The sequence below is a fragment of the Balaenoptera borealis genome (genome assembly GCF_965194805.1).
Source record: "Balaenoptera borealis genome assembly, chromosome: 10".
NCBI lineage: Eukaryota > Metazoa > Chordata > Mammalia > Artiodactyla > Balaenopteridae > Balaenoptera > Balaenoptera borealis.
Window position 1 is genome coordinate 73,519,952 of NC_138874.1, and position 121,896 is coordinate 73,641,847.

General features: G+C 41.2%; 1 protein-coding gene and 1 pseudogene across 2 annotated transcripts; both read right to left on the reverse strand.

Moving 5' to 3' along the window:
- Nucleotides 1–6,726: 6,726 nt before the first annotated feature.
- LOC309604699 (uncharacterized protein) lies at nucleotides 6,727–121,621 on the reverse strand. Its single transcript, XM_082339674.1, has 3 exons — nucleotides 115,842–121,621; nucleotides 22,614–22,714; nucleotides 6,727–9,460 (listed from the first exon to the last, which is right to left on the reverse strand). Exons 1-3 carry the CDS (start codon nucleotides 116,007–116,009, stop codon nucleotides 9,382–9,384), a joined length of 348 nt encoding a protein of 115 aa, XP_082195800.1. The 5' UTR covers nucleotides 116,010–121,621; the 3' UTR covers nucleotides 6,727–9,381.
- LOC309604681 (S-adenosylmethionine decarboxylase proenzyme 2 pseudogene) lies at nucleotides 9,446–22,458 on the reverse strand (annotated as a pseudogene). Its single transcript has one exon. The product of its transcript is annotated as an S-adenosylmethionine decarboxylase proenzyme 2 pseudogene (transcript).
- Nucleotides 121,622–121,896: the final 275 nt, after the last annotated feature.

Consider the following 121,896-nt stretch of genomic DNA (forward strand, 5'->3'; position numbering starts at 1 on the left):
GACTTTCAAATGATTTCTCCCTTTTTTTGGAGCCAGTCTGTTCCTCTGATTCCAAATGAAACCAGGTTTGTGGTGTCTTTTTTCTGCTTGCTCATCTCTACAAAGGGAAGTCCACACAGCATTGGGAGGGGTCTGTCAGAGACCGCTGGCTTGCAGTTAGAATCTCTCAGGCTACGATCAAAAAATGGAAGAGTTGAGATTTCTAGGCATTCCCTTTTTCTAGGTAAGTTTCCAATAGGGTGTAGGAGATAGGCATGGATTAAGAATTGGAGATGGCGGTAACAGGAGATTTAAGCAGAGTGCTAAATGGTTTATATTTGGTATTCTTGGGGCACTGTCAAGGCTGCCCTTGATAGAAGCAGGACCACCCTTGCCGCTGCATTTGATTTCACATGGACTTCTCTCTCCACCAAGGCAAATACAAGTAGGTGGACAAAACTCTGAGGCATCTCATTAGGGGCCCCTGAAGTTTGGTTCTACCCTCCCCATGACCCATATGTTCTCCCTGTGGCTTTCCGCTCTCATTCCATAGTCTTCAAGTCTTCTTTTCTCCTTTTTGAGGATACCAAACAGATATTTTCTAAAACATTTTTCTCTTTCCTGTAAATGATTTTAGAGATCTGCTCTTTCTCTAAGTCCTCTAGATAACATGTTATTTTCCTTGGGTTGCAGGATTATTCCACAGAAACTTCTTTTTAATGTTTGCTCATACAAGGAAAAACTGTATCCAGGCTTGGCATCCACTGACAGACACAGGATGTGAATTGCCCTGGGTCACTGCCCCATCCTTCCTCTTGAGGAGTTCAATGACCCTCCCTCCGAGTACTGTCTGGAGAGCTGATAAATAGAGCCCGTAGCCCAATTTTCACTTCAGCGCAGTCATTCAGGTGGAACTGGATCACAGATCTTAGTGAGGCAAAGACATCCCCCCAGCATGGACTGCCAGGGTCTATGGTTAGAGAGTCAGATGTAGTCTATGGACCCTTTTAGGGTTCACCGTTTCTTGAACATACTATGTGCCTTTGTGAAAGCTGTCACCTCACTCATAAATGTTCTTCCCCAAACTGTATCTACTAATCAACATTTGGAGCCCAGATAGATGTAATGCCACCTCCTCAGTGGAACTCCTGGAGATCCCTTTCCTCCTTATCATCTGTGACCTATTACCTGTAAATTGTGACTTCAGTGACTCATGTTTGAAATACAGAGCTTCACTTAGCTGTCTACTTGTTCTGCTTTGCAGGCTAGTCTGTAATTAATTTTTGTCTTCCAGAGCTAGGACAGGCCACAAAACACGATGGACTTGCAACACTTGTAGTAGACATGTTCACAAGGACACTGTAGCCACTTCCAGGGGTGTCTTTGCCCTGCTGATTCTTTCAGGAACGGTTTTAATAGTAAGAGCCACATATTAAACTGACTGGCCATGAAAAGGATAACAGATCCTGCACAGCATGATGACATAATTATAATATATAAATAACAATCACACATAACAACCAGTAACAATAATGGTAACTAACTGTAACAGGAAAAATTGACTTATGATTATTAATAACATTAATATTAATAACTATCATCATGAGAAACGTCACTTTGGAAGAGGTTGGGTTATCTCCAGAACTGAGTGCCCCAGAATGGAGACAGAGGAGAGAACAAAGAAAATGAGCAGTAGAGAGACATGATTCTCTGTGGGAAAAGGCAAAAGAGGAAGCCCGTAAAAGATCAGCAGGGTACAATCTGCCACCTTTCCACTCTCTTAGCTATTCTCTACCTGTCTCCTATCTACACCACAACCAGCAGTAGCAATGGTGATAACTAACATGCGACACAAATGAACCAGGAATATAGAGAGTTTCCTCGCATCCAGTGTCTCTCTCCATCTCACAATAACTCAGTGGGGTCCACAGAAGAGGAAAACTGAATCTCAGAGATCTAGAGCCGAGACCTGAGACCCATTCCTAGCTGACCCAAAATGCTGTACTCATTTTCTGTTATTCGCCACTTAAAAGGGAAGCTCCACTGGTACGTAATGGGAACAAGGCAGAAAGTGTGCCCTGGAAACCACAAGAGTAGGTAGAATGATGACAGTGCAACTCTGTCCATCTGCTGTGATGCCTCTAGCAGAGCAGCAAATGCATCTGGGGAGTCCTGGACCAGCTCTGTTTTCCTGGGGTCTAGTTGTTGGCACGAAGAGGATTCGGCCATAATGGTGGGAAAGATGGATGATATCTCAACATTTAAAACAGACTCCAACAGCTCCTGTGGAAAAGGTAAGCTGACTCCCAGAGTCAAAACAGTCAAGAATTACGTTCCTTAGGAACTTCCTTCTCATACACCCATATATATCAAAGAGAGAACATCTGCCGCTCTCTTGAGAGACACTGATAGATATCTGATCACACACAACAAAGTCCTGGCCATTCCAAAACTGAATCCATACGTGTGCTTAGCTGCTGAGTTCCCTGTAAGAACACCCAGGGATTTGTGTGTGGGAAATTAAGTAGTCGTTGAAAATACTGGAAGCACCTGATGTGGCTTAGAGGGAGGTCAGGGAGGCTGTAGGAGAATGTGGGAGAAGCCTGTTCAAAAAACCTCAGGTCCTCCGGTTCAGGCTTTGAGCGTGAGTGTTCCTGTTCAACATCAGAACGTAATCTGGCAAATTATGCACCTGACCTCTGGGCTTTCTCTCAGAAACTAGAGGCCCAGAGATGGACGGGCTGTGGTGACTGTGAACTCCTACTTCTTCACCCTCTGGGTAGTTAGGTTCCAGGCATCCCTCTGTATGAGAAAGCCCCACTCATCTCAAATCCCAGGAATTTATGTTGCTGCCTTTTACTTTTGCTAGATCTGTTCTTTCTCTTACCAAATATGGAGTGGGTTACTGTTTTTCCAGCTCCTTTTGGGAAAAGAGACAAGAAGTAACAAGAAACAGTTATGTGGACTCCATGAAAATTTTACAATCATTTTGGGGGTTGGTCCCTACTGTGTGGTTCCCATAAGACCTGATCATCTCCCCTCTCCTCTTCCATTCCTGATGGCAAAGATTTCTGTTGTTTGTTTGCTTTTTTCACTCCTTGAGCCTTCTTCCTTCCTTAGACCACTTCTTTCAGGAAGGCCTATATATCTAGTCTACTTATTACTGGCAGAAAAGATCACCATGGTGTATCCCAACCCTCCCTCCTCCTTGGTGTGTGAAGTGCATCTGAGGAATCAGGGAAAATGGAAGTATCTGTGTCTCCTTGAAGAACTAAATATACAGGCTACCCATTAAGCCCCTGAAAAGCAGACAACAGAATAACCAGGTATCAGTCAGCGTAAGACTAAGTTATGTTGCAGTAACATACAACCTCCAAATCTCAGTAGCTTAACATAACAAACACCCATGTCTTCTCATGCCATGTGCCCATTTTGGGTTAGCAAGGAGCCTCTGCTCCTCAGAGTCACTCAGCAACCCAGCCTGATGGAGTGGCCACTATTTCCAAGATTCCAGTCATTGTCGCAGAGGGCAAGAGCACTACGGAGATCTCACATCAGCAATTAAAAGCTCTGGTCTGGAGGTGAAGCATTCTTTCCACTCATAACTCATTCTCCAGAAGGAATCACATGGCCTCACCCAACCACAAGGCAACCAAGAAGTGCAATCCTACCACATGCGTAGAGGGAGGGAAAAGAAGAAAATGAAGCAAACAGCATTAACGATGGTCATGTATAGCTGCATCTGCCTCCTATAATCAGTAGTATCAATTCTCAGACCAGTAAGACCTGCAAGTAGCTCCAAAGAAACTGCTCCAAAGATGACTGTGGTGATGTTCAAGGACAGCCATAGTGCTTCTAGCAGAACAGGGAGGAGATAACCATCTTTCACCTTAGAGAAGGGCTTCTAAGAGCCACTTTATAGTTTTAACTTTTCGTTTCATTTTTTTTCTGCATTTGCAAGCTAATTTTTCTACCTTGCGTTAGAATCACCGTAGAAAAGTAGCTATTAGTAAGGACCGGCACCAATTTTGGAGATGGAAAAAAATTAAGTGTGAATTATATCTTGATGAAATCACTGACAAATCATGGACAGAACTAAACTGATTACTTCCTCCTTCGGTGTGGAGGTCAGTGTTATTCCAGGAGTCAGGCTACCTGTACAGGGCTGGAAGGCAGTAGACTTCTATAACTTCCAGAATTCTACAACTTCTTTTCTTTTCTACTAAATGGGAGAGGCAGACTACATATCTCTAGGATCTCTTTTGTTCTGAAATGTTGTGAATATAAATTAAGGAAAATTAATTTTTACTCCTGCAATTGCTAAAAAGAATCCCATCTTCTTGGCCAGCACCTTATTCTCCCAGAGCCCATGAGGTTGGAGTTCCTCAGATTAAGTCCTAGAGCCTCTTTACTCACTTGGTTCCCTTCCCCTGGGTAAGCTCCTCCTGTCCTGTTTGCGTCCACAACCTCTAGACTGATACATTCAGAGGTTCAAGTATACGCACTCAGACAAACTTCCCTGTATCTCCACTTCTCATAGTCATCTCAAAATGTTCCAGAGTGATGGTCTCTCCCACCCTCAACCTGATGCTCTTTCAATGTCACCATTAGTAAGCTAGTTTCTTGTGCTCAAGACCAAGGAGTTATTCTGGAGACCTCCTTCTTTGTTCTCATCCAGTCCAATCCTTCCATCCAATAATTCTGATCTATTCCACCTCTCAAAGGGCTCAACCCCTTTCTCTCTTCTCCATCTCCACCCCACCACCCCAGGTTGAGCCATTGTCATGAATTCCCTGGATGTACGCAATCAATCATCCCCACTGCTGGTCTTAGTGCTTCTGCTCTTATACTTCCCAAATCATACTGGACACAGAAGTTGGAATGATATATTAAAGAATAAATTAGATCACACCACTTGCTTAAACTCTTTAGTGGCATCCTCTTTAACTTACGATTGAGTCCCCAGTCCCACCAGATAGCTGACACCTGCCCCTCACACACACTTCCCATCACATCTCTCGTCACCCTCCTTTTTGCTCACAAGATCTAGCCTCACATTCCTTTTACTACTTGAAATGTTATCCCTTCTTCTGCCTCATCACTTTTTCCCATCAGGTTCACCCTGCCTGCCATGTTTTTCCTCCACATCTTTGCCTGGCCTATCCCCAACTCCTCCTTCAGTCACCCACTTAATGGTCATTTCCTCAGGAAGGCCTTCTCTGCCACTCATTCTACTCTAGATCCCCTTTAGATTGCTCCTTTTTTTCCTTACATTATTTATCACCCATTTTAATTATGTTTATTTCCACTTATTAGTTATTTGCTTTATGACAAACTGACATCTAACATAACACTCAATGATGAAAAGCTGAAAGCATTTCCTCTGAAATCAGGAACAAGACAAGTATGCCCACTCTCACCACTTCTATTTAACACAGTATTAGTCATCCTAGCCACAACAATCAGACAAGAAAAAGAAATAAAAGGCATCCAAATTGGAAGGGAAAAAGTAAACTGTCACTATTTGCAGATGACATGACAGTATATGTAGAAAACCCTAAAGTCTTCACCAAAAAACTATTAGAAATAATTAATGAATTCAGTAGAGTTGCAGGGTACAAGGTTAATATACAGGAATCTGTTGCTTTCCTATACATTAATAATGAACTATCAGAAAAAAGCGAGAAAACAATCTTGTTTAAAATAGTTTCAACGAGAATAAAATACCTAGGAAAAAACTAACCAGGTAGGTCAAAGACCTATACTCTGAAAACTATAAGATGCTGATGAGGGAAACTGAAGATGATACAAAGATATGGAAAAACATCACGTGCTCATTGATTGGAAGAATAAATATTGTTAAAATGTTCATACTACCCAAAGCAATCTACAGATTTAACTCAATCCTTATCAAAATGCCCATGACATTTTTCATAGAACTGGAACAAATATTCCTAAAATTTATATGGAACCACAAAAGAACTCGAATAATCAAGGTAATCTTGAGAAAAAAAGAACAAAGCTGTAGGTATCACACTCCCTGACTTCAGACTATACTACAAAGCTACAGTAACCAAACCAATATGGTATTGGCACAAAAATAGACACATAGAACAATGGAACAGAATAGAGAGCCCAGAAATAAACCCATGCACATATGGTCATTGTGTATTTTTCTTATTCAAGAAAAAAGAAATATGTATTTTTGAACTCAGTGAAAAAATATATTTCCACTGAAAAAATTTCACTAGAGGCAGTGAAAACCAAGTAGCAATAATAACCCCTAGCATGCAGACCTTAGTATTCAGGTCTCTGCAGAAAATGTTTGAGATGATTCTAGACTATCATATCATACAAGAAAGCAAGGAAGCTAACCAAGACTACAAAGGAAATGACAAAAGGACCAAGCAGCCAATTTGAAAGAATTCTCATTGGCCAAGGATGGGACAATTTAAGCATCAAAAAGAACAATGCCTACAATGAGGTGAACTATATCAAAGAAGCTAAAACCCGTGAATCAATCATGATTTTAAAAAAAAAGACTGCATTGGTCACATTGGAGATTGCTAGAACACCAAAGAATTTTCTGAAAACTGGTAAATAACCGGAAAGAATGTATCTGGACTTTCCTGTATAAACTATCTTTCAGGGAAACCAACCAATTGATGACCAAAAGTTCTTATTTATAGAATAATTACAGCTAATAAATGTAATAAATTACAGAGAGAAACTACTGTTGTAGAGTATCCCCATTTTGCAACCTTAATAAAATAATGAACCTGGCAATAGTCATCAATAGCTGCCAAATCCACTGGGTGCAAGGTTGATGAGAAACTTCTTATTGGATGGATCAGGATGATATCACCTGAGTCCACTGATGAATCTTCACATCCTGAAAGGGAAAAAAAAAAAGGCGCCAGCCTTCCAGTGCTCCTGATGAGATGCAATAGGAAAGACACGGCACCAACTGGGAAATAGTCTTACAAAAAATCCAAATCTAATCAAGCCTCTAGATCTAATTATTAATTTATACAAAACAAGGTAGAGGAAAAGCACAACAGAGTGAAGTCTGCAAATGCAGAATGTGGAAAATTCTACAGGACAAATGACCCAGTTTCTTCAACAAATAAATAACAAAGGGAAAAAAGAAGGAGGGGGAACTTTTTGTTGAGAGAGAGATATATATATTTAGTGCAGTGTTTTAGTTAGTGCGAGAAGAATCAGGGAAATTTTAGCAATGACTGGATATTAGATGATATTAAGGAATTATTTTTCATATTTCTAGTGTGATAATGGTAAAATTGTTATGTTTTTAAAAATAACCCATTTCTCTTAGAAATATATAGTTAAGCATTTATTAATGAAATGATATAATATCTGGGTTTTCTTTTAAATAATTCATTGGGAGGGGGCAGTTAAAGCAGGGATGGAAGGGATGAGGTACAAGTGAAACAAGAAAAAAATTGTAGCTTAGGGCTTAACCTCAGTTTCCCTAATCTGAATATCTACTCTCTAGATACAGATACCAATAAATGTGTTCTTAATTCTATCAGAGAATAAGAATCACATATGATTTTGTGACAATAATTTTAGTTTTTTGGTTTTTTTTTTTTTTTTTTTTTTTTTTATGGCTGTGTTGGGTCTTCGTTTCTGTGCGAGGGCTTTCTCCAGTTGCGGCAAGTGGGGGCCACTCTTCATCACGGTGCGCGGGCCTCTCACTATCGCGGCCTCTCTTGTTGCGGAGCACAGGCTCCAGACGCGCAGGTTCAGCAATTGTGGCTCACGGGCCTAGTCGCTCCGCAGCATGTGGGATCTTCCCAGACCAGGGCTCGAACCCGTGTGCCCTGCATTGGCAGGCAGATTCTCAACCACTGCGCCACCAGGGAAGCCCCATAATTTTAGTTTTAAATCTAAGGCTATTTAAGATATTTCCTAAATATTGTTCATGTGCCCCTCACCTTAAGCACAATGGACTGGCAAAACCAATAGTCACATCCAACCCTAGGTCTCTTGTTGGGGAAACAACTCAACTGTAGCCTCGGTCACCATGCTGCCTCCCCACAACTTGGGCCAGGCGCTGCAGTTTGCACAGGCTGCTCTTGGAAGTACAGAAACCCAATCACCTGACTACTCAGCTCCAGGTTGTGAAGTCTTCTCTTCTCCTGCCAAGACCTGAGGACTCAAAACAATGTTTTCTTTCTGCTCATTTCCTTGGTATCTCATGGCCTTTACCTATCAACTTAGATGGGAGATTCCACGTAGACACCTTCCCCTGCTTCTTTTTGCTAAGCCTCCTTCCTTCTGCTTTTAGAACTTTCAGCCATGTCCTTTTCCTGAAAGTCTCCTATCTTGATGAATTGGTTGAGACAGTCTCTCTGCCTTATCAGCACAGGGGAAAATGTGGACTTCCTTCTCACTTCTAACAATGAATGTGTCATTGCCTTTAAACCTTAGCCAATCTGAAATCATTTCAACAAGAGACAATGGGCCTCTAAGATTAGATACAGGCAAAAAGGCCAAAGATGTGTCATGCAACATCTATTCAGCACAAAGAACCTGTGGGTGTTTAAAGGCAGTAGGCAATCAGTGGTTAAGACACTACTGGCCAGAGGCTGTCCTGTTCATAACGACCTGTCACCCTGCTGAGGAACACAAGATGGTGTCATAGAGGAGGCCTGAGTTTTGGAATCAGTCAGATGTTGGTTTGAAATGCAAATCAGCCTCTTACTAAATATTTTCATTTGGACACTAACTATTGCCTTCTGGTCCTCTGGTTCCTCCTTTGTGCTAGGAGCTCAGTAACCTTGCACCACTCGATTACTGTGAAGCCTCATACGCCACCCCTGAGCATGAGCTCGCATGTGGGAGCCCTGATGAGGCTCTTTGTGAACTCTAAAAGGGTTACTTTGGCAGCTAAAGTTGATTTTTCTGGAACACTGTGTCCATTCTCAAAGCAAATAGTTTATTCATCTTCTCATCTTGTTCCAGAAGTCTTAATTTATCTTTTTGGGTTCCTGGCATGGCTCTCCAGCCCTGGAAGCCTTTGGCCCTGGACCTCTTCTGAGTTCAGGCTCTTGCATTCAGCAGATCACAAGGCAGCAGCATCCCGGTCACTTATCTCGATAAGGCACCATGGGAGGGAAAACTCTCGTGAGGACAATAGCAACTGTCACACTGGTTCAGAATGAGGGAGGACAGATAGAAGGTTCTGCAGTTCTCTACTCATCTGAAAATGATTAACGATTTCCTGTCAAAGCCAAGCAAGTTACTAACTAATGATCCGGTAATGGCACCCACTATCCACTGGCTGCCTCATTTGTCTTCCCTGTGTGGACAGATTAAGGACTGTAAATACAGCCTGGGGCCCTTGTTCATTCCACAGGTTTCTTGTTCTCTGTTGTTTCAAGGCTGGTATCTTGGAGTGGGTGCCAGTGGTGAAGGGTGAAGGGCTGAGTGTGCTTCACAGGAGTTCCCAGAGAGTCTGAGGCAGAAGGAGGAAGGAGGTAACATTTGTGAGGGTCAATCATGGACTAGGAATGTACATGGTCCTTAACATTTCTTATTCCATTAAATCATCAGGGCAACCTTAGGAGGGAGATGAGGTGGGAAGGATTACTGCCATTTGTAGATGTTCAGAGAGAGTAAATAATGCATTCAAGACCACATAGCTAGGAAATGGTTCATCTGAGATTTCAACACAATCAGTGTGATTCCAAAACCATTATTGGTAACCACTGTACCACTTTCTCCCAAACAAAGCCAGTATCTGCAGAATCCAAGCACTATACTGTTTGGAGATACAGACATATATGAGAAAATTATGGGTATATACTAAGCACAAAATTCAGGATTTCAAAGAAGGAAGGGATGAGACCTGGGAAGAACACAAAGACAGCCTCTCAAGTTATGTGGTAAGTTCACTGATGTTCATTTTTATGTTGGGCTTCATTACTGACATATGTTACATAAAATATATATCAAATAGTATACAAAATAAAAAAATCTAATGTCTTTTTCAAAACCTAAACAGATACTCTCATGGAGCAACAATTTTCACCAAAACTAAGGTAGATAAATCCATTAGTCAGAATTAATGTGCAGAATATTATAGTAGGTGCTATTAGGGATTAGAAATAAAAATCAATGCAGGGATACCTCAGAGATTTTGCGGGTTCCATTCCAGACTACATAACAAAGCAAATATCACAATTAAGTGAGTCACACAGACTTTTTGGTTTCTCAGTGCATATAAAAGTTATGTTTACCCTATACTGTAGGGTATGCTGACCATCTGAACCTTCAGCAACTTGCAATCTTTTTGCTGGTGGAGGGTCTTGCCTAGATGTTGATAGATGCTAACTGATCAGGGTGGTGGTTGCTGAAGGTTGGAGTGACCGTGGCAATTTATTAAAATTAGAGAAAAATGAAGTTTGCACATTAACTGACTCTTCCTTTCATGAACAATTTCTTTGTAACATGCAGTGCTGTTTGGTAGCATTTACCCACAGTAGAAATTCTTTCAAAACTGGAGTCAATCCTCTAAAACCCTGATACTACTTTACCAACTAAGTTTATGTACTATTCTAAATCCTTTATTGTCATTTCAACAATCTTCACAGCTTCTTCACCAGGAGGACATTCCATCTCAGGAAGCCACTTTCTTTGCCCATCCATAAGAAGCAACTCCTCAGCTGTCACAGTTATATCATGACATGGTACTATTTCAATCACATCTTCAGGTTCCATTTCTAATTCTAGTTCTCTTGCTGTTTCCACCACATCTGCAATTACTTCCTCTCCTGAAGTCTTGAACCCTTCAAAGTCATCCATGAGGGTTGGAATCAACTTCTTCCAAACTCCTGTTCATGTTGACATTTTGACCTCTTCATACAAATCACGAATGTTCTTAATGTAGAATGGTGAATATTTTCCAGAAGGTTTTCAACTGACTTTGCCCAGATCAATCAGAGGAATCACTATATATGGCAGATAGCTCTGTGAAATGTATTTCTTAAATAATAAGACTTGAAAGTTAAAATTACTCCTGGATCCATGCGCTTCAGAATGGATGTTGCAATAGCAGGCTTGAAAACAACATTAATCTTGTACATTGCCATCAGAGCTCTTGGGTGACCAGGTGCATTGTCAATAAGCGGTAATACTTTGAAAGAAATTTTTTAAGCCCACTGTTGAGACCAACAGTGGGCTTTAAAAATTTAGTAAACCATGTTATCAAAAGATGTGCTGTCACCAGAAGAATCCACCTGCCAATGCAAGGGACACGGGTTCGAGCCCTGGTCCGGGAAGATCCCACATGCCGCAGAAAAACTAAGCCCAAGCACCACAACTACTGAGCCTGCACTCTAGAGCCCATGAGCCACAACTACTGAAGCCCGCGCCTAGAGCCCATTCTCTGCAACAAGGGAAGCCACCGCAAGGAGAAGCCCGCACACCACAATGAAGAATAGCCCCGGCTCACCGCAACTAGAGAAAGCCTGCACGCAGCAATGAAGACCCAACGCAGCCAAAAATAAATAAATAAATTTATAAAAAAAAAAAAAGATGTGCTGTCATCCAGGTTTGTTGTCCCATTTATAGAGCACAGGCAGAGTAGATTGAGCATAATTCTTAAAGGCCCTAGGATTTTCAGATTGGTAAAGGAACACTGGCTTCAAATTAAAGTCTCCAGCTGCATTAGCCCCTAACAAGAGAGTCAGCCTGTCCTTTGAAGCTCTGAAACCAGGTATGGACTTCTCTCCAACTAAGAAACTCCTGGATGGCACCTTCTTCCAATAGAAGGCTATTCTGTCTACATTGAAAATCTGTTGTTTAGTGTAGCCACCTTCATTAATTATCTCAGCTAGATCTTCTGGATAACTTGCTGCAGCTTCTGCATCAGCACTTGCTCCTTCACCTTGCACTTTGATGTTATGGAGATGGCTTCCTTCTTTAAACCTCATGAACCAGCCTCTGCTAGCTTCAAACTTTTCTTCTGCAGCTTCCTCACCTCTCTAGGCCTTCATGGAATTAAAGACAATTAGGACCGAGGAAGATGAAAAAGAAAGTGATGAGAAAACCAAGGCAGCCCTCAATTACAGTGAAGCTCCCCTGTGAATGTGCGGGCAGTGGGCAAGTGGGTTATGCAGGAAAGGTAGGCAGGAGCCATGCCCTCCTCCTGGACCCTGGTGCTGTGGCCTCCCCGGGCTCCCTGAGGGGCGAGCCAGGGTGTTGTCAGCAAGGGTGGTGCTGCGGGCGCATAAGGCCAGCAGCAGGGGGTTGAGCAGGCTCTGTACGCACTCCCTCCCTCCCCCTGATTCCCCGGAAAGCCCGCACGTGCAGAAAAAAAGAGAGAGAGAGAGTCAGGGCCTTGCTCTGAATTAGGCTTTGGCTTAAGGGAATGTTGTGGCTGGTTTGATCTCCTACACAGAGCACTAAAACTTTCTCCATATCAGCAATAAGGCTGTTTCACTTTCTTATCATTCGTGTGTTCATTGGAGCACCACTTTTAATTTCCTTCAAGAACTTTTCCTTTGCATTCACAACTTGGCTGGCTGTTTGTCACAAGAGGCCTAGTTTTAGATCTATCTTGACTTTGGACACGCTTGCCTCACTAAACTTAATCAGTTCTAGCTTTTGATTTAAAGTGGGAGACGTGAGACTCTTCCTTTCACTCGAACACTTAGAGGACATTATGGGGTTGTTAACTGGCCTAATATCAAGATCGTTGTGTCTCAGGGAATAGGAAGGCCAGAGGAAAGGGAGAGGGGTGGGGGAACGACTGTCAGTAGAGCAGTCAGAACACACACAACATTTATTGATTAAGTTCACTGTCTTATATGAGTGCGGTTCGTGGGGTTCCAAAACAATTGCAATGGTAACAGTGGCATGGACATATATACACTACCAAACGTAAAATAGATAGCTAGTGGGAAGCAGCCACATAGCACAGGGAGATCAGCTCAGTGCTTTGTGACCACCTAGAGGGGTGGGATAGGGAGGGTGGGAGGGAGGGAGACTCAAGAGGGAAGAGATATGGGGGCATATGTATATGTATAACTGATTCACTTTGTTATAAAGCAGAAACTAACACACCACTGTAAAGCAATTATACTCCAATAAAGATGTAAAAAAAAAAAAAAAAAAGAATTACCATTAGTAAGTGCTACCTGAAACTACAATAACAATTTATAAAGAGTGATCCTCTACTTCAAATTACAATAATAAAATTCTTCCTGAAAAAAAAAAAAGATCACTGATCACTAAAACAAATATAATAATAATGAAAACATTTGAAATATTGCAAGAATTACCAAAATGTGACACAGAGACACGAAGTGAGAAAATGCTGTTGGAAAAAACAGCGCTGATAGGCCTGCTTAATGCAGGGTTGCTACAAAACTTCATTTGTTAAAAAAAAAAAATATCTGCAAAGCACAATAAAGTGAAGTGCAGTAAAAGAGGTATGCCTGTATACAATAAAGTTCCTGTTTGCATGATACAAAATGACAAGGAGGCCAGGCTAAAGCGTATAAAAAAAGACTCATCATTTTACAGACTTTATTGAGATCATCTGCCTATGGTCTATTTTACAAGGATTTTCTCTAGTCCAGGCAGAAGATGCTCAGAAGACTAGAATTTCAACCCCACTCCTGGGGCTGCACTTCGCAGGCCTGTGGCCCAGGGCCTGACTCCCACCAGCCCTGTCAGTGCAGCTGCCGGCCCACCTGGGAGCTCCAGAGGCAATCCAACCTTGTCGCCCAGGTGTCAGCAGCCACGGGGCTTGAGGAGACCACTGGGGGTGAGGAGAAGTCTTTGTCCCTCTGCTTCTGAATTCCTTTCACAAAGGAAAGGTAAGCCTCCTGGGGAAAGACCCTTTCCAAAGGTAACTGACAGCCAATGCTATTCCCAGGTACACGGGACATTTCTCTGTTGCAAATACAAATTTGGCATAAGTCCCACTTCAGCGGCCCTGCAGAAGAGGTGAGTCCTTGAAGGCAGGCACTTCTCACAATGCTCAGCCTGGGATCTTGCTCACAGGACAGGTACAAACATGAAATCAATGAAGTGAGGTTCGCTTTTAGCACCTCTGCATCCTATGTCTTGAGGATTCCACTGCCTACTCTCCAGGGCCTGGGTCCTAAAGACCATGCACACCTTCCGGATTTCTACCACGCCCTTCCCTAAGCTCTGCTACCACCAGTGTCTCTCACATCAGATGATTTCTTCCTCTAACAGAATAAGCGCTATCTCAGAAGCTAGGCGGGAAAGTGTTCACAGCTAATAAGTAACCGGTAGCAATGGATGTGCAGGACTCCACGAGCGTCCCACACTGGGCACAACTCAGAGATAAGATGCTCTGCCCACTGTAGAGAAAACAAGCTCGTGAGTATTTTTTTAATTGAGCAAACTTTAACTGACACTTAAATTGTGGTACAGAAATATATTTCAACTGATTTAAATCCAACACCGTGAAGGGAGAAATTATGGTACCAAAAATTCCCTCTTCAATAATACTAAGATTAATTTATATCGCTATTCAATCTACAGTTTTCACTTTTCTAGGCTTTGCTGCATACCAATGTGTGCAGTTTTTCAACATTAGATAGAATTCCTGAACCTGTTAGGAAAAAATCAGACTTTGAGCCAACAAATGTTATCATATCTACTAGGATATCTACTAGGATTTTGTTCAAGAACAAAATTCACTCTGAACATTGGTCCTCAAAATAGGACACTGAAACATTAGGTTAACTAACTACAGAAGTTAATTAGGTTAACTTCTGTGCTAACTACAGAATCAAGCTGATCACATCGATTGAAAGCTTCTTAAGTGAAACTTTCAGTCAACAACATGCTTAAGTCAAAACAGTATTCCAGCCACTTGATTTCAAGCAAAGTAGATATTTTGTTTAGAAACACTAAAGAAGTGTGGTTCATTTATAAATAGAGAAGGAACAAAACATCACTGCATCAACCCAAAAAGAATCAAAAAAACATTTTGAGGACAAGAAGAAATACAAAATTTAGTCAACTTTGCTGTTTTCTTGGCTGCTCAAATGCCACAGTATCTGCAAACATAGCTAAAAGATGCTAACTCTTGAAAGCCTATATTTCCAGGCATTTCTAATTGACTATTGGAATTCTGTATGTTATGTTTTATGAAGAGCATTCTGCTTCCCTGTGTATATATTTGAATAACCTGGACAGCTCTCATTCTAGCAGTCATATTCGCTTGATCCTATGAAGCCATGGTGAAGGGACCATCACATTGAGAGACACAGATGAAGTCAGAACACTATCACATGCATCACAAAATCACAGGATTTTAAGTCACAAGATGAAAAACACATTGATTCTGCTTTAAACCAAAGTTTACAAGAAATTGTCACTGGAAATTCATGGAAATGGCTGCTAATGTAAAACTTAAAGTGAATGATCCAAGCCGGCTTGACTTAACTGAATCCAGCACAACCTTTATGCTAAATCTCCCTGCTAATAAACTCGGTGATAAAAAAAAAAAAAAATCCTTGCATACCACTACTTCACACGTTAGTAAAGGCATAGGGCTCACGAGAAGCTAATCTCATTTACTGGGAAGCACAGGATGGCAAACAGTTTCTGTACAGTCATGTCAGTACATCTACATCACAATCTACAACACTCTATGGGTCATCCCTGATAATCAACGAACGAAGTTTATTTTGTCACTATCTTCCAAAAGAGCCCATGCCAATTACAAGGAAGCCAAATTCTCTTAACCTTAAATGAATATTAAGCCCAAGATCTACCCCAGCTTCCCCTATGGGCTATAAGATTAGTATAAATCCACAGTGTAACAGTGTATTGCTTTATTTGAGGGGTGCAGGGGAGACACCCAGGTAAGAAAAAAATCAATTAAAGGACTAGGAATGTAAGGAGCAATAATGTTAAAATAGTAAAACAAAAAATGAGTAACTGCAATCATTTTCTTAGGAGGACTTGATTCGTGGAAGAAAAACTAATTGGTATAGGAAAAACATCTGTATGAAGTAGAAATTGGTTTCAATAACATTAGTAGAGAATACATTCTAGAAAGGAACAGTAACTAGAATGTACAAATTCTGACAGCAATTTAATAGAACAATCCCAGATGGTTAGGCTGAGGCCAACACCTAATGAGGACAAAACCTTTGTCTATGGGAAATTTTGGTTGATACCTGGAGAAATATTACGCTGTGCATAAACCAAACTGAATTGTTTTCACAAGTGTTATAAAGTTTCATATAGTAAAGGGTTTTTCTATATGCACTTCGGTTTCACAGCAAGAGTGGTATAGAATACCTAAACACACAAGAGAGCATTCAGGAAAGATATCTAACTCCTTGGTATAATAATGCATACAATCTAAAATGATTACACTGTCATCACATCTAGGTCTTTCTGCAACTACAAGGTAGTGGTTGTAGAAAGCATGGACCTCAGTATCAGTATATAGAAAGCAGCCATCACCTTCTTCTATATGTTTTCTTTTTGTATTTTTACTTCATTTTTCTTAATTCTGCTGTTATTACCGTTTCTTAGCAAAACTGGTGAAAACAAAATTGTAATCACTGAACATAGCACTCCTCTGGTAATCAAGGCATTTACAACTTTCAATCTTGTGGGGCAAAGAAAGCACTGTTGACAAACAGGGTAATCAAAAATTTTCCTGGCATAAAAACCCACAAATTTCCTAATCAGGTCATTATAAGAGTTCATATGAAGTTTGTTTCAAAGCTACTGTGAGAAAATTCTGGTTCTGGAGTGGCATGAATAGCCCAGTAAGTTCCCTATGATTTCATTCCACTCACTGAATACCCACAAGGATCGAACTGTGTGACATCAATGACAGAACCTAGCACGAGTTCTATTCTCATTAATGACATCTTTGCAGTAACACCATCTTTCACGTAAAATTAGTCCATAACTTCTGGGTCAAGCTCACTCATCAGTGTTTCCTGGGTTTGATCTAACTGACTGATTACCCAGCTCTCTGGAAAATCCACAGTATACTACTATGAACAGTCAGAGTTCATCCGTCCTATACAATATTCTGTTCCATTGGGAAAAATTATATTAAGAAACTATTTCTTCCTGGAAATTCCAGTGTGGGTTCCCTTGGTGAGAAAGCTTCATGAAATTCTTAGGAGAATAAAAGAAGCTTTGAATTGAATCGAAACCGTTGTAATTCCTAGCAAGCTTCAACAGGGAAACCAATGCTTTCAGCAGAAGGTGGTACCACACATCTTCAAAATGAAACATCTCTTGGAGACAAAAATGTTATTCTCACTGAACACATCAGCTTCCTGCTTGTCAGTTTTTGCCACACTCATGACTGACCACTAAACATCCTTCAAAAGTATGTCCCACTGGGATCATGGGGTGGTTTGAAGATTCCCCAGATCCTTGGTTTGTGACAGGTTGCTACCAGGAGAACTAGAAGTCCAGCAATTTCTTGCTTCCTTCGAAAAAAAATGTGCAGCTTCCATCACTAGGAGATTAGCAAAAAATTAACAACCACAGAAAATCAACTAAATCTCTTCTCCCACTGCTGCCAGTGCCACCAATTACTCCAACTGTGTTACCAAAGTTCAGTCTCCTTTTCTGCTTTAATTTCATATTGACTCTTGTTTAGGAAAAGCATTAATAAAATTTACCTGGACTTTTTTTTTTTTGGAGTGCAGAGAGAGATGAAAGTTGATCACGAGTTTGCTGGAAACAGAGGCAGATACAATTCAGAGTCTCAGAGTCCCCTGTTTGCCATCAGAGGGAGTAGAGACAGCAGCTAGCTAAGTGAACAACCTGTAATAGGGGCGGAGCGGGTGCGCGGCCGTCAGTGCCACCGTTAGTGTGCCACCGTTAGCGCGAGACCCGTAGGGCAGTGGTTAGAGGTCCCGCTCTGCCAACAGTCAGCCTGGCAGTGGTCCTCGCGGCGGCAAGTGCAGTGACAAGCAGGTCGCAGCCTTCTCCCTGGGGTCCTCCAGGCCCTCTGGCCTCAGGCCAGCGGGTGAGCTGGGGGCCCAGGGACAGGCTGAGGGCTGTGTCCTGCAGAGCTCCAGAGCCCTCGCCAGGGCCGCCCACTGGCTGGGCCCAGGCCTTGAAGCAGCCCAGAACCTCTCCCCCATCCCCACCTCCAGGACCTAATGGCAGCAGCAGTCTCCATGGGTCACAGTCCGTGGAGGCCTCAGCAACTGGACACATGGACACTGCCATCAGGGTAATAGCTTCAACCAGCTTCAGTCTCTCCATTCAAGTTTCAAAAATTGGTCCAGCTTAGATCAGCTGTCTATCCCTAGGAGGTGGCCAGAGGTCAGGGTTAAGTTGCAAAGACATTGCACATCATTACTTCAGATCCACCTCTGTAGTTGGGCAATTGTTCTCAAAAAAGGGCAATTGTTGTGAGCTGGGAATCAACCCGATTGGTGTTTGCTACAATATGTATTTCTATTGCTCCTATACAAATGATTCTCTCCAGTTTAAATGAAAAGCCTGAGGGCTGGTCCTGGGGCCTGGCTCCCTCAGTGATGATAGCTGGGCAGGGTCTGGGGACCTGGCCCTGAGGGCTCCGCCTGCTGAGATCTGCCTCTTCAGCCGGACCTGGGTACTGGTGGGAGGACCCAGACTGGGTGCTGGACCAGTGCTCCCGGGCAGGGTGACCGGCCCGCACAGGGACCCCCTCCTCTTAGCCAGGGCCTGGACCTCAGAGGATGAAAGTTGAGCCTTGGGACCTTGCCCTTTCTTGTCAGAACAGAGAATAACATTTGTTTTGGTGGAGGTTTACAGGAACATCATGACCTGACCATGACCTGACCTCAAGAACAGAGGATCTGACACCAAGAAGTCTGCAACAATTGACCACGCCCCTCCTTCGCATTTCCTATAAAAGGGCTTTGATGAAAGCTTTCGAGGAGTTCAGGGTTTTTAAGGCATGAGCCACCCGTCTCCTTGCATGGCCCTGCAATAAACCTTTCTCTGCTCCAAACTCCGAAGTTTTGGTATTGTTTGGCCTCACCACGCGTTGGGCACACAGACTTGCGTTCAATAACACATCCAAGGTCACACAGAGATTTTGCACTGGGCCTAGAACAAGGGTCTTCTCATTCCCAGTTCAGCCTCCCTCACCACCAGAGCATAAAGCAGCCCTATTCCTAAAGGTAATACCCTTTCAAACACCAACAGTATACAACTGAACATGGCCTGGTGAAACCTTGTTATACCTTGTTCACACTCACCCATGCAGAGTGGATGGAAAACAACAGGATACCTGCTCCTGTCTGATTGTGATGTTGGACAATCAGACAATTGGAATCCTGACCTGTGAGGAGTAGACCTCCTTTCTGACCTCAAAGAGATCTTCATTTTCTGAGACTTTCTACCCCATGTCCCATCCATAGTCATTCCCTCTCCTTTTTATTCCCAAAATGAGCATCTCCAGAATAAAGGAAGGAGTCAGTGCACCGGGTTGTGTGTGTTGAAAGGGATGAGGGAATGGTGGAGAGTAAACGGTGTGAGGAAGGAAAATCAGGCAGACCTCAGAGGTTGCCCTCCTTCCCCTGGGCAGAGAGACTGGCCAGGATGGTAGCGCACTGGGGGTCCCAAGTGCGCCCTGGAGCAGAAGGGGAACGACGCGGGGACCTCCCAATGCCTTCCTTTTGCTCTTAAGTCTCCCCACCCTACATGTCCACATTCCAAAACTCAGCAGTCCCTAGCACAGCGTAGGCTCTTCACTACAGGTTGTGCTTGGCCTTTCCCCAGAGCTGTAGGATACAGACGCCCCAATGCCTCCCCGGGGTCAGAGTACCTACCAGGCCTGTCTCAGGAATACGAGGCACTGCTGTGAAACACACAGTCCTCTACAAATGCAAGGATGTTGTTACAGAAGGATACTGAGGGTTAAGCAATGAAAGGGTAGCCTGTTAGAATATTTTAAAGCGCGTACAAACATCCGTGAGGCTGCTGCTTGCAGGGAGGGAACTGCCAGGGCCATGCTTCTGAGGCCTTGACTTTGACCCTTTCTGGAGCCCGCTAGGCCTCGCAGACATCGGGGTACTCTCCTTCCTCCTTCCTTCCTCCCTGACCAGTCCAGTCATTCTTCGTCCCCTCCCTTCACCCAGGCCGTGCACGGCGCACAGGGCCTCTGCGGGTTGGAAGGGCCTGCTGGGCCTGAGACTTCCAGACTCTGTGGAACAACGCCTGTCCTCCGCAGACAGGCAGGATAGACCCCGACACCACAGGGAAACCAGTATGTGTGCCTCCCGGAAGTGAGGACTTGGTGCCCCCAAACAAGAAGAGTGAGTCAAGATGTCTTTCCTTGCCCAGGTTTTTATGGGCATCTCAGCGCAGAGAAGAGGGCTGGGGGTGTAACATATCTCTCTCTGTTTCTCTGATTAGCCTCCTACACTCCCTGATGAGGACTGGAGTGAGGGGAGGGGAGGAGTACAGGGTCGAAGAGGTGAGACAGTGCCTTTCAGGAATTTACTGCAGCCTCTTTTGTTTTGCCAGAAATAAGTTTAATCAATTTCACCCTTTTTTTTTTTTTAAGGTAAATCCTCCCATGAGAGATTTTACAAGACCTGGCATGTGAAGGTTTGCTCTTTGATTCCTTTACAAGGTCTTCACCCCAGTGCACAACTTCATTTTCTCTAATATTTCCATCAAGTAATTAACAAATGACAAACAAATCCAAAGAGATGGTGAATCATTACATCTACCAAATGCTGAGCTGTCTGGGACACCCGAGGCCCCCTTTGTACACTCTGGGTTTCAGTAGTGCCAGAAGTAGACCTTGATCTATTGTTTTTATTTTTATTTTTTTAAATTTATTTATTTTTGGCTGCATTGGGTCTTCGTTGCTGCGCGCGGGCTTTCTCTCTAGTTGCGGTGAATGGGGGTTACTCTTCGTTGTGGTGCGCGGGCTTCTCATTGCGGTGGCTTCTCTTGTTGCGGAGCACGGGCTCTAGGTGCCTGGGCTTCAGTAGTTGTGGCACGCAGGCTCAGTAGTTGTGGATCATGGGCTCTAGAGCGCAGGCTCAGTAGTTGTGGCACACAGGCTTAGTTGCTCTGCGGCATGTGGGGGATTCCCAGACCAGGGCTCGAACCCATGTCCCCGGCATTGGCAGGCAGATTCTTAACCACTGCGCCACCAGGGAAGTCCCAGATCTATTGTTTTTAAATCAAGTAATCTAGGTTTTTAAAAAATAATTCAAAGTAGACAGAAAAAAATCTTGCATAATCATTTTGTAGTAGTATCCCTGCCAAGCCAGTGGGCAATGACAGCTTCCCAGGGCTCTTATCTGCCCAAAATTACTCTTATCTAGCCCAAATTATAGGAAGTTTCCACTTCAGCAAGTTGGAGCAATTCAGAGAAGAAGTAATGACCTGAGCTTTGGCAAAGAAAATTAGAAGTTGGTCCTTCCTCATTTCTTCTTTTAACCAAGGTTCTCTCCCCCTTTGGATTTTATAAGGGCCACAGACCACTCCAGAGATCCCAAGCCAATCTCCACTTATTTATGGGAGAAACACAGAATCAATCACATGATGTAGAAAATCTCAAATGTCCCTTACTTCTGTTCAAGTACACATGAAGCTCCTTCAAGGTCCATACACTGTGCCAAACCCAGAGGTTGGGGATGGAGAGGAGGAAGTCAGAGATGGATAAGAACAATGTCTTCCTTCTAAGAGCTCAGCAGTCCAGTGAGAAAGCAAGCACAAGATACAAGGTCCAGGACTTCCCTGGTGGTGCAGTGGTTAAGAATCCGCCTGCCAATGCAGGGGACATGGGTTCGAGCCCTGGTCTGGGAAGATTCCGAATGCCGTGGAGCAACAAAGCCCATGCGCCACAACTACTGAGCCTGTGCTCTAGAGCCCATGAGCCACAACTACTGAGCCCATGTGCCACAACTACTGAAGCCCACGCACCTAGAGCCCGTGCTCCTTAACAAGAGAAGCCACCGCAATGAGAAGCCTGTGCACCACAATGAAGAGTAGCCCCCACTAGACGCAACTAGAGAAAGCCCATGTGCAGTAGCAAAGACCCAATGCAGCCAAAAATAAATAAATTAATTAATTAATTTAAAAAAAAAAAGATACAAGGTCCACTGGGATATGGACAAAAAATTATGGGCATCTACGGGGGCGGGTGCCTGATAAGATCTGGGAAAGCTGTTTGGGGAGGTGGGATTAGAGCTGAGTCACTCAGCAGTGAGATGGTAGGCTGGGGGAAAACATTTGCATGGAAGTAAAATAGGAGAATAAACCAATGTAGTAGAAATGTGGGGTGTAGAAATATTGAAATGTCCATAGCTCAGGAAGAAATGGTTTCCAACCAGCATCACTGACCGTCACCCCATCCTTAGGTCTGGGGCATCTAGAAAGAACACCAAATTTACCAGCAACTATGATCCTTCTAGGCTCTGCTTACTGCACTGCTGATCTGAAAGTACCTGCTACCCTCACCTGACCACTTAAAAAGCAATTTTCAGGCCCATGTCAGTGGCTCAATGGAGATATTGCAATATAGACTGCTTCTTCCTGAAGTCAGAGCAAGTTCGGTGCCGAGTAATGGGAAGCAAAGGGAAGGTGCACTGATGCAGACAGAGCTGCCAAAGCAAAGGTACCTGCTAGAGGCTCTCCAGGTCTTCCATAGGTGTTTCTGAAAGGCTGCAGGTTTGCTGTGGGGCTCCTGCATCCAGAACTGCTCTTGATAAGAGTTTTCCCCCTATGAGGCAAACATGATAAAAAGATTACTGTAATTCCTATTTTTAAGTAAAGCAAACATATTAAAATAAGTTCTCACATAACTTAAGATAAAGTAGAATTGGTGAAACAGAAATTCATGAGCTATTTGAGTAAGAAAGTTTACTGATTGTAATTTTGTCCCACCCAAAATTTTCTCTTATTTTCAAATAGTGGGCAATTTCTCTAGTGATTTCCAAAATGCTATCTCAGTTAGCTAAGTTTTGTTCAGTATAGCAACATTTTAATGTTGTATTCCTTATTTTTTTAATTTTTAATTTTTAAGGTGTATTTTTTAATTTTTACGTGTATTGCTAAATAAACTGTATATTTAAGAATAATTTATACTGGGGTTTCCCTGGTGGCTCAGTGCTTAAGAATCCGCCTGCCAATGCAAGGGACACGGGTTCGAGCCGTGCTCCAGGAAGATCCAACATGCTGCGGACCAACTAAGCCCATGTGCCACAACTACTGAGCCTGCGCCCTGAAGCCCGTGAGCCACAACTACTGAGCCCACATGCCACAACTACTGAAGCCCATGCGCCTAGAGCTCATGCTCCGCAAAGAGAAGCCACTGCAATGAGAAGCCCACACACCACAACGAAGAGTAGCCCCCACTCACTGCAACTAGAGAAAAAGGCCATGCGCAGCAATGAAGACCCAACGCAGCCAAAAATAATTTAATTAATTAATTTAAATAATAATAATTTATATCAGTAACTAGGGTGACGATTAGTTGGAGGAAGAACATTTACTAGTGCTGTATTCATGACTATCAGTGTTTGAACAACTAACATTAATGTCTTATGTTATTAGGTTAGATGGATTAATTTCACAAGAAACTCAATGTATAAAACACATCATTGCAGAAAAACAAAGGATCACAAGAGATTACTACAAGCAACTATATGCCAAAAAAATGGACAATCTGGAAGAAATGGACAAACTCTTAGAAATGCACAACCTTACGAGACTGAACCAGGAAGAAAGAGAAAATAAGAACAGACCAGTCACAAGCACTGAAATAGAAACTGTGATTAAAAATCTTCCAACAAACAAAAGCCCAGGACCAGATGGATTCACACATGAATTCTATCAAACATCTAGAGAAGAGCTAACACCTATCCTTCTCAAACTCTTCCAACACATAACAGAGGGAGGAACACTCCCAAACACATTCTACAAGGCCACCATCACCCTGATACCAAAACCAGACAAAGATGTCACAAAGAAAAAAAACTACAGACCAATATCACTGATGAACATAGATGCAAAAATCCTCAACAAAATACTAGCAAACAAAATCCAACAGCACATTAAAAGGATCATACACCATGATCAAGTGGGGTTTATCCCAGGAATGAAAGGATTCTTCAATATACGCAAATCAATCAATGTGATACACCATATTAACAAATTGAAGGAGAAAAAGCATATGATCATCTCAATAGATGCAGAGAAAGCTTTCAACAAAATTCAACACCCATTTATGATAAAAAAACCTCCAGAAAGTAGGCATAGAGGGAACTTACCTCAACATAATAAAGGCCATATATGACAAACCCACAGCCAACATCGACCTCAATGGTGAAATACTGAAACCATTTCCACTAAGATCAGGAACAAGACAAGGATGTCCACTCTCACCACTATTATTCAACATAGTTCTGGAAATTTTAGCCACAGCAATCAGAGAAGAAAAAGAAATAAAAGGAATCCAAATCGGAAAAGAAGAAGTAAAGCTGTCACTATTTGCAGATGACATGATACTATACATAGAGAATCCTAAAGATGCTACCAGAAAACTACTAGAGCTAATCAATGAATTTGGTAAAGTAGCAGGATACAAAATTAATGCACAGAAATCTCTTGCATTCCTATACACTAATGATGAAAAGTCTGAAAGTGAAATCAAGAAAACGCTCCCATTTACCACTGCAACAAAAAGAATAAAATACCTAGGAATAAACCTACCTAAGGAGACAAAAGACCCGTACGCAGAAAATTATAAGACACTGATGAAAGAAATTAAAGATGATACAAATAGATGGAGAGATATACCATGTTCTTGGATTGGAAGAATCAACATTGTGAAAATGACTCTACTACCCAAAGCAATCTACAGATTCAATGCAATCCCTATCAAACTACCACTGGCATTTTTCACAGAACTAGAACAAAAACTTTCACAATTTTTATGGAAACACAAAAGACCCCAAATAGCCAAAGCAATCTTGAAAAAGAAAAAAGGAGCTGGAGGAATCAGGCTTCCTGACTTCAGACTATACTACAAAGCTACAGTCATCAAGACAGTATGGTACTGGCAAAAAAACAGAAATATAGATCAATGGAACAGGATAGAAAGCCCAAAGATAAACCCACGCACATATGGTCACCTTATCTTTGATAAAGGAGGCAAGAATATACAATGGAGAAAAGACAGCCTCTTCAATAAGCGGTGCTGGGAAAACTGGACAGCTACATGTAAAAGGATGAAATTAGAACACTGCCTAAAACCATACACAAAAATAAACTCAAATTCGATTAAAGACCTAAATGTAAGGCCAGACACTATCAAACTCTCAGAGGAAAACATAGGCAGAACACTCTATGACATACATCATAGCAAGATCCTTTTTGACCCACCTCCTAGAGAAATGGAAATAAAAACAAAAATAAACAAATGGGACCTAATGAAACTTAAAAGCTTTTGCACAGCAAAGGAAACCATAAACAAGACCAAAAGACAACCCTCAGAATGGGAGAAAATATTGGCAAATGAAGCAACTAACAAAGGATTAATCTCCAAAATTTACAAGCAGCTCATGGAGCTCAATATCAAAAAAACAAAACAACCCAATCCAAGAAGACCTAAATAGACATTTCTCCAAAGAAGATATACAGATTGCCAACAAACACATGAAAGAATGCTCAACATCATTAATCATTAGAGAAATGCAAATCAAAACTACAATGAGATATCATCTCAGACTGGTCAGAATGGCCATCATCAAAAAATCTACAAACAATAAATGCTGGAGAGGGTGTGGAGAAAAGGGAACCCTCCTGCCCTGTTGGTGGGAATGTAAATTGATACAGCCACTATGGAGAGCAGTATGGAGGTTCCTTAAAAAACTAAAAATAGAACTACCATACGACCCAGCAATCCCACTACTGGGCATATACCCTGAGAAAACCATAATTCAAAAAGAGTCATGTACCAAAATGTTCATTGCAGCTCTATTTACAATAGCCAGGACATGGAAGCAACCTAAGTGTCCATAGACAGATGAATGGATAAAGAAGATGTGGCACATATATACAATGGAATATTACTCGGCCATAAAAAAAACAAAATTGAGTTATTTGTAGTGAGGTGGATGGACCTAGAGTCTGTCATACAGAGTGAAGTAAGTCAGAAAGAGAAAAACAAATACAGTATGTTAACACATATATATGGAATCTAAGGGAAAAAAAAAAAAGGTCATGAAGAACCTAGTGGCAAGACGGGAATAAAGACACAGACCTAGTAGAGAATGGACTTGAGGATATGGGGAGGGGGAAGGGTAAGATGTGACAAAGTGAGAGAGTGGCATGGACATATATACACTACCAAACGTAAAATAGATAGCTAGTGGAAAGCAACCACATAGCACAGGGAGATCAGCTCTGTGTTTTGTGACCACTTAGAGGGGTGGGATAGGGAGGGTGGGAGGGAGGGAGATGCAAGAGGGAAGAGATATGGGAACATATGTATATGTATAACTGATTCACTTTGTTATAAAGCAGAAACTAACACACCATTGTAAAGCAATTATACTCCAATAAAGATGTTAAAAAAAATTAAAAAATTAAAAAAAGAGAAAGAGAAAAACAAATACCGTATGCTAACACATATATATGGAATCTAAAAAAAAAAAATGGTCATGAAGAACCTAGGGGCAAGACGGGAATAAAGACGCAGACCTACTAGAGAATGGACTTGAGGACACGGGGAGGGGGAAGGGTAAGCTGGGACAAAGTGAGAGAGTGGTAGTGTATATATGGACATATATACACTACCAAATGTAAAATAGATAGCTAGTGGGAAACAGTCGCATAGCACAGGGAGATCAGCTCGGTGCTTTGTTACCAGCTAGAAGGGTGGGATAGGGAGGGTGGGAGGGAGGGAGACGCAATAGGGAAGAATATGGGGATATATGTATATGTATAACTGATTCACTTTGTTATAAAGCAGAAACTAACACACCATTGTAAAGCAATTATACTCCAATAAAAATGTTTAAAAAAAAAAAAAAAGAAGTTGGGGGACTTTCCTGGTGGCACAGTGGTTAAGAATCTGCCTGCCAATGCAGTGAACACAGGTTCAAGCCCTGGTCCGGGAAGATCCCACATGCCACGGAGCAACTAAGCCCATGCACCACAACTACTGAGCCTGTGCTCTAGAGACTGTGAGCCACAACTACTAAGCCCACGTGCCACAACTACTGAAGCCCACACGCCTAGAGCCCATGCTCCACAACAAGAGAAGCCACCGCAATGAGAAGCCCGCACACTGCAGCGAAGAGTAGCCCCTGCTCACTGCAACTAGAGAAAGCCCATGCGCAGCAATGAAGACCCAACACAGCCCAAAAATAAATAAATAAATAAATAAATAAATTTATAAAAAGAAAAAAACAACTCATCATTCTCCAAAGTGGATCTTTTTTATAACATTATTCTTTTATTTATTTATTCATTCATTCATTCATTCATTTTGGCTGCACCAGGTCTTAGTTGCAGTACACGGGATCTTCACTGCAGCACACGGACTCTTAGTTGCAGCATGCGGGATCTAGTTCCCTGACCAAGAATCGAACCTGGGTCCCTGAACTGGGAGCACGGATTCCACGGGATCACCAGGGAAGTTCCCAAAGTGGATCTTATATGTAGGCCTTTGATAATGTTTAATTTTCCCTCAGTGTTATAGTAGAAAAATTGTTCTAAATTAATTATAGAAAGTTACATACCATTTAGCTACCTGAAGGGAAATGAGGACATTTCAACAATTTTTGTAAATATTTTCCAAATGCTCAGAATCATGATACTATATAAATAAGTCATTTATGGTACATACTAATAAAAACAGCTTATTTGCATCACGTAGGATTGAGTTTGTCTGCAAATAACAGAAACCCAACAGTGCTGGCTTATTTGTCTGAAGTAACAAGTGATGTGGGGGAAGCAGCCCACAGCTGGTATGGAGGCTTACAGTGTTACAAGGATCCAGGCCCCATCAGTAGTCCTGACCCACTAACATCAGCATGAGGCTTCTGTACCAGCTACAGGGTGGCTACTGCACTCCTAGGCACTCTGGCCATATTCCAAGATGGAAGAAGGATGATGGATGATGGGTGGTGAAGGGCAGAGAGCCAAAGGCACAAGGCAGCCTTGTCTGATAATCAAAAAAATCTTTTCTTTTGCTTTAAGCTCCACTTGTTTCTATTTAAACAGCCAAAATTGGGTCATATGTCCACCCAGAGCTATCGGGGCATCTGTAGAGCTGAATACTTTTCAGTAAGAATTGACATACCAAGGTTCTACTAGTAAGGAAGCAGAGGAGAATAGAAATATTGGGTAAGCAATTGGCCGTTTCTGCCACAATGTCATGGTTTTTATCGTTTCTGTGGTAGAAACTGAAATTGCATGGTACAAGTTACTACCGCTTTCCTCCACTTTGGGTGCGCAGGAAGGATACGCCCACACGCCCTTGAAGCCAGGCACAGCCACATGCCTACTTGCAGCTCAGGAAGTCTGAGCAGAAGTGACATGTGTAGCACCCAGGCCAAAGCAGTGAGCTGCAGTACTTGACTCGAAGGCCTCTTTCCCTGCCGCAAGGACCTCGGAGGTAAGGGTCAAATCGAGAAGGAGTACAGTCAGAGTGGTCATTGTGAGCAGAGCTCTCTGACAACCTGCACTAGATGTGGTACTTGGGCAATAAGTAAAGCTTTGGTCTTTTAAGACACTAGGATTTGGGACTGGTTTGTACCATAAAACCTAGCCTATCCTGACTGGCACAAACTGATAGCTATTTGTCTTGTGCTCTCAATTAAACATGTTTTGTTTGTTTAATAAATAGGTGGGAGTACATTAAAATGTAGCGTATGTACATTTAACAAGCCAGTACCATTTCTTTAAAAATAAAGGGTTAAAAATTAGATGATCTACCTTTTTTGAACATGATCTACCTTTTTAGAATGATAGCGGTTTGGATGCGATGATAATCTATAGATACTTGAAGAGGAACACATAGGCTTCAAAGAGTTAAATTGGCTCATTGAAGAGCATGTGGAAAGATTTGACCCCCATTAAGGAAGGTCCTTATGGATGGGGGGCAGTTGTCCAAGATAGTGAGGTGGCCCCTTCTCCATCTTAATAAGCTCTAACAAAATGATTTTTCATTGTATATTTTGAAATAATTTCAGGCTTACAAAAGTATTGCAACAATAATACAGAGAATCCCCCCTCAGCTTCACTCATACCACACTCTTCTGCTTTTCTTCCTAAAGATCTGGAAACTTCTCTGCTTTCTTGGCACATTCATCCTCCTCTTCTTAAACTTGGAATCTTGGAGCTCCTCAAGGCTACCTGTAGGCCCCTCTTCTTCTCCATCTACACTCTTTCCTCAGATGAACTGTGTGCACCCAAGGCCTGTTACCACACGGCGTGCCAGGTGACCTGAGCCAGATTTCCACATTTTGTCTACATATTCTCTTTGACATATCTAGTAATATCCAATTGTCCACATGATATTGGCTCTTAAATATCTCAAATGTACCTCAAACTAAAGTCCCAAACAGAACTTATTATTTTCACACCCCACCCACACCTCATCTTCCCGTCTTCTGGTGTTTCACTGGATTTTACTACAATCCATCAAGCAATGCCAGCCAGAATTCTTATAGCCCTATTTGACAACTCTCAATTCATCTGTCATTTCCCACATCAAATATCCCTTTCCTTGGGAAGACTTCCCTGACCTCCCTAACGGAAAAATCTAGAACTGTCCATCTCACCTTCACTGCACTTATCACAGTTATGATTTTATAATTATTTGTATGATGACTTAACTAACACCTGTTTCCTCAACTAGACCATAAGCTTGTTGAGGGAAGGACTTTGGTTCTGTGTGATGTATCCCCACTTCCTAACCCACTGATTCAAACAGTCAGTGCTCAGTAGTGTTTATTGAATGAATATGTGAATGGGAACCTTTCCAACATGTGACTTTGTTCCTCAAAGTTCTGGCTTCCCTTCCTCTCTTTGGTGGATCACTTAAGGGAGCGAAGATCAGTTCACTTCCTCCTTGTTGAATCACCACTAAGTATTCTTGAGACTTCATAAGGGCAGACAGATGCAACTTCTCCAGTTTAAGCCAAAACTTTTTCTTGTGTTACCAGTATTCCAGAAATTAAGTTCCTCAGACTTGTAAATGACACACAGCACTCATCCTTGTTCAAGCTGACAGTGGGCACAGCAGAGCGTGCACACACTTGGAGGAAGAACATCCCAGAAGGAGGGCACAGTAAATGCAAAGGCCCTGAGGCAGCAGCTCACCTGACGTACTGAGAAAGATCAAGGCCATCAGTGTCAGAAGTGGAGTGAATTGGGAGGAAAGTGTTTTACCCTGAGATGAAAAACCCATGTAGGTGTTCAAACAGAGTAGCAGCATGATCCAACTTACACTTTAAAAGAATCTCTATAGTTACTACATGGAGACCAGACTGGTCACCCATGTAGGGGTGGAAGGCAAGGGAAGAATTAGGAAAGCCAAGTGCTACTACCTACTGTCCCCCACTTTCTGGTCTGCAGTTGGTGGAAGCTGTTCCCTTGAATGGATCTAGAAAGAGAAGGGTTATGAGAGAATGGGGTGGAAGAAAGGGGTCAGTAAATGATGAGGGGAGCAGTTCTCTGGTCAACACAGAGTGATTCCTATGCAGGACATGGCAGGGCTAATCATGGCCTGGGTTTCTGAGCCAGGGCCATTTCTAAAGAAAGGAAGGCAATGTCTTCCTTGAACTGGGCTACCAGAATTGCTCTGTCTCAGGCTGGAAATGAACAACATTCAGGTCACTTATGGATGGCCTCCTAGTAAGGCCTTAAGGACTAACTGCAGCTCAGACACATGACTGCTCCATGGCCTGTACAGCCGACCACACAGGGACCGTGAGAGGAGAGGTGATCTCAGGCCCTGCAGCACCAGGCTCCCAAGCTGCTGCCCCTCCCATCCAGTCCTGGGCTCAGACTCCTGCCCACCTCTGCCCGGGATTCTTAGATCAGCTCCTTAGGTCTTCACGTAAGGTCTTCTCCACCCCCACCTGGATCCCAGCATGGGAGGATTTGACTAATAAGCATCTAGCAGGTGTCTGGAAAGAACTGCAGGGCAGCAGTGAGGTTATGACTGGCACATGCCCCACCCCCACTCCACTGCTGAGAAATCCTCCACTTAATTAGGCTACCAGAAGCATTACTTTTTTATTTTTTTAATCCCCTTGTAGGTTCTGATGGCAGTCATGCTTGTGGAAAGTTCTACGCTCTCCTTCCCACTCCTGCCGCCTCAACAATGTTGCTTCAATTAAAGTTACCGCTGCCTGAAGAGGGAGTTCTGTCTCCTCCAGGCCCACAAGGGCCAGGGCAGGACACAGGCTCCTCCCCAGCCCACAGCCCCGCCCACACTATGGGCAAAGACGACTTGTACTACAGGTGCTTTTATGTACCAGGACTGGTGATTTTTAATATGGGCTGCTGTTTTCTCAACTTTACAATTTTCAGTTAGTTCCAAGGGCTTTTTTATCACTTCACTGGTTCCTGGACTAAAGATTTGGAAGGCACTTTAGATACTTCAAATGGTAGATTTGGTCCAGAGATTTACGGTCTTGGGGATAATCGACTCTATAAATTGTGGAATAAAAAGCTTATGCTGGGCTTCCCTGGTGGCGCAGTGGTTGAGAATCTGCCTGCCAATGCAGGGCACACGGGTTCGAGCCCTGGTCTGGGAAGATCCCACATGCCGCGGAGCAACTAGGCCCGTGAGCCACGATTACTGAGCCTGCGCCTCTGGAGCCTGTGCTCCGCAACAAGAGAGGCCGCGATAGTGAGAGGCCCGCGCACCGCGATGAAGAGTGGCCCCCACTTGCCGCAACTAGAGAAAGCCCTCACACAGAAACGAAGACCCAACACAGCCATAGATAAATAAATAAATAAATTAAAAAAAAAAAAAAAGCTTATGCTCATAGAACTGTACAACACAAAGAGTGAACCCTAATATAAGCTATAGACTTTAGTTAATAATAATGTCTCAGTATTGGTTCATCAGTTGTAACAAATGTACCACACTAACGCGAGATGTTAATAATGGGAGAAACTGGGTGAGGAGGGAGAGGTGGGAATGCTGTGTATCATCTGCTTAATTTTTTGTGAACCTTAAACTTCTCTAAAAAATAAAAAGTCTCTTAATAAAAAATAATAATGTGGGCAGAGTGAGTAGATGAGGGTATCGATGAAACAAAATTAGCCAATAGTTGGTAATTTTTGAAGCTGAATCATGGTCCACGGATGGGGATTCATTACATTATTATATGTCTACAATAAACGTTTTTAAAATCTTATGCTATTTTAATAGCATGTCTTTTTCATTATAAAAATCATTCACACACATTGTACACATTTGAAAAATAATTGGAAAGTACCTGTAATGGAGTCACTCAAAAATATCTACTATAACATTTTGGCGTGGACATATATACAAATAACAAAACTGAGATCATACTGAATAAGAAGTTTTAGATCTACCTTTTTTTTAAACTTAGTATTGCACCATAAACATCTTCCCATGTCTTAAAATATCTCCAAAAGCATGCTTTTAAATAGTTGCTGTAAGATTTCATAGTGTGGCTGTACTATATACAATCTAGAAATGAAAATATCCACCTGAATGTCCCTCATCCCGTATGGTTGGGATTGTCAGAGGTGTGAGATCTGCAATGCACACCTAGTCCTGCCACAGAGCAGCCTGAAAGCGAGAAAGCCATTTGGCCTTAGTCCCCAGCTGGTGGAGAATTTCTCACTCTTCAAGTTGTAAATGCACTTCAAGGCTATTTAACAGCATGGAAGAGGCACTTTTCTTCTTCATCACACAATCTCATGTGGATTTGCTATTTACAAAACAAAAGGCAGGTGGGATTTGAGTGTTCAGAGCCCTGGCATGTGTGCAACTGCTCTCTCTGGTCCAACAAGCCAGAACTCTTTGGGGGTGCCCAAGGATAAAGGCAGTTCCTGGCACATAATGAAACACTCTGACCCTTCCCTCCTGCTCAAGAAAGCACATCATCAGAGATCAAATGAATGAGAGTGGTGTTATGGCAATAAATTTCACTGAGAAACTGCAGCAAGTCCTTGAAATCAACCTCACCCCCAACTACGACTGTCCATCACCTAGAGGGGTGGCCCACAGGCTCCAGGCAGACCCTGCCAGCCCATGCTTGATAGGTCTTCTCAGATAACCACCCAGCTCATGGCATAAAGAATCACAATTAAAGTAGGATTGCAATGGGACCAAACAGCCAAGTAGATAGAATGCACACTGGCCAGAGGGAATTAGGTTTGACTGTAGACCATACAATCAATGAGACTTCAAAATCAGATCTGGAAGAAGCAGGTTCTTACTGCACGAGCCAGTTCTCCCTGAGGCTGAGCAGACACAGGTGCCAGCCCATCTGACCTTTGCCAAAGGTATTTTCTTCCACAAAGCTGGAGAGAAAAGAGAGTTTAAAACTTCAAATTTGAGGAAATGTGTTTTCCAAAATCCAAGTCTCTTGCCAATATATCAGGCCCTTTATCTTGGAGAGTTTATCTAATCAGACAACTGTAATATGCACTGTGATGTGAACAGTGAGAAGCAAAATTAGTCCTTGGGAGGGACTGGCTCTGTTCCCACTGGATCTGCAGGCCCTGGGAGGCCCCAGCCTTCACTCGCACTCTGTGTGTCCCTGTGACAGGAAGTCTTTCAGGTCAACTCATCTGGGAAAGAGTAACCAACCGACTGAATTTCTGAGCATCGTTGCATAACAGGGTTTCCAGTGCACCTATAGTGAGGTGCCTACCGTGTGAACTGGCCCCAAGTGAAGAGTCATGTGGACGGCCCTGAAGGCCATGAAGTTGAGCGGTGGGGGATTCAGCCAGAGATCCAAGCTGTTGGCTCAGAGAGACGACAAGAGAAAATGCTCACACAAGAGAAATCACTCCTCCTGACCCAGAGAGAGCAGACAAGAGAAGCCAATGGGAAGCGCACTCATGCAATACAGGGAGCTACAACTGTGGACACCCCTCAGGGGCCCTTGTCTCCTCAGGTAACCCTTGAGATGCAGAGAGAGAGCATCCCATCAACAGCCATCTCTCCACACTTTTAAGACACAGGCCTCTTCTTTCACACAGGTCTGTTTCATGCATGAAGATCTCAGATCTCTGGCTCCAGCTCCAGCCAGCTCTTCCTTGGACCTGATCAGGGGACAGAGGGGACTTAAAATTCTTACCCTGCCCCAAAAGGAAATCAGTAGAAAGCTAAAAGTAAGTGATAGAGACAGAGGTTGAGGAAGAAATGTTGCCAGCGTTCTGGCTACAAGTGCTCCACGGAGCAGCTTCCCAAGGACAGTCTGCCTTCATTCACTTGGCCCCTCACATCCAGCTGGGTAAGAGGGTGACATTCCCGCATCCCCCATGGCAGGGGCTGTGCATGTAAAAGACTCTAGAATCCAGGATGTGCTGCTCCTCAGGAAGAGGTGGCCAGAAGCTGATTCCAGGAGCCACTGTGACTCAGCCAGCCACAAGGGAAAGCCATCAAGTCCTGAGAACATTCTTTAAAGGAAGGGGTTCCTGAGAGAGCCAGGATGAGACTATGAGCCATGAGGGGAGGAAGTGGCCGCAGGCAATAATTTGTACTGCCATTGCCCAAATGACCACAGTAAAAACCCTATAAAATATATTGTGTAAAAAGGAAATAATTTAGAAAATACAAAGAAGGTTGAAGACATAGATAAAGCTAAGGGAGTTAAAGGCAAACAGGCCATGACACTAAACCACTGAGAGGAGAGAAAATGGCATTTAAAAAATCACTAGGACAAAAGGCTAAATGCTGGGGAATTCCCTGGCGGTCCAGTGGTTAGGATTCCATGCTTCCACTGCAGCGAGCACAGGTTTGATCCCTGGTTGGGGAACTAAGGTCCTGCATGCCGCATGGCTTGGCCAAAGAAAAAAAAAAGTCAACTTAAAAAAAGGCTTCAGAAAAAAAAAAAAAAAAGGCCTCAGTAAAAATAGGGAAATAAATTTTTTTTAAAAAAAAGACTAAATGCTGAAGAAGATTATAGGTAAACTATACGAGCAGAATAAACCAAGAGAATTAGAACAGAGAAAAGAGCTGTTAAAAACCAATAAACCAAAACAGATGAAAGGAATGAAATTTTCATTCAAATGAAAATGCAAAAATATTAATGTCCATAATAGCAGACTAATTAAACAAATTTATATGATAGCATATATGATACAATATTAAGCTACCTCTGAACATAAATGTTTCAGATAAACAATGATACATAGGATGCTCCTGGCACAGTACATGATAAAATTAAACATAGTATAATCGCAACTTAAATACATATATACAAATACATAAAATTATGTATTCATAAAAGAAGTGTGTGTGCACACGTACATGCTTATTTAAAAGTCTGGAAGGAAGTACATCAAAATGCTAACAGTGGTTAACTCTGTGGGATTATTAGTAATTTAAATTGGTCATACTTTTTTTAACTTCTCACAATATATTACTTTTATTGCCAGAAAAAAAAAAATGTTTTTCAAAATATAAAAGCAGAAATCAGTTTGAAAATACATCTGTAGAAAATGAAATGTTTGTGTTGTTTCCAAGTTATTCTGTTAGAGCCATTTAATTTTTACTTCAAGAGATGTTATGCAAGGAAGAATGCCTTCAAATGAAACTCTTAACTGAATAAGAGGATATAATGTCCATCCATTCACTAAAAGATAGTTCACACCACATTAGTTCACACCAAATACTCACTTAGGAACTGGAGATATAACAAACTAGATAAAAATCTTGTCCTCTCAAGGACATTCTGGTTGGGAAAAAATATACAATAAACAAAATAGAGAACATGTCCAATGGTGGTAAGGACAATAGAGAAAAATAGAGCAGCATAAGGGATACTTGGTTCTGGGAAGCTGTTGCATTTTTACATAGTGATGAAGGACAAAACCTTGAGAAGGTGACTTCTGGACAAAGACTCGAGGTGGTGAGGCCGCCACCCCGTGGACACCTGAGGGGAAGCATTCAGGCCAAAGGAACACTGGCGTGAAGGTGTGAGGCAGCAAGGGCCTGGAGTGAGGAACAGCAAGGAACAGGCTGTGTGCTGGACAGAGTAAGGGAGAGAGGAGTAGGAGATGAGGGCAAAGTGCAACGTTGGCTGTGACCACGAGTGGGGTCACCAGAGGACCATAACATGAGAAGAATATAAACAAAGGGTAACTGAGACTGTCCCAGTGTTGTGTGCTCTCAAATGCACGTGTGTCAATAACCGTTCTTCCTCTCAAGGCACCTTGTTATGTACTATTGAAATGTGTGGCTTTAGCCTTCAACTATGACTTTAGTTAAGGTGGACGTGAAGAATTGAGGGCTTATAATCATTGATTTCCATTAAATAAATTAGTCATTCAATGTAAAACCAATTTCAAAATATATAATTTGGAACAACAAAATATGCTAAAATAACTTGGACAAAGATATAGAAATTCTAAGTGGTAGCTTAAAGCAGCCATAGGGTCAATTAGGTGGAAATTGCCAGAAAGCAAATGGGGAGCTCAGACCACCAAAATCTGGGATGTCGTAAAGCTGTAAAAAGCTGTAAAGCTTTTGTCAGATGAAATCCAGGACTCCCTGAGTTAAAGGCAGTAGGTCTTCCAAGCTGGTCATCCCTGTGAAGCTTCCTGAAAGGGACTGTGTACATCTACAGCAGTTTCACAGCAGCCAGAACAAGGCAGACAAAAATGAGCTGTGGGAGCAATACTTTGACTAGAAGCTTCAGAAGGATACAGAGCTGTGTTATCTCCAAGCCTAGGTACACACTGTGTGGTCAGGTGGGAAGGACCAGGACAGTAGTGGCCTGCTAAGTTTGGGAATCACGCTGGGTCGCGAAGGTCACCATTACCTTGATGGAGCATCATTATTCAAAGAAGTGTCATTGCTTCTCCTCGGTGCATAACATTGCCACATCTTCCACTCAGCCCAGCATGAAAGAGAGCTCACCAACAAGCACAGGGACACACTGACCTCTAGACCTTCAGGCCTGGTAGCTTCCTCACTGTGGTCTCACCCAGAGATTGACTCCAAGGAGGAAAACCTCTCCTGCCCCAGGAGAACCCAGGGGCCAATGCTCATTCCGTAGAACGACACGGAGCTGGAGGGGAAGAGACCTTCCCCGCCAACAACATCATACGTCATCCAAGGGGGATTCCTCTGGCCAGCTCATTCAGCAAAGTAGAACTGGATGGACCCCTGAATGTCAATTCTCCATGATCTGAATGAATGGCTCTCTCAAGAGGGAGCTAGAGAAATTGGAGGGACTCAGGACCTAGAGAAATCTGTGTAATCATCTCAATTTTTGTCTCCTTCGTCATTGGTGGAAGAACTTGTCAGGTCTAAGAAACGAGAGTTCTTGGAATTACAGACTGAATCACAGATGAAACCCTTTATAACGAAAGAGCTAATCTTCCAAATCCTCCCAGAACAAACCCTCAGCTCACCTGTACTTTCCACAGTTTCTAACAACGATTTTAGGGGAAGTCCTTCTTTCCATTCAGAGTTAACCAGCAGTCATTCTGGTGGTTTGGACCATTATGGTGACTGTGTTATTAGTAGATCAATTCTAATTATAATACAGAAACGGTTGCTTCTGCCTGGGCAGAGAGAGAAGACATAACTGCAAACTGGCCTGGAGAAGCACATCCTCAGTCCACTGCCAGGTCTCCAGCCTACTGGGTCAACACCGAACAGCTCAGAATTCCTGGTGAAACATGGTACTTGACACTTTTCCTGAGGAGCTCAAGGCTGGATCTTAGAGATTAATCCAGTTTTATCCGGCAGTCAGTAGGACAATGAAATAGAATCACCATTCACATTTTCCCCATGAGACATGAGGGGCTTTATTTTCTCTTTTAAGGAATGCTGAAGCCCTTTACAGTCGCCTAGCACTTGGCCATTTACAAAGAACCTCTGGTTAATTATTCCCATTGAGACTAAGACCAACCATGTGAGGTTGTTCAGTGACAACCACGTCAGGAGAGTAAAGTGACTTGCCAAAGGCCACTAAGACTCAGAAGTGGAGCACCTGAACTTCTGACCCCCAGTGGACGCACTCCAGGGAGCAGCCCTGTCCACTGGACCACTCTGTCATTCAGGACCTCACGCTGTTTGTACCTGGATGTGTGCAAATGCCCTCCTCAAAGAATCTACACTGATTGGTCTCGGGCTATGTATCCTTCAAGACAGTAAATCTTCCCTGACAGACTTCCTCCTACCTCCCAAAGGCCAGCTGGTCCCCTTTCCTCTATGCCACATCTGTACTTTAAATGTTCCTTTATTGCTTCTTATTACTTTTTACTATAATTTATTTACATGACAAGCTATTAGCCTGTGAATCCTTAGGACAGTGAATACTTATGAGGCAGGTAGAAGGAGCAGAATTTTTGGTCTTTGGAACCAGGCTGCCTAGGATGGAATCCCAGGTTCACCATTTATTAGCCCTTAAAAGAAAATTACTTCAACTCTCTGTGTCTTCATTTCCTCATCCGTAAAATCTGGACAATAACAAAATTGCCAATCTCATAGGGTTATTGTGAGGATTAAAGCAGTTAATACATGAAAATCACTAGAATAATTAATACACATTATGAAACAATCTAAATGTGAATGAATAGGGAAATTGATAAATTAAATGCAGTGTTTTCATACAGTGGAAAAATACCCTCCAGCATTAAGGAAATACACCTATACACACCATCACTGTAATCAGTGTCATTGACACCATCACCATCATCATCATCATTATCATCTATGCATCCTTAGCTCCTATCAAGCCTGTCACACAGCAGGTGCTCCATAAAGTTCTGTCAAACAAATGAACAAATAAATGTACTTATTAAACAGTGACTTGGGTAAAAACAGAAATTTTACCTGCTCTGGTTTGGGGCAGTCACACTCCCTGGACTACATCTAAAAACACTAGGATCATTGCTTTCCTCCACAAAAGAATTCACAGGAAATTCAAGGACTTGAACTTAAGTTTCCTAAATTAATTGACCCAAATGAAAAGCACAGGCCTCCAGGCCAAAGAATCAGGCTCAGTTATTTGTTAATGAAATATTATGCAACTAAGAAACTCTGTTTCAATTCAGGTTAAGTCGCCTGGATGGAACTGCTTGGATCCTATCAGAAACCCCCAGGACATGGATAGAGAATGGAAACCCCTGTAAAGGAATCCAATATACTCCTCTTCTTTCTTTTTAGACTATTTGATTTAGAACAAACTACAAGGGTAACCACCACAGAAATCTACTAACACAGGGATTTTCACACAAGGCTCTCTGTTGTGTGTGTGTGTGTGTTTCTTTACGTGTCTGTTGAGCCATTAAAGGGAAAGGTAGCAGATTCAAGGAACTTGCAAAGGGAAATGAGATGGTTACTTTAATAACCTTTAATTTTTTTAAAAATAAAACAAGTCTTTCCTACCCAAAATAGTGAATAACAAAACATACGACAGCTTTGTAAAAGATTGGAAAAGGCCGGAATCTAAGATACTTAAAGTACCTAACATTTGTATACCATATTTCATTTACAAAACTCCTTCATGTTATTTAAATTTTAAAAGAGTAAAGATAATCTTTTATAAATAAATTCTATAGCAACTCTCAGACATGATTTCAAAGAGAAATCTATCAGAATTTCTGTTGCAGTCTTTTTTGTTATAGTGAAAAACTTGAAATAGCTGAAATGCAAATGAATGGGAAAATTGGTAAATGTGGTATATTGATACAATGGGAAAATATCACACAGCAATTAAATAAGTTATATATACAGATTTGTATGTATGTATTAACATGGATAGATTTCAAAAACAATTCAAGTATAAAAGAGGAAGTTGCATAATGACATAGTAATGTTTATGGAATAACACTTAGGTAAATTTTTTTTTAAAGCCATGAGCTTCCAGTGACATAACTAACCATAGAGGCCAAGCAGTGTTTTCTTTAATCTTCCAACCTCCATAAAACTAAACAGACCAGGGCTTCCCTGGTGGCACAGTGGTTGAGAGTCTGCCTGCCAATGCAGGGGACACAGGTTCGAGCCCTGGTCTGGGAAGATCCCACGTGCCACAGAGCAACTAGGCCCGTGAGCCACAATTACTGAGCCTGCGCATCTGGAGCCTGTGCTCCGCAACAAGAGAGGCCGCGATAGTGAGAGGCCCACACACCGCGATGAAGAGCGGCCCCCGCTTGCCACAACTAGAGAAAGCCCTCGCACAGAAACGAAGACCCAACGCAGTCAAAAATAAATAAATAAATAAACAAAGTAAACAATGCGTTAAAAAAAAAAAATTCTTTAAACAGACCAAACATAAGAGTGAGGCAATAAATCCATGAATAACCTCTTCAATAACACTGGGTGATAGGGAATCCTCTATGAACCTGAATAAGGGATGTGGGTGAACAGGACCACAGGAGATCAGCAGCTGTAGGACTCAAGTTAGGAAAATGAGAGGGAGTCCCTGGTACCCTATAAGTGATGAAAACCAAAGACCAAAAACAAAAACAAAAAATCAAGCGAACAAAAACAGAAACAAATACATCCAAGATTTTCAAAACATATTAGGAGGATTTTGAGAAAACAGCCATGATGACAACTGCATAGGTTGTGAATCTTCCGAAGAGGCCCCTCGCATAAATAGAGCAACTAGGATAGCAAAACCAAAGCCCACAGGCAATATCTACCAAAATATTGAGATGCCAACATATCTTCATGATTCCAAATCACACGTAGGCAGGAACAAACCATTTACAACCCCATGACCTGCATAAGACTGAGACTTCTGATAACACTTATAATCAATGAACAAAAAATGCCCAACAGAAAGCAAGAGAGGCTAATCTGAAAACAGTAGTTAAAACTGAAAAAGGAGTATTAAATTTAGAAGAATCATTTTGTTATCCAGACAAAACTATCAAGTCACTTAAAAGGGAAAAGAAATCAAAGTGAAGTAAGTTAGAGAAAGACAAATATCATACGATATCATTTATATGTGAAATCTAAAATTGACATTACTAACCCACCCAATGACAGCAGAATACACATTCTTTTCAAGTTCACATGAAATAATCATCATGAAAGAGCATATTCTAGACTATAAAATAAATTTAATATATTTAAATTAATTTAATGGATTAAATATTTTAATAAATTTTAAAGGATTCAAGTTACATCGAATACATTCTCTGACCATGACAGAATTAAATTAGAAGTCAAGAACAGAAAAATCTCTGGAAAATTCTCAAATATTTAGAAATTAAATAAGATGCTTTCTAAATAACCAATGGGATGAAAAAGAAACTAAAAGAGAATTAGAAAGTATTTCAAACTGAATGAAAATGAAAACATAATATATCACAACTTCTGGGATGCCACTAAAGCAGTATATGGGGGGTAATTTATAGCAATAAATGCCTATATTTGAAAAGAAGAAAAGTTTCTAACCAATTATCTGAGCCTTCATCTTTAGGAATTAGAAAAAGTAGAACAAATTAAACACAAAGTAAGCAATATCAAGGGAATAATAAAGACAACAAAAAAAATAAAATAGAAAACAGAAAAACAATGAAGAAAATGTAATGAAACAAAAAGTTAGTTTTTTGAGAAGAGCAATGAAATTTATAAACCTCTAGGCAGATTACTAAAGAAAAAAAGTAGAAAATAAAAAATTCTCAAATATCTGGAATGAGAGAGGTGGAATCATTACAAATTTTATAGATATTAAAGAAATAATAGGGGATATTATGAGCAATTTTATGCCAATAAATTTGGCAACTTCAATGAAATGGAAAATTTCCTTGAAACATACATACTACCACAACTAACTCAAGAAAAAATAGATAACCCGAAAAAAACAAAACCCTATATATCTATAAAGAAATTGAATTTGTAGTTAAAAACTTTCCCAGAAATAAAACTCCAAGTCCAGAAGACTGTTGAAATCTATTACTGGTAAATTCTATCAAATTAAGGAAGAAATAATACTAATGCTACACAAATTTTTCCAGATAATTTAATAATAGAGAATTCTTCCCCATTCATTCAATGAAGCCAGTATTACTCTCATCCCAAAACAAGTTATGCATTACACTAAAAGTACAATTCAATATCCCTCATGAGCATAGATGCAAAACTTCTTTTTTAAAACATACCAAATAAATATAAAGAATAACATTTCATAGCCTAGTGGGGCTTATCCCAGGAATTCAAAGCTGATTTAACATTAAAAAATCAGTCAATATAATTAGAAAAACTCTATGAACATTCAGTAGTCACAGAAAAACATTTGACAAAATTCAACAGCCATTCCTGACAAAAAACTCTCAGTGAACGAGGAATAGAAGGGAACTTCCTCAATGTGATCAAGGGCATCTATTGGGGAAAAAAATCTATAGCCAACATCATACTTATTAGTGAAAGACTAAATGCTTTCCCCCAAGATTGGGAACAAGCCAAGGATTTCTGCTCTCACCACTTCTATTCAACATTGTACATGAGATTCTAGCCAGTGCAATAAGCCAAGGAAGAGAAAAAAAAAAAAAAAAAAAAGAAAGGCATCCAGATCTCAAATAAAGAATAAAACTGGCCTTATTCACAGAAAACATGATCATATGATCATATACCCAGAAATTCCTATGGATCTACAAAAAAAATTCCTAGAACTAATAAGAGAGTTTATAAATACAAGATCAGTATAGAAAGTCAATTATATTTCTATATACTAGCAATGGAAAAGCAGAACTTTATATTTAAAAACAAAACCATTTACAATAGCATAAAACTATGAAATACTTAGGAATAGATGAGAAAAATGTAAGACTTATACACTGAAAACAATAGAACACTGTTGAAGAAGATTACAGAAGATATAAATAAATGGGAAAATATAACAGGTACATGAAGATTCAATATTGTTAAGATGCTAGTTATTCCCAAATTGATCTATAGATACAGCACACCTCATCCAAATCAAAATCCTAGTCAGCTTTTTTGGAGAAATTGGCAAGGTCACTGTAAAATTCATATGGAAATGCAAAGGACATACAGTATCCAACACAACTTTGAAAACAAAGGGCCTGATTCATAACTCATTAAAAAGTTATAATAATCAAGACAGTACGGTATTGGTATAAAGATACAAAAAGAGGTCAGTGTAACAGAATAGAGAGACCAAAAGTTGACCAATGTATATAGATAGACAACTGATTTTCAACCAAATGGCACAGACAATACAATGGATAAAAGACAGTTAATTTAGCAAATAAGACTGAAACAATTAGATAACCAGAAGTAGAAAATAAGTTTGACCCATTCTTTGCACCATATGCAAAAGTTAACTCAAAATGGATCATAAAACTTCTAGAAGAAAATGTAGGAGAAAATCTTTGTGACTTTGGGTTAGACAAAGATTTCTTACCAAAGGAAAAAAACTAATTAATTTGACCCCATCAAAATTAAGAACTGCTCTTTAAAAGACACTGTTAAGAGAATGAAATGATTAAATATTTACAAATCCCAGTTTTTTGAATGAACTTGTATCAAGAACTCTGCAAACTCAATAATAAGGAAACAAAAACTCAGTTTTAAAAGAAAAGGAGCAAAATATTTAAACACACTCTTCATCAAAGAATAGATGAGGAGATAACAGTCATTGTAAAGTAGAATAAGATCACTGATTGCCTGTTAATGTTAGCTGAGAGTAAAAGGATGTCACTTGAGGCTGACAAGTCAAGTAGAAGAAGGTTAAGTAAATTGAAGAGTACAGAGATTAACAATAAGATAAAACTAGTGCCTAAAATTCAAAGCTTAGGAAAACGGAAGGAGAAGAAGTGGTTTCCATAATTTCCACATTGCTCAAAGTAGGACACCAACAGATAGTATCTAAAGAAAAAGATAAGTAGGATTTTTATATAAATCATTAATTAGCATAGAGGTAATTACTAGAACACACACAAATATCCCTGAATACTAAAGCCAATACCAAATAAAAGAATAAGTAAAACATAGCATGGTCAAACTGAGATTGAACATGCTGTTTGTGTCAAAAAGAAAGAGCTAAGCTCATCTGTAAAAAACAAAGTTTTATCAAGTTGACTTACAAAGCAAAATCCAACTCTGTGCTCTAGACAGAGACAAGTAAGCAAAGAGATTCAGAAAAGATAAAAGTTAAAGGATGAGAAAATTCATACTAGGCATATCTTGATACCAAAGTAGGATTCTAGCCAAAACGCAATAAATGGGACAAAGAAAAACACTTTTTAATGCTAAAGGCTATAATTTCATAATGAAGATATGTTATTAATATTTATGCACCTGATAACACAGCACGTTTGCCAAGCATACAAGATGAAAGGAGAAAAATGCAGACACAGGCTGGAGACTATAGAACAAAGTTAAGCTGTGCTTGGAGGGAAAAAAAATCACAGTATTAAATATCTATATCAATAAAAAATAGGAAAGAAAGCTAATATAATACAGCAGAAGACATAAATTAATAAGGATAAAGATCAGACATTGAGTTAGAAAATTAAAAAGCAATAAAACTAATAAATATATCAAAAAGATATTGCTTTGGGGGAAAAAAATCTACAAAGTAGAGAAACACTAGCAAGAAAAAAAGACAGCACAAATATACAAACAAAATGACACAAGGAGGAAATTTTCATTGAAATGGAGAATTTTTTTTTTAATTTTTGAATTTAATTTTATTTATTTTTTTATACAGCAGGTTGTTATTAGTCATCAATTTTATACACATCAGTGTATACATGTCAGTCCCAATCTCCCAATTCATCACACCACCACCACCACCACCTGCCGCTTTCCCCCCGTGGTGTCCATACATTTGTTCTCTACATCTGTGTCTCAATTTCTGTCCTGCAAACTGGTTCATCCGTACCACTTTTCTAGGTTCCACATATATGTGTTAATATATGATATTTGTTTTTCTCTTTCTGACTCACTTCACTCTGTATGACAGTCTCTAGATCCATTCACGTCTCAACAAATGACTCAATTTCGTTCCTTTTTATGGCTGAGTAATATTCCATTCTATATAGGTACCATGTCTTCTTTATCCATTCGTCTGTCAATGGGCATTTAGGTTGCTTCCATGACCTGGCTATTGTAAATAGTGCTGCAATGAACATTGGGGTGCATGTGTCTTTTTGAATTATGGTTTTCTCTGGGCATATGCCCAGTAGTGGGGTTGCTGGATCATATGGTAATTCTATTTTTAGTTTTTTAAGGAACCTCCATACTGTTCTCCATAGTGGCTGTATCAATTAACATTCTCATCAACAGTGCAAGAGGGTTCCCTTTTCTCCACACCCTCTCCAGCATTTGTTGTTTGTAGATTTTCTGATGATGCCCATTCTAACTGGTGTGAGGTGATACCTCATTGCGGTTTTCATTTGCATTTCTCTAATAATTAGTGATGTTGAGCAGCTTTTCATGTGCTTCTTGGCCATGTGTATGTCTTCTTTGGAGAAATGTCTATTTAGGTCTTCTGCCCATTTTTGGATTGGGTTGTGTGTTTTTTTAATATTGAGCTGCATGAGCTGTTTATATATTTTGGAGATTAATCCTTTGTCCGTTGATTCATTTGCAAATATTTTCTCCCATTCTGAGGGTTGTCTTTTCATCTTGTTTATAGTGTCCTTTGCTGTGCAAAAGCTCTTAAGTTTCATTAGGTCCCATTTGTTTATTTTTGTTTTTATTTCCATTACACTAGAAGGTGGGTCAGAAAAGACCTTGCTGTGATTTATGTCAAAGAGTGTTCTTCCTAGGTTTTCCTCTAAGAGTTTTAAAGTGTCCGGTCTTACATTTAGGTCTTTAATCCATTTTGAGTTTATTTTTGTGTATGGTGTTAGGGAGTGTTCTAATTTCCTTCTTTTATATGTAGCTGTCCAGTTTTCCCAGCACCACTTATTGAAGAGACTGTCTTTTCTCCATTGTATATCCTTGCCTCCTTTGTCATACATTAGTTGACCATAGGTGCGTGGGTTTATCTCTGGGCTTTCTATCTTGTTCCATTGATCTATATTTCTGTTTTTCTGCCAGTACCATACTGTCTTCATTATTGTAGCTTTCTAGCACAGTCTGAAATCAGGGAGTCTGATTCCTCCAGCTCCGTTTTTTTTCCTCAAGACTGCTTTGGCTATTTGGTCTTTTGTGTCTCCATACAATTTTTAAGATTTTTTGTTCTAGTTCTGTAAAAAATGCCATTGGTAATTTGATATGGATTGCACTGAATCTGTAGATTGCTTTGGGTAGTATAGTCATTTTCACAATATTGATTCTTCCAATCCAAGAACATGGTATATCTCTCCATCTGTTAGTATCATCTTTAATTTCTTTCATCAGTGTCTTATAGTTTTCTGCATACAGGTCTTTTGTCTCCCTAGGTAGGTTTATTCCTAGGTATTTTATTCTTTTTGTTGCAATGGTAAATGGGAGTGTTTCCTGAATTTCTCCTTCAGATTTTTCAACATTAGTGTATAGGAATGCAAGAGATTTCTGTGCATTAATTTTGTATCCTGCAACTTTACCAAATTCATTGATTAGCTCTGGTAGTTTTCTGGTGGCATCTTTAGGATTCTCTATGTATAGTATCATGTCATCTGCAAACAATGACAGTTTTACTTCTTCTTTTCCAATTTGTATTCCTTTTATTTCTTTTTCTTCTCTGATTGCCGTGGCTAGGACTTCCAAAACTATGATGAATAATAGTGGTGAGAGTGGACATCCTTGTCTTGTTCCTGATCTTAGAGGAAATGCTTTCAGGTTTTCACCATTGAGAATGATGTTTGCTGTGGGTTTGTCGTATATGGCCTTTATCATGTTGAGATAGGTTCCCTCTATGCCCACTTTCTGGAGAGTTTCTATCATAAATGGGTGTTGAATTTTGTCAAAAGCTTTTTCTGCATCTATTGAGATGATCATATAGTTTTTATTCTTCAATTTGTTAATATGGTGTATCACACTGATTGATTTGCATATATTGAAGAATCCTTGCATCCCTGGGATAAATCCCACTTGATCATGCTGTATGATCTTTCTAATGTGTTGTTGGATTCTGATTGCTAGTATTTTGTTGAGGATTTTTGCATCTATATTCATCAGTGATATTGGTCTGTAATTTTCTTTTTTTGTAGTATCTTTGTCTGGTTTTGGTATCAGGGTGATGGTGGCCTCATAGAATGAGTTTGGAAGTGTTCCTTCCTCTGCAATTTTTTGGAAGAGTTTGAGAAGGATGGGTGTTAGCTCTTCTCTAAATGTTTGATAGAATTCACCTGTGAAGCCATCTGGTCCTGGACTTTTGTTTGTGAGAAGATTTTTAATCACAGTGTCAATTTCATTACTTGTGATTGGTCTGTTCATATTTTCTATTTCTTCCTGGTTCAGCCTTGGAAGGTTATACCTTTCTAAGAATTTGTCCATTTCTTCCAGGTTGTCCATTTTATTGGCATAGAGTTGCTTGTAGTAGTCTCTTAGGATGCTTTGTATTTCTGCAGTGTCTGCTGTAACTTCTCCTTTTTCACTTCCAATTTTATTGATTTGAGTCCTCTCCCTCTTTTTCTTGATGACTCTGATTAATGGTTTATGAATTTTGTTTATCTACTCAAAGAACCAGCTGTTAGTTTTACTGATCTTTGCTATTGTTTTCTTTGTTTCTATTTCATTTATTTCTGCTCTGATCTTTATGATTTCTTTCCTTCTGCTAACTTTGGGTTTTGTTTCTTCTTCTCTAAGTGGAAAAGACTAGGAGAAGTAAGAATCTATAGCAAAGGAAAAATTCTACTAGTTAAGGCAAATATATAGTAAAAGTTGTAGATCAACCACTTCAATAAACTAGTACAAAGGTTAAAGGACAAAAAATTGTAAAATCAACTCTAACTACAGTAAACAATGAAGGGATAAACGTGAAGATGTAAAATATGACATCAAAAACACAAAATGTGGGGGAGAGGAGTAAAAAAAAATGTAGATCTTTTAGAATGTGTTTGAAGTTAAATGACAACCAGTTTAAAACAAGTAGATATAGTTATAGGTCAACATATATGAACCCCATCAAAAACCTACAATAGATACACAAAAACAAGATAGAAAGGAACACAAGCATACCATTAAAGAAAATCATCAAATCACAAGGGAAGAAACTAAAAGAAGAAGAAAACAACAGAAAAGAACTACAAAACAACCAAGAAACAAGTAACAAAATGGCAATAACTACATACCTATCATTAATCACTTTAAGTGTCAGTGAACTAAATGCCCCAATCAAAATACATAGGACGGCTGGTTGGATAAAAAAAGAAAAAAATCTATCTGCTGCTAACAAGAGGGTCACTTCAGACCTAAAGACACACACACACGGACTGAAAGTGAAGGGATGGAAAAAGATATTTCATGCAAATGGAAATGATAAAAAACTAGGGGTAGTAATACTCGTATCAGACAAAACAGATATTTTTTTAAAGTCTATAACAAAAGATGAGCATTTCACCCAACACTGGGTCTTGGAAATGTATCAATTAAAAATGTATTAGACTGACCAAATAAAAAATTTTCCTTAGCAGTGATCAACTCTGCCTGGGTTTCCCCCGACCACAACGCATCAGCCAGGTCCAAACATCATTCATTCTCAGAAGTAACAGGTCCTGCTCTTGGAGGCTGAACCATCCAATCAGTCAACTCAGAATCAAAGGAGTCTCTACCTTAAGCAATTAATAAAATCAATTAAAATTTGGATGTGAAAGAAAGAGCCTCCTGTCTGATACTGTCTTAGATCCTGACACCTCAAAATGCAGGAACTGTAGTAAGTGAAAAGAGATGGAAAAAGATTGTGTGAGTATCCTAAAATCTCACTGGTAATTGGGGCAGGGTGAGTGCTAGAGAGAGCACAGAGTAGAAAAAGTCATGTGGTTTCTATAGGTTTTTGTCTACATCTGTCTAGTATTATAGGCTATACTCCTTTCCCTGTGGTTATTTCTAAAATTAAAAGATAGAATTAAAAGGCCAATACCTGGGAATAAATTTAAAGAATTTAAAAATCACAAGTGAAAGCTCAGATGACCTAGTAACATTCAGACTTGAGGATAAGGAAATCTTTTCCAATAAATAACTCAGTCTCTTCAGAATTTCGCATCATTGAATAATGACAGGGAAAGCTCTTAATAAAGTAAAACTTTTTGCAATTACTTGGTTCTTCCAGGGCACAGTAAGGAATTGGAATCAATAATATTAAACTCTAAGAGCTTTTTTGCTCTCCACCAACTATCACAGACAAGAATTTTACAGAGGACAAGAATTTCTGGCAAAAGTAACAAGATTAGTTTCACCAACTGGACATGCCACTTGTTCAAGCTTGTCGTACACTGTTAGACGTATCTTAACAAGATAAAACTGCCCTCTGAAGAATGCTATGTAAAGGTATTCAAGTATAAAACATATCAACCAAGTCTTAGCAAAGGAAATTGTGCCTAGAAAATGTGTGGTTGGAATAAAAGACCTAGAATGTTGGAGGTCTTGCACTGGACTGTATTTTATACTATTTTCATGAAATATATTTACAGATTATCAAAACTTAAAGAGTCAATAAAACTTAATTTTTTTAATATGTGTCTTTGGGATTCCCCAAGTTTAGGATTGGTTTGTATGTTTGCTTTGTACAGTTTTCACTGTTGATTTAGTCCACACATGTACTCTTATAACAGACATATATCACTTTGTGTCATCTATTGTTTTCTGTTTTGTGTGTAGTGGGAGAATGACTCTATATGAGGTTTCTATCCATAGTAGAAAGAAAAAAATATAAAGAAAAAACTTCTTTATAGAGAAAAAATTATTTACTGTTCCTTATTATCTACAAGAAGAAACATTTGTCTCAAAAGAAGATCATTTTTGTTGAAAAAGCATTAATCTAGTTATAAACCAGAAATACACAATGCAAATTATATAGAAAGTGTGAATATAAAGGGGTGAAAAAAGCCAGTATTTCTCCTTACACCTTTAAGAAATCACAAAAAAGCAAAAAATTGAAGAAATAAGTTCAACTGTAAACTCCATCTTTGAAACAGTAGGGGAAATTCTGAAATTGTGAAGCACAAAATAGGGAGGTCTTCTGGAAGCATTTAACTTCCAATACAGGACAATGCAAAAAGAAAATGTCTGCATCTGCACATCTTTAAAAATAAAAATTTGCAGAAGCAGAGTTCTCCCGGGTGATTGGTACAAACTGAGATGCAAGATCTATTATCTCTTGACTACTTCCAAGGGAGTTGAGTGTATCACTAGTGGTAGGATCCACCTCGGGCCTTGTTTGGTCACCAGGAGGGAGCATCAGAGACCAGGCTGAATGAGGAACTGCACAGGTAAGACATATTTTCAGGAGGCAGACAGCCTGTGAGGCAGGGATTAAAAAGAAGAAAAAGAAACTCCGTATTGTGAGCAGCTCTTAGCTTCCATTCTTGTTGGGCTAAGAAGAAAGAAGTAAAGGAGTAGTGACCCAAAAATAAAAACCTTATTCTCAAAAAGGAAGTTGAGAAAGAGAGATACCAACAGCCCAGAAGAAAAGTGGGCAAACAAATAACATGTACATTTCACTGACACAAAAATGCAAATGTTTTCAAATACGGGAGAATATTTTCAATCACACTCTTGAAAAGAATGCAAAGTAAAGCTACACAATGATATATTTTTCACTTCTGAGATTGGCAAAATTTTTAAACTATGATAGCAAACTGTATGAGCGATATGTGTGGGGAAATAAACACCCTCATATATCTTGCAGGTGGGAGTGAAGACTGGGACTAGCTGCTCTGTGGAGAGTAGTCTGGCAACAGCTCTCAACATGTGAAATCCTTTGACCCAATAATGTCACTTTTAGGACGTGAGATATGGTATTTTTTTAATATCAAAGGTCTGAAAACAATCCAAGTGTTCACAATATGGGACTGAATAAATTATGGTGCAATCATGCAGTAGAACATTATACAACTTTTTTAAATAATTAAATGGATCTGTACATTCTGATATGGAAAACTCTCCAAGATATATGGTCAAGTTAAAAAAAAAAAAAAAAAGGAAAGTCCACAAAAGTATTTTGCTATGCTACCACTTGCATATGAAAACATAAATACATAAATAAAAAAATAAATGCTTGTACATGGGGAGAATACGTCTAGAAGCTGGTAGCAGTGATTACATGGAGAGAGGAAGAAATAGGTGGCCAAGAAACTAAAACAGGGACTTCCCTGGCAGTCCAGTGGTTAAGACTCCACGCTTCCACTGCAGGGGCTGAGGTTTCCATCCCTGGTTGTGAGAACTAAGATCCCGTGTTCGAGTGGTGCAGCCAAAAAAGAAAAAAAAAAACAAACTAAACTAAAACAAGAGGCACATAAACCATTAAAAAGTGTGTATGTGTGTGCACGTATAAATAAAAGAAACATTAAAGTTCCCAGAAAATTCTTACTGCGGTTCTTTCTGTATTGTAAGATTATGGGTGATTTTTCTTCTCTTCTTTGCAGTGTTTTGAGTTCACAAATATTCCACATTGAAAATGAAAGTCCCTTGAAAAAAACCAGGATTTTTTTTTTCCTCCTAAAATTCTCAGTTATCTCCACCAAACAGAAATACCTGGTCAGTTCACTCAGTGAAAACACACCTTTTGCTTGCATGGCTCTCGGGGAACGCCCCGCTCTCTGTGCTCAGGTGTGCGTAGGGGGTCCTGCCCCCTCTGTGCGCTATGCAGCCCCGCAGCCCCAGGCTCCCTGGTTGGCAGGACCCTGCGGCCAGAATATTTGGGGACAGAGTTCCACTTATTGTTTCTCTCAGGTAAAGGCCTTCCCCAAATGGTGCTGCTATCAGAATTAAAGACTTGGAGCTATTTTGGTTGCATTCTTGGTCTTAAGAAACAGGTTTCCTGTTAAAACTGTTTTGACTCAGATTGTTTGGGTCTTTCCAGCGGGAGACCAGATTTAGATCAAACGCACAGGATCCTCCTGATGAAACAAGAAGGGCCTAGAACACCCAGGGAAGTCAAAGTCCCCGCTTTTTAGAGGGTGGGAAACGGGACTGGGGCACTTTCTCTACTGCCCTGGGAGGCCCCGATGAAGAAAGGCCCGCCTGTTCGGAGCCACACAAAGCCAAGGCTGCTGGGCCGGCAGCTTGGAGGTCAAAGCATCCTGGGCCCCCTGTGGAATGCAGGTCCCGCTCCGCGGCGCTAGGCCAGGATAAGGAAGCCCACTCGGCTGTATTCCGAGTACCAGTCTTAGCAGGGTTCCTGCGTGGAGCCTCCTTCAGGGCTGTTTAGGGCATGCCATTGGTTGGCCACTACTTGAGCTGACAGCCAGGAAGCCTGGGAATATGGGACCAAAGAAAACATGAGGGAGGGTCTGTCCTGGTCCCTCTCAGACTCAGTCAACCTGGCAGATGCTCCTATTCAGACAGGAAGGGATGCTGATGAGGGGCCTGGGCATGGGGGTGGGGCAGGGGGGAACAGCGGTGGGGAGGGCGGGGCGGGGGGGGGTGAGCACTGCCTGCCCGCCCCAGCCCAGGGTGGGAGACAGGGATCCCAGGTGCACATAACTCTGTGAGGTGGCTCTCAGGACATCCCATCCTGGACTAGCCCCAGATCTGAGGCAAGCAGGAAGGTATCAAGCTGGTAACCAGAGTCACCAGAGCAATTGAGCGCTCTAAGTGGGACCTACTCTTTATTCCGTATGTGGGCCCTATGTTCCCTTTGCCAGGGCAGAGGGAGAGCCTACAGCATCTGAATTTTCACAAGAAAATTCATTTTCACAGAGTTGGTCCTGATTAACAATGAAAGCTTTAAAATGGACTCAGAGCTAGGCTGTGACCAGCTGACATTTTGCTTCTGAAAGAGCCAGGCATATTTGTTTCCAAGGCCTTTCCCTTTGAATCTTTGTTTGAATGTGGACCTGGGAACTGGCATCTACAGCTTCTTTCCTGATGAGATCTTAAATCATCCAGGTGACTGTGGGAAGGTGGCCTGTGCCGCCCAGCCCAGGCCTCTCATAAAAGGGGCAACTCTTTAGCCCAGAGGCAGGAAGTTGGTGTTCACCAGCAGTAAACAAGCAGCCTTCCAAGGACTGAGTGCAGGTCTTTCTTCTGAGTCCAGGGGAGTCTGGCCAAACTGTCTTCTCCCACTGCAGATTACAAACTGTGAAGAAAAGTCTTGACGTTTGGCAAAAGTTCCCCTTCCCTAGTAAAGTTAATGAAAGAAAACCATGTGTTAAAAAAACAAGCTAGTCTTTTTCCTAACAATCCTGCATCATGGGGCCACTGCTCCAAATGTCAGAGAAATATATGTTTCAGTGAAGCAAGGAGACAAATATGAGAGGTAAAAAGAATTCAGATTTCAGGATAATGGTCCTTCAACACATATGTACATGAAAATGCCTTTTTACCTGAAATAACTAAGGCCTGAATTCTTTGTATCAATGGTCCTCACTTGAGGCTCCATGGAGCATGTGTACTTATGGGGACCCTTCCCCCAGTACAAGGGTGGGCCGGGTTTTCTGAAGCCCACCAGTTCACCCCATTCCCTTTACCATCATTGGTTCAGGGTTAGCCATGTGACCTGAGCAGCCCAAGCAGGGTATGTCTCATAGCTACTGTTTAGAATGCTGGAAGCTTCCACCCTTCCTCTGACACCATAGCATGGGGAGGTAGAGCCTGGAACATTTTCCACCAGGAGAAAAGCAGCTCAAGACTTAAGCCCAGAGTTGGTGGGAATGTAAAATGGCATAACAGCTATGGAAAAGTCTGGCAATTCCTCAAAAAATTAAACATACAATTACCATATGCTCCAGCAACTCCACCTCTGGATATATATTAAAAGAAACAAAATCAGGGACTCGAACAGATATATGTACACCCGTGTTCACAGCAGCATTATTCACAAAATATCATTCACAAAAGCCAAAAGGTGGAAGCAACCTAAATGTCCATCAGTGGATGAATAAATAAACAATATGTGGTAGATACATACAGCAAAATATTATTGGGCCTTCAGAATGAAGGAAATTCTAACATATGCTACAACATGGATGAATCTTGAGGACATTATGGTAAGTGAAATAAGTCAGTCACAACAGGACTAATACTGCATGATTCCACTTATAAGGTTCCTGGAGCAGTCAAATTCAGAGAGACAGAAAGTAGAATGGTGGTTGCCAGGGGCTGGGAGGAGGGAGAAATGGAAAGTTATTGTTTCATGGGCACAGAGTTTCAGTCGTACAAGATGAGAACTGTTCTGGAGATGGGCGGGAGCAACGGCTGCAAAACAATGTGAAGGTACTTAATGCCACTGAACTGTACACTTAAAAATGGTTAAGATGTTCAATTTTATGTTATGTGTATTTTACCACAATTTTTTAATTAAAAAAAAATTTTTAAGATAATTAATCCTACACACAGGGGATGGCCAAGCTGAGAGAACAGCAGAGAAATAGAGCTGGAGTCTCCAAAGCTGGCCCTGAAGGTGCTCATCTCACATATCTGCAACTGTTTAAGCCAGTTGGTTTTAGTCCTTACGATGCTTATGCGTTAAGCCATCCTCACAGCCTTACTGTACGTGAGAGAAGACACTACCATCAGCTTCTAGAAAACAAACCCCGTGGAGCTTCCAGTCCAGCACCTTCCTCTCCACTGGGTAAGGCACAGGATTTGCCCAAACAAGAGATCGTCCTGTGGATGACACATTCCAACCCCTAACCCTCAACACTTATTAACCCCTGGATGCCACTGAACTTCACCTGCTGGTCTCAGGCCACACTCTAGACTTTTGGAGGTCATCACACAGAACCTCCAAAATTGTTGTTCTACTCCTATTATGACTTTGTTAAATTAACATTTGTTAAGCAGAGCTCAGGTGAGCCCCGGTTCAACAACAGACTACAAAAGAAACTGAAATAGAGAAGTTTATCACTCACAGGTCCTGGAGGAAGAATATGGCATGCCTCGAGGGGTCACATGGGGAGGTCAAGGCAAGGTACAGGCAGAGAGAGTGACAGGACTCGGGGCACATGCCTTTATTAGGGTGCACGGATAAGTGCTTTGGAGCTCCCAGGCTAGGGGAGGAATGGTCAACTCAATCCAAAAGAGCGGGGCTTTGGAAAGCCCCACGGGGGTCTCATCTAAGAGGCCCATAAGGCATACAGGCCCTGGGAGGCAGGGGAAGGGTTGTTGGAGAATGCCATGGTCATAGTAGGAATTTACATTTGCTGTGACTCTCTGGGCTGCCATCTAAGGCATGTGCTTACAAAGGGGGCTAGTGTCAGTTTAAGGTCCCTGCAGGACACATGGTTAAACAAAATGAATGCCGAGGCAGCAGTGGCACAGGGTAGCTTAGCTAAACTCTCACCAGCTCCTTTATCATAATCTGCTACCCTTGTACTCTGCTCACTTCCTCATCCCCATATGCATTCAAACTCTGGATTCGACTTTCCGGCCTGAACTTTATGGCGTCATACCTCAGCTGATAACATCCATAAGTGCTTCGGCTGTGTTTGGCAGTCAGCTCCCTCTCCCTTCCCCTAAAGTGGATCCCCCACCACTCTCCTCAACACCCCAGGCACACCCCTTCCACGTGGCACATCTTCTCTCACCTGTGTTTTCAAGTTGTCTCTCTCCCTCTGTCTCTCACACTCACTCTTATTCTCAGCTTCTTTCCCACAATCTATAAGCATACTCAAGTCTTCCCATGTTTCCCATGGTCAGATAAATTCACTTCTTGACCTGCTACTCCTTTCTAGCTGCCACCTTATCACTCTCCTTCCCATCATGATCAAGCAGCTCGAAATATCCGTCTGTGTCTCTTGTCTCCATCGCCTACATTTCCAGCCACAACCGCTCCAGTGGAAACAGTCTGTTAAAAACAGCACTAAGGGGGCTTCCCTGGTGGCGCAGTGGTTGAGAATCTGCCTGCCAGTGCAGGGCACACGAGTTCGAGCCCTGGTCTGGGAAGATCCCACGTGCCGCGGAGCGGCTGGGCCCGTGAGCCACAGTTGCTGAGCCTGCGCGTCTGGAGCCTGTGCTCCGCAACAGGAGAGGCCGAGATGGTGAGAGGGCTGCGCACCGCGATGAAAAGTGGCCCCCACTTGCCACAGCTGGAGAAGGCCCTCGCACAGAAACGAAGACCCAACACAGCCATAAATAAATAAATAAATAAAAATTAAAAAAAAAAAAAAAACACGGCACTAAGCTCTTAACTGCCAAATCCAGAGGATCCGTTTTCTAGTCACCCTCCTGCCTGAATTTCCTGTCATATGTGTTATGGATTCCTTGGTATCTCCTGCTCCCTTGGTTTCTGGCACAATACTGCTTAGAGGCTGTCCTCATAGCTCTCTGACGTTCTTCCCAAGGCCCTTTCATGAGATCCTCCCTGAGAGGCTGGAGATCTCGACAGTCCTGCCCACAGCACTCTTCTGTTCCTGCAATACGTAGCCAGTCCAGTGACTTCATCCAATCCCCTCTGTGCAGGAAAGGGCTGACTCGGCAGGTCTGGTATCTTCAAACTGTGCACCTTCCAAGGAAAGGTCTGGCCCTTGCCTGCCTCCTGGAAGATAACTTCTAAGCCCTTGGAATATCCTGCCTGATAAGACTGCCTATTCTTCTGGACCACGCCAGATAGTTTATGCTAACAATGTGATGTGTGGTGCGGATCTTGGGCCACACAGTATCAATGTGACCTCCAAAGGGGCTGGAGACTAAGTAGCTAAGGTCAGTCATGTGGGCACCCCATGTTTATCTGACCAACCCCCTCCCCAAAATCCCTGGACATCATGGCTCTGGTGAGATTCCCTGGTTGGCAGTCCTCCATAGGGGTTGTCACACATCATTGCTGGGATAAGTAAGTACCATCTGCACAAATGCACTGAAAGGGACAACTAGAAGCTTGTGCTTGGACTCTGCCCTCACAACTTTTGCCTTTGCTGACTTTGTCTCCTCCTTTCATTGTAATAAACCATAACCATGTGCATAACAGCTTTTCTGAGTTCTGTGAGTCCTTCTAGTGAATCATTGAGCTTGAGGGTGGTCTTGAGGATGCCCAATACATTAAATCATCAACAGTCATATACTGATGACTCATGAGTCCATATTTTTTTCTGTACATCTCTCCTGAGCACCAGTTCTACAGAGACATTACAACCAGGATGTCTCAATAGTGCTACAAATTCAAATTGTCCACACTGAATCTCCTTATATTCTGCTCCAAACTCAGTTCTCCTCATGTTTTGCCAAAAGCCCAGTCAGTCATGTCTAAAATCTGACAGTTATCTTACACTCCTACTTCTCCCTTGTCTCCCATGCCTAATCTGTGAGAGCTGCTCACTGACACCTCTGGATACTTCCCTTCTTTCCACACCCGCTGCTTCCCTTGATTCAGGCCCCCACCATCTCACCTGGGCCACACAATCAGTACTCTCTGGACAGGTCTCCCTACCTCCAGGCCACACTCTTCCAGTTATCCCCACTACAGACAAAATGAACCTTTTTAAAAAGAAAAACTAGATTCTAGTTCAAGAAGGTGAAACAAATATTAAGGTATGATAGGTATAAAAAGAGTATGAATCCATAATAGTGATGAGAAAGGCCATTAGTGAAAAGGACATTTCAATAATTTTTAGAGTTAAAAAGTGAATAAGAGGAGGTTAACAGATAAATCATAATAAAGAGAGACTCACCCCATTTCACAACCCTCAGAGAAGCTTTGGATTTGGATCTTTCAGCAAGAGTTGATAAGGGTGTTTTTTTAAAAGAAATTGAACTTGGGACCACTGCAGTAAGACTAAAGATTAAGCATTTCTTCATTCAGGGATCTGGGGAATCTATGCCCAGCCTCCTACTCTCATGCTCTGAAGTGACTCTTGCTCACTGCCAATTCCCTGTCATAAACTGAGAGCATCCAGCCATGCTGTCCTCATCAGGAGAGAATCCCACCTATAGAGACAACAGGATGAAACCTCTATCAACTACCTGCACCATGGAACTGAGGCCTTTATTCCTAAATATGTACTATTTGACTTGTTACCATGGGAATATGTTAATTTGTATTATTTTGGCTTAAAAGATTGCTGCAAAACTGGTTTAGGTACTTTCCAGTTTAAAATCCTTCAGTGGCTCCCCATGGCCTACAAGATAAAATTCCAACTCCTTTCTTGGCACCCAGAAGCTCCTACTCCAGACCATTTTCTCATCAAGCCCTACCGGTATTTTACATTCCATACATACTGATGATCTGGCAATTTTATGCTTCTTGGCCTTTATTCACGCTATTTTCTGCTCAGAATACACTTCTCCCTATCCTTTCCCTTGGGCAAACACTAGCATGTCTCAAGATTTAGTCCAAGTGAAGTGTGTAGTGACAACCCCTTCTCTCCCAAAACCATGTAAAATCATTCCCTTCCACACATGTTTCTGTCAATGTTCCTGCGATACTCTACTGCACTTATAAATTTACCTGTCTGTACTTTGTGCTCCATGAGAGCATTACCCATATCCCCCAGACCTAGAATACAGGAGGACCTCAATAAATCCCTGATGGATGAATGAGTAAGTGGCATTTGGGGCTGGGTCAGATATTGGCTCCATCAGTTGTCTTATGTAAGCAACATTTTATCTATCAGTAAAAAGAAAACAATGATACTAGCTACAGTGCAGGACTTCTGTGAAGATAATAACAATAGATAAAATTTACTATAGATGATGCCAAATACTATCCAAGACACTTTATACATTTCTAAAATTCATTTTCATAAGAACTCTGCAAGATGGGTTCTATTATCTTCATTTAATAGTTGATGAAATTAATGTTCAAAAATTAAATGAAACCGTCATTTTAACATCTAGTGGAGCTTCTGTTATACTATGGGCACTCAGTAGCTGCTAGCTCTCTTTCCTATCCCACTCTTCTCAACTCTAAGACATTAGGATTAGATAATGGGAGAGAGTAGGAAGGCATAAATTTGTTGAGGAGACTATATAACAAAGCTGAATTCGTAACAGCTTTATAACTTTCAGGAAAAGGCATCTCCCAGACCAATGTAGAAATCATGATCACAGAGTGCAGTGATTTCCCCTGCGTCAGTATACCTAGGCTCAGATTAGAGGATTCATGCTCACTCTACCTCTCAGGTAAGCCCTTAATTACAATCTCTCAAAGAGGTTGGTCAGCTTCTTTTCATGCCAGTGAGATTTTTTTAAGGCAATGTTGTTAGTTAGATTGTAGTAATAATAACAGCTACAATAGTAATAGCATAGCAGCCAGAGCAATAGTACAGCACAAAGAGGAGTAGGAGTGATATTAATTGAGTATGTACTAATTGCCAGACCCTGTCTAAGAACCTTACATTAAGTACTATATATTAAGATAATTACTAATAGCAATAGTATTAGCAGTAGTATTAGTAGTGATCTCTAATATTAACTGAGTGCCTGCCATATGCCAGGCTCTACGCTAAGCCCTTTACAATTATTAGCACATTTTACCCATATGAAAAAATTACTATTATTATATACATATTGCAAGTAGACTTCCAGAGGGAGTAGTAAGATCTTGATTTGCCCTCTTGTCAGAACCAACCAAAAAATGGACAAAATACATGAAACAATAATTTTCAAGACACTCTATAACAGGTAGTGGAGGACAGTGATCCCTGAGAGACAGGAAAGAAATAAGGTGACTCCTATGACTGTCCTAGCTTACTGGTGCCCTCTCCAGCCACAGGGCAGGCAGATGGATATCAGGGGAATCCAGGACTCAAGCTGAGGAGACAAAGCAGAGGGTACCAAGGCAGCTAGATCTGCAAGACAGCATACCAGAAAGGAAAAAGCTTCACAGAGAAAAAACTACAGAAATCAGCAGAGGGTCTCCCTTGAATATCCAGCACATATGTGAGGAAACCAACCAAGCCTGGGGAAAGGATTAGAGGAATAGTACCTGGTACTCACACAGTGTCGGGAATAGTGCCTGTTCCCACCAGCCTGGAAAACCTCACAATTCAAGAGCTACTGGGTAGAGTACTCAGGGGCCTTGTCTTGGTAGTGGGGAATAATTAGTCTGAAATTAAACTCTGTTCCAGCCCCACCTAACAAATCTTGAAAACAAGACCCAAAGGATCAGACTGTTTCCAAGTAGCTTAGCTTCATCTCAGAGCAAAGCTCAAGAATAAACATAGGGATAAAAAGAAGTATCCAGCACCCAACCAGGCAAAATTTATGATGACTGGCACCCAATCAAAAATTACCAACAGGCAAAAAGAAGAACCCATAATAAAAAAAAAAAATCAACCAATCAACACTGACCCAGAACTGACAAAGATGTTAGAATAAGCAAACAAGGACACTAAAACAGTTGTTATAAATGCATTATGTATTTTTAAAAATTAGTTCCATGAAAGCTGTAAAAATAGAGATAAATGAACTTAGAGAGATGAAAACTACAATATGTGAGATGATAAAATAAAAAATGTACTGGATGTGATTAACAGCAGATTAGGCAGCACAAATGAAAAGACTAGTGAATGTGAAGATAAAGAAACCAACCAAAATAAAACACCAAGAGAAAGAAAACAACACAAAAAAATAAAATGAACAGAGAAAAAAATATTTTAAGAAATAATGCTAGAAAATTTCCAAATTTGATTAAAACTATAAATCAACATATCCAAGAGGCCAATAAACACAAAGCTCAAGAAACATAAGGAAAACTACACCAAGGCATGATATAATTAAATTGCTCAAAACCAGTGATAAGGAGACAATCTTAAAAAAAAAAAAAAAAAAGAGTAAAAGACATATTACAAAAATAAGGATTATAGCAGATTTCTTGTCTGAGACAATGCAAGAAAGAAAATGATCAAGTAACATCTTTAAAGTACAAAAGAAAAGAGTTGTGAAAAAGGGAGATCAGCACTGAGTAGAACAGAAACTAAAAGAAGACTCAGCTAGGAAGCTGGAGATTTAATGTTAGGTTTACAGTTCCTACAAAAAGTGGACTTTAGTCAATATCATACACAAATATAAATATCAGTTGGATTAAAGATATGTGTCAATCTAGAATTCTAAACCCAGCAAAAAATATGTTTCAAAACTAAAGGTAGGATAAAGACTTTTTTTCAGGAATAAAAAGCTAAAAGAATGTATCACCAGCAGACCTGCACTACAAGAAATGTTACGGCAAGTCCCTGAGGCAAAAAAAATTGATGCCACGTGAAAATCTGGCTATACCCAAAGGAATGAAGAGGATCAGAAATTGTAACCACATGAGTAGGGACATAAGACTGTGTTCTTATTAACAAAAATAATAACGATTTAGAATGAGGTTTATAACATATGTAGAAGTAAAATGTATGACAATAATAGCACAAAAGGCCAGTAGGGGGAAAACAGAATCTATCATAAGATTCTAATACTCTATGTGAAATGTATAATAACATTTGATAATGTTAAAGATATATACAATAAACCCTAAAGCAATCATTAAAATACTAAAGAGTTATAGCACATAGGCCAAATTCAGAGGGAAACAGAGTCATTAAAAATAATAGTCAATCCTAAAGAAGTCAGTAAAGAATGGGGAAATTTTAAAAGATGGGAAAAGGAGAAAAAAAATGGCAAGATGACAGACCCAAACTAAGCATACCAATAATCACATTAAATGGAAATGTCCTAATTACCCTAATCAAAAGGCAGAGATTATCAAATTGGATAAAAAAGCAAGACCAAACTATGTGCTGCCTACAAGAAATGCACTTTAAATATAAAGACACAAATAGGTTAAAGAATGGAAAAAGATATACCATGTTAACATTAATCAAAAGAAAGCTGAAGCGTATATCATTTGCAAATGTCTTCTCCCACTCAGTACATTATCTTTTTGTTTTCTTGATGGTTTTCCTTTGCTGTGCAGAAGATTTTTAGTTTGAAATAGTCCCATTTGTTTATGTTTGCTTTTGTCTCCCTTTGCCTGAGGAGTCATATCTAGAAAGATATATGACTCAACAGCAACAACAAAAACCAACCCAATTTTTAAAATGTGCAGAGGAGCTGCATAGACATTTTTCCAAAGAAGACATACAGATGGCCAACAGGCACATGAAAAGATGTTCAACACCACTAATTATTAGGGAAATGCAAATCAAAACCACAATGAGATAACACCCTCATGTCTGTTAGAATGGCTACTATCAAAAAGGGAAGCAATAACAAGTGTTGGTGAAGACGTGGAGAAAAGGGAACCCTTATACACTCTTGGTAGGAATGAAACTGGTGCAGCCACTATGGAAAACAGTATGGAGATTCCTCAAAAAGTTAAGAATACAACTATCATATGATCCAGCTATCTTATTTCTGGGTATTTATCTAAAGAATATGAAAACACTAATTCAAAAAGATATATGCACCCATATGTTCACTGCAGCATTATTTACAATAGCCAAGATATAAAACCTAAGTGCCCATCAATAGACGAATAGATAAAGAAGATGTGATACACACATACACACAATGGAATACTACTCAGCCATTTAAAAAAATGAAATCTCGCCATTTGTGACAATACAGATGGACCTTGAGGGTATTATGCTAAGTGAAATAAGTCAGACAGAGGAAGACAAATACCATATGATTTCATTCATATGTGGAATATAAAAAGCAAACAACAAGAAAAAAACAAAAGAAATCTGGATATATTAATATTACGCAAACTAGAATTCTACAAATATCAACTATATCCAGTTATAAAATATAGAAGATAAAGGTAGATAACTGAACACTTGCATTTGTCTACACTCCCTCTTGAATATCTATGCAACAGCATTAAAAGTGGGGTTTCTTTTAATGTCATGAACCTATGGAGACAAAGAAAATAGGAAAGAAGACTGGAGGTTGATGCTAAGTGGTAACTAACTTACTAAACCTAAGAAAACTGACTTTTAAGCCAACAGTGGGATAGGAAATAGGCCACCTGATTTACACCATTGAATTCCCACAAAACTCAGGAATTAAAGGACCAAAGAAGATGGTGAAGTGGGGTGATGATGGGCTAAGAACAGGAGAACTGATTGAAAGTCTGTTTAAAAGAAAGTTAGTCCCTCTCCAACCACCAGACCTCATCTCCCACTAAAAGTGACTGTGCAGCTGCTCCTCCCCAACCCAGCAGAGGTTACGGTGTATATGCCCTAGAGAGGATAACACAAGATGTCTAGGCCAGGAGACAGTACGTGGGGCTAGAGGTGAGTTTAACATACTGAAAACAAGGAGATTAAGTGAAAGTTTGTATACTGAATGCTGAGACCCTCTCCTTTACCCAGGCTTCTTCTCTTTCTTGTCTTTTTTCTGGCAGCTGGGCTTTCTGCCCCGATGCAGGAGGTCATAGAGCCTTCTTTGGCTAGTCTGACCAGCCCCAAAGAAAAGACTATCAAAATGGACCAGACAAGTCACCCTGCAATGAAGCCAGTTTGTTAATAAGCATATTTGTGCCCCGTTCTTATTTATGTGCACACAGCCAAGATTGAGAATAATAGCCAATATTTATATAGCGCTTATTATGTGCCAGGAGCTATGAGGTAGTTAGTATTACAATTCCCATTTTACAGATAAGGAAAGAGACACAGAGAGATCAAGGAACATGTCGCAGTCCACACCATTGGAAAGCGGGAGCTGCAGAGCTCACACCCCTCTTCTTTGTCATATATTACTCTTGATGTTTTAAATGGATCTTTTCCCTACCCTGCACTATCCCTCTTTATCTATGACCGTGTTGCCAGGCCCCCAAGCATTTCCAAGTTTCTCCCACACAACTTTCTTCAGGAAGCTCCTAGGATGGGCTTTATCAAATGAAGCAGTAAGCCAAAAGAGAGGTGAGATCCAGAACACAGGAGACCCAAAGCAAGAGGTAGGTGAGAGGAATTCCCAAGATGGTGATGCCAGCCGGCTGAGAAGGCAGTCTCTCTAGACCAGAGCAGCTCAGAAGACTTCAGGAACAACAACCTTGAGAAAACTTCACATATAAATTCCCAATTTGTATGAGCATATTGAGAGGAGATAGACATATCTAAGGAAGAATGTGGGGTAGTATTCGTGATAACAAAGAAAAACTAATCAAACAAAAAAAATAGACAGTTATTAACTACAGGGGGAAAACAGTGCAAGAAGGAAAATGAATTCATTTAATTTACAAAATGGCTCAGTTGTGAATAATGTTTACATAGTCAAAATAATATAGACACTGGATATTGATCCAAAGATAACATACTATAACTACATTTGGAAGAGACGTGAAGGGAAGTATGAGTTCATCCAAGAGGGGGAATAGAAAGAGAGCTAGCATCTCAGCCTCCACATCAAAAAGTCAATGGATAATACCTACAAGTGAAAAGTCGGGAACTAGTAATACAGTGTGCTTTGTAGAAATACAAAACAATCAGCTAAAAGAAATGCAAAACCTTTGAACTATCTCACTCCTTTAAAAATATATTTAAACTTGTTTTAAATAAACAAAACATAGTAGGAGAAAAAATCCATTTAAAGTATCAACAATAACATATGCCCTAGAAGGAGAAACCCTAGAAATAAGTTAGCACAAATATGCACATCTTTGATATACAAAACTTTAATGAGTAACATGAAAGAAAACTTGATTAAATAGAAAACTATGTCTTTTTTATAGGAAAACTAAACATTTTAAGGTCTAAGTTCTCCCTTAATTGATCGACATTCATATGATCCCAATAAAAATAACAAAAATACTTGGCGGAGGGGTGCCTTAGTCTGCTTGGGCTGCCATAACAAGGACCACGGACTAGGTGGCTTAAACGTCAGAAATTGATTTCTCACAGTTCTGGGGGCTGGAGGTCCAAAATCAAGGCACTGGCAGCGTTGGTTTCTTGTGAAACCTCTCTCCATGGGTTGCTGATGGCTACCTTGCTGTGTCCTCACTTGGCCTTCCTCCTGGGCACATGTACTCCCAGTGTTCTCCCTCTTCTTATAAGGGTAAGGACCCCACCCTTATGACCTCATTTAACCTTAAGTACCTCCTTAAAGGCCCTATCTCCAAATACAATCACTTTGAGAGTTAGGGCTTCAACATATGAACTTTGGGGTGACACAATTCAATCCATAACAGAAAGAATCTGACAAAGAGACACTAAATTTGTCAGGGAAAAAAATTTGAGAATAACCAGAAAAACTACATTTTAAAAAAGAGTGATGGAGCAGAAAAAGGGAGATGTATAGAACTGACCCTATCAGATATTAGGTTGAACCACATAAAATTGCCATTTTTGTATCAAGAAATGCTTGAATATTGGTGATTTCATACGTTTCAACTAGTAAAACTTCTAAAGCTATAGTAGTTACAAGTTTGAGAATCCAGAAATAGGTCCAAATATACATAGGAATTTAATATATGACAAAGTACCACTTAAAACAATGGAAGAAAATATGGTCTATTCAATAAATGGTATTAGGACCAGTGGCTAGTAATGTTAAAGTGGATTTTTACTTCATTCCTTAAAACAAAATAATATTTAGAAAGTTCTGGAAATGGATAGTGGTGATGGTTATACAACAACGTAAATGTACTTAATGCCACTGAATTGTACACTTAAAATAGTTTAAAATGATCAATTTTATGTTATGTGTCTTTTACCACAATAAAAAATGGGTATGGACAGAGAAGAGAGCACGTGCACAGGAAACTCTGAGTGTTAGGGAGGTAAGCCATCCACAGAGAAAAAGGTGACTGCCAACACCTGTCAGTCTCACAGCAAACCCTTAAAGCTGGGCGGATCCTCCAGGATATCAATGTTCTGGTATCATCTAAGTACTCAAAGTGTGGTCTGTGGATCACAATGCAGATTCTGATTCAGTAGGTCTACATGGGACCAGAGGTTCATTTCTAACAAGCTACCAGGTGATGCCTGAACTTGCAAAGTTATAGAGCTATGATTCTCAGCTTTGGCTGAACATTGCAATCCAGGGAGATTTTTTAAATGTCACTGGCTAGGGCCTCTCCAGACCATGAATTAGAATCTCTAGGGGTGGGGCCAGATGTTATTTTTGGAGTTTCCCAAGCTGGTTCCAATGTGCAGCCAGAATATAGAACTGCTAACGTTGAGACAGGTAAGTTTAGAAAAGTAGAAGATCAGTGTTAGGAAACTTTCTTCCCAATCCCAATGTTTCCTTTCTCTATGAGAGGACTGGGTCTCTCTCCATCTTTACTCACACCATATAGGAGATGGAAACCTGGGAAGAAGTTTCCCAAACTGTTCACCTCAGCTTTGCCGTTTTCTATCTTGGGAGCAAGGCTCCCCACAGAAAGCACACACTTCACCTGTGTTCCTCTATGACATGAGTCAGTGGTTTTCCAAGTGTGATCTCCAAGCCAGCAGCATCTACATCACTTGGGAATTTGTTAGAAATAGAAATTTGAGGGCCTCACCTCACACCTACTCAATCAGAAATTCTCGGGCTGAGGCCAAACAGTCCATGTTTTCACAAGCCCTCCTGGTGATTCTGAGCTCACTCAAGTTTAGGGAGTGCAGTTCAAGTGCAGTTCTGCCTGGGACTGGTGGAAAAGTCTGTTAAATTCTGAGCTTCATAATTAGAAGTTCCCTTAGCCAACAGAGCCAGAGCTACATCCTTCAACTAGGTTCTCATCAGTAATAAAGTTGATGTTGTGACCTTCAGAATAATAGTAATAATATTTAGGAGAAGCAAATAGTTTAAAGGAAAAAAATGAAAGCATAAATGCAGTTTTGATGATTTTAGAGTGTGAAAACAAACCTAGAAGCTAAAAAGACTAAATTTGTCCACATACAAGTTGAACTCATTCACCAGTCAATCCACCAATATTTCCCAAAAGTAAGCAAGATCAAAAGTGAAAGTCAAATTGAGAAAAAAATAATTGCTTAGAAATCAATAAGCAAAGAAAACCAGCCCAATGGAAAAGTGGGCAAATGACTCAAAGACAGTTTAGAGCTTTGCTGTTCAATGTGGTGGCTTTTGCCACATGCAACCGATCCAAATTGAGGTCTGCCCTAAATGTAAAACACACTGGATTTCAAAGACTTAGTGGCAAAAATATAAAGTATCTCCTTAATAATTTTTATATTGATTATATGTTGACATGATAATATTTTAGGTATAGTGGGTTAAATAATAGCTATTATTAAAATGGACTTCACCCATTTCCTTTTAACATTTTCAATGTGGCTTCTAAAAAGTTTTAAATTATATACATGGCTTCATTATATTTCTTCTGACAGTTCTGGTTTGGAGAATAAGAGATACTAATTGTCAGATTTATTAACAGGAAAAAATATGATTCAGTGCTGGTTAGAGTGCAAATATGTGTGACATTTTGAAGAATAATTTGTTAATATCTATTAATATTTTAAAAACACATACCATTCAACCCAGAAAAATTTCTTCTAGGATTTTTGCTACAGAACCGATAACATAAATGCACAAAGATATGTGTAAAAGAACGTTCACTGCAACACTGTTTAAACTAGAAAAAAAAAGGAAAAAACCTAAATGTCTGTCAAAAAGTTGATTAAATATATTATAAGAAGCCCACAGAGTGGAATACTATGCAACCATTAAGTAGAATGAAGGAGATCTACATGCACTAGCACAGGTGTGTATCTATAATACATGTGAAGTGAAAAAAGAATATTTCAGGCAATATGTACAATATACCTTCAATTTTGGTTTCTAAAAAGCCATATATATCATGTGTTGGGAAGTCTTTTAGTTTTTATGTTACTTCTGTATTTTATTGTTGCAATAAGCACATACTACTTTTGTGATTTTAAAAAAGCAGCTGTGAATAAACATAACAGCACATGGGAACCATCACCCATTGCACCAGTTCCTACATTTTGTACAATAGAGGGGAAATTAGGACGACTGAGAACATTCACTTGTTAGACTCACCACCTTCTCAGTGGAGGCTAATATCCAAGGTCTCTCCCTGCCCACTTAGAAAGGACAGGAGACATTACCACCAACTTTGCCACTCTCCTAGCAGAGTGCTTTATCACCTTCCCTTCCTTCATTCAGGATCTCCCATCCAGTCCTTCTTGATCATGGCAGCCTGACCTCCACCTCTGTGATGCCCCTGAACTGCCATCAGTAAAGTCAGCGGGTCATTTCATGACTGTGACCACAGTTCTACTCTAAGCAGTGTAATGGACATAGAAGGAATGAGAAGCTATGGAAGAGCAATGAACCCCAGGATGGGGCTCAGCCTTCCCCTTCGGGGAGACTCCACCTGTGGAATTGCAGGTCTCTAATTATGGTTCCACTGCATCTCAGCCTCTAGTGTTCTCACCTCCAGAAATACTTGTTTTTGTTCTGATCACAAGGCAAAGATCAGAAGAGAATTATCTAATTCTCTCCTGTGCTTTCAAAAGAAAGAAGGAAATTCACACCTTTTTAGGAGTTGAGGACTTAAAGAATGCTGTGGGGTGAGCCCCCAGAATAAATGTCTGACACATCAAGGTAGAGGAGCCTTGAAGGTAGAGTCAGTTGTTCTCAAAATGCCAGAGTAACTGAACCTTCACCACCCCTCTCTCTATCACTGACCTGGTCAAGGAATGAACTGTCAATCTTTATTTTGTTGGTTGGGGTAGGCAAGATGAAAAGTGGTATAGGGCAGGACACAGAGAGCCAGCAAAGAGGAGGAGAGAGATTTGGTAAAAGGAAAAAAATAGAGGAAGTGAGTCAGCTGAGAGAAGAATTTAGTAAAAGAGTTGAACTGTTTAACGGGAATATTTAAGAAATGTTATGGCTTAACGTTTGCTGTAACTTCTTCCTCCTCCATCTCCCCCAAGAACTTCTATTTCAAGTAAATATCTCCATTGCCTCTTCTACTTGGGCCTTAGTGATTCAAAAAGAAAAAAGAAAAAACAGTTAAGACTAGCCCGAAGGGAGGCACTTGGCGCCAGGTTACACTTATATGGATTAATGTGGTTTATAATCATTTATTATTTCATTGGTTTATTCATTCCTTTAATAAATATTTAATAAGCATCATCCACGTGCCAAACACTGTTCTAGCTGCTTAGATTTAATCAGTGAACAGCACAAATATCCCTGAACTCATTAAATCTACATTGTTACCAGAGAACAGGTGGGACACACATGCAATAAATTATAAACACTGTATCATAGTATGTTAGAAAGTGATGAGTTCAATGGAAAAAAATGTTTAACGTGGGAGAAGTTACAAGTTTAACTAGGGTGTTAGGGTATGCCCTGTGTAAAGTGACATTTGAGCAAAGATTTGAAGGCGGTGAGGGAGTGGAGGACACGACTATCTGGAGGAAAGACAATCAAGGCAGAGGGAAAAGCCAATGCAAAGGTCCTGAAGCAATGGGTACAGATGTCTCTCTGGGGTGTTGAAAACGTTCTGAAATTAGATAGTGGAGCTGACTGAATGACCTTGTGCATGTACTAAAAACCACTGAATTGTACACTTTAAAAGTGTGAATTTTATGATGTGTGAGTTGTATCTCAATTTTCTAATATCTCACAATAGGAGTGTGCCTGGCATATTCAAGAAACAGCATGGAGGCCAGTATGGCTGGAGTGGAGTTGAGCAAAGAAATGAGGCCAGAGACAGGATAGGGACTCAGTCGAGCATCTTACTGGCCCCTTATAAGGACCATGGTTTTTACTCCCATGAAATGGGGACCCACTACAGGGTTTTGATGTGTGTAGTGACATGACATGACTATATTTCAAGGGTCACTCTGGCTGCTGCATTGACAGTAGCTACAGAGGGACAAGAGTGGAGGCAGGAAGACCCATAAGAAGTTCCTGCAGTGATTTAGGGAAAGATGATGCAGACTCAAGCAAGTGGAAATGGTGAGAAGGGATTGAACTCTGGGCAGAGTTTGAAAATAGAGCCCAGGGGTTTTCTGTCTGAATGGATAAAGGATATGAGAGAAAGAAGGGAGTGAAGCTTGGCTCCAAGTTTTGTAGCTTAACCATAGGAAAGATGGACAAATAAGGGAACCAAGGACTGAGCCTCGGGGCTGTCTAATGTTAAGGGAGTAAAGAGAAAAGGAGAGATTTATAACAAACACTGAGAAGTAGGCAGAGAAATAGGAGGAAGAGTTATGAGAATGTGGTGTCTGGAGAGCCAGAAGATGACACCACGTCAGGAAGATGTGTCAGATGCTGCTGGCAGGTCACGTAATAAGAGAACTGTGAATTTATTGTTATTGCTGGTGAACTTGATGAGAGAAGTTACAGTAGCATGGTGAGAGCAAAAATACGAGTAGTGGGGATATAAGAAAGAATGGGGAAAATCTTTCTGACCTAAGAGTAGGCAAAGTTTTTTTAGATGGCAAAAAGCATTAACCATAAAAGGAAAAAACTGATAAATTAGATTTCATCAAAATTAAAACCTTCTGTTCCTCAAAAGACACCACTAAGAAAATGAAAAGTTAAGCTACAGACTGAGAGAAAATATTCTCAAATCATACATCTGACAAAGAGTTTGATCCCATAACATAGAAAGAACTCTTCCAACTCAATAATAAGAAGACAAACAATCCAATTTTTTAAATGGGCAAAATATTTGAATCAATACTTCATGAAAGAAGATATACAAATGTTTAATAAGCAAATGAAAAGGTACTCATTATTTTTAGATCTCAGAGAAATGCAAATTAAAACTACAAGGAAACACTACTACAGAGCAGTTAAAATGGCTAAATTTTTTAATTTTTAAATTGAAAAGATACCAAACGGACTAAGTTTTGGCAAGAATCTGCAACAACTGGAACCCTCATACACTACTGGTAAGAATGTGAAATAGCACAACCACTTTGGAAAACAATTTGACAATTTCTTAAAAAGTTAAACACACAACTACCACAAGACCCAGAAATTCCACTCCAACATATTTACTCAAGAAAAATGAAAACATACATCAATACAAAGATTTGTCCATGAAAGTTTACAGCAACTTTATTCATATTTGCTAGAAATTAGAAATAACTCAAATATCCATTAATTAGAGAATGGACCAACAAACTGAGGAACATCCATATAATGGAATGCTACTCAGCAATATTTTTAAAAGAATAAACTATTGATACTACAACAACAATATTTTGGATGAATCTCCAAAATATTATTCTGAGAAGAAACTAGACAGAAAAGAGTACACAGCATGATTCCATTTATATAAAGTTCTAAAACAAGCAAAAATAATTTATCATGCTAGAAGTCAGATCTATGGCTCCTTGGATCTAAGGCTCCTTGGATCTATGGCTCCTTGGAGTGGAAGAGACTGACTACAAAAGGGAAAGAGGGAACTTCCTTGGGTGATGGAAACATCCTTGACTTAAGCAGTGGTTACACGAGTTTATCCATTTGTAAAAACTCATAGAACTAACTGTACACTTGGTATGAGAATTTTAATGCATGAAAATACACCCCAATAAAGTTTATTTTTTAAAAAGAAAGAGTCGAAGGACGAAATGGGCAAATTTTTTTAGTTTCCTACATAGGAGAACAAAGGAATTAGGCAGTAACAACATGAAATGCAGGTTCAAAAGATGAGTTTTTCAAAGGAAGTAGCAGCATATTCGTATGATAAGAGAATGATCCAGTAAAGATAAGAAATTGGTGAAGTAGGAAAGCTTCTTTCAAGCTTCCAAGATCCAAGTTAGAAGTGTATTAGCACCATCTCCTGGGGTCCTTCCCAGGGGTGAAAACCTCTATCATGGATGAGCGCTATCATATCAAAGTACTCTCACTTTTCCAACTTTGTATTCCATCGTGATCCAGCCCCATATATATTCTACTGTTGCCTGCTGGTACAAGCTGGCTATGTCCTATGGAACTTGCAGTTTGCAGTCTCCTTCCTTCCATGCAGTGTTAGCCTGTCCCTAGCCAGGTCATATTGTGACTTAACTCTAGTTATTGGTCTGGTGACTAGGAAAGGAAGTAGAAGTAGATATGCCCGCTGAGGGGATGCACATTTCTTGCAAGCATAAATCTCTATATTATATTCAAGCAGGTGGAACACTAGCTATTAATGGAGAAGAGCAGCTATTTCTATAAGCGTAGAGGCAGGACATTCAAGATTTTTTAGTGTATCAATACAGGTGACCTTATTCCAGACTCAGCGACTCATTCCTTCCCAATCAAAGCTCTACTCTCATTTTATTTTAACATCTTTATTGGAGCATAATTGCTTTACAATGGTGTGTTAGTTTCTGCTGTATAACAAAGTGAATCAGCTATACATATACATATATCCCCATATCTCCTCCCTCTTGCGTCTCCCTCCCACCCTCCCTATCCCACCCCTCTAGGTGGTCACAAAGCACTGAGCTGATCTCCCTGTGCTATGTGGCTGCTTCCCACTAACTATCTATTTTACGATTGGTAGTGTACATAGTTCCATGCCACTCTCTCACTTCGTCCCAACTTACCCTTCCCCCTCCCCATGTCCTCAAGTCCATTCCCTGCTTCTGCATCTTTATTCCTGTTCTGCCTCTAGGTTCTTCAGAACCACTTTCTTTTCTTTAGATTCCATATATATGTGTTAACATACGGTATTTGTTTTCCTCTTTCTGACTTACTTCACTCTGTATGACAGACTCTAGGTCCATCCACCTCACTACAAATAACTCAATTTCGTTTCTTCTTATGGCTGAGTAATATTCCATTGTATATATGTGCCACATCTTCTTTATCCATTCATCTGTTGATGGACACTTAGGCTGCTTCCATGTCCTGGCTATTGTAAATAGAGCTGCAATGAACATTGTGGTACATGACTCTTTTTGAATTATGGTTTTCTCAGGGTATATGCCTGGTAGTGGGATTGCTGGGCCGCATGGTAGTTCTATTTTTAGTTTTTTAAGGAACCTCCATACTGTTCTCCATAGTGGCTGTATCAATTTACATTCCCACCAACAGTGCAGGAGGGTTCCCTTTTCTCCACAACCTCCCCAGCATTTATTGTTTGTAGATTTTTTGATGATGGCCATTCTGACTGGTGTGAGATGATATGGCATTGTACTTTTGATTTTCATTTCTCTAATGATTAGTGATGTTGAACATCCTTACATGTGTTTGTTGGCAATCTGTGTATCTTCTTTGGAGAAATGTCTATTTAGGTCTTCTGCCCATTATTGGATTGGGTTGTTTGTTTTTTTGATATTGAGCTGCATGAGCTGCTTGTAAATCTTGGAGATTAATCCTTTGTCAGTTGCTTTAATTGCAGATATTTTCTCCCATTCTGAGGGCTGTCTTTTCGTCTTGTTTATGGTTTCCTTTGCTGTGCAAAAGCTTTTAAGTTTCATTGGGTCCCATTCGTTTATTTTTGTTTTTATTTCCATTTCTCTATGAGGTGGGTCAAAAAGGATCTTGCTGTGATTTATGTCATAGAGTGTTCTGCCTGTGTTTTCCTCTAAGAGTCTTCTAGTGTCTGGCCTTACCTTTAGGTCTTTAATCCATTTTTAGTTTATTTTTGTGTATGGTGTTAGGGAGTGTTCTAATTTCATTCTTTTACATGTAGCTGTCCAGTTTTCCCAGCAACACTTACTGAAGAGGCTGTCTTTTCTCCATTGTATATTCTTGCCTCCTTTATCAAAAATAAGGTGACCGTATGTGTGTGGGTTTATCTCTGGGCTTTCTATCCTGTTCCACTGATCTACATTTCTGTTTTTGTGCCAGTACCATACTGTCTTGATTACTGTAGCTTTGTAGTATAGTCTGAAGTCTGGGAGTCTGATTCCTCCAGCTCCGTTTTTCTTTCTCAAGATTGCTTTGGGTATTCAGGGTCTTTTGTGTTTCCATACAAATGGTGAAATTTTTTATTCTACTTCTGTGAAAAATGCCATTGGTAGTTTGATAGGAATTCCACTGTAACTGCAGATTGCTTTGGGTAGTATAGTCGTTTTCACAATGTTGATTCTTCCAATCCAAGAACATGGTATATCTCTCCATCTGTTTGTATCATCTTTAATTTCTTTCATCAGTGTCTTATAGTTTTCTACATACAGGTCTTTTGTCTCCTTAGGTAGGTTTATTCCCAGGTATTTTAGTCTTTTTGTTGCAATGGTAAATGGGAGTGTTTCCTTAATTTCTCTTTCAGATTTTTCATCATTAGTGTATAGGAATGCAAGAGATTTCTGTGCATTAATTTTGTATCCTGCTACTTTACCAAATTCATTCATTAGCTCTAGTAGTTTTCTGGTGGCATCTTTAGGATTCTCTACGTACAGTACAGAATGTCATCTGCAAACAGTGACAGCTTTTACTTCTTCTTTTCCGATTTGGATTCCTTTTCTTTCTTTTTCTTCTCTGATTGCTGTGGCTAAAACTTCCAAAACTATGTTGAATAATAGTGGTGAGAGTGGGCAACCTTGTCTTGTTTCTGATCTTAGTGGAAATGGTTTCAGTTTTTCACCATTGAGAATGATGCTGGTTGTGGGTATGTCATATATGGCCTTCATTATGTTGAGGTAAGTTCCCACTATGCCTACTTTCTGGAGGGTTTTTATCATAAATGGGTGTTGAACTTTGTCAAAAGCTTTTTCTGCATCTATTGAGATGATCATATGCTTTTTCTCCTTCAATTTGTTAATAGGGTGTATCACATTGATTGATTTGCGTATATTGAAGAATCCTTTCATTCCTGGGACAAACCCCACTTGATCATGGTGTATGATCCTTTTAATGTGCTGTTGAATTCTGTTTGCTAGTATTTTGTTGAGGATTTTTGCATCTATGTTCATCAGTGATATTGGCCTGTGTTTTCTTTCTTTGTGACATCTTTGTCTGGTTTTGGTATCCAGGTGATGGTGGCCTCATAGAATGAGTTTGGGAGTGTTCCTCCCTCTGCTATATTTTGGAGGAGTTTGAGAAGGATAGGTGTTAGCTCTTCTCTAAATGTTTGATAGAATTCACCTGTGAAGGCCTCCGGTCCTGGGCTCTTGTTTGTTGCAAGATTTTTAATCACAGTCTCAATTTCAGTGCTTGTGATTAGTCTATTTATATTTTCTATTTCTTCCTGGTTCAGTCTCGGAAGGTTGTGCTTTTCTAAGAATTTGTCCATTTCTTCCAGGTTGTCCATTTTATTGGCATATAGTGGCTTGCAGTAATCTCTCATGATCCTTTGTATTTCTGCAATGTCAGTTGTTACTTCTCCTTTTTCATTTCTAATTCTATTGATTTGAGTCTTCTCCCTTTTTTTCTTCATGAGTCTGGCTAATGGGTTATCAATCTTGTTTATCTTCTCAAAGAACCAGCTTTTAGTTTTATTGATATTTGCTATTGTTTCCTTCATTTCTTTTTCGTTTATTTCTGCTCTGATCTTTATGATTTCTTTCCTTCTGCTAACTTTGGGCGTTTTTTGTTCTTCTTTCTCTAATTGCTTTAGGTGTAAGGTCAAGTTGTTTATTTCAGATATTTCTTGTTTCTTGAGGTAAGATTGTATTGCTATAAACTTCCCTCTTAGAACTGCTTTTGCTGCATCCCATAGGTTTTGGGTTGTCGTGTTTTCATTGCCATTTGTTTCTATGTAATTTTTGATTTCCTCTTTGATTTCTTCAGTGATCTCTTGGTTATTTAGTAGTGTATTGTTTAGCCTCCAGGTGTTTGTATTTTTTACAGAATTTTTCCTGTAATTGATATCTAGTCTCATAGCATTGTGGTCGGAAAAGATACTTCATATGATTTCAATTTTCTTAAATTTACCAAGGCTGAATTTGTGAACCAAGATATCATCTATCCTGGAGAATGTTCCATGAGCATCTGAGAAGAAGGTGTATTCTGTTGTTTTTGGATGGATGGTTCTATAAATATCAATTAAGTCCATCTTGTTTAATGTATCATTTAAAGCTTGTGTTTCCTTATTTATTATCATTTTGGATGATCTGTCCACTGGTGAAAGTGGGGTGTTAAAGTCCCCTACTATGATTGTGTTACTGTCAGCAGTTTAAAATGTCAGCAGTTGTACCACATCTTCACTATCAGTTCTCCATCTACCCCCAGTGATGTGGTCTTCATTGCCAGAAGGCCAATGGGTGATCCATCTTCAAAATTTAATTTTAAATGGTATTTCCTAGGGCCATTTCTGATACCAAATGTCAAGTGTCATCAGAAAAAAATAGCATCTAAAGCTCTGAGACTTTCATGAAAAATGTTTATTAGGATTACTCTTGGAAATCACATCTGTAAGGGTGAGGGAAGCATGACTGGGCAGAAGTTGAACTGCAATGTGAATGGCAAGTTGATCTCAGCTGATCCTATGGGAATCTTTGGAGCTGGAATGGTCCTTTGTTATTCTTCCCTTTTGACGTCAGAGGTCTGGACCTTGATACCTCTCCTCATCAACCAGTCATTGGATGCAGGTTGCCCACAGGAGGTAGGTAACATTGGGCAAGGCAGAAGGCAATTCCCAGAGAGGGATTTGGCTAAGAACTTTCAGTTGCCAAAAATGTAGTGCCTCGGTCCTGAAGGGGCATCTGGGTGGCACACAACAGCATCCACTACCCTCATGATAACACTGTGAGTAAAGGAAACCAGTCATTTTGCTACCATTTTACGAGTGGAAGTGGATAAATACTTAACAGTATTTTCTTTTCCCAGCCCAGGGCTTTTTCCACTGAGGGGAAGGGAGAGGCCAAAGAGTTTATATTGCTCTAGACTTAATAAAAACAAATGAAGACCAGATGGCAGGAGGCTCCAATCTTAATCCAACAGAAGTATCTTTCAGTCTGTCTCCTTGTCTCCATTTTGGCCTAAACAGGCCACAAAAGAGCCCACAATCTTGCTGAAAGGGAACTGAGTAGTTATGTACTATTTAATACATTTCAACATATAACAGCTAATATTTATAAATCATTTGTATGTGTCAGACCCTGCTCTAAGTGCTGTGTCTGTAAATATATATGTACATGTGTATATACATATTATTTGTACATACATGTGAACCTATATATGATACAGACACATGCATGTACATATATATTCATTTAACTCTCAGAAGAACCCTCTGAGAAAGGCACTATGATTATCCTATTACAGATGAGGAAACAATACAGAGAAGTGAAGTTGATTTGCCCAAATTTCTTTTCTTTTTAATATTTATTTTATTTATTTATTTTGGCTGCACGGGGTCTTCGCTGCAGCATGAGAACAAGGATCTTTTAGTTGCGGCATGCAGGCTTCTTAGTTGTAGCATGCGAACTCTTAGTTGCGGCATGCATGTGGGATCTAGTTCCCTGACCAGGGATGGAAACCAGGCCCCCTGCAGTGGGAGCACGGAGTCTTACCCACTAGACTACCAGGGAAGTCCCATGCCCAAATTTCTGATAAGTCGAAAGAACACTGCCTTTAGCTTCCAGTTCATTTATCCTTCCCATACATCTTTTTTGAGCTCTTGATCTTTGCCAGCTCTAGAGATAGAGACTAGTCTTTGAGGGCCCCATAAATGTGATCACTTTTCCATGTATGTAAATAACATAACGGTTCTATTATGGAAGGTTCTACTTATGAGCCCCATTAACTGTATGGGAGATCAAGGCATAAACAGCGTTTCATAGATGAAAAGCTCTCATGGATCACAGACACCATAGCACCAGCATCATGACCACCACGATGTAAATGCCGAGGAATACAGAGTGTGGGCAGGGACAGGGGCATGTTCTCCCATAGGATGCCTGGGTGGAACTCTGTGCATAGGACAGAGAGTTAATTAGGTGGAATGTGCTCAGGAGGGAAAAGGATCAGCATAAACAGTAAGGCAGCTGGTTGTTCACTCTTTCTGTATGCCCTGTCCTTACCTTTGGATGGCTGCATTCACAGCTCCAGTCTCCTCTATGACCTACACACTGATGACTCCCAAACACTCCCAAACCATTCTCCCAAATGCCAGACCCAAACATTGAACTGCCAGGTAAACTTCTTCGCCTAAATGTACCAAAGAAACATGACTATCTCCAAAAATTATCTCACTATGTTTTTCTTCCCTTAAACTTGCTTCTATGTGCCCTCGTTCTGGTTATTGGCGTGTTTTGAACCTTTCACTGGTACCAAAGAAAGAAGTACCCAGACTTTCTTAGCAGCTTGCCCAGATGTGGGGCAGGAGGGTGAGAAGGAGAGGTGATGTTTAAAAGCTGTCAGCAGCCAAACATCCAAAACAGAAGACAGACTCTCTTACATAATTATTTCCTCTACATACATGCAAAGTTTGTCTCTCACCTACTTTTTGTAAACAGACATTTTCTAGAGTACCATTTTAATTCCCTTGTTGTTTCCTTAATATATTTTTGAGTTATTTCATTAGTGGCTGCCATGGGGGTTACAATTAACATCCTTACTCGTAACAATCTAGTTCAGACTAATACCAACTTAGTGTCTATAGTATATAAAACCTTTGCTTCTATCAGAAAGAGAAATTAAGAAAACAATCCCATTATCAATAGCATCAAAAAGAATAAAACACATAGAAGTAAATTTAACCAAGGAGGTGAAAGACCTATACACTGAAGTCTATAAAGACATTGATGAAAGAAATCGAGCAGACACAAATAAATGAAAAGATGTTCAAGGCACATGGATTGGAATAATTAATATTGTTAAAATGTCCATCATGCCCAAAGCAATATACAGATTCAATGTAATCCCTATCAAAATTCCAATGGCATTTTTTAAAGAAATAGAACAAACAATCCCAAAATTCATACAGTCCACAAAAGACCCTGAATAGCCAAAACAGTCTCGAGAAAGAACAAAGCTGGAGGCATCATGCTCCCTGATGTCAAACTATACTGCAAAGCTTTAGTAATTAAAACAAGTATGTTATTGTCACAAAAACAGACACATAGATCACTGGAACAGAATAGAGAGCCCGGAAATAAACCCATGCATATAAGATCAATTAATTTACTAAAAAGGAGCCAAGAATATACAATGTGGAAAGGATAGTCTCTTCAGTAAATGGTGTTGGGAAAACTGGACAGCCACATGCAAGAGAATAAAATGGACACCTATCTTACACCATTCACAAAAATAAATGCAAATGGATTAAAGACTTGAACCTAAGACCTAAAACATTAAACCTCCTAGACAGTAAGGGGCTAAAGCTCCTTGGCATCAGTCATGGCAATGATTTTTTAGATTTGACATCAAAAGCAAAAGCAAGAAAACAAAATAAACCAGTGGGACTGCATCAAATTAAAAAGCTTCTGCACAGCAAAAGGAAACCATCAATAAAATTGAAACAAATTACCAAATGGGAAAAGTATTTGAAAACCATGTATCTGATAAGAAGTTAATATCCAAAAAAAATTAAAGAACTCATTTAACTCAATAGCCAAAAACAATCTGGTTTTAAAATGGGCCAAGGAACTAAACAGACGTTTTTCCAAAGAAGACATACAAATGTTCAACATCACTAATTATCAGATAAATGCAAATCAAAACCACAGTGAGGTATCATATCACACCCATTAGAATGGCTATCATCAAAAAGATGAGTGATAACAAATGTCAGCAAGGATGTGGAGAAAAGAGAACCCTTGTGCACTGCTGGAAATTAAATTGGTCCAGCCACCATGGAAAACAGTATGGAGGTTCCTCAAAAAATTAAAAATAGAACTACCATATGATCCAGCAATCCCTCTTCTGAGTATAAATCCAAAAGAAATTAAAATAGAATCTCAAAGAGATATAAGCACTCCCTTGTTCATTGCAGCATTATTCACAGCAGCCAAGATATGGAAACAACCTAAGTGCCCATCAACAGATGAATGGATAATGAAGATGTGGCAAATATATACAATGGAATATTACTCAGCCATGAGAAAGAAGGACATCCACTGTTTGCAACAACACAATGGACCTTGAGGGCATTATGCTAAGGGAAGTAAGTCAAAGAAAGACAAATACTGCCTGATATCACTTATATGTGAAATCTAAAAAAGCCAAACTCATAGAAACAGAGACTAGAATGGAAATTACCATGGCTGAGGGGTGGGGGAAAAGTGGAGATTAAAACAAAACAAAACAAAACACTTTGCTTCTACACAGCTCCATGTCTCCACTCCCTTCTTTGTGCTAGTATTGTTATGCAAATTATTACATCTTTAATTCTGTGTGTCCATTGACACAGTGATATAATAATTGCTTTATGCTATTGTCTTTTAAATCAGAAAGGAAAAAAACTGGAAACTAAAAACAAATTGTATTTTATATTTATCTATGTAGTACTCTATTTCTTCATGTGGATCTGAACTACTGGCTTGTGTTCTTCCTGTTCAGCCTGAAAGAATTCCTATGGTATTTCTAGTAGTGCAGGTCTACTAGTGACAGAATCCCTCACTTTTTGTTTACCTGGAAGGTCTTGATTTCACCTTCATTTTTGAAGGACAGTTTCACCGTGTATAAAATTCTTAATTAACAAACATTTTCTTTCAGCATTTTGAATATTCTCACCCACTGCCTTCTGTCCCCCACTTCTTTTCTTTTTCAGCTTTATTGTGGTATAACTGACAAATATGTTCCCAATTTCTGATGATAAAATTATGTTAATCTTACCAAAGATCCCTTGTATGTGATGAGTCACTTCTCTTGTTGCTTTCAAGATCCTCTCTTTGTCTTCAGCTTTTGACAGTTTGATTATTATTTGTCTAAGTATGGATCTCTTTGAGTTTGTCATACTTGGAGTTCATTGAATTTCCTGGAAATATAGATGAATATTTGTCACCAAATTTGGAAAGTTTTCAGCAATTATTTCTTCAAATATTCTTACTGTCCTTTCCTCTCTATCTCCTCCTTCTGAGACTTGCATTATGCATATTTGTATGCTTGACAGCATCCCACAGGTCTCTTAGGCTCTGTTCATTTTTCTTCATTCTTTTTTCTTTCCATTCCCTACTCTCAGTTGACATATCTTTTTTTAAATTTTTTAGATTTATTTATTTATTTTTGGCTGCGTTGGGTTTTTGTTGCTGCACACAGGCTTTCTCTAGTTGTGGCGAGCAGGGGCTACTCTTTGTTGCAGCGTGCGGGCTTCTCATGGTGGTGGCTTCTCTTTTTGCAGAGCAAGGGCTCTAGGTGCGTGGGCTTCAGTAGTTGTGGCTCACGGGCCCTAGAGCACAGGCTCAGTAGTTGTGGTGCACAGGCTTAGTTGCTCCACAGCATGTGGGATCTTCCTAGACCAGGGCCTGAACCCCTGTCCCCTGCATTGGCAGGCAGATTCTTAACAACTGCACCACCAGAGAAGTCCCATCAGTTGACATATCTTTAAGTTCACTGATTCTTTCTTCAGCCAACTCAAATCTGCTGTTGAGCCTCTCTAGTAATTTTTTTCATTTCAGTTATTATAATTTTCAACCCTAAAATTTCTTTTTGTTCTTTTCTATAATTCTATCTTTTATTGATATTCTTTATTTGGTAGTATTACTCTCATATGTTCCTTTAGGTTTTTAGATGTGGTTTCCTTTAGTTCCTCAAACATATTTAAAATAGTTCATTTAAATGCTATTTAGTAAGTACAGTGTGTGAATTTCCTCAAGGACAGTGTCTGTTGACTTCTTTTCCCCTATATGTGGACCATATTTTTTTGTTGCTTTGCATGTTGAAAACTGGACATTTTAAATAATATAATGTGGCTACTCTGGAAATCAGATTCTCTCCACTCCCTAGAACTTGTTTTTGTTGCTGTTTGTTGTTGTTGCTGCTTCTGCTGTTTGTTTGTTTAGTGACTCTCCTGAACTAATAATGTAAAGTCTGTATTCATTATCATATGTGAAGTCTCTGTTCAGTTAGCTTAATGGTTGGCTAATGGTTGTACATAGATTTCTTTAAATGGCTGGAACCAGTAATTCTCCCACTCTTTGTCAAAGGTCTCTGTGTGCATTTGGGGGCATGACTTCAACACTCAGTCAGGAGTTTGACAACTCTACCCTAGCCTTAAGCCAGAATGAGACCTTAGAGTTTTCCCAGGTCTTTCCTGAACACATGAACAGCCTTGTGTATGCATGGCTGTTCATAAGCCTATGCATGCATGTTACCTAGATTCCCAGGAATATAGCAGAGCTTTTCAAAACCTCCAATGGAAATATCATTCTCCAACTTTTCCTTTTGGGTTTTTTGGTCAGCTTGTTGTTTGCCCCACTGATATCATCATCTCAGGCAACTGTGATACTAAACCATCACCGCTCATTGTTTTTTACAAATGCCTCTTGTTTGCACTGGGGAAGCTCTAAGGTCAAATAAAGACAACTCTTGGGAATGGGGAACCATTAGAAGGTGAAATAATGACAATTCTCTGGGAATGGGTCTTTGGAGGAGTTCCAACCCCATTCTGCCCCTCCAATGGCTGTTAGTCTGCTGGCTTTCACCTTTGTTGTGGGCTGTTGGTTTCCAAGGCTACTGCAGAGCTGGGAGGGGAGATGGAAATATGGCAAGTTAAAATGCCACAAAGTTTACTGTTAGCAAGATTCCAGTGTTTCTCCTTTAAAATATTTTTAAATGTTTTAGATTTCAAACCAAGCACATCTGCAAGCCAGATATGGCCCAGGGGCTATTGATTTGCTACCTCTGTCCTATGCCATCTAAAATGCAGAAACCTTTATTGAGAAAGAAAGAGTAAAATCCAAGTCAATATTTCTGTCTCAATTAATGACTCATGTAAAAGTTGACCAAGCCCAGCAACAAGCTGCAGGTGGGATGACACCCAACAGAGATTTTGAAGGGATTACATGACCATATTTGTCTGTAGGGAGGCCCCTTTGGCAGCAAAGTCAATTCTGCTCAGCCAGGGAGAGACCCTGGGGGGTTCAGGCTCTTGTCCAGGTAAAAGGTGGCAAGGATATGATCCAGGGAACTAGCCAAGAAGATGAACAGCACAGACTCAAGGCATCCTCCAAAGCTGTGGCTTTCACTCATTTGTTTTTTGTTTGTTTGTTTTTGCATATCCCCCAGGAATTTTGAAAATGATACACATTTCAAAGATGACACTTGAATTATTTTATCTTAAATTTTTATAATGGCAAAGGATATAATTTGCATATTATAAATACTGACAAATTAAAACAAATATATTACAATACTCCTTTTAAATGTATCTGATAGAATTTAAGTACCTTGCAATTTGATGCTATTAAAACCTAAATAGACATTTCTCCAAAGAAGATATACAGATTGCCAACAAACACATGAAAGGATGCTCAACATCATTAATCACTAGAGAAATGCAAATCAAAACTACAATGAGATATCATCTCACACCGGTCAGAATGGCCATCATCAAAAAATCTACAAACAATAAATGCTGGAGAGGGTGTGGAGAAAAGGGAACCCTCCTGCCCTGTTGGTGGGAATGTAAATTGATACAGCCACTATGGAGAACAGTATGGAGGTTCCTTAAAAAACTAAAAATAGAACTACCATACGACCCAGCAATCCCACTACTGGGCATATACCCTGGGAAAACCATAATTCAAAAAGAGTCATGTACCACAATGTTCATTACAGCTCTATTTACAATAGCCAGGACATGGAAGCAACCTAAGTGTCCATAGACAGATGAATGCATAAAGAAGATGTGGCACATATATACAATGGAATATTACTCAGCCATAAAAAGAAATGAAATTGAGTTATTTGTAGTGAGGTGGATGGACCTCGAGTCTGTCATACAGAGTGAAGTAAGTCAGAAAGAGAAAAATACCATATGCTAACACATATACATGGAATCTAAGAAAAAATTTTAAAAAGGTCATGAAGAACCTAGGGGCAAGACAGGAATAAAGACGCAGACCTACTAGAGAATGGACCTGAGGATATGCGGAGGGGGAAGGGTAAGCTGGGACAAAGTGAGAGAGTGGCATGGACATATATACACTACCAAATGTAAAATAGATAGCTAGTGGGAAGCAGCCGCATAGCACAGGGAGATCAGTTCGGTTCCTTGTTACCACCTAGAGGGGTGGGATAGGGAGTGTGGGAGGGAGGCAGATGCAAGAGGGAAGAGATATGGGGATATATGTATATGTATAACTGATTCACTTTGTTATAAAGCAGAAACTAACACACCATTGTAAAGCAATTATACTCCAATAAAGATGTTTAAAAAAAAAAAGAACCTAGCACTTTAATAGCTAGAAATTTACATGTTCCTTTTTCTCCTAGAATTGTGTTTCTATTTCCCATTTCCACCATTTAATTTTCTCCTAACGTGTTTTCATGGCTGAAAGACTATTATTGATTACTTTATCATACTCCCATTTATACGCATATAAATGAAATATAGATTTTTAAAATATTTCCTTTGATTATAAGGCTCTAATAGATGCTAAGAATGTTTATTTTAGGTGAATTATTATAACTATTAATAGCATGTAATTGATGAAAATAACAAGAATATTATAAATTTGGATAATTAAAGCACATGAAAAGCAAAATTTTATGGTAAATTTGTTGTTTAATGAGATGGATGGGATGTTTGTATAAATTAGTTCATGCATACAAAGATAAACATTACTTATTTTTCAGCTTTTATAAATCCAAGTCTTGAAAAACAGTTCTCTTAAATCAGCAGAATAGAATGGGGTTGTGCTATAGAGATGTCTTTCAGTTCTTTGAACTCCTTCCTAGTTATATGCCAAAAAGCTGGGTGTAAGGGAATTCTCTGCATTTTCCCAGTTTTTCTGTAAGTCTAAAATTATTTCTAAATTAAAAAAAAAAAATTAATCCTTACCCAAACCTAGCCTCAGAGAACTCAGTCACCAGACCAAATGTCTGAAGTGAAGATCCATACTGCCCTTGTGCAGGGTGCTAAATGGCCTCAGTATAACCCTAGTCACTTGTAAAGGTATGTGTGGCTTTGTATCAGCTGATACCCCTTTGAATCTCTCCACTCCTCTGCCCTCCTCTCACCACTCTAGTCAAGACCCATGACCACATTTCCTCCCCGCTTCAACGGTACCTCCAGACATCCCCCACCCTCTGCATGGGCATAAATAAGAATGGTCTATCTTGTGACCTAGGCTCTGGGGAGGAGAGAGGGGACAATATTGGCAGAGTGACTGTAATGGTTAATTTTATGTGTCAACTAGACTGGGCTACGGGATGCCCAGATAGCTTATAAACTATTATTCCTGGGCCTGAGATACTGTTTCAAGAAGAGATTGTATTTGAACTGGTGAACTGATAAGTAAAGCAGATCACCCTCCCCAGTGTAGGTGGGCAACGTCCAATCTGTTGAGGGTCCAAATAGAACAAAAAAATGTAGAGAAAGGGAGACTCTACTCTCTCTGCTGGAGCTAAGATGACCATCTTCTCCCCTCAGATTCCAGTGCTCCTTGTTCTCAAGCTTTCAGACTCAGAAAGCTCCCCACTCCTCCCCAGTTCTCAGGCTTCAGCCTTGGGCTGAATTACCAGCCCACCACCAGCTTTCCTAGATCTCCAGCTTGCAGACGGCAGATCGTGGCCCTTCTTGGCCTCCATAACCACGTAAGACAATTCCTACAATAAATCTCCTTATATATGTATCCTGTTGGTTCTGTTTCCCTGGAGAACCTTGATCATGCAGTCACACAGTGATCTTTCTTAAGGCAATCCTTATCGAGACTTCTCTTGGCTACAATGCCTCTAATGCTTCCTACCCTTGGTGTAATACTCAAAAGCTTGATCTGACATTCACATCTCTGTACAAGCTGTCCCCATTGTAGGTATCTTGGAGCTGATAACCTCCCATGACAAGTAACAGTCATGCTGTCACGTTTCAACCCCATGGCTGAGAATCATCACGCTCAGGTCTCAGGTCCTCTCCCCGAATGTTTTTTGCCTCCTCAGTCAGCTATCACCTCTATCGTCCACTCCATCTTCCCCCATGGAGCTCTGCCTCTATGGGCAGAGTTGAACTCACGCTAGTAACACTGCTGGGATTCCAGCCCATAGGCAGCATGCACCTATTTTCCTCGTTCTTTTCTTCTCTCTCTTAGCTACAACTCGGAGCAACCAAAGAAAGGTTCTTCCTAATCACTTCCAGGCTTTCCTCCTGGGGGGTAAATGGCAACTTTGAATTCTATTATCCTTGTAAACCCACGGAGCGGCAAACAATATCAACAGAGATGCTACACGTCCCGTCAGCAATGGCTGATCATAATTTTACACATAAAATTTTAATTGAAAACGAATGAACCAGGAACCATTTCAGACATTCCCAACTTCCCTTAAGATTCTGTTTTCTCTTTTTTTTTTTTCCAACAGGGTATTAAATCGTTTACTGATTACACATGATAATGGATGATACACAAGCTTCATTCCCATCTATAACTTTATCTGGTACCATAATTCATTTTAGATATATTGTATAGGATGTGCCAACAATCATATTAATAACCAAAAAACTCCATGACTTTGCTTGGGTGACCCTTTTCACGGTGAACTCCAGGTCACAACACAGTAACTGTCAGTTCAGCTACACCAAGGTTTCTGAAGACAATAGCTTCTCCACCAAAGCAGGTTGTAAATAAATTTTGAATGGAACCTGGCATCACCCTGAAGGAATTCTAACTTCATACTGTTGGGGTAGTTTACCAAAATGGCTTCAGAGTAGACTAATGTTACACAGCACATTTTAAAAAAAGACACATTTATTCAGTGTCATGATCAGACTACTACATTTAGCAATCAACAGCATGGGTGCAAAAAAAAATCTACACTAAAACCCTTTGTTGGATATGTATATGTATAGCTGATTCACTTTGTTATGAAGCAGAAACTAACACACCATTGTAAAGCAATCATACTCCAATAAAGATGTAACAAAAAAAACCTCTTTTTTGAAATGCTTTACACTTTCCACAGAACAGAAACTAAAATAACCTGTTATACAATTAGTCACAAATACAGTCCTCAAGGGGTTTTTTGCCCATACACATGAGTATTGTCTAAAACATGTCTTCTTTGTAGCAGCTAGGCCCTGCCACCACTGTGCTTGGCTGAGTTCACAAATCTGTTGTAGCCCGTAGCTTCCCTGTCACTTCTCTGGCTCTCCTCTCCTGCTAAGCTTTGCTTCCTGGCAGTAATTACAACCTCCTGCCACTGCCATAGCTACTGCTGCTGCTGGAACCACCATAGCTACCTTGGTTTTGTGGTTTGGCAAAGTATTGGCCTCCACCACCACAGGGGCCAGAACTTCTGCCTCCAAAGTTTCCTCCTTTCATGGGTCCAAAATTTGAAGATTGACTGTTGTAATTGCCAAAATCATTGTAGCTTCCGCCACCTCCAAAATTGCTTCCATCATTACCGAATCCATTATAGCCATCCCCACTGCCACCACAGCCACCACCACCGCGGCTGCCACCAAAGCCAGCTGGACCACTGAAGTTTCCTCCACGACCACCACCAAAGTTTCCAGAACCACTTCCACCTCTTTGGCTGGATGAAGCACTAGCCATATCTTGCTGAGATGGGGCTTTCCTTACTTCACAGTTGTGGCCATTCACAGTGTGGTATTTCTGAATGACAGTCTTGTCTACAGAGTCATGGTCATCAAAGGTTACAAAAGCAAAGCCTCTCTTTTTGCCACTGCCTTGGTCAGTTATGATTTCAATCACTTCAATTTTCCCATACTGTTCAAAATAACCTCTTAGGTGAAGTTCTTCAGTGTCTCCTTTAATGCCACCAAGAAAAATCTTTTTCACAGTTAAGTGGGCACCAGGTCTTTGAGAATCTTCTCTTGAGACGGCCCTCTTTGGCTTCCCAACTCTTCCACCCACCTCGTGTGGCCTTGCCTTCATGGCCGCATCCACCTCCTCCACAGTGGCATACGTCACAACCCCGAAGCCTCTGGAGCTCTTGGTGTTTGGATCCCTCATTACCACGCAATCTGTGAGCGCTCCCCACTGCTCACAATGGCTCCTCAGATTCTCATCGGTTGTTTCAAAGCTCAAATCTCCGAGGAAGAGCTTCCGCAGCTGTTCGGGCTCTTTGGGAGACTCTGACTTAGACATGACGGCTGTGGAGGGGGAGATGTCAACGATGCTTACACGGCAGCGTCCATAGGCAGAAAGCAAGATTCCGTTTTCTTTCTAAAACCCATCCCATCAATCAGACCCTCAATTCAGTTACACGCTTTCTTCCCAGAACTCATTAAATCATTCTTCCACTTTTGTTTCTTTTCTCATTTTCCCCTATCAGCCTCCCGCTCCGATTTTGAGATTCCTGTTTTCTTTTCACCTCCCACTGAAATAACTTCTTGGTTACGTGCAGCACTGTTCTTTCCAGAATTACTAAATCATGCTTCACTTTCGCTTCTTTCCCCCTCCTGCTCCCACCCTGATGGCATCAGTTTATTGACCTTGGGTCTGCTTGTGCTTTAAATCTTTAGTAGAGGAGAGGAGACTTGCCCATTTCCCCCCACGTGTTTAGTTAGCAGACTAGATTTGGTGACAGCTCAGACACTGCTGTGTGGCCTTTCGCGATGCTGTTTATATGTCCGTTTGTTCTTGGGTTGCTCAATAGGGGCCCCTTGCCAACATACTTTAGAAGGGGGCTGCTTGGGTATCTGACCTTTGTGTCACCCTGCCATTAGCCCACTCTTCACTCACGGGAAGGCAACTCACAGGTTTTATCCCAATCTCACACCCTCCATCCCTTCCATGCCACTCTCCATCCTATCGCCATATGTCTCAGTCCTGTAAGCCCTGTTCAAGATCCAGCTTCATCTGGCCTGACCCTGTTTGACAACAACCATTTCCCAAATGAACCCGTCAGGCCTTTTGTGTACACCAGGCATTCTCAAGCTTCCATGGCAACTTGAACATGTGGATTTTTAGCTTTGAAAATGGTCTTAAGCACCATCTGCCATATTTTCTGTGTCTCTCAGGGTGAGTAGATGAGGGTATCAATGAAACAAAGTTAGCCAACAGGGCTTCCCTGGTGGCACAGTGGTTAAGAATCTGCCTGCCAATGCAGGGAACACAGGTTCGATCCCTGGTCCAGGAAGATCCCACATGCTGCGGAGCAACTAAGTCCGTGAGCCACAACTACTGAGCCCGCGTGCCACAACTACTGAAGCCTGTGCGCCTAGAGCCCGTGCTCCGCAACAAGAGAAGCCACCACAATGAGAAGCCCACGCACCACAACGAAGAGTAGCCCCCGCTCTCCGCAATTAGAGAGAGCCCGCATGCAGCAACGAAGACCCAACGCAACCAAAAATAAATAAATAAATAAAATTGATTCTTTAAAAAAAAAAAGATACAATTGCCACTATCATATTACTGCTTTGAATAAGTAACTGTGCTTTCATCTGTCAAATTCCAGATCTTGATCTCAGGCTTGATAAGTGACACAGAGGGATGCTTGGAGGCACTGAGGACACTTTATCCAGGAGAAGGCATGGTCGAGGTAGAGAAAGAAGCTGTCATCAGTGTCAAACATCTCAAAATATTTCACATAACAGGAGTTGGACATGTTCTCATCCCATGTTCTACGTGTACAGGAGAACTGATTTCAACTTAGGCTAAGGACACATTTGTAACAGTGGGACTGGGTTGCCTCAGACAATGGTTCCCCACAACAAGCAATGTCCAGGCCAATTGTGCTTTCCAGATGGCCTGCTATAAAAACAACTATCTACCATGACTGCACACTTCTCAAAGTACTTCATAAATATTACTTCATTTGACCCCTACCACAACTCCACACATAGGTATTATAATGCCATCTCTCAGCTGAGGATCAGACAGGTTATATAACTTCCCCAAAGCCACACAGCAGAGCCAGGACTGGAACTCATTCACATCTACCTAACTAGAAAGCCCAGGCCTTCCTCACCACACTGCACTCCCCACAGATGTGCAGGGACAGGGGTCCGCACTGGCAGAAGGCTGTAAGCTGTCAGCTGTGCAGGCCACTTTAAGGCCACCCCAGCCCTAAGCTTCGGAGCTCTCACACCCCTTTTCCATGCTGTGAAGTTTCTTTTGACTGCCATTTTTTCCTTGATTGTAGCTTACAGGACTCGTGCTTCAGACCTATGAGAGTCTCAGTGGTACACAGGTGCCCCAGGAGAGAATAACCTCCGTGCCCCCTCTGTTAGGTCCATGAATTAAATCTATTTGTGGCCTGTCCCCGTTCCTTCCATACTCTTGTAATCCTTGAAAGCAAACATTGTTCAGTTCCTGAGAGGCATTCTCTTACCCTGAGTAACACAGTTACTTTTTGTTCTTTTTCTTTGGAAAGTCATGTTATGTCAAACTCCCTCTCCCTCCCATCCCAGTAAATGAAACCTTAAAGACTGTCTACAGTGTCTTCATCAGTCTGTTTGTCATTAGTACAGGAGAGGCAGCAATAATAGCAGTAATCAAGAACAAGGACTCAAGAGCACATGTGGTACCTAGCAGTGTACTAGGGGCTGTCTGTGTCTTGTCCAGCTTAATGCTTCCAAAATCCCCATGTTGCTGCTGATAAAGAAAGGGACACTTGAAAACCTACACACAGATGTTTATAACAGCTTTGTTTATAACTGCCAAAACGTGGAAGCAACCAAGATGCCCTTCGGTGGGTAAATGGATAAACAAGCTATGGCACGTCCAGATGATGGAATATTATTCAGTGCTAAAAAGCAATGAGCTATCCAGACATGGAGGAACCTTAAATGACTATCACTAAATGAAAGAAACCAATCTAAAAAGGCTATATACTATAGGATTCCAACTGCATAACATTCTGGAATAGGCAAAACTACAGAGATAGTAAATAGATCAGCGGTTCCCAGGTGAGGGGAGAGGGATGGATAGATATAGCACAGAGGATTTTTAGGGCAGTGAAAATACTCTGAATGATACTATAATGATAGGTACATGTCATTAGATGTTTGTCCAAACCCATAAAATGTACAACACCAAGAGCGAACCCTAATGTAAACTATGGACCATGGGTGATAAGGATATGTCAATGTAGGTTCATCAATTACAATGAATGTACCGCTCCACTGGGGAATGTTGATAGTAAGAGAGGCTGTGCACGTGTTGGGTAGATGGGATATAAGGGAAATCTCTGAACCTCCTTCTCAATTGTGCTGTGAGCCTAAAACTACTCTAAAAAAGAAAGTCTATTTTTAAAAAGGAAGGAAAGAAGGAAGGAAGGGAGGAAGGAAGGAAGACACAGCTGGAGAGGTTAAGTGACCTGCCCGGGGTCACAGGCCAGTGATTGGCAGGGTTAGAATCTAGAGTCCAGTTCTGTCTGTCTCCATTGCCCATGCTTTCTAATGAGTCCGTGGAAACAAAGTGGCCCCTGACTTAGCTTTGCCTTTGAATGTCGGCCTTGCATGACCTCCCACACCATGGGCAGTTTCTCTTTCCAAGTCTCAAGACTGATTCTATGCAGAGAGCAAGGGGATCTCCCCATGGAGTGTCTCTCAAAGTGTCCATGTGACAGGCAAAAAAGGACTCACCTGACCCCACTCTATTGCGCAGAATAGAGCTGGCATTAGAGGCTGCCACCTTTCTGTCTGCTGATAATGCAAAAATTGAGGACGTTTGGGACTTAAAAGGAAATGCCGATTAATGAGAAACAGAAATTCAAACACCATAAATCAGGTGGCCTTCTATATGTTGAGGAAAAGAGTTACGAAGATTAAGGTCAAGGCCAGAGCCAGATTAAGCCTGATTCGGGTGGAGGGCAGCATGGGGAGGGGGATCCTCACACTGGCCACATCAGGGGGCGTCCCGGAGCAGGTGGGCCAGTTATCCTTGCTGCCAGAGCTGAGTGAGGTCAGACTCAGAAAAACGTGGATATCTACACAACAGAGACAGCAAGCTTTCTTTCCTGGACAAATAATTTCTTCGGAATCAGGATAATTTTATCCATCACCTCTTAAGGGTAAGACATGAATGGTTTTCTTGTACCACCAGAGGAAATTCTTCTCAGAAGCTAGGTGCTTGCTGGGGAAACTATTTTATTAAGTGTTCTGGGTGAATATAATACTGATTTCAAACAACTATAGCTGAAGTCATCAACAAGTACAATGGTTATTGTATGCACAAGAATCAGGGCCATATTTTATCTCTAGGTAAAAACTATTTTTAAGGTATTTCATAAATCACCGGCAAGGTCAACCATACTAAACATTCCAGAACACACGGGGGAAATCTCTTGGGGCGTGCCCAGACCCCCAGGCTGCAGTGATTCATTGTTCTGACACTTCCTGCACGCTGCACGGAGCTGTCCCGTCGTCAGCAAGTCTGCAGGGTCTGCAGAAGGCAGGCTCACTTCACAGGCCCCACAGGTGGGGACGACACTGAGCTGCACACCTCCTGTCACTGCACAGAGTGACATCACCACTGGGCTCACCCCCTGCAGGCCCGCTGCCGTCTTCACACAGCAAGTGGGGACAAAAGCAACCCATGGAGTAATGGTGAGTACTACTCTACAGGGAGCATTTTGCACCCAGCCCATCATATGGTCAGTGCTCAGCAGTGATCAGGAACAGGGACACAGCCCCCATCACCAGGCCCAGGTGCATTAAGCAGTATGTTCAGCCCTGATGCTTGATATGGTTCATGAATAAATGAATGCACCCATGAATAATGAAACACTAATAAATGGAGAATTCCCTATTTTTGCAGATGAGGATATTAAGAGTCAGAAAAATTGTATTTGTATCTGAACTGTATTCAGAAAAACTGAAAGCCTCCCTTGAGACAGGGGTAGCCAAGGAGATATAAGTGGAAGTTGTGAGTAGAACTTCTAGGAAAGCAGGTTAGAAGGGAGACTTGACAAGAGGCCTGAACTTCTCTTGTTCTCGTCTTTCCTCTTTCTAGGTGTGAGGATACAGATGTGATGGCTGGAGTTCCAGCAGCCATCACAGACTCCTGAAGATGAAGTTGCAGGCTCAGGTTGACAGAACTTAGAGGACGTCTGTGTCCCCGATATCTGTGGAACCACCATGTTTTCCCTGGCACACATCTAACTTTTCACATGGCAGTGGGGAAACACCCTTCCATTTGACTTCAGCCATTATTAAGTTCGGTCTTTGTTACTAGTAGCCAAAGACATTTCCAACTGAAAAAATTCTATTGATTTCTCTCCTCCCAAACTCCTTGCCCCTTCTCAGCCTCCTTGCCAGGCCCTCCTCCTCTCCCTTCTCTAAACACTGGATTGATGTAGGGTTCAGGCCCAGGCCCTCTTCAAATCCCACAGCTTAAAATATCATCCACAAGCTAATGACACCCAAAGTGATATTAGTAGCTCAAACCTCTCCCCCAGGCTCCAGACATATCCAACTGTGTGGTTGGGTTTTCCCGGTTAGCATATCCAAAAGAGAACCTGAATATTCCTCACCAAGTAGCCTTCCACTCACCCATTCCTCCCCATTAATAACCTTGTGTTATTTTCTTTGTGACGTCATCACAATTTGAAAATCAGCTTATCAATTTCTAGTGCATTCTTTAGAATATGTACCTCATAAAAGCAGGAATTCTCTCTGTCTTCATCCCTGGCTTCTAAATCATGCCAGCTCAGAGACCATGCATCCATCAGGAATTCAAGAGCCAGGCCAGAACTTCCCTGGTGGCGCAGTGGTTAAGAATCCGCCTGCCAATGCAGGGGACACGGGTTCGAGCCCTGGGCCGGGAAGATCCCACAGGCCGCGGAGCAACTAAGCCTGTGCGCCGCAACTACTGAGCCTGTGCTCTAGAGCTTGCAAGCCGCTACTATTGAAGCCTGCACGCCTAGAGCCCGTGCTCCACAACAAGAGAAGCCACTGCAGTGAGATGCCCACGCACCACAATGAAGAGTAGCCCCCGCTCACCACAACTAGAGAAAGCCCGCGTGCAGCAACGAAGACCCAACGCAGCCAAAAATAAATAAATTAATTTAAAAAATAAAATAAAATAATTAAAAGTCTTTATTTAAAAAAAAAAAGAGCCAGGCCATTGTGACCAAGTGACAGTTTTTGTTTACTATGTATCTTTAGTCTTCATTCTGATTTCTGGCTTTTTCATCCAAATTGACAACATGCAGACATTTATCAATTGACCTCTCCATCCCAGAGTTCTTCCATTTGATTCTTCTCACAGTTATAACAGTATAAGGTTTAGCAAACTTTCAGAGCCCCTGCATATTAAAATGTTTTATTTTCTTAACATATAAAATTCAAATTGATGGTAATAAACATGATTTCTCTGAAAACTTAGAAGATGTTCCATTGTCTTCTAATTTCCTGCTGTTAATGAATAATCTAAGATTATCCTGGTGTTTTGTTCCTTTCTGAGAAACATGTACTCTCAGATTGAATGCTTTTATATCTATTTTTAAAATCACTGATTAAATTAATAGAGTATATCTATGTTTGTTTTTGAGCAAGTTTACCTTAAATGTCATTATTGATTATTGTCTATGAATGAAGTATATTTTTTCCCAGCTCAGAAAATTTTTCAAACATTGTATCTTTGATTATTGCTTCTTCTGACTTGTTTATATTTCTTCCTCACAATAGCCATACAATTCAAAGGTCGATGTACTTTTATTAGGCTCTGTAACTATTGTATTTCTTATTATTATTTTCATCTCTTTGTCCTTTTTCAGTGAATTCTAGAAAAGGAACTTAAGTTTGCCCTCAACATTATAGCATTTTTCTGCTGGTTCAGTTCTTCCCTTACTGCCACTGATAGAGATTTTAGCTCTACTGTTGTATGCTTTTTGGAAGCCTTTTCCTAATATCACTGTTGTCCTTTTCATCTGAGCTCAGATCTCAGGCTGCTCTGCTGTCAGCAGCCTGATCTCTTCTAATAATTTCATATATTCTTATAGCTCACTAAGAACATGAAATACAGATCTTTAAATTACTTTTTATTTCCTCCTAAAAATAATTTTTTAAAAGTTGTGTTTTTCAAATGTATTCAGTGTATTCAGTTCAGAACTTTATTGGTTCTCTAGTGGTTTGATTTTTTTGGTTGTTGTGTTTTCATCTTCCACAAGACCTTGTTGACAGAAGACATGCAGCACAATTTTACCATTTCTGCCCATCCTCTGATCCCCTCGTTCCCTGGAGAGCTAAAGTTGGAAGGCAAAGTTGGTTCACATCCCATCCACATGGCAGTACCTTGGTGTCAGGCACTCACTTGGTGGGCTGAGGATGGTCAAGCTCTCCCACATACTTATGCCCTAGTAAGTATGCGGAGGGGCTTAATTTTCTTCCACCAGGTTCAATGCACAGAAGATGAATGGCTCTCTTGCTCCCTCAGCCCCAGCCAGCAGCATTGTACCTGTGAAAACCACACCTTTCAGGATTGTTGTGACAAGCCCTGCCCTTTATCTCCCTCAGATTGCAATGGGCAGGGAGGTGGAGAGGGGGCAGGGTGCTATTCAATACTCCGCTGGGTTCAAGGACTTCTTCAGACCTTAGGGAGAAAGGGGTCACCAAGGCCTCTTCTCACCTCTGGCCAACTGAGCCACTAACAATGAAAATGTCATCAATTGTGCTTCTGAATCTGTCTCATTGTTGCTGAAGATAATGGAAATCCCTCCCAAGGCTAGCAATTGTTGATGGTGTTCCTGTGAGGTTTTTTGTGTTGTTTTGGTCATTTTCTGTACTCTCATGTGTATTTTAAGGACAAGTTGGAAGAGAGATTACTCAGGGCTGAACCATCCTCAGGTCATAGCTAGCCTCATTCTCTTTGACTCTCTCGTAACACAGAGCCCAGAAGCTGGCACACGGTAGGTTCTCAGGAAGTACAAACAAATTAAGAGTTTGGGCACAGAGAGATCAGCTCAGTGCTTTGTGACCACCTAGAGGGGTGGGACAGGGAGGGTGGGAAGGAGACGCAAGAGGGATGGGATATGGGGATATATGTATACGTATAGCGGATTCACTTTGCTACATAGCAGAAACTAACACAACACTGTAAAGCAATTATACTCCAATAAAGATGTTAAAAATAAAGAAAGAAAGAAAGAGTTTGGGCTGAAATGTTTGGGACCAGAAGCTGATCTGGGATCAGGCTGGGATCTAGATCAGGCATTGGGATGTATAACAGGTCCCAAGAGAGAAAGAGCGGTCAAAAGCCGTGTGAAGGCACAGACATGGCCTGGGTGGAAGGCAGGAGATGAATCCAGTATATGAAGCAGGTTGCCGCGGGTGAGTCAGCTGTGGGAATCAGGGGTCCAGGGCTCCGGGTGGGATTGATGTTGGGCCATCAGGGATTCTGAGGCCTCGCGTCTTCCTTCAGGGAGAATGTAGATAAAAGCTGAACTCAGAAGTGCCACCATTAAGCTGGATAGACCTCAGGGTCTTAGGATGAAAGACTCAGACCCCGTGGCCAAGCCCCCAAGACTCCTCCGCAACATTTCCACGCTTCAGTCTCCGTCCCCGCGAGCTCCTCAGCGTACAAGGACCTGAGGCTCCCATTCTTAGCGGGACCACAAGACTTGCTTCCGGGAGGCCTGTTGTTCCAGACACTGGTCCTAGTTCTACCCAAGGCTCCTCTTTCTTCCTCCTCGAGATTGCTTCAGGATTGCTGAAGACGCCTACCTTTCTCAGTTCAGAAGGGCTGAGAGCATCAGGCCAGGGAAGGGCTGAAGGAAGTCCCTCCATTCCCCTTGCCCAGGTCATTAGGGGAAAAAAGCAAGGAGAGCTGAGGAAGAGCAGAAAAGCGAGGGATGCCATCAAAGTGCTGCGGAACCAGCTACTACGCCAAGAACTGCTGCCAGCCTCCCTGTCCCAACACGCATGTACAGTCACGCCTGGACCACCCTCCCTTTTCTGCCCTGGAGGATGAGGCCTTGGCAAAAAATACTGCCCCACCCCGGATCTACTCTGGAAAGGTGCCAGCAAACCTGCCACGGGTGGAGAGCAGCCAGCTCTCCAGGACCCCAGCCCACGGGTGGCAGTGTCTGTCAGAGCTCAAACACTGCCCTCGTCCCACCTTCTATAGCAGTCAGGACAGAGGGATTCTGCACGTGTTTTCACGAAAGAATCATTCTTTCCTGGGGCATTTCCAACTGCAACTCGTTATTCTACAGCACAGTCCACATACGCATTACAGGGAAGTGATATATCATGCCTGAAGCAGCGAAAGTGACTTCGAGGAGCGCTGGAAGGCTCCAGCTCAAAAAGTGGATGAAAGCTAAAGATGTGGGCAGGTGGGGAGGTAGGTGGATTCACCTGCAAACACACACCTTCTGTGTTTCATCTTCCCCTCCTCCATGCACACCCCATGTCAGCAACGCACATCTACATTAGATAAACGGTAACTTCCTACAGTGTCAGATGTTGCAGAAGCTCCAAGACAGAAGTTCAAATTCATATTTTAAAAGAAGAAAAAAACTGCTCATCTTCCTTTTTTAAAACCAAAGAATTGTCCCACCCATCAAAAGTGGGAGAAAAGAAGCTTAAAGTACAAATAGAGCCAAAAAAAAATTGTTAGTAGAGGCAAAAAAGGATTAGATAATGTCTCTAATATTAATATTACTAAAAGTATTTAATTTAAAGTAAGTCACTGAACTGAATATACACCTGGGCATAATCCTAGGCTTCGTAAACTAGCAGCAATGTGCTGCTGGTGTGCTCCTGACTTTCTCCTCACTGCCTTCTAGTTACTATATAAAGTGGTGTGTCCATGGTTAACTTATTTATGGTGAGCAAATTTGTTGACACCCTTTTTTTCCTCTCTCTCTTTCTCTAAGACTCTAGTGAGGCCAAAATATGCTAACCTTAAAGGGTTAAGTCATTTCCATTAAGTTCAGGATATTTAGAAAGTGACTTAGTTGTCAAAGGAAAACCTGGTTAAATAAGTAGAATGGTAATTAGCTACACAGCACATTATTTAAAAAAAATAGGAGTTCCCTGGTGGTCCAGTGGTTAGGACTCTGCACTTTCACTGCAGGGGGCATGGGTTCGACCCCTGGTGGGTGAACTAAGATCCCACAAGCCAAGCAGCACAGCCAAAAATAATAATAATAATAATAATTTTAAAATAATAAAAAATAATAAACTGGTGTGCTATTTCTTCCATTAGCACAAAGTTCAGCCTGCATCCCTGCCTGCTCAAGATATTTTAATGACAACGTCCAAACCCCAGCTTCTTGCCCTCAAGACCTTCTGGATGTAGCTCAGCCCATTTTTCTCATCTACCTCCTGCTGGTCCCTTCTGTCCAGGTAGCTTGAAGCATGACCCGCACTGGAACTGCTTGACCCCGTGCTTTGGTCACACCACGCACCACCACTGCCCTTCTCTTACCCTGAGGCTTTTGTCAAAATCCCACCCAACCTTCAAGGACAGCTTAAAATCCATCTTCTCCAGGAAGCTGTGCCTGAGCCTCAGCCAGGGGAAATCTCCCTGCAAACTGGTTCCCTGGCACATCCTCAGACTCTCTTACAGTCATCTGTGGACAGGTCACCCTCCCTTGGAGACCGCTAGCTCCTCAAGGGCAGCAACAGTCCCTCAGCACCTTGCACTGTTCCTGGAACCCAGACTCGCAACAATTTTAAGGGTTACTAGCGTGGGTGATTTACAAACTCTCCAACTGTGTGATCTGACCTCATGAATTTGTTCTGGCACAAGGAATTTGCTTAACACTTTTATGATCAACAGAGAAAACAGAGGAAGGAAAGAGGAGCAAAGAAGAGGAAGGGGAAGGATACAAAGAGATGCCTTGGAGAAACAGGTGTATTGAACTCCTCACCCGTGGTTCCCGGAATCCTGGAAATTTTGAGGGAAAATTTGCCTGAAAGGATTGACAATAAGCTCTTCCTCTTCCGAGTAACAGCTTCTACAAAAATTTGTTTGAAAACAAACTCCTACCTGGCTGTCAGCTTTATATATGTAGTTAGACAGAACAAGGCACTACTCAAAATTCCTCTCTATTCGCAAAAAAACTTCTTACTAAGCTAATGAAAAGTAAAAAGCTGAGTGTCGTGGGGAGTCTGAAGTTGGAGGGATGGTCCTGAGTGGACGTGAAGGCCAGCTGTGCAGGGATGTGAGAAGGAGGGCAGAAGCAGGAGCAGGCAAGATGGGCGAGGCTGGGGCGCAGGCATCCAGGCCAGTGGCTCCACACCCTCGCTATAAGGCAGCAGAAATCACAAGGTGCTTGCTGTGTGTGGACCTACAGAAACCAGTGGTGAGGGCTTCCCTGCCCATGTGCATGGCAGAGCAGAAAAGCTGTCACAAACACAGGGCCATGGCTACAGAGGGCAGCAGGGCTCATAGACATGGCAGGGTATTTATCGCAGCCTGAAGAGTTGAGCTTTGGGCCAATTACATCAACATACCAACATTTTCAAGGGACAGCAGGGGTCTCAGCTTTCATTCATTTACACACACACACACACACACACACACACACACACATATACACACACACACACACAGGCTTAGCACAATGCTGGGGACCAAGCAGGTGCTCTGTGTGTTTATTTGGGTCAAACTAAGTTGAGCCGAAATGACAAGTGGCTGGTGCTGCCACCGGAGCCTAGCAGAAGCTTCTCTAGATAACAGGGTGCCCTCTACCCACCATGTGCTGATTCTTCCCAAGCTTTACACATCACCAAGGCAGGCCAGGGGCCAGGGGCTCTGTGGGGCCAGCCTCTCTAAGCAGGGAGGTGGCCACCTGTGACCCAGGGAGGACCTGAGTCACAGCAGAATCGATCTGTGCCCCGCTGGGTGCAACCTCTCCCGAGCAGGGCCTGATACACACATGCTCACAGAGAGGGCTCTATGCCTGTCGGTTTGGATCTCATGAGTCCATTTGGAGGATGATTAAAAAGGGGAGGGAACAAATGTAAAATAGATAGCTAGGGGGAAGCAGCTGCATAGCACAGGGAGATCAGCTCAGTGCTTTGTGACCACCTCACAAAGGGAGGTGGGAGGGAGACGCAAGAGGGAGGAGATATGGGGATATATGTATATGTATAGCTGATTCACTTTGTTATAAAGCAGAAACTAATACACCATTGTAAAGCAATTACACTCCAATAAAGATGTTAAAAAATGTTAAAAAAAGGGGGAGGGAAGGATGACACGTTAAATAATGTAGAAAATGGAGTCTTGTTTACTTTAGAGATGGAGAAGACAGCTTGCCAATAAAACACAGCTTTCCATTTCCCTCTAGAATTCTGTTATTAAAAATAATCTGCAATGAACTCCTAGCACCTCTCTCACAAAGCCTTCCAAAAGCTTTAAAAATAATAATAATAAAGCATGCTCAGGAAGAGCAAAATGCATTCCAGCACGACAGCTGGACCAAATTGCCTCCTGCTTGGCTGGGGGGGAGCGGGAAGGACGGCAGCTGGCGGCTTCATAAACTAAGCACATTAAGGACAAAATTAGTAAATGTAAGTAAAGGAATGTTGTTCCTCCAGCTCTTCAGATACACCACAAACACAGTCTAAACATAAACACTAATTCAGCTCATATATCCTCTCATATACACACAAGCACCACAGACACACACATACACAAATGCAGACCCACAAAAACACAAGCAGAGCACATCCTGACATGTAAGACATACAAAGCACACATTTTTTCACACATGGACACAACACAAAAGCAGCATATGTACACACACTTGGAAGTAAATACGCAAGCACTCTTCAATTGACTTCAGTGTTAAACTCAGGTGCTGAGGCCTTGCAGGTCTCTGTGAATGGCACGGGGGTGGGGCGGGAGAGAGGGTCAGATTCTGAGCAGAATCACATGGAGACGGTTCTGGGCAGAGGGAGTCTTTTACATAATCCTCTGGCCTGAAACGGTGAAACAATAATGTCTCGCTTCTTGAGCACCATGGAAAATGAAGCCTTGTGGATTTCCGCCTCTCCTTTCCCACCCTGCTCTGAAGAATGCTTGGGTTCAAAGGGTGCACAACAGTATCTCAGGGTCCCCATGGAGGGGCGCACCCTGATCCTTTCCCTGAAAAGCACCCATCATTCAGATCCCGAGTGAGCCTGTGGTGGCCCAATCCTGTTCAGGTGGAGAAATGAGACATTGTTTAGTAACCTTCAATGCCCCCCATTTTAAAGTCAATAATGTTACAAAATGTTCTTTTAAAAAGTTGAGGGGCTTCCCTGGTGGCGCAGTGGTTGAGAGTCTGCCTGCCGATGCAGGGGACACGGGTTCGAGCCCTGGTCCGGGAAGATCCCACATGCCGCGGAGCAACTGGGCCCATGACCCACAATTACTGAGCCTGCGCGTCTGGAGCCTGTGCTCCGCAACGAGAGGCCGCAACAGTGAGAGGCCCGCGCACCGCGATGAAGAGTGGTCCCCACTCGCCACAACTGGAGAAAGCCCTCACACAGAAATGAAGACCCAACACAGCCAAAAAAAAAAAAAAAAAGAGTATTGGATGGATAGATCATATGTTTAAAAAAACAAACAAACAAACAAAAAAAGTTGAATATCATGACTCTGAGAAAGAAATACACTTTGTAGGATGTAGCTGGCAGGGTGTGCATTTGTCTTTCTTTGCCCCACAGCCCTACTCTCTTCCTGGTAAGGACACCTGCATTCCTTGAGGATGGGCCACTGGGGACACATGAGCAGTTTCTGCTCCTCTGGGTGCAGGGATCGGTGTCCCAGTGAGCTCGGGGCCACAGCCTGGCCGATCAGAGTCCTGCCCTATGGCTTTGTGTTGGGACCCGGGAAAGGGACACTCTCTCTCTCCTCCAGATTTGCTAACATGGATGACAGGAGCCTGGTCATCTGTGGCCATGCTCTCTCTTCCCCACTGCAGGGAGAGGGGAAGGCAGCACAGAGGGTGGAGCACAGAGGTGGCCCGGGAGGAGGGAGCAGGAGCGCTGACTTTGCTGAGGGCAGCTAGCTTGAGCTAAGTGCTGATCAACACAGATAAAGTCACGTCTAGAAAACCGACTCCGTTAAACTCAAATCTTATCACATTTCACATGGACATGAAAACCTCTCAGAGAGCAGCAGCTATGTGCACTGGAGGTGAATTCGGGATTTTCAGGCATTGGAGAAATTCTTTTGACAGGAGAAACCAATGTGAGGAAGGCAAAAGGGCAGATGCTCAAAGTGGGGCTGGCCCCTGGGAGCCCTGAAATAAAATATGACGCACTTCTCCCAAATAGTGACAGCCAGTCTCCTCAGAGGCTGGACAGTCACATCAGCAAGGGCCTCTTGCAGCTGGGTCACACTGCGGCCACTGAGCCCGCAGAGACGGGTGGGGGTGACCACTGGGGAAAACACAGGCGCCACACAGGCAGGCAAGGCAGAGCCTCCCGCTTGGCCCACTGGGGGATTTGTTTGTATGGGGGCATTTCTCTTCTGCTGCTTTAAAATATAACACATAATAAGATTCACATTCTAAAAGGTGTGTTTTTTAACTAAACAATAATAGATCAGTGAAATCATGGGCTATGTCCACCCCACATTGTAGACTGAACATGAAGCTTTTGTACATCTTTATTTCTAGATGTTTAAATTCAAAATAAATCAAAACAAAATGTTCTCGGCTTAATGTAATTTTACCCATACAATAGGTTCCTTTCTTGAAATCAACTGTCATTAAACTTTATAGGAAATTCTCCCTCTATTATAAATGGAAAGCCCAAGTGTGAATGATATTATTTTTCTTTTGGAAATATTTGCTGCATTGTAGAAAAGCGTGTTGAGAGCCTTTCAATTTATCTGGAATAACCGGATGAGTTAGAATTGACTTTCTTCAACACTTTAAAGACTGAGCCTAGAGAATCAATGCCTACATACACACACACACACACACACACACACACACACACACACACACGTACACGCACACACGCACACACACGGCCCTGTGCTAGATGCCATGGGGAAATTAAAAATTAATAAGATGGAGGGGGCGTTCAAGATGGTGGAAGAGTAAGATATGGAGATCACCTTCCTCCTCACAAATACATCAGAAATACATCTACATGTGGAACAACTCCTACAGAACACCTATTGAACACTGGCAGAAGACCTCAGACCTCCCAAAAGGCAAGAAACTCCCCACATACCTGGGTACGGCAAAAGAAAAACGACAAAACAGAGACAAAAGAATAGGGATGGGACCTGCACCTCTGGGAGGGAGCTGTGAAGGAGGAAAGGTATCCACACACTAAAAAGCCCCTTCGCGGGTGAAGACTGCGGGAGGCAGAGGGGTGGAAACTTCGGAGCCACAAGGGAGAGCGCAGCAACAGGGGTGCGGAGGGCAAAGCGGAGAGATTCCCGCACAGAGGATCAGTGCTGACCAGCACTCACCAGCCCGAGAGGCTTGTCTGCTCACCCGCCGGGGCGGGTGGAGGCTGGGGCCTGAGGCTCAGGCTTCGGAAGTCAGATCCCAGGGAGAGGACTGGGGTTGGCTGCGTGAACACAGCCTGAAGGGGGCTAGTGCGCCACAGCTAGCCAGGAGGAAGTCCGGGAAAAAGTCTGGAGTGGCCAAAGAGGCAAGAGACCTTTTCTTGCCTCTTTGTTTCGTGGTGCGCGGGGAGGAGAGGGGATTCAGAGCACCGCCTAAACGAGCTCCAGAGACGGGCACGAGCCACGGCTATCAGTGCGGACCCCAGAGACGGGCATGAGACGCTAAGGCTGCTGCTACAGCCACCAAGAAGCCTGTGTGCCAGCACAGGTCACTATCCACACCTCCCCTCCTGGGAGCCTGTTCAGCCCGCCACTGCCAGGGTCCTGTGATCCAGCGACAACTTCCCCAGGAGAATGCACGGCGCACCTCAGGATGTTGCAACGTCACGCCGGCCTCTGTCACTGCAGGCTCGCCCCGCATTCCGTACCCCTCCCTCCCCACGGACTGGATGACCCAGGGCCCCCGAATCAGCTGCCACTTTAACCCCGTTCTGTCTGAGCGAAGAACTGACGCCCTCAGGCGACCTACATGCAGAGGCAGGGCCAAATCCAAAGCTGAACCTCGGGAGCTGTGGAAACAAAGAAGAGAAAGGGAAATTTCTCCCAGCGGCCTCAGGAGCAGCGGATTAAATCTCCACAATCAACTTGATGTACCCTGCATCTGTGGAATACCTGAATAGACAAGAAATCATCCCCAATTGAGGAGGTGGACTTTGGGAGCAACGATATTTTTTTTTTTCCTTTTTCTCTTTTTGTGAGTGTGTATGTATATGCTTCTGCATGTGATTTTCTCTGTATAGCTTTGCTTTTACCATTTGTCCTAGGGTTCTATCTGTCCAGTTTGTTTGTTGTGTGTTTTGGTGTTTTTTTTAGTATAGTTTTTAGCACTTGTTATCATTGGTGGATTTGTTTTTTGGTTTGGTTGCTCTGTTCTTTCTTTTTTTTTATTACTTCTTAATTTTCTTTTAATTTTTAATACTTATTTTTTATTATGTATTTTAATAACTTTATTTTGTTTTATTTCCTTTCTTCCTTCCTCCCTCCCTCCCTCTCTCTCTCTCTCTTTCTCTCTCTCTCTCTTTCTTTCTTTCTTTCTTTCTTTCTTTCTCCCTTTTATTCTGAGCTGTGTGTACGACAGGGTCTTGGTGCTCTGGCCAGGTGTAAGGCCTGTGCCTCTGAGGTGGGAGAGTTGAGTTCAGGACATTGGTCCACCAGAGACCTCCCAGCTCCACGTAATATCAAACAGCGAAAATCTCCCAGAGACCTCCATCTCAATGCCAAGACCCACCTCCACTCAATGACAAGCAAGCTACAGTGCTGGACACCCGATGCCAAACAACTAGCAAGACAGGAACACAACCCCCCACTAGCAGAAAGGCTGCCTAAAATCATAATAAGGTCACAGACACCCCAAAACACACCACCAGACACGGACCTGCCCACCAGAAAGACAAAATGCAGCCTCATCCACCAGAACACAGGCACTAGTCCCCTCCATCAGGAAGTCTACACAACCCACTACACCAACCTTACCCCTGGGGGCAGACACCAAAAACAACGAGAACTACAAACCTGCAGCCTGCGAAAAGGAGACCCAAAACACAGTAAGTGAAGCAACATGAGAAGACAGAGAAACACACAGCAGATGAAGGAGCAAGGTAAAAACCCACCAGACCAAACAAATGAAGAGGAAATAGGCAGTCTACCTGAAAAAGAATTCAGAGTAATGATAGTAAAGGTATCCAAAATCTTGGAAATAGAATGGAGAAAACACAAGAAACGTTTAACAAGGACCTAGAAGAACTAAAGAGCAAACAAACAATGATGAACAACACAAAAAATGAAATTAAAAAATCTCTAGAAGAAATCAATAGCAGAATAACGGAGGCAGAAGAATGGATAAGTGACCTGGAAGATAAAAGAGTGGAAATAACTACTGCAGAGCAAAATAAAGAAAAAGGAAGGAAAAGAATTGAGGAGACAGTCTCAGAGACCTCTGGGACAACATTAAACACACCAACATTCAAATTATAGGGGTCCGAGAAGAAGAAGAGAAAAAGAAAGGGACTGAGAAAATATTTGAAGAGATTATACTAAAAAAACTTCCCTAACATGGGAAAGGAAATAGTTAATCAAGTCCAGGCAGCACAGAGAGTCCCATACAGGATAAATCCAAGGAGAAACACGCCAAGACACGTATTACTCAAACTATCAAAAATTAAATACAAAGAAAAAATATTAAAAGCAGCAAGGGAAAAACAACAAATAACATACAAGGGAATCCCCATAAGGTTAACATCTGATATTTCATCAGAAACTCTGCAAACCAGAAGGGAGTGGCAGGACATATTTAAAGTGATGAAAGGCAAAAACGTACAACCAAGATTACTCTACCCAGCAAGGATCTCATTCAGATTCAACAGAGAAATTAAAACTTTACAGACAAGCAAAAGCTAAGAGAATTCAGCACCACCAAACCAGCTTTACAACAAATGCTAAAGGAACTTCTCTAGGCAGGAAACACAAGAGGAGGAAAAGACCTACGACAACAAACCCAAAACAATTAAGAAAATAGTAATAGGGAGAGGGCAGAGAGCAGAAGGAAGAAGAACTACAGTCCTGCAGCCTGTGAAACAAAAACCACATTCACAGAAAGATAGACAAGATGAAAAGGCAGAGGGCTATGTACCAGATGAAGGAAAAAGATAAAACCCCAGAAAAACAACTAAAGGAAGTGGAGATAGGCAATCTTCCAGAAAAAGAATTCAGAATAATGATAGTGAAGATGAACTACGACCTCGGAAAAAGAATGGAGGCAAAGATCGAGAAGATGCAAGAAATGTTTAACAAAGACCTAGAAGAATTAAAGGACAAACAAACAGAGATGAACAATACAATAACTGAAATGAAAACTACACTAGAAGGAATCAATAGCAGAATAACTGAGGCAGAAGAACAGATAAGTGACCTGGAAGACAGAATGGTGGAATTCACTGCTGCAGAACAGAATAAAGAAAAAAAAATGAAAAGAAATGAAGACAGCCTAAGAGACCTCTGGGACAACATTAAATGCAACAACATTCACATTATAGGGGTCCCAGAAGGAGAAGAGAGAGAGAAAGGACCCGAGAAAATATCTGAAGAGATTATAGTTGAAAAATTCCCAAACATGGGACAGTAAATAGCCATCCAAGTCCAGGAAGCGCAGAGAGTCCCATACAGGATAAACCCAAGGAGAAACACGCCAAGACACATAGTAATAAAATTGGCAAAAATTAAAGGCAAAGAAAAATTATTGAAAGCAGCAAGGGAAAAATGACAAATAACATACAAGGGAACTCCCATAAGGTTAACAGCTGATTACTCAGCAGAAACTCTACAAGCCAGAAGGGAGTGGCATGATATACTTAAAGTCATGAAAGGGAAGAAACTACAACCAAGATTACTCTACCCGGCAAGGATCTCATTCAGATTCGATGGAAAAATCAAAAGCTTTACACACAAGCAAAGGCTGAGAATTTAGCACCACCAAACCAGCTCTACAACAAATGCTAAAGGAACTTCTCTAAGTGGGAAACACAAGAGAAGAAAAGGACCTACAAAAACAAACCCAAAACAATTAAGAATATGGTCATAGGAACATACATATCGATAATTACCTTAAATGTGAATGGATTAAATGCTCCAACCAAAAGACCCAGGCTTCTTGAATGGATACAAAAACAAGACCCATATATATGATGGCTACAAGAGACCCACTTCAGACCTAGGGACACATACAGACTGAAAGTGAGGGGATGGAAAAAGATATTCCATGCAAATGGAAATCAAAAGAAAGCTGGAGTAGCAATACTCATATCAGATAAAATAGACTTTAAAGAATGTTACAAGAGACAAGGAAGGACACTACATAATGATCAAAGGATCAATCGAGGACGAAGATATAACAATTATAAATGTTTATGCACCCAACATAGGAGCACCTCAATACATAAGGTAACTGCTAACAGCTTTAAAAGAGGAAATCGACAGTAACACAATAATAATGGGGGACTTTAACACCTCACTTACACCAATGGACAGATCATCCAAAATGAAAATAAATAAGGAAACAGAAGCTTTAAATGACACAACAGACCAGATAGATTTAATTGATATTTATAGGACATTCCATCCAAAAACAGCAGATTACACTTTCTTCTCAAGTGCGTGCAAAACGTTCTCCAGGATAGATCACATCTTGGATCACAAATCAAGCCTCAGTAAATTTAAGAAAATTGAAATCATATCAAGCATCTTTTCTGACCCCAACGCTGTAAGATTAGGTATGAATTACAGGGGAAAAAATGTAAAAAACACAAACACATGGAGGCTAAACAATACGTTACTAAATAACCAAGAGATCACTGAAGAAATCAAAGAGGAAATCAAAAAATACCTACAGACAAATGACAATGAAAACACAACGATCCAAAACGTATGTGATGCAGCAAAAGCAGTTGTAAGAGGGAAGTTTACAGCTATACAAGCCTACCTCAAGAAACTAGAAACATCTCAAATAAACAATCTAACCTTACACCTAAAGGAACTAGAGAAAGAAGAACAAACAAAACCCAAAGTTAGCAGAAGGAAAGAAATCATAAAGATCAGAGCAGAAATAAATGAAATAGAAACAAAGAAAACAATAGCAAAGATCAATAAAACTAAAAGCTGGTTCTTTGAGAAGATAAACAAAATTGATAAACCATTAGCCAGACTCATCAAGAAAAAGAGGGAGAGGACTCAAATCAATAAAATTAGAAATGAAAAAGGAGAAGTTACAACAGACACCGCAGAAATACAAAGCATCGTGAGAGACTACTACAAGCAACTCTATGCCAATAAAATGGACAACCTGGAAGAAATGGACAAATTCTTAGAAAGGTATAACCTTCCAAGACTGAACCAGAAAGAAATAGAAAATATGAACAGACAAATCACAAGTAATGAAATTGAAACTGTGATTAAAAATCTTCCAACAAACAAAAGTCCAGGACCAGATGGCTTCACAGGTGAATTCTATCAAACATTTAGAGAAGAGCTAACACCCATCCTTCTCAAACTCTTCCAGAAAATTGCACAGGAAGGAACACTCCCAAACTCATTCTATGAGGCCACCATCACCCTGATACCAAAACCAAACAAAGATACTACAAAAAAAGAAAATTACAGACCAATATCACTGATGAATATAGATGCAAAAATCCTCAACAAAATACTAGCAAACAGAATCCAACAACACATTAAAAGGATAATACACCATGATCAAGTGGGGTTTATCCCAGGGATGCAAGGATTCTTCAATATACGCAAATCAATCAATGTGATACACCATATTAACAAATTGAAGAATAAAAACCTTATGATCGTCTCAATAGATGCAGAAAAAGCTTTTGACAAAATTCAACACCCATTTATGATAAAAACTCTCCCGAAAGTGGGCATAGAGGGAACCTATCTCAACATGATAAAGGCCATATATGACAAACCCACAGCAAACATCATTCTCAATGGTGAAAAACTTAAAGCATTTCCTCTAAGATAAGGAAAAAGACAAGGATGTCGACTCTCACCACTATTATTCAACATAGTTTTGGAAGTCCTAGCCACAGCAATCAGAGAAGAAAAAGAAATAAGAGGAATACAAATTAGAAAAGAAGAAGTAAAAATGTCACTGTTTGCAGATGACATGATACTATACATAGAGAATACTAAAGACGCCACCAGAAAACTACTAGAGCTAATCAATGAATCTGGTAAAGTGGCAGGATACAAAATTAATGCACAGAAATCTCTTGCATTCCTATACACTAATGATGAAAAATCTGAAAGAGAAATTATGGAAACACTCCCATTTACCATTGCAACAAAAAGAATAAAATACCTAGGAATAAACCTACCTAGGGAGACAAAAGACCTGTATGCAGAAAACTATAAGACACTGATGAAAGAAATTAAAGATGATACCAACAGATGGAGAGATATACCATGTTCTTGGATTGGAAGAATCAACATTGTGAAAATGACTATACTACCCAAAGCAATCTACAGATTCAATGCAATCCCTATCAAATTACCAATGGCATTTTTTACGGAGCTAGAACAAATCATCTTAAAATTTGTATGGAGACACAAAAGACCCCGAATAGCCAAAGCAGTCTTGAGGCAAAAAAATGGAGCTGGAGGAATCAGACTCCCTGACTTCAGACTATACTACAAAGCTACAGTAATCAAGACAATATGGTACTGGCACAAAAACAGAAACATAGATCAATGGAACAAAATAGAAAGCCCAGAGATTAACCCATGCACCTATGGTCAACTAATCTATGACAAAGGAGGCAAAGATATACAATGGAGAAAAGACAGTCTCTTCAATAAGTGGTGCTGGGAAAAATACAGCTACATGTAAAAGAATGAAATTAGAACACTCCCTAACACCATACACAAAAATAAACTAAAAATGGATTAAAGACCTAAAGGTAAGGCCAGACACTATGAAACTCTTAGAGGAAAACATAGGCAGAACACTCTATGACATAAATCACAGCAAGATCCTTTTTGACCCACCTCCTAGAGAAATGGAAATAAAAACAAAAATAAACAAATGGGACCTAATGAAACTTCAAAGCTTTTGCACAGCAAAGGACACTATAAACAAGACAAAAAGACAGCCCTCAGAATGGGAGAAAATATTGGCAAATGAAGCAACTGACAAAGGATTACTCTCCAAAATTTACAAGCAGCTCATGCAGCTCAATATCAAAAAAAGAAACAACCCAATTCAAAAATGGGTAGAAGACCTAAATAGACATTTCTCCAAAGAAAATATACAGATTGCCAACAAACACGTGAAAGAATGCTCAACATCATTAATCATTAGAGAAATGCAAATCAAAACTACAATGAGGTATTACCTCACACCAGTCAGAATGGCCATCATCAAAAAATCTACAAACAATAAATGCTGGAGAGGGTGTGGAGAAAAGGGAACCCTCCTGCACTGTTGGTGGGAATGTAAATTGATGCAGCCACTATGGAGGTCAGTATGGAGGTTCCTTGAAAAACTAAAACTAGAACTACCATACGACACAGCAATTCCACTACTGGGCATATACCCTGAGAAAACCATAATTCAAAAAGAGTCATGTACCACAATGTTCATTGCAGCTCTATTTACAATAGCCAGGACATGGAAGCAACCTAAATGTCCATCGACAGATGAATGCATAAAGAAGATGTGGCACATATATACAACGGAATATTACTCGGCCATAAAAAGAAACGAAATTGAGTTATTTGTAGTGAGGTGGATGGACCTAGAGTCTGTCATACAGAGTGAAGTAAGTCAGAAAGAGAAAAACCATATACCGTATGCTAACATATATATGGAATCTTAAAAAAAAAAAGGTTATGAAGAACCTAGGGGCAGGATGGGAATAAAGATGCAGACCTACTAGAGAATGGACTTGAGGACATGGGGAGGGGGAAGGGTAAGCTGGGACAAAGTGAGAGAGTGGCATGGACATATATACACTACCAAATGTAAAATAGATAGCTAGTGGGAAGCAGCCCCATAGCACAGAGAGATCAGCTCGATGCTTTGTGACCACCTAGAGGGGTGGGATAGAGAGGGTGGGAGGGAGGGAGAGGCAAGAGGGAAGAGATATGGGGATATATGTATATGTATAGCTGATTCACTTTGTTATAAAGCAGAAACTAACACACCATTGTAAAGCAATTATACTCCAATAAAGATGTCAAAAAACACAAAACAAAACAAACAAACAAAAAATAAGATGCAGTATATTTATACAATTGAATATTATTCAGCCATAAAAAAGAATAAAATAATGCCATTTGCAGCAACATGGATGGGCCTAGAGATTATCATACTAAGTGAAGTAAGACAGAGAAAGACAAATATCATATAGTATTGCTTATATGTGGAATATAAAAAAAAAAAGATATAAATGAACTCATTTACAAAACAGAAAGAGACTCCCAGACATAGAAAACAAACTTATGGTTACCAAAGTGGATACGGGGGAAGGGATAAATTAAGAGGCTAGGATTAACATATACACATTACTATATATAAAATATATAGCCAATGAGGACCTGAATCACTGTGCTGTACCCCTGAAAATAACATAACATTGTAAATCAACTCTACTTCAATAAAAAATAAATTAATTTAAAAATACAAAAAAATAATAATAATAAGATGCAGCAGAACCTGCTGTTGAGGCCTCCCACTGCTGGAAGAGCTAAAGCACAGCCATAAATAATTCTAGAACAGGCCCTTCTGAGGAGGGCAGAGATGTTTTACAGAGGAAGTGAGTTTTGAGGTGGGACTCAAAGATGGGAGGACTCCATACGGTGGGGCGGAAAAACAAGAGCATCCTCAGAGGCAGGGACTGAAGTGTAGCTTGTGACCAGATGGTGGTGGGTCCTTGAACTCCACACCTGGAAGTCTGAATGCTATTTCATAAGCAAAGGGAAGTCCGTGAAGTACGAGTGACACCCTCTGACGATGTTCTTGTGGCGATATGCAAAGTAGACTGAGTGAGATAGGGAACACCCAAGGTATGATTGCAGCCATCAAGCTGCAAAGGCGAGGCCAATGGACAGGATGGAGTTTTCTCTCAGAAGACACTTGCTGATTTGAGTGCAAGGAGGGGTTGAACACTCTGCCAAGACTATGCCACCTACAGAAATAAAAAGACAGAGAAAGAGCCCAGGTAGCCCCAAGAAATCATTCTAAAGAGAAAAAGAGCCGTCCCTATCCCGGTGGGAAAGTTCTATCAGCAGAGAAAAATGGGGGCCTGCAGTTCTCCTTTATTGCCTTCATATTCTCAGCTAAAGAACCATTAAACCCAGAAAAGAAAAAACATTAAATCCAAAATGAAGAAGAATGAGCTACTCTAGTGAGCTACTCTAGTATATGCATGTCGGTTTGGAGAACCAAAACCTACTCTAGTTTAACTCTTTTTTCAAACAGCAGACTGGATGGCTCTTCTTTGGTAGGACCATGCCTTTCCTTACAGCAAACTCTTTGCTAATCTTCTCTTGCCTCTTGCTTGGATTTTAATCATGGCAGTTCTTCATACACACACTTACTGCCACACTGGTTTCCCTGGAACCCCACTGTCATTTAGCAGTAATCATGTCCTCATATTTTGATCAAATTATTTCCGTTGAAAAACGAGGCAGTTCAATGGGACCATAGTCAGGGTCTTTATTATGCCATTTCTTTACAAGAATCCTCCTGTCAGTGTTTGTTTACTGTTTAAAATCACTTATAAGGAGCCATGGGCACCAAGGGTGAAACCCATAGTGTGTCCCTGAGGGGCTGTATGGGGAGCTGATGAGAGAAGAAAGGAAAAAAGTGCAATTCTGGGGGGCCCAGGAGTGTCGTCCCAGGTCAGAGTCAGCCATGCATGCACCCCTCCTCCCAGACTCTCTGCTTGTCACCCGAGGGCTGACTGTTCCAAGGCCATCACTCGCATTGACCCTTCAGTCCCAGGAAGAATCCCACAGGGTGAAAGAGTGCTGGAGAGAAGTGGAGGAGGTCTCAGGAGCACGGAGGCTGGAGCAGATTGAGGTTGGGAGAGGGGACCAGGTGAGGAGGAAGGCTGGCCTGGGAATGTACACAGCAGGGGAGACCCAGGAAAGGCCCAAGATTAAAACCTGCCCTTGATAAACCTTGACAAGGGGCCCCAGAGTTGATATCATGCACTCTAAGTGGTCAGGGACCTGCTTTTTTACCACAGAATGGTGCCCAGATCTCAGCTTCACCATTCACTGTGCACCATTCACACTGCCAGACGGGGCCTTTGGCCACATGGGATTCACCCCCAGCAGAAAGAATTGAACTTCAGTACATGAGCATCATTTATTCAGCCTGGTCAGGCAAACGTATCACTGGTGCTTCCAGAAGCTCATTAAAAACAGCGCTTCCATTTCAGCCTTGACAGATAACATTATCATGTATGTTAATATCACAGGTGAAAGTCCATAGAGAGTGCCTTTGTCTTTTTTTTTTTAAAGAATCAATTTTCTTCATTTATTTATTTTTGGTTGCGGTGGGTCTTCATTGCTGCACACAGGCGTTCTCTAGTTGCGCTGAGCAGGCGCTACCCTTCACTGCGGTGCGCAGGCTTCTCATTGCAGTGGCTGCCCTTGTTGCAGAGCATGGGCTCTAGGCACCCTCCCATATCCTTGACCAGCCCTTGGCTGCAGGTGAGCAAGAAGGAGAAAGCAGACGACTCTACTGATTCATAGTTGTCTATTGGCAGAAGGTCAAGGGGAGAGGGATCAGATAGGACTGGAGTGACCCTGAAAAAACATTTACGAGAAGAGAGGCATGTTGCAATCTGTAATGGGAATTGCACTGTTTAATGGAAATTGGCAAGACTTATATTGCCAGACGTCCAAGTGTTCAGTTTTGAATTATGTTGAGATAGCTCTCCTTAAATCTTTGTTTAAAGGTTTCCTAATCTTGTACCCCCACCTCTCTTTCAACACAGTAGATAAATGCTAAATAGACAAGCTTCCCAGTTAGCCTCAGTAGACAGAGGAAAACAAAGCTGTCAGGTCATCTAAGATGCAGAGAGGAAACTGTGAAATGTCCACATGCACAGGCAGCACTCAGTGCCCACACAGTGCCCACGAGGGGCCCCGGGTTCCAGGGAACTCAGGAATACTGATGCTCTTCTCCTCCTCCAGGACTGGTAAGCACATCCTTGAGGACTATTTTCATGGAAACATCTTCTTCCACATTCTTCTCCTTGCAGCAATATTTGTTCCTTTATCTGTAAAACAGGGCCCAGGACCTTCAGGGGCTCAATGCCTCCAAAATTCTAGCTGATCTTGACCCTTCCTTCTTATTGAGCTGTCAGTCACTAGCCATTTCTTCTGTGTCCTCCCACCACCCCAATGCAAAACAAGAAACATTCAACTTAGTGGGAGAGCTATTAAGAGAGTGAAGGAGACCTATGTGGGAAAAAAGTAAGTGGACACTATCGGAAAGGGCATGCCAGGCGTCCAAGTGCTGGGTCTGGGCCTCTTCCTGGCTTCCAGATGGATGCCAAGCTGACCTCAGAGGCACAGACCTGGGACAGACAAAAGCAAGAATGAAAAAGAATGCCACCGTTTGACCATCTTCCCAGAGTCTTTCATCTCTTCACCATAGTCTTAATAACCATCTGGTCCAAAATATTACCTTAAAAATGTGTTGAAAATATGCCACTTTCGGCACATATATACAATGGAATATTACTCAGCCATAAAAAGAAATGAAATGGAGGTATTTGTAATGAGGTGGATGGAGTTAGAGTCTGTCATACAGAGTGAAGTAAGTCAGAAAGAGAAAAACAAATACAGTATGCTAACACATATATATGGAATCTAAGGAAAAAAAAAAAAGGCCATGAAGAACCTAGTGGCAAGACGGGAATAAAGACACAGACCTACTAGAGAATGGACTTCAGGATATGGGGAGGGGGAGGGGTGAGATGTGACAGGGTGAGAGAGTGTCATGGACATATATACACTACCAAATGTAAACTAGATAGCTAGTAGGAAGCAGCTGCATAGCACAGGGAGATCAGCTCGGTGCTTTGTGACCACCTAGAGGGGTGGGATAGAGAGGGTGGGAGGGAGGGAGATGCAAGAGGGAAGAGATATGGGAACACATGTATATGTATAACTGATTCACTTTGTTATAAAGCAGAAACTAACACACCATTGTAAAGCAATTATACTTCAATAAAGATGTTTTTAAAAAAATATGCCACTTTCAAAAAATCATGCAACTGCCACTGTGGAAAATAATATGCTGGTTCCTCAAAATATTGAACATAAAATTACCATATGATACAGCAATTCCACTTCTGCATATATACCCATAAGAATTGAAAGCAGGGACTCGAACAGATATTTTTACACCCATGTTCATAGCAGCATTATTTGAAACAGCCAAAAGGTAGAAATAACCCAAATGTCCATCGACAGATGAATGAATAAACAAATGAACAGAAAAACAAAATGTGGCATACACATATGATGGAATATTATTCAGCCGTAAAAGGGAAGTGATTTCTAATATATGTTATAACATGGATGAATCTTGAAGACATTATGCTAAGTGAAATAAGCCAAACACAAAAGGACAAATATGGTATGATTTCACTAATATGAGGTACCTAAATGTCTTAGTCCATTCAGGCTGCTATAACAAAAATACCACAGACTGGGTAGTTTATAAACAACAGAAACTTATTTCTCACAGTTCTGGAGGCTGGGAAGTCCAAGATTAAGATGCTAGTTAATTTGGAGTCCGGTGAGAGCTCGATTTCTGATTCACAGACTGCCTTCTTCCCGCTGTGTTCCCACATGGCAGAAGGGGCAAGGGAGCTCTCTAGGGTCTCTTTTATAAGGGCACTAATTCCAATCATGAGAGCTGTACCCTCATGACCTAATCACCTCCCAAAAGTTCCACCTCCGCATACCATCACACTGGGGATTAGGTTTCAACATATGAATTTTTGTCGGGACACAAACATGGTGGTTGCCAGACGCTGTGGGGAGGGAGGAATGGGGAGTAACTGTGTAATGGGGACAGAGTTTCAGTTTGGGAAGATGAAATGAGTTCTGGAGATGGATGGTGGTAATGGTTGCACAACAATGTGAATGTACTTAATACCAGTGAACTGTACACTTAAAATGGTTAAGATGGTAAATTTTATGTTATGTGTATCTTACCACAATTAAAAATAAAAACAGAAAATAACAAAGAAACCCCTGATGACCCCCCATCTTCCTCCAGCTACCCCCATTCCCCAACTCTGCACAATTCCAATTCCTCTCTTTTGACATTGTGTCACATTTACATTTTACCCCACCGTTTAACCAAAACCACTTTGATGACATCAGTGGTAATGTCATTTTTCCATCCTCATCTTACTAGACTTAACAGTATTTGATACAGGTAATTACCCTACTCCCTTCCACACTTTTCTTCAGGCCCTCTGGGTTTCTCCCTACCCCACTGGGCACTCCCTCTCAGCCTCCTGTGCTGTGTGTCTCCAACACAGCTATCCATTGGCAGAGTCGAGCCCAGCTTCAGTCCTTGATCTCTGACTACACGCTATTTCTGTCTACACTCACTCCTGAGGAATCTCATCCACTCTTACAGTTTAAATGCCACTTATAAACTAATGATTCACAAAGTATATTCCTCTCACGTTGAGCTTCTCACCTCAACTCCATTCTCACATTTCCAATACTCTACCAGACAGCCCCTCTCAAATGCTGGATCTTAAACTGGAAAATCAAAAAGCAAACTCCTGGAATATTATTCAGCCATAAAAAAAGAATGAAATCTTACCATTTGTGACAACATGGATGGACCTGGGGGTTACTACGCTAAGTGAAATAAATCAAACAGAGAAAGACAAATACCATATAATTTCACTTATACATGGAATCTAGAAAACAAAACAAATGAACAAACAAAACAAAACAGAAAAGGACTCATAGATACAGAGAACAAACTGGTGGTTGCCAGAGGGGGCAGGGGGAGGGCGCAAAATAGGTAAAAGGGATTAAGAGGTACAAACCTCCAGCTATAAAATAAATAAGTCACAGGGATGTAATGTACAGCAGAGGGAATATAGTCAATAATATTGCAATAACTCTGTATGGGGACAGATGGTAACTAAACTTGTCATGGTGATCACTTCATAATGTATAAAAATATCAAATCACTATTGTATACCTGACACTAATATAATACTGTATCTGTTATAATTCAACTTTTAAAAAGCAAATTTCTGATTCCTGCCCCCCCAAAAAAACCCAGTGCCCCCTGGATCTTCTTTTCCTCAGTGAAAATCAACTTCTTTCAGTTGCTTAGCCCAAATCTCATCTACCTTTGATGACCCTCTTCTCCTCCATTCCAAATCGATCTGTCAGCAAACCTTGTTGTACCTGCCTTTAAAGTAAATCCAGAATGTAGCCACTTCTCATCACCTCCATCACTATCAGGCCAGTGCAAACCACTGCAAACTGCCACCCTCCCTCCCCGAATCATTACACGAGTCTCTTCCCTCTTTTCTCCGATTCTGCCCTTGCATTAGGTGCCCCTCCCCAAATCTAATCACAACATCACTGCCTGAATAATCTTTTTAAAGCTTAAATGAAATCATGTCACTCCTTTGTTTAAAATCCCTCGATGCCTTTCCCTCTCAAAACCCTTAAAATGACCCAAATACTTAGCACAGCCTTAAGTCTCTCACCACCTGCACCACCGCCACTCAGCCGGCGGCCTCCTCGGCCAGGAATCATCCCAGCTCCACCCACACTAGGTGTCCAGCTCCTGTCTCAGGAGGCCTTCACAGGCTGTCCCCTTGGCTTGGAATGTGCTCCCCCACGACTCCTCCTGGCTCGATCCCTCACCCCTTCAGACCTCTACTCAGGCTACCTGCACAGCCAGCTTTTCCTGACCACTTTGTTTAAGGCTGTCAGCTCCCTCCTTCCTCATTGCCCCCCCCCCTTTCAGTCTTCTCTGCTCTGTGTGTGTTTCCAGGGCACTGATCACTTTCTCTCATTTGATACATTTTAACTTGTTTATTTGTTTATTTTCATTCCCCCACCCCTCACTGAACATAAGCTCCAAGCAAGCCAGGACTTTTTCCCTGTTTTATTCACTGCTTGATGCCCAATGCTGAGACCCAGAGGAGGGCCTCAACAGATATTTGTTCAACAAATGCATGAATAAATCATGACTCTCTTTACTTTTTCTCTTTCTTTATATCGCTTTCCTATAATTTCCATTGCTTTTTATTTTTGCTCTATCTATAAGGATGGCTCCAGTGTTACTTTCTCTGCCTCAGATTTTACAGTCCATTTGTCACTCATTACTTCTAGTGAGTTTTAATTTGCCCCATTGTGGATTTTTTTATTTCCAAGAACACATCCTTGTTCTCCTACTGTTCCTTTTTCATAATTGCCTACACTTGTGCTTAATCAAAGCAATAGCTCCTAAACACCTTCTGAGACCACAGACAAGAATTGTGTAGAGGTGCTTCTGTTTTCTACATTAACTATTTGGGTCGGGGTCCTTTGATTACCTGGCTAGACGCCTCCTTACGCACTGCTGGCTCATAGAGCCACCCAGCGGTTCTTTGTGGCCCATCCACATTAGTGAACAGAGGCCTTGACTGATCACTTGGAGCCAGAAATCAGACATCAGGCTCCAAGTTCTTTCTCCCACTGGGAGCTTCCCCACTGGGGCCTCACTGCCCACCTGTCTGACGCTGGGGTAAAACAGATGGTCTTTTAACTCCCTTTCCAGATTCTGCAGTTGGTGAGTCCATGAGCAACATACTTAACAGCATTTGATAGCTACTGGATAATTTTCTTACCACCAAGGTAATTATCAAGGTAATTCCACTTCCTCATCATCACCATCACACAACATTTATAAGGGGCCTTGCCAAGCATGGTGTGGAAATCAGAGTTTCAAAAAATAAAAATGATGCTTATTGAGTGCCACTGCATCCAAAGTTTCAGGTTTGTTAAGAGATACAATCCTTGTTCCTATGAAGCTTAAATACTCATTATGTAGTGTTCCAGTTACCCACATCTATGGACCAAACATATCAAAACTCAGTGGGTAAAAACAAAAACCACTTTATTATATCCCCCAGTTTCTTGGCTCAGAGATCTGGCAGTTTGGCTGGGTGATTCATCTGTTCTACATGGAATAGCAGAGGTCACTTGGTGGTTTTCAGGTGGTAGGTGACTCTTGACAGGACCAAGCTGGTTTCACTCACACATCTAGCAACTTGGAAGAGATGGGGGAAAGCTCAGCTGGGACTGTCAGCCAGAGCTCCTACACATGCCCTCTCCAGCATAGCTGTCCCACAGTAACTGGAGTTCCCAAATGGTGCCTGAGGATTCCAGAGTGGGTGTTCTGGTAAACAAGGCAGAATGCATGGCCTTTTATGACCTAGTCTCAGAGTCACATAGCATCACTTCTGTCATATATTACTGTTCATAGCAGCCCACTCAGATTCAAGGAAAAGGGACACAGTCACCATCTCTCAATGAGAAGAATGTCAAAGAATTTACAGCTATCTTTTAAAATCTCCACAGGAAGCAATAATACACAGAAAGGAAACTCTTTAAAAGAACTATCTTAAAACGGAACTTCTTAAAGACAACTTGACCTATACATGAATGTTTATAGCAGTTCTATTCATATTCACTAACAACTGGAAATAATCCAATGTCCTTCAGTGGTTGAATGGATAAACAAACTGCAGTACACCCATAGGATGGAATACTACTTAACAATAAAAGACACACATTACTGATACATACAACAACTTGGATGAATCTCAAAGGTAATATGCTGAGTAAAGAAAGCCAGTCTCAAAGTTTACGTACTCTGTGAATCCATTTATATGACATTCTCAAAATGATAAAATTTATAGTGACAGAGGACAGTTCATGGGTACCAGGAGCGAGGGTGAAGGGATGGTGTGCCTGTAAAGGACCAGCACCAGGGAGTTTCTGGAGTGATGAACGGTTCTGCATCCTGATTGTGGTGAATGTATACATGTATTAAAATTCATAGAACTGTACACCGCCCAAAAAAGTCACATTTACTGTATGTTAATTTTTTAAATAAAATAAAATAAAATAACTTTAAGCCAAGTAACAATTAACTTGTTCTGGACTTAAAACATTAACACTGAAGGAATTCTGAAAAGGTGACTGATCACTTGTGCAAGGAACGTGTGTGCTGGGGAAGGGGTGCAATCCTGTCTCATGCTTTCTGCCCCCTCACCAAGGGCTCACTCTAGTCATGCTGACCTGAGTCAGCCATGTCCTGCCATGTCCGACAGGCATAGAGGCAGAGGCACAGAGAGATTCAGGAACCTGCGGAAGTCACAGGCCAAGTCGGCAGCTCTGGTTGCCAGTAACCTCCTGCTTACCAGAGCCCCTCACCGCCACGTGAGCACTAACAGCCAGCACAGGGACACCAGCCAAAACTCCTCCAAAACCCTCCCCAAGTTTCATTTTTCTGCAATTAAAACATTTGTCAAAGAGGATTTAATCCTGGTGTTGTAAAGTGCTATGTCAAACAAATTTGGTTCAATATTTTTAAACGTTCTGCGAAATGGCTATTCCCAATAGTAATTCAACTAAGTTACCATGGCTTTAAACAAAAACAGCAACTAAAAAGATCATATTTTGATGTACCAGGAAAAATCATTTTGAACCACAGTCATGAATTCCCTTGCAAAAAAAAAAATTAAGTCCAACTGTAAAAGAGCTCCCTAAAATGAAGCCTCAGAAAATCTATAAGTCAGAGGAGGGACAAATGCAAAGGAAAGCAAATCTATGGTATTAATATGAAACTGTGGACAAGAGTGGTTTTTTGGGAAATCCTCAACTCGTTTCACCTCCATTTCTATCCACCACACTTTGCTTGTATTTCCCCTGTGGATAAGGAGTAGTCTGAAAAATAGTGCTTATGGTAAATTCAAACTGTAAAGTAGATAGGTAGTTCCACAAGTCAACATGTATGTGTAAGCAGGATAAGTTCATTGATGTGAAAGAGCATTTGCTAAATATTAGAACAAATTGTGGGCTGAGGAGGTGCAGGGAAGAGATGGGGAAGCAATGCGTAATGTTAGCAGGGAGCATGGGGGGCCGGGAGGAGAACATAGCGGCAGGGAAACATGGCAACAGGGAGAACGTGTCCGGTGCAGAACATGGCAGGAGGCCCCACAAACACGCAGGAAGCCACGTGCCATTTCCCTGACCCACTCAACCTGGTGGCCCAGACTCTTGGACATCATGCCCTGACTACACCCAGATGAGAAGATGTACATCTCCCACCAGCCACCAAAAATGGACCACTCCACCTTCGGTTTCCCCAAGGGCCACCCTTGCTACCTTCCCTCCCTGGGAGCTCCCCAAAGCACTCACATTACCACTGCATCTGTGAGGTGATAGGTTGGGCCTTTTCCTTGGCCTCCTTACCAAAGGTATAATTAAGAATCTCCTATAGGTTTTTTTGTTTACCCAATACATACAATGTAGCATTCAGGGGCGTGGGGGGTATGGGGAGACAGGAAAAGGCACCAAGAGGGTCATATTGTGATGATGGGAGGCACAATCAAGAAGAACATTTAGCCCTCACTGTGGTTCCAGGCCCAGATAACATAAGCCTACAGGTAAAATAACTCCTACAGGAATCAAAAGGATAAAACAGAACAAACCAGTGTCCTGAGAGGTTTTATCTTTTTCTTTTTGGCTGTGTAGCAC

Coding starts and splice junctions, on each gene's coding strand:
- LOC309604699 (XM_082339674.1), bottom strand. CDS start 116,009: ATGATTGGAATTAGTGCCCTTATAAAAGAGACCCTAGAGAGCTCCCTT. Junction 22,715..115,841: donor ACTTCCCAGCCTCCAGAACT/GTGAGAAATAAG, acceptor TTTGCCTCATAG/GGGGAAAACTCTTATCAAGA. Junction 9,461..22,613: donor ACCTGGAGAGCCTCTAGCAG/GTACCTTTGCTT, acceptor CTTCTGCCTCAG/ACTCTCTGGGAACTCCTGTG.